Source organism: Pelodiscus sinensis, chromosome 3 (genome assembly GCF_049634645.1).
Source record: "Pelodiscus sinensis isolate JC-2024 chromosome 3, ASM4963464v1, whole genome shotgun sequence".
Lineage (NCBI taxonomy): Eukaryota > Metazoa > Chordata > Testudines > Trionychidae > Pelodiscus > Pelodiscus sinensis.
In genome coordinates this window covers 198045108-198170809 of record NC_134713.1, presented here as the reverse complement: position 1 = coordinate 198170809, position 125702 = coordinate 198045108, and the positions used below count along the sequence as shown (strand labels likewise).

Genomic DNA, 125702 nt, shown 5'->3' with positions numbered 1-125702 from the left:
CTTGCCCTGGTGGCCACTCTGGCCAACACCAGGGAAACGCGCTAGTTCGAATTAGCAAAACGCTAATTCAAATTAGTTTTTAACTCTAGATGCGCTAATTCGAATTAGCTTAGTTCGAATTAACTAATTCAAACTAAGTTAGTTCGAATTAGCGCTGTAGCGTAGACATACCCTCATTCTGGGCAAGTTATTTCAACCAGATTTTTCACTGATGATCATTCATTGTGATTCTGCAGACTGATGTGCAGAAGTGCTGAGCACCCACAGCTGCAACTGAAGTCATTCTAGCTGTGCTTTAAATTCTGTGTAATGGTGAATTAGTACTCTGAGATATTGGGCCCAATGGGTCTGAAACTGGACATCCAGTATGCGTGCACACTTTAATCTCTGTGCTTCTGATCCCCATTTGTGAAATGGAGATAATCATGGTGAAGGTAGGGCTGGGGGAGGCAAGTGTCAATCCCATCCTCATCCCCACCCCTTCTGCCCAGGTCCCGCCCCCATCATGGACAGGTAGAGCGATGAGCAGCCTGAACGTCTCCGGCCCTGGAGGATGGGGAAGGTGGGCAGTGCACGGCCCCAGCCTCCCTGGCCCCAGAGCATGGGGAGGGAGGGCTGCGTGCGGCTCCAGCCCCCTTCCCAGCCCTGGAGCATGGGGAGGGAGGAGGGTATGTGGCCCAGCTTCCCTGGCCCTGGAGCACAAGGAGAGCATGTAGTGAGGGGCAGCAACTCTCTGCCCCCAGTGCACCTATGGGAGGTGTTCTGGGGATGGAGTATGGGTGGGGCCAGGCTGGCAGTTTGGGAAGGCAATGCCTTCCTCTGTCTAGCATACCCACTGACTGTGGAGATAATCCCAACTCCTTTCCTCGCAGAAATACTGTGAAGATAAGTTTGTGAAGAGCTCAGATACTATAGTGGAGAGCAATTTAGAAAATCCTTAAGGAAGTTAATAATTCTGTCTTCAGAGTTTGAATATTGTGTAGTAGAGCCCCATGACATTCCTTTTTTTAAACAATTTTTGGGGAAATTTCATGTTAGTTCATTTTATCCATTTGGTGGGAGGCCATGGGAGGCCAGACAGCTTCTGGGGAAGGAGGGTGAAGGCTCCAGGAGGACTGAAGAGCAAGCCTACACACATGAATCCACAGTGGTGGCTCCTGTCCCACAGGGCTGGATCTGGCTCACCACTCTGGGGCATTGCAACCTGATGCATAGATGCACAGCACTGCTCAGGTTTAGCCCAGCCACCATGACAGTGAGTTGGCCAGGCCAAACCTGAGTGGTACAGAGACCCTATGGGCTGGGGGCTTTGTTTAATATGTTATTTTTCAGTTGACTGGGTATTATTAGGTATTTTTGAAAAACACGGGGATCTAGTGAACAGTAAACCAAGTCCAGGGCTATACCTTGACTACTGAGGAGAAAACAAAATATTGAATAGCAGCTCATTAATTGAACCACCATTCATCTTGTCCACTGAATGAGGCAAATTAAGGTTGCAAGAGCAGCATTAATTTTAGCATTTCATAACTTTTAAGTACTTGGACTTTTACATTTTAATAATGTTCTTTTAATGTAGCTTTTTGTGTATAGTTTCCTAGGTTGTTTAAAAAGCAGACATGCAGAAATTCTATCTTGGGTCATTGTATTAACATTCATGTGGTTCAGCACCAAAGACGGAATCTTAAGGGTGCATTTACACTGCACCGTTATTTCGAGATAAAACCAGTGTTATTTCGAAATAACAATGCAAGCATCTACATATCCATTCCATTATTCTGAAATAATTTCGAAATAACAGTTGGCTTAGTCCGAAATCTGTAAACCTCATTCTATGAGGAATAGCAGATCTTTCAAAATAAGGCGTGTGTAGACATTCCACTGCTGCTATTTCAAAATAGTCTCTCACTAGGGCCATTCTAAGTTATTCGTCCCCAGCACCTCCATGGACTTTGAATCGAGATAGCATGTCTACATTAGGAAAGCACACTTTGGACTAATTTTGAGGCTACGCTGCAGTATAGACATGCTATTTAGAAATAAGCTATTCTGAAATAACTATTCCAGAATAACTTATTTAGAAATAAGCGTGCAGTGTAGACGTACCCTTAGTTCTTCTTTGAGGAGTGTCCCTGTCGGTGTTCCACCTTAGGTGTTTGGATGCTGCAGCACACCTGGCCGGAAGATTTCAGTAGCAGGGCTAGTGACAGGTAGTTCGCTCATGCACAGCACACTCCACGCGCCGGACAGCTAATGTGCATGTGCACCCTACGATCCCTTCAGTTCCTTCTCTGCCTCCGGCGGCATCGCTTAGAACCCGCAGTGCACTCTGCATTTAGCTTCCTCAGACAGATAATTAGCCTTTTTATCATAGATTTTAGTCAGCTTTAGCCTGAAACCGCTTCCCCTTTTACCTTACAAGGGAAACAAAATGAAGATTTTTTTTTTTTTGCGATCTGCCGCGGAGCTGCAGAGAAGCAGAGGCTCGCTGCCTCCTGCTTTCCCCTCATGGGGCTTGCCCCACAGGGGCTCTCTCTCGCTCCCTCCACATTTTATTTTGATTTCATTTTGTTTTGAGGAAAATTTTTCCTTGGAAACCTCCTCAGAACACCCCCCGCCTCCAGGCTCTTATACCAAATTATGCTGGGTTCAAGAGTTGTCTATTTTGCCGTCCAAGGCTGCATCCTAGGGATCCTGTTCACATAGGTCTTTTAAAAAAATCTCAGTAAATCTTCTCTTTCTGTCCAGCATAGGGTCATGTCACTGGACCATAGCGCCAAAGTTTTACTTTTATGTATTTCTGTGAAAATGTTGTTCACCCCGGACAATCACTAAGCATTTGCCACCAAGGTCTAAAAGGGATGTGAATTGCTGCGTCATCTAATAAACTGAAGGGGCCTCCTCCCTGGCTGGCCTGAGTGCTTAGACTGCGGCATGAACAGCTCAAATTTCAAAATACTGGTTCCGTTGCTTTGATTTCATAAGAGATTGTTTCCTTTCTTTAGTTTGCCTCCATCAACTGCCAAATTCACAAACCATGTGAATTAAACTGTGTTAATAACTGAAACAAACAAGTATTGAATTTGGGGTTATTTAAAGCATAGTGTTTCAAGAGAATTAATTTTAACTGGATGTACATGCAACCCTCCTCCCTCTTATTTGCATGAGTCATTGGAAGCTCATTAGAAACTCCAAAAATGTGACCAAAGTAAATCCAGGATAACAAAAATTAATACTTAGCTTTTACATAAACCTTTTTGTCCATAGAACTCAAAGCACTTTACAAAGGATGTCAGTTTCTTTATCCCCATTTACAGATAGGTAAATAGAGGCATGAAGAATGGAAATTACTTCCTCAGGAACAGGATCACTTGGCAGGACAGCGGCAGAGCTGGGAATAAACCCCAAGTTTCCCTAAAAGATCCAATACTCCAAATTAGAAAACAACCTCACTAGTGAGTGTTTGTTCTGCAGTACCTTAGGCTACATCTAGACTGCAAGCCTCTTTTGAAAGAGGCTTTTTCGAAAGATACTTTCGAAAAAGCCTCTTTGAAAAAGAGCGTCTAGACTGCAAGCAGTTCTTTCGAAAAAGCAAGCCGCTTTTTCGAAAGAGAGCACCCAGGCAGTCTGGACGCTCTCTTTCGAAAAAGCCCTGTTTGCATTCAAGAACACCTTTTTTCGATAGAGCACTTTCGAAAAAAGCGTTCTTCCTCGTGAAATTAGGTTTTCCGCCGTCGAAAGAAAAGCCGCGTTCTTTCGATTTAATTTGTAGTCTAGACGCAGGAGAAGTTTTTTTGAAAAGAGGCTACTTTTTTCGAAAAAACCCTCGAGTCTGGACACAGCCTTAGAGATGAACAGAAATGTAGATGGTATTGTGAGCTTTCAGAAGTGGGTTGTGCCCACAAAAGCTCATGATACCATCTACTTCTCGTTAGTCGTTAAGATGCTGCAGGACCACTAGTTGTTTTTTAAATTTTTTCAATTACAGACTAACACAGCTACCTCTTGGAGACTTTTTATCAATACTGTAATTGCTAGGCATTCAAAAATATGAATCAGATTCCCAAAGGTCCTGTGGGTTTTTTGAGGGGGTACAGGGAGTTTTATTATTTAGAGTGTTTTTTCCCTTCTGGTTTTTGAGTTACTAGAATCATGTTTGTAAGTTTTTCTTTGCTATCCTGAGAGCTAGAAGCTTACATTTTAAATTAAAGCTGAGATTTAGCTAATCAAATGACTCCAGGCTCTGGGGCTTCAAGAAATACACCAAGTACTGTAAGATTTGTGACAAAAAGGCTGAAGATAGAAAAACTGAATATGGACCTAGTCGTGTGTGACTGGGTGTCTGCCCCGCACTGGCCATACCAAGGGTTATCATAGAATCATAGAACACTAGGCCTGGAAGGGACCTCGAGAGGTCGAGTCCAGTCCCCTGCCCTCATGGCAGGACCAAATACTGGGAGAGGGCTGGGGCTGTAGAGCAAGCAGCTGTGGCATTAGCAGCCAACTAGGGCCCTGATAGAGCTGTATAAATAAACAGGGGCTTCTGGCAAGGCGGAGCACACTCTTGCTCCTGGCTGTCAGGGAAGCTACAGAGGCTTCCTGAGATAGAATAGGGTTTGGGAAGGGCAGGCAGAGCTGGGGAGCTCTAGCCAGGCAAACTCCCAGGCTGAGGCTTTGCTTTCAAGGCCTGTGAGTAGCAGGGCTGGAGGGAGGCAGCAGAAGGCAGCAGGTCCACCCCCTTGCCTTCGATGAGTGGCCATTTCAGACTGCAGTTTGCTCTTAGGGGAGGGGCTAGATGACGAGGTTGTGGGGCACTGAGGCAATGCGGGTATGGGAGGCTGGAGTTCCCTGGGAGGGGAGGACCCCTGAGTGCAGGGGGAATGCCACAGAGCAGAACTGTGAAGGAAATACACTGTGGGTCGGGAGGGACACAGAGCCTGCAGTAACTCAGAGGACAGGTAACTGAGGTCAAGACACTGGCCAGCAGAAGGTGCTCTGAGGTTGAAGAGCTAATTCCCAAGGAGACTAGCAAGAGGCGCCATGATGGTGAGTCATGCCTGTTACAATGTAATAAATTGCAAGGACTCAATTTGCAGAACCCTGAGAAACTGTATTTGTCACAAATCTTAGACCGCTTCACCCAAAATCTGCCCATTTCTTTATCTCCAGTTTAAGGTAGCTTGCCAGATAAGATTTTATTTCTTACATCAAATGTGGAATTTTCCACCCTGAAAATTACACTGGTTTGAGAGCCAGGAATGTAATACGGAGTTCTACACCAGTGACCTGTTTAAGGCCTGATGCATCTTTATCTTCCAAAGCAGGAAAACTTATCACCTAGATCAATCGGTTCTTCAGCCCTCGCATAGATTGTCCTGATCACAATGAGTTTTCCATTTTTCTCATATTCTGGCCCTCCTTCTCCATGTGTGGGCTGTGTTTTTTGTGACAAAGTCTTTCCATTTCTTTGGAGGTTAGCCAACTGGACATTTCAGTTCCCATAAGCACCACGTGGCCACAGCTGCAGTCAATGTTCCCACCAAGCTGCACAGCTCATTAATCAGCCCCATCCAATCAGAGGCTCTGTGCACGGAGCTGACTGGGCAGGGCTGATTAATCACCTGTGAGGCTGTGTTGCCATACAGTTCAGAGGGAACACTGGTTGCAGTCCATTGATTGTCAGCGAGCCTCACTGTGTGCCTGGCCCATCGCATCTTACTGTACCTGCTCTCAACAACAACATCCTGAACTCCACTCTGCTGCCTGATCACTCGCTGGGGACTTGATTTCAGGTTGAAGTTCCCAGAATTCTTTCTATTTTCCTTTCTGTGATAGAGAGTTGCTGCACTTCTCTCTTTATCAGCATCCATGTTTCACTACCAGACAGTATTGCTGGCAGTGCTTTTAAGTTGAAGAGGCTGGTGTGTGTTGCCTTGTTGATTTTTTTTTTGTCTTGGTGCACATACTTGATAGAATTGAATGCTCACCAACCTGCTTTTTTTCTCTTTGTGAGAGTTTAACTTCCTGATCATGGTGCATGTTAATTTCTTGGTCAAAATAGACACATTGCTCAACATTTGTTTCTTCATCCTTAAGTTGTCATTTGGGCTTTTGGCAAAATACCAGCCCCCATACATTTCATTTTGGAATGGTTAATTTTCAGTCCGATTTGGCTTTTTTTGGGGTGTTGATTTCTAATAGCATTTTCTATAGTTTGATGGTGTTTTCAGTGATCAGCATTATCACCCTTGAATCTGAGATGGTTTAACTGCTCTCCATTGATGTTGATTACACCCTTCCAATTCATCTGCCTCATTACTATTTTGAGGCAGGCTGTGAAGCGTGCCTGTGAAACTGGGTCTCCTTGTTTCACACCTTTCTTAACCTGGATGTGAGGAGAACATCAAATACAATTATCTGTAGTGCACTCAGAATTTGCTTCCTTTAATAGCTTGATATAGTTTGTGTCGATGCCCTGCTCTGCAAGAGCTTTCAACACTGCATTAATGTCTATGCTGTCAAATGCTTTTTCATAGTCAATGATGGCAATACCTACAGCAGGGGTACTCAATGATATTCACAGCACATGCTCAGGGGGCCACAATGATATTCACAGCACATGCCAAGGGTCGCAACTTAAATGTGGTTGCATATACATGCAAATATATATGCAAATAGCTTTTCACACTGATGGGCATGAATACAAAGATTAAGGCAAGGCTACACAACATGCAGGCCCCATTTAAGTCAGTTCTGCTGATACTAATAAAATGCAATATTTACCCGATTTCCACCTATATTGACAGCACTTTTAATGAGCAATGACAGTCCAGGAATCTAACAATTAAAACACTAATCAACAGAGGACAATTATATTGACTCCTTTTTGGTTTGGCTCCCACCCACCAGCCGCATGTTGAGTCCCGGTGACGGGGTTTACCTACTCCACACTGAAGAGCAGGGAGTTGCCTTGGCCCAGCTGGCTGAAAAGGCCCCACCCCCACAGCCCTGCTGGGCATACTCACAGGAGAGACTGGGTATAAAAGCCTTTGAAGCCACTCAGTTGGGGCTGTGACCACCAGAGGGGAATGAGCTCAGGCCCGAGCTCCAGAGCAGTCCCAGCAACCGCAGCAGCAGCCCCTGCCAGGAATGCCATCCGGGAGGGTCCGACCCACCGAGCAATGGCATGAGAGCTGAGCAGTACGCTGGGAATGGTAGGCAGTAGTCCAGGGCGGAGGATTGTCCTTTGGGAGCTCAGCGTGTTTCGGGTGGGATCACCACTGCCAAAAGGGCCCTGGTCTGGGAGCTGGTGGAGTGGGAGGGCCTGGGTCCCCTATCTCCCCACCCCACAACAGACCATCTCCCTAGTAATCTGAGAGGCTTCCCTGTGGACTAGGCCTTCAGGCTGTATATATGCTGATAGAGGGAACTGTGCTCTGGATTAGGCCTCCTGGACATATACACCCTGATAGAGGGAACTGTGCTTCAAACTAGACCTTCAGGCCGTATATAAGTTGATAGAAGGAAATTTGCTATGAACTGAGCCTACGGGCCGTGTTTGCCCTGTAAAAAGAGGGCAGTGACCCAAAGTTTGGGGACTTCGGGACCGTCAATGGGGCCTGCCCCTCAACAACTTGGTGGAGAATGTGGGTATAATGCCCGGATCCCATCCCTGAGATAAGGGACTTGAAATAGGACAGACAGCGGCCTGAAGAAAGGCACAAAGAAAGGTAGCCCCAGGACAGTCACCAATATGGATCCTGGGAAGCTCTTTGAGTGGCTGCTGGAGAATCAATGACAGCAGACGGCCCAAGTGCAGGAGCAACAGACTCAACTACTACATCAACTGGCCGCCCAACAACAGCTGCAAGCGAAACAACATCTGCTCAGGGAATTGGCTGCTGAGCAACAGGCTTAACAGGACCAGTGGCTTCAGCAACTGACAAGGTGGGGGCCAGCAGCTCCTTCCCCAGATACCAGCACATTTGGGGAGGGAACCCTAGGGACCCCGAGCAAGCACACTGGGACTGGGGAATGACCCAGAAGCCTTTTTAGTGACTTTCGAGCAGGTTGCAACAGCAGCTAGGTGGCCAGGAGAACACTGGACGACAATACTGGCCCCCTACTTAACTGGACCGGTGCAGCTGGCTTATAGGAACTTAGACCCCCCCCCCCCATGACGCTCTAGATTATCCCCAGGTAAAGGCAGCTATTCTAGACCAGGTGGCTGTCAGTCTGGAGAAGTACCACCAGCGGTTCCGCCAGGAGAGATACCCACCAGGGTCCAGGCCAAGGGCTATGTCTCAGAAGCTCTGAGACTTTTGTTGGCGGTGGGTTAAACCCGAAGGCAGACGGGCTACAGGTGGCCAAAATGATGGTGGTGGAACAACTTATACAAATCTTCCCCACTGGAGGCCAAAGGTCTCCCTGATGGAGGACTGCTTTGTGGCCAAGGACCCAGGGGAGAGAGGCAACAGTATCAGGGGCCTGCCAGCTCAGAAGGCTAAGGTGGGAGGGGATCTTCCCCATATCAGCAGGAACCATGAGTCCTCAAAGGTAATACCCAGCCACCACTACCTGGAGAGGGGCTGAGGAAGCCATCAACCACTGGCATCCAGCAAGAGAGGGATTGACCCTCCACCTGCAGAAGGAGGTGGGAGAACTATTGGGGGCGGCAGGGGAAGCCAGACCACTCGGATGCTACAAGTGTGAACGGGGGGACACTTCCATCGCGGGTGCCCCTGTATGGCCTGTAGCTATGGACAGGTGTTGACAGAGGGCCAGGGGGAGGGGCCCTACCAAGGTGCTAGCTGAACTGTGGGTGGAGGGGACCCCGGTCACTGCCTTAGTGGACTCTGGGTGTAGCCAGACATTGGTTTGGGCGGACCTGTTAGAAGCTGCTGAATAGCACTTTCTTCACCTTTTTGTGAAAGTTGAGCCATGCTCTGAGCTAGTACTGGTCACTCCTGGTGTTAAATGATGGTACTACTGAGATGTCTTGTACAATGTGCTGCTCAAAATATAGTCAATCTCATTCTTCTTGTATTGGGTAAAATCCATGTTCACCTTCTCTAGGCCTTCTTAAACCAGGGTGCAACATTTCTTTCATCTCTTCCTGAGTTGCCAGCCACGCTGTGTGGATTTCATTCACTAGTGCCATACCTTACAATGAAATTTTCACCTTCTTTTTCTCTTCCAGCTTTGGCTTTGAAATTAGTCATCACAAATGTATATGTGGATTTTTGAGCAAGGGTTTCCTTGAGCTTCTGATTGAATTCTTCTGCATCATCCTGTTCTCTTGCCCTTGTTGCAGCACATATTTGAATAATCTTGAATGCTGTTCTTGTTCAGTTGGAGGTGTAGTATTCCAATACGCAATGGCTTGAACTTGCAAGAGATGAATTTTGAAGATCATTCGTTGTTGATTCCCCCAATGGTTCTTGTGCCTTCTCATTTTCTCACCACGATAGTGTCTTCTTCTCCTTTCTTCTTCATGTTTTACAGAGACCAAGGATGTCACAGGCTGTTCTTGCCCTCTCCTCCTTTAGATGGCAGAGCTAGAAACAGGGAGCTAAATTTTCTGGTGATAAGATACCCCAGCAGAGAATATAGCCCAAGAGGTATATGCCAACGGCAAGGGGAGATTCATAGCCCTCAGCAGAGAGGTCAAGAGATCAGATTTTTAATTCATGACATGTTTAGATATACAAGAGGTTCTCATGGCTTCTGCTGAGCCAGGTATATTTGGACTGCAATCTGTTACACTTTGGTTCTGTGATGTGATGGGAGCCTCAAGGGTTAAAGCCGACTACCCAGTGAAAACTACTGGATGATGGTGAAACAAATTATTTTTATTAAGTGGAATGATTTTTTTTTAAATCAAAACTAACAATTAGCAAATGTTTTTTTTAAAACTAGCAATTGCCCAATGCTTTTACAGGGTAGAAAACCCTAAACGTAACTGTACTTAACTAATTACAAACTTCTTTGATTGCAATTCAACTATACCAAATCACTGTCTTTAATTTGCTTAACAAAAATACAAAAACAAAGACAATATAATGATAATAAAAACTCTATCTTGACATTCAGGCAAATTGGAGTTGAGAATAAATGGTCATACCAAAAATCAAACCACATTCAGTTGTTTCCAGTCCCAACAAACCAGTCAGTCACTAAGCCCAAATCAGTTGGTACTTTAGATCTTACTCCAAAGACATCTTCTTATACCCAATTCTGTAATAAAGCTAAAATGTATTGTCTAGGAAAAAGAAATAAACTTTTGACGGGTTAAATGAAGCAAACATATGCACAACTGAGCTACAAGCTAAATCCTAGGAGTGACTGAGTTGTGCTTTGGCAAGTCAAAGTGTCTTATGCAGCAGATGCAGGAGGCGATCTCATATTCACAGGATCTCTGTGTTCAAAGTGATGGCTCTTATCCTGGGTGAATTCAGACAGTGAAAAAATGGAATATTTTCCTATGAATTTGGTTTTTTTCTTCATTCAGCTTGCAAGTCACCAGGACAAGCTTCCTGGCAGGTAGCATTTCCAAGGTAGGATAGGCCAATTAATCAGTCCTTTGTATTGCAATGTTCCTTGATGGCCCAACTGATCCAAGGAGGGTTCCCATGCTTGAATTTATAAGTTCAGAGCAAATGTTTTCAAAGTTATAAAGCAAAAAACCATATTCTCTTATAGCATGGAATAGCAACACTGTAAGTGAGGTTAATGCATGCAGCAACATACAAGCATTTCCTGGAGCATCTAACACTCAAGACATTCTTAGAAGACACAAACCTATTTTGAGCAAAACGAACATAGATGAACGGGTCTGGTGTCTAGCTATGTGTTTCATTTCTTAGCTAATGACTGCTGCCTGAGCTAGAGCTAACATCTAGCCTGACGGTGTCACATGATGGACTTCCAAATAGACAGGCATGTACTGCTTGTGCATACTTCCCTGATCCACACAAGCGAGTACTTTGTTATCCTCTGTCCCGCGCATTTCTTCTCCATAAAGGGGAGTGACCTGATGATGTTCTCTTCTGAGAGGCCACTCACCCCTTTTCTACTGTTTGGTTCACATGAAGGTGTTGGAATTATTTATGCAGGATATTTCTATGATGGGTTGAGTGACAGTGATCCCCTTGAGACTGTTACTTGATGGGGTGATCAAACCAGTGTGCCTGCCTGCCCTTTCGGGTGCCCCACTACCCTGCCCTACTGAGCCAGAAGCTCTGATCTCCCCTAATAAGGCACAAAAGCACCCTGATGCTCCAATGGGATCAGAATCCCAGATGAATCTGTCTTACTCTGTATAAAAGGATTTCATAGAGAAAACTCCTACAGTTTACCCCCTTTATTAATGAGAGAGATGCGCCGCTGTTGTTCCCCTCCAGGTAACAAGTATTTACACTGGGTTTGATAATAAAACTAAAGTGATTTAAGTGGTTGCAAGTGATAAGACAGATCAAAATAAGTAAATGAGCTAAAATAAAACATGCCATCTAAGCTTAATATGCTACAAAACTTGTTACATGCAATTTCTTACCCTAATAGTAGTTTTAATTATCTTTTCTCACAAGCTAGGCAGCCTCTTAGCATGGGCTCAATCCTTTCCCCTGTTCAGTCTCAGATATTTCCAGTAGGCATCTTGGTGGTAAGCGGGGGCTGTTCTTCAACTGCCACTTCTCCCTTTGATTGGTTCCCTGCCTATTAATAGGTTTTGCCCAAGGCAGCAATCCTTTGTGTTTGGTTTCCACCTTTTCACACCGCCATGGAAAAGTATCAAATTCAAAATGGTTTCCAGCATCTGGTGACCTGGCATATGTCTTGACAGGACCAATCCTACAGGAAAAACAAGACTATTTAGAGATCATTGTCTTGAACACTGGGCCATTAAGTTCCTTAAGTACCACTAATGGCTTTCACTAGAACAGTGTTTCTCAACTGGTGGTACTGTTGGGGTACTCGAGAGAAGTCTGGGGGATACATCAACACAACTGAAATTTGGAGAGATGTGAATTTTTGTTTTAAGATTTTACAGCGCTTTATTATTTTTGTACTTTTTATGCCCCAAAATTGTATTGTCCACCTGGCTACAATTAAGTTGTTTAAACAAGTGTGTTGCGATGGTAGAAAAAAATTGTGTGTGTCTGAAAACTGTAGGCACTGGGGGTATTTATAATTTTTTTAAAGGGGGTATTTTATTAAAAAAAAAAGGTTGAGAAACACTGCACTAGAAGACCAAGATTAATAAACAGCTTTATACTTCATATATCTAACTATATACAAGAATAATACATACACACAAATAGAATGTACACATTCAGTGAATTGCAAGCTTTTCAATGAGAGGTTATATGCCATCTTTTGCATAAAGCAGATTTGAGTTAAGCATATTCATACTCAAAACCACATTTCCATAAAAATAGGGGGGTGCAGCAACACAATTATCAGAACAGTAACCATAAATTCCTTTATTACAGCTATTGGCTTTTGGATTTAAACATGTCTATAAAGCCTTAATGACAAGCTATTTACTACATCCAAATAGTAACAAGACATAAGCATTTGATCAAGATAGCTAGAAATGTGCTAGACCACTGGGGGTGTAAATCCATATTGGTCATCTCCCTTGTGGTAATTCAAGTATTAGCCATGATTTCTTTAACAAACAAGTGATATCCTTTCCAATTACTGACTTCAAACCAATATGAGACAGGTTACCCTTTTTTTTAGTTTTAATCCAGATAAGATTTACAACCTCCTTTCTCCCCAAAGCCTTCCCTCCCTTGTAGGGATATTAAAATTAGATTAATCAACTAATCTGATTAGTCATTAAGGGCACTTCCGCTTCGAAATGTAGCAAGAGCCCACCAGGGTGTTGCTACATTTCAAAGGCATAAGTGCTGCATGGCTGCTCGCCTTTGAAATATGCAAGAACACCAGCAGGGGCTCTTGCGCATTTCAAAGATCGAAATGCTGTGTGGAGTCCGGGACCAACACGGGATTCCCTGAGTCCCTGCTGGCTCCAGGCTCCTCGCAGTGCTTCCACCTTTGAAATGTACAAGAGTCCCTGCTGGGGCTCTTGTACATTTCAAAGCAGAATGCTGCTGCTGCGCCCCTCCCCCTCCCATGGAGCTGGAGCTAGAGAGAACCGGCTTTTAAGCCAGCTCCCCGCAGGTTCCCCTTCCTTCCTGCCTCCCCTTGCTGCTTCTTTCTGATAGAGGCAGCAAGAGGGGGAAAGGGAATAGTTGATTAGTCACTTACATCCCTGCTCTCTCTGTCTCTGTTTCCTTCCTCCTTGTTGACCAACAGTTATTCCTTTGCACCCGGGTTCATATAGGCCCTAATTTTTTAGATAACTCTGGTATGGGCATGGGGAAGAGAAGGGTCATGTTGGCTCCTTTTGAAGATGGATACTGCCTTATGCAGTCACTCATATTAGTTTCAAGTATCAGAGGGGTAGCAGTGTTAGTCTGAATCTGCAAAAGCGACGAGGAGTCCTGTGGCACCTTATAGACTAACTGAGGTGTAGGAGCATAAGCTTTCGTGGGCAAAGACCCACTTCGTCATATTAGTTTGATGCCTCCTTTTTAGAAGCTTCCCCTTAGTTTCTTAGGGTATGTCTACACTAGCCCCCTAGTTCGAACTACCTATTATTCCTCCTGGAATGAGGTTTAACAGGTAGTTGAACTAGGGCTTTAATTTGAACTACTGGGTCCCTGCCGCATGTAGACACGGGCAGTTAGTCCAGACTTGTGAATTTCAAAAAATGGCGACTGGCCGAGAAGATGCAAATCAAGCGTGGGATATTTAAATTCCAGGCTTGATTTGCAACTTTGAATGCCTACATTAGCCTCCCTAGTTTGAACTAGGGGGCTAGTGTAGACATACCCTTAGTTTATTTGAATCGGACAGTGTCCCCCCTTCATTCTTCTGTCCTTATAATTCACTTCTTGAAAGGCTTTCTTTTACTGTCTAGTTTGGGTCTTTATAGCATGTTTCTATAGCCACACTTAAGCTCATTTTAATTTTCTAATGTTAATTTTACAGCAGGTAATGCCAATTATAGGGGAGTGTCCCCGGTTTTAGACCATCCTCCTCTGCATCTCCCTCATATCAGAGAACATGGGCATTAAGGCATCTTCTACAGCAACATGAGCATTGATTGCTTCCAGACCAGAGGTGGGCAATAATTTTGGAAGGGGGACTACTTCACAAATTGTAGAAGTGGCCGTGGGCCAACCCGGAAAGGGCAGGATTGAGAACTGCCCTGCTGGGTATGGGTATGGGTATGACCTAATTTTCTGAACCAGCTGCAGCTAGTGAGAATGGTTTAGTTTAGATTATGAAACAGATTAAGTGTTTTAACTTTCTCATGTTAGTTTATCAAACTTCATTTTAAATCAAGTAAAACGTTATGTCCAACACAAAAGGTTTCAATGTTTTCTTTATTTATGGATGGGGTAGAGAACCCTTTTTGGGTTGAGGGTCACTGACCCACAAAAAAAAAAATCAATTGGGGACCACACAAGTGAGAAGCAAAAAAACTCCCAACCCCCTCAGTGCTCACTGATGTGGCCCCAACTGAGACATCTCACTCCTCTGATGCCCCAGCCCATGGGGAGAGGGGAAGGGAAGGATGGGGGGATGGAGGTTTAGGGCTTCCCATAGAACAGATTTACTTTTCTGGGGTTCTGGAGTTAGTGGAGTTTATGGCCCTCCTTAGGCTCTAGGGTAGGGACAAAAATGAAGGTTACAGTGTGTGAGAAGGCTGCCAGCAAGTAGGATAGGAATGGGGTGGAGGATCTGGGAGGGAGCTGGGATGAAGAAGCAGGCTGGGAGTAGGGTGTCTGGCCAGGTGGAGGGAGCAGGAACAAGGGAGGGTGCAGTGTGTGGCTAGAAGAGAGGGTGCAAGAACAAGGGAGGGTGTGGGAGCAAGCTAGGGGTGCTGGGTCTTAGAGGAGGGAAACGAGGGAATTGGAATGGGAGTGGGGGGTCTGAGCATGAGGGGGAACCTTACCTGGCTTCTTGCTCCCATACAGCAACGGCTGCAGTTACGCTGTCCCGGCTGCCCTGGAGGGAGGTCCTGCTGCCGTGGTGGCTACGCAGTCCAGGGCCAGCCCCAGAGGCCGGAGGTGCCACTGCCGCAGCCACGGCCACACAGCCCTGGGCCAGCCCTGGAGGCCAGAGGCACTGCTGCCGCAGCCACGCAGTGTGGAGCCGGCCCTGGAGGCTAGAGGGGCTGCTGCCGCCAACTCAACCCCGAGCCAGCCATGGGGGCTGGAGGTGCTGCTGCTGTGGCCATGCGACCTGGAGCCGGCCCCGGAGGTGCCGCTGCTGTGGCCACGCGGCCCAGGACCAGTCCCGGAGGCCAGGGTGCCTCGGCCACATGGCTTGGGGCCGGCCCTGGAGGCCAGAGGTACTGTGGCAGCAGCACCCCTAGGGACAATTGTCCACCTCTCTGGTTTCTCCACAGCAGCACCAGTTGCAAGAGCAGGGCGCACCACCCTGCCCCGGACATCCTCCTGCACCCGGGCCAGCAGGCACACCTGGAACCAGGAGGGATACCAGCAGCAGCACCTGGGGTTACTGCACAGGCAGGTCCACAGCCAGGAGCACTGGGTGCAGGAAGACCTCCAGCTGCAGCAGGAGAGCTTGCAGGAGCTGCGTGACCAGGGCCGTGCCATCCACGACCACCTGCAGACCATGGCGCAGAGATTGCTATCTGCTACTGCTCCAGCTATCGCTCCTCCTCCCACTCCTTCCTCCCACCTTCCCCCCCTTCCATACCCGCTCCCCACAGGGGATGCCGAGGCCTCGGCACCCGCAGTGTTGGGAGACAGGTGGGTTGGCAAGACCCCCAACCCTGAGCTTCTCCTCCCCCTTCCTCCCTTGCCTCCCCCTTCTAGCTCCCTACTCCCAGGTTTCCCCCTCCCCTCTCCCACCCTCATCTCCGCCTACCCCAGTTACGGTCAATAAATAGAGGGTTTTTTGGCAACATGTGTTTTTATTTGACATCAGGAAGGGGGATTAGGGAAGGGAAAGTGGAAGGATGTGAGGGTGGAATAAGATACAAGGAGGGGTTTTGCTCATGAGGCTTTCTGCTGGCCAGATTGGCAGCTGAAGCGCTCGGTGTGACTGGTTTGTGACTTTTTTGGGAAGGTCTCCAGTCAGGAGTTATAAGCAGCCCTGGCTCTGAGCAATTCGCCTTGAGCGGACGCCCTCAGCAGTGCCCAGACCCAGCCGGGTCCATCGCAGAGTACGTCTACACAGCAAGCAGTTATTTTGAAATAATGTTGAAATACTGTGAAGCTGGAGGACTTCTTACTCTTCTGTGCTGTAGACAAGGCTTCAGTGTTGACAGTAATGTCTTCCTCCTGCCCATGTAGGTGCCCTACTGTATTGACATAATTACTCCACCTCCATGAGGGGTAAGACTTACAGCAGTGTAGTCAGGTCTTTGTAGACACCTCCTCCCTAACATCAGCTGTTGGCTGCTGCAAAATTACAAGAAAGCTGGGCAGCTAGTGCCCAGGTGCCTCCTTGGACAGCTGGGCAGCTTCATCCCTGCTCCCACGTGGCTAATCAAAGTTCAGGATCCTGGGGATGGTCCAGCTGGAAATAGAAACAGGTGATAAAACTGCATCAGTGAAATACCGGCCTTACCTCCAGAGATCATACAAAGCCCCATTACTGCTGGATGCTCTCCCGCACGTGAAAGCCATGCGGAGTATCCCCAGGGCGGTCTCCAGCGCCTAGGCTTCCACGCACAGCCAATGGGCACACAACCTGAGAGTCCAGCCCGACGGGGACTCTGACACCCCAGCGCCCCAGGCAGAACCTCAGCGTCCTCTGAAAACAGCCGTAAGGCTCTAGGCGCCCTGGCTGCGGAGGAAACTTGGCCAGGCGATCCGAGCGCGCCCCGAACGCCTGAAGGCCGAAGGCCAGTGCGCTGAGCTCGGCCGCCTCTTCCTGGTGGGCCCGCTCCGCTCCCCGAACTACAGGTCCCAGCACGCAGGAGCGCAGCCTCCGCGTCCCAGCATGCTGTCCGCCAGCGCACGCCGGCCCGAGCGTCCTGCGGAGCGGGGAGCGGCTGCTAGTCGCGCTGCAGGTGAGGTGCCGCCCCACGGTGCGGCTGCCGAGGAGCGGGCCGGGGCGTCGGTCCCGTTCCCCGGCAGCCGCTCTGCCTGGGCAGGGCCCCGTGGTTTCCTGCTCCGAGCCCTGCCCTGCGTGCTCAGCTCGCTGCTGCGCCTTCCCTCTTGTTTTCCAGGGGCCATGACCGAGGTGGCGAGCGAGCCGTTCGGACGCTTGCCCCCGGAGGAAGGAGGCGGGGCCGTGGAAAAGTTTGTGCTGAAATCAGAGCGTGTGAAAGTGGAGGTTATCTCCTGGGGCTGTACGATCACTGCCCTGGAGACCCGAGGCAGGGATGGGAGCCCCTTGGACGTTGTTCTGGGCTTCGATCGTTTGGCAGGTGGGTTTCGATCCATTCTTCAAAGCCAGTATCAGTGACTCAGCGTCTCGGTTGTTTTCTCTCGGATCCTTTTCTGAGGCGCCTGTCCCTGAGCTGCCGTTTTTCCCAGCTTGCCCAGGGTAGGCCTCTGCTGCAGCGCACAGGAGTGCGAACCCTGCCCCGTCCCAGCCTGGCTGTCCCCCATCCACCGCACTCTGCAAGGCAAGGGAACGGCTTCTCTTCCAGAGGGCCGGGGCAGGAGGGCTGCAAGTTGCCGTTTGCTGCAGGAGCAGCACCATAAGTCACAGAATCCCCATCCCAAGAGCAGGAAACTTTCCTTCTAGCTTGTGGGGCAGCACAGGCAGGAAAGGGGGGCCTACAGTGGGTGTGGGACAGAGGTCTGTATCATGAAGTGTTGACGGATCGGGAGAACGGGATTGCCAATGAAATGACTAGACAGCTGGTTTAAAGCAAGTGTAAAGAAGTACAGTACATCAAACAACACACAGTCAATTCGTGGAGCTTGTTGCCAGGGGACGTTGTGAAGACCAGACGTATAACTGGGTTCACAAAAGAATTAGAAAGTTCCCAGAGGAAGGGTCCAGATGGTCAGGGTCCTGACTGCATGCACGGTGTGTGCCTAAATCTCCAGCTGTCAGAAGCTGGAGCTGGACAATAGAAGTGGAACATTCAAAACCACCCTGTTCTCTTTGCTGTCTCTGAAGCCGCTGGCACTGACCGCTGTCAGGGACAGAGTACTAGGCGAGGTGGGCCGTTGGCCTGACCCATATGGTCGTTGTTCTGACCATGAGATAAGTTAGTGGAGTTTTGTTTAACTGTAGCACCTAGGGGCCCTAGTCAGGAATGGAACCTCAAGAGGAAGGATGGGCTAATGCCCAGGGCACCACGCTGAGACTTCAGCAATTCTGAGTTCAGTCCCTGCTCTCTCTCAAACTCATTTTGTGACATTGGCGAAGTCGCTTAATTTCTCTGTGCTTCAGTTTCCTACCTGTAGAGCAGGATAGGTGCCCTGCCTTGCCTGATGACAGAGCTGTGAGGATCTGGTGACATATGGTGACAGGAGCTATAAGAGAAATGTAAACAAATTGTGCTAGGTGCTGTACAAGCTCAAACTGGGATAGTCCTTACCCAGTCTATGACCCTTACTTGGCTCAGGGGTGCTCAGTGCCACTGGATTTGCTCCTGGTTTACAGACCTGTGCACGCAAGATCAGTCAGGCTCGCAAAACTTGAAAATGGGGCAGGGACCATGGTTTTGTTCTGTTTGTACAGCACCTAGCACAGTGGGGTCAGGTCCGTGGCTAGGGCTCCTAGGCACTAGGGTCATCCGTATAATCATAGAATCATAGGACTGGAAGGGACCTCGAGAGGTCATCGAGTCCAGCCCCCTGCCCTCAAGGCAGGACCAAGCTCCGTCTACACCATCCCTGACAGATGTCTATCTAACCTGTTCTTAAATATCTCCAGAGAGGGAGATTCCATACATGTTAGGCACTTACGGATCAGTTGGCAGGATGGACGCTATGTGAGAACTGATACGGAGGTTGTGGAGACTGGCGGCATTGGTGCAGCAGAGCAGGCAGGGTTGGTGGACAAGAGGTGGGAGTGGGCATGCAGACCGGGCAGAGTCAGAGACTTGTGAAGTGAAGATGAGTAGCGTGACCACAATGTGGAGAGAGAGGAGCAGGTGGAGATGCTTAGAGGGAGCAGCCGGCAAGTGCTGCAAGCAGTTGTGCTTTGTATGAAGAGGAGGGACAGCACTGTGGAGGGCAGAGGCCTGAGAAGACCCCAGGCTCCATGTGGAGCTGCTGCTTTGAAGTACCCTGCTCCTTTCCCCCTCCCTCCCTGGTTGCTGCTTCTTTTGAGAGGCAGCAAGCGGGGGGAAGGGAGCGACTAGTCGACTGACTATCTGATAAGCATTTGCTTATTGGATAGTCCACTAGTCCTTAGCATCCCTAGGCCACACACTACTTTAAGGAGATCTGAGCTAGGCATGCAGTCCTGCAACAAGCAGCCGCTCAGTCACTGTCGGATGGCAAATGGGTGCTGTCTTCCTGTTTTTAAGGAAATTATATGAGCTACTTGGAGCATCATGAAGTGACAGCTGAGGGCAGAGTGCACCCGCTGTCACACGGGGACCATGAGCTCTCCTCAGAATGATGAAGCACTTTGAATGCTCGTTGAGCTCCAACAGGGAACCCACACTCTGTACTGCTGGCAGCTCCCTGGCAAACACACACCAGGCTGTTTTTATTGATGCATTTCCTCCTTGTTGTTTCTCAAATTTGCAGGAAAGCAGGAGGCCAAATTCTGCTCTGCATTCTCAGTGGAGAATCTGGGAGCAGAATGGAGACCACATATTAATCTGGTTTTGTTTTTTGTCTGAGGAATGGAGTAGATTTGGATGAGCTGGTTTGATTTCTCTGGCTGATAGGGTATATTTGTTACTATGCTGCTTTCTGTACAGGTTCTGATTTTCTAACCTCTCTGAAATCCACATGCATAGTTAGAGTGGCTTAAAAATTGGCCTGCCAGTTTAGAGTCTGGGTAAAGTCTGGGGGTGTATATTTGGTGACAGTGCATGTCCTGGTCTCTCGCACAGCTTGCCTGTGGGATGCTGAGCAAGCCACTCGCAGCAGAATTTTTTTTGGGGGTGAGAGGTGAGTAGAAAACACCTCACCTCCATGGTACTTAGCAGGAAGGGCTGCCTTGTGGCTAATGTCAGCCTAGCGCTTCAAATGGCTACACTGAATGGGAAGTGTCTCCTGAGCTCTCCATTTCCTGCGTTTTTAACACAAACATCCTGTTTTTTCTGTTAGGGCAAATGTTCTCGTAAAGGGATCTTCAGACCTCCACAGTTGCTTGTTCTAGGGCCATGAATTCTGAGGAATGAAGCACTCCCATAATTCTGGAAGGTGCAGGGGTGATGGAAATGGGTGTGCAGTTGGAGGTGCCGTCTAGAATTCAAATCTGTGAACAAATGGAGACCTGCAGATACATTCTAAGTTTTCTTTCTTACAATAGGACCCTTGTCTTATTGCCAGGACTGGTTTTCCCACCCCAGTCTCTGAGGGTATGTCTGCACTGCATTCTATTTCGAGAGAGGAATGCAAATGCAGCCAAGCGAAATTGCAAATGAAGCGCGGATTTGTATTTCCCGTGCTTCATTTGCATAATCACATCCAGCCGCTATTTTGAAATACCCTATTTAGAGATAAAAAAAACACTGTGTAGATGCAGTTATTTTGAAAGAAACCCCTTCTTTCGAAAGAACCGTTACTTAAAAAACGAGGCTTAACAATTATTTCAAAAGAAGGGTTTTTTTTTAAATAACCATGTCTACAATGCGTTTTTTATCTCGAAATAGGGTATTTCGAAATAGCGGGCAGACGCGATTATGCAAATGAAGCATGGGAAATTCAAATCCACGCTTCATTTGCAATTTCACTCAGCTGCATTTGCATTCCTCTCTCGAAAGAGGAATGCAGTGTAGACATACCCTCTGTTCCATCTGCCTGGCCTTAGAGATCAGGATCAAACTAGAACTATGTTTTCAATGCTGACTCATTTATTTTTGTTAGGTTACGTCAACAAACATCCCTATTTTGGAGCCGTGATTGGGCGAGTTGCTAACAGAATTGCTAATGGGAAATTCACTGTGGAAGGACAAGAGTATCAGTTGGCCCTCAATAACCCACCCAACAGCCTGCATGGAGGGAACAAAGGATTTGACAAGGTACCTCTGTTCATGGTCATTCTGATTCTGATCTTCTTGGTTTTCAATGAGCAGCAGCCTGTTAAGCAAGCAGTTGATTTTAGTGCACTTCAGCCCTGAGCCATTGATGTTTGAGGACAAGCTTTCTGTACATTGAAAGTTCATAGAACCATAGAACTGGAAGAGACCCCAGGAGGTCATCAATTCCAGCCCCCTGCTCTAGGCAGGACCAATTCCAACAAAATCAACCCAGCCAGGGTTTTGTCAAGCCGAGACTTAAACACCTCTAGGGATGGAGACTCCACTACTTCCCTAGGTAACCCAGCCCAGCGCTTCACCACCCTCCTAGTGAAATAGTTTTTCCTAATATCCAACCTGGTCCTCTCCCACCACAACTTGAGCCCATTGCTCCTTGTTGACACTTTCTCAGTGGCTTTCTGATCAGACTCATATTGCCTTGTTTTGCAATGAGCTTTCAGATCTGTGCAACTAAAAGACACAATCCCTGCAATGTATTCCAATCAGTTTTTACTATGGGTAAAATCTGCCCCTAATCTAGTATGTATTTCCGAGAGTCTGTCTGTCAGTCTGTGTTTGAGAACTCCTCCCAAACAGAAAGAGCTAGCACCACCAAATTCAGTATGCAGCTTCCTCTGATCCTAGTTTAAAGCGAGGTAAAGGTTTGGTTGTGCCAGGAAAATGGGATATGCCTGTGTCAAGTCACAGGGGCATTGTGCCTAACAGGGTTGTGGATAGATAGTTGCTTTTATTAATCTTACTACAAAGACAAATGCAATACTGCCAAATGATTACCCAGCTGCTACAAAATACAAATCTCACCACCGCACTACCGTTACAGGCTAATACTGGCAAGTGCACAACTACTGCAAGCTAATCCAAATAATTAGCATAGGCAAAGCAATCCATATTAATGAGCAACAGGCACTTGGAAATGCTTACGCCCCGCCAGGTCTGCAGGGAGTTCCGTTCCAGTCACCTCGCACCAGGCCGCAGTGGACGTGGCTCCAGCTGGGGGACCCAGGGCACCTTGCGAGGGAAAAGGTCCCTGGTGGAACCCCCCGAGGGGCGGGACCCCGGGCAGGTGTTGGACTCTGGCTGTTTACCAGATGTGCACGTCCCTGGCCCAGCGCCATTCTTATTACTATCATGGGCTGAGACCGAGGTCAGACCTGTTTGCTGCTCAAGGCCTGGGGAGAACTGATAACGCCCAGCTGCTGTTGCGCTTGCAGGGTCCCAGGCTCTGCTAAGCTGGGTACAGCAGGGATGGAAACTTCCATCCCAGGCCTGCTAAGCTGCAGGACCCACATAGGACTGTCATGTGACAGCCTGGAATGAGACTTCTGTATGGTTTACTGAGAAGCAGAGAGACAGAAGCACTAGGCCGGGCCGGGCTGGCTGGGAGCCCTTCCGCCCTCCTGGATCAGCCCCAGCTCTAGGCCTCCCACCTCACGAGTCCTTTACTGAGGGTGGAGAGCTGAGGCTTCCCCGATTTGCACAGGAGCACTGCTGGCTGTTCCCCTTCATCGGGGAGGAGGGGCAAGCGCCAGTTTGCTGCATCCCTCACTCTGGCTGGGGAGCACAGGGGCAAGCAAACCTGGACCTGCTCAGCTGGAGGACATGCTCCCCTCCCCTGCAGCGCCATAGCCTGGCGCTTCTCACCTGGCCCCAGGCTGCTGCGATGAGAGGGCTAGGACTGTCCTCTCTCCCGGGGGCGGCCTGCATCGTGAGCCCCTCACCCAGCCCACTACGTCAAATGCAGCATGGACATTTACGTTTTATTTTCCAAAAACCCAAAATTCATCACATTAAGGACCGGAGCAACACCAGGTAAATCTTGCTGTGAATTGGCCACCGCAGCTGGGCTAGGGCTGGACTCTATCCCCTGGGTGACTATGGGAAGCCATTTCTCCTCCCTTTTGTTCAGAGTGCTCCTCAAGGTTCAGAGGGAACAAGCTTTGGTGCTATTGAGAGCTCCAGCTTGGCGCTGCCAGCACTGGTACACATCTCTCCTGGGAATGTCCGTGGGAGCCCCAGTCACCTTACCCCTCTTCGTGGGCCTGATCACTCAGAATCACCCAGACATCGAGTCACTGCGCCTCACAGCTGGAAGCTCCAAGGCTGAACCTGATGGTCTCCTGCTTAGACCCAGTCAGACAAGTCCTTGTTGTCAGTAGGAAACCCTCGCCCAGGGCTACCTACCTGGCCAAGTGGAAGAGATTTTCAGTCTGGTGGGTGCAACAGTGTCCGTCTCTGATGCTTGTGTTTATTCCACTTCTACCAGACCATCTTCTCCATCTTAAGCAGCAGGTATTGTCCATTTCATCCGTAAAGGCCTACTTAGCCGCCATTTCTCCCTTCCACGTCGGCACAGCCAGCCCTATGGTCAGCCATTTCCTGAAAGGTCTTGGCAGGCTCTGCCCACGTATCCCACAGCTGATTTCGGCCTCGGACTTCAGTCTAGTCCTTTCTAGACTAGTGATGCCACCCTTTGAACCACTCTGACTTGTTCTGCTTTACCTCTTCCACAAGGTGGTGGTTTTGGTGGTGATAACCTCAGCCAGGACAGACGTACCCTGTGTTCTGTATAGACAAAAATCAGCTCAGGCCACTCCCAGCGTTTTTCCTGAAGTTCGTCTCTGTTTGACATCAACCAGGACGTCTTCCTCCCAATGTTCTGTCCTGAGCTGCACACAAGCGGCAGGGAGCACCAGCTCAATTGTTGGGTGTTCGCACAGTGCTGGCCTTTTACATTGAAAGAACAAAACTCTTGTGGAAATCCATTCAATTGTTTGTGGCTGTTGCAGCCAGAATGAAAGGTCCCTCAGTCTCCCTTCAGTGAATTTCATCCTAGATCGTGCCCTGCAGTGCTATAACCTAGCAGAGGTGCATGCCGCTTCCGCAGAGTTCTTGAGGCAGGGTCCCACCCAGGGTATGCAGAGTGGCGATGCGGGCCTCCAGACGTACTGTCGCTGTTCATTCTGCAATTATCCAGCAGGCCAGAGGGGACAGGACTTTGGTAAAGCAGTACTCCACTCAGTGGACCCTGAACTCTGCCCTGCCTCCAGGACTTAGGCTTGGGTGTGACCTGATTGGAATTGACACACACAAGCACTGGACGAAGAAAAAACGGTTGCTCACCTTCTCATAATTTGTTCTCCAAGATGTTCTTCATGGCCCTTCCGATACCCACCCTCCCTCCCCTCTGCTGGAGCTGAGTGGCTGGCAGGTCGGCAGGGCCCTCTATCGAACTACTCCAGGGGGTGCCCTGAATGACCCAACAGACACTGCCAGGGGACAAAGCTTCCGGCTGCTGTACGCATGCACACACATCTATCTGATTGCAATGGGCATGGAAAACACACCTCGAAGAACAACACTTAGGAGAAGGTGAGTAATCGTCTTTTCCCCTCTGGACTTCAGCCGGAGAAAATGCCATCCTGAATCCAAGGGATGCACACACTGCTGAACTGAGGAAGGGTGTGATCTTGTAGTCTGAGAACAAGGCTGGGAGATGTGAATTTCAGCCCCAGCTCTGACACCATGATCCTTGGGGGGGGGGGGGGAGCGCTGTGCCTCAGTTTCCCCCTATATACACCAGTTCCTGCAATCCTCAGGCAAAGCTGGAGACACTGGAGTAGACTGTAGGATTTGTGCTGGTGAGGGTGAAAAGCGATGTGTGTAAATGTTGCTCATGATCATGCAACATTCGCTGAATCAGCAGACACTGACTAGAGCTAGCAAATCATGTTTGGAAATGATCACCGTGGTTGCCTAGTCATGGCCAGTAAATGTCAACACGGACAAGGCAGCACAGATGCCACGCTCTCCTTATCTTTATCATATAGTCCCAGGTTCTCAAACATCATTGCACCGCCACTCCCTTCTGACAACCAGAATTACTACCTAACCCCAGCAGTGGGAACTGACGCCTCAGCCTTCCCAAACTGGCTGCCCCGTGTGGAAGGGCCAAAGCCCCACTGTCGTGGGTGGTGGTGGAAACGAGACAAAGCCAAAGCCTACGGGCTTCAGCCCCAGTCAGGAGGCCTGAAACCTGAGCCCCGCCCCCCAGGGCTGACGCGCTCAGATTTCAGTTTTGGCCCTGCATGATGGGGTGTGGCCTTTGGCCCTGAGCCTCAGCAAGCCTAACATCAGCCCTGGCGAACCCATTCGAAATGTCTCAAATACCCGCGAGTGCTGAGGACAATACCGAAGAGTTGCAGGTGCTGAAATTTTAGCAAAGACATCTTTTATCCCAAATACTACTTGTTCAGGAAAGTCAGATGGCGTCTACAAAAGCTAAAAAAGGAGTTTCAAATAGTGTAAGTCTTTCCCAGTACTTGTCTACATTTGAAAGCTGCCCAGTGTTTAAACTCGGTGGCGCTGAAGTCAGAATGCTGGCCAAAGGTCTGTGGCCAGAGTCGACAAGGACTGGATGAGTCGTCAGTGTAACACCTATACGCTACGACTAGCTGAGTGATGTTGAGCAGAGCCAATTGTCATCTAGCTGGTCTCAGTGCTGTGGTCAGCTTTTAGTCATCCAGTTCATGGTCCCCAGGCAGGATAATCTGTAGTTTTATTATCTTCTTTCTGGCTGGAGAGACAAGCAAACAAATCGGCTGTAGCAGTCCCATTTGCAGAAAGACACTTTACAGTTGATCTGATTATTTGATTTCTGTGCCTGGGTCAAGACCATGCACACCTGCAAAGAGAAGGGTGTGCGAAGGCCTCTTCAACCTTGGCCAGGTAGAGAGCATTCTGACTAGAAGGAAGCTGACTAGGGAACGTGGAGAATGAAACCAAGGGATATGAGAATACTGGGATTCAACTAGGCAGCAGACCTGGGCTCTTGAGACTTGTTGTGGTGTGGGTTTTGCAGTGTAGATGTACCCTCACAATCCTGTTACTTAACACCCCGCTGATCAGTATAACATTTAATTAGCTGATTGAGTAGTTGATGGGGGGGTGCTCACTACCCCCGCTCTGGCTCCACCTTATAAATGCAGTAAGAGCCAGGCGGCTCTTACTACAATTAAATAGCAGAGGTGCAGCATTCGGGGATCTTGCGTGAGCTGGGACTGCTTCAGTCCTAGCTTGTGCAGAGTCCCCCACTGTGCCTCTGCCTCCTCTGCCCTCCCCTCTGCCCAGAGATGGTGCTGGGGGAACTGGCTTCTAAGCTGACTACCCCCAGCACTGGCTCCTGCTTCCCCTATTGCTGCCTCTGATACAGAGGCAGCAAGGGGGAGGGGAAGTGAGTAGTTGAGAGAGTGACTCTACTCCCCTATCGTTTATATCCCTGGTCCGAGAGTTATCCCTAGTACTCCGATTGGACTTTCCAGCTTCAATTGCTCTGTTCCTTCAGCTGCTCCTAGTCTTTTCAGTTGTACTCAGTGTTTGTTTTCACTTCCGGACTTACACTGTGTGCCGCTGAAGAGTTCCTACCCTTGGAGTGAGCTAAGTGATTCCTGAATGTAAACTGTAGGATCTCTCTGAAATGCAGTATGTAAATCTGTTTTTAGTTTATGTATCTGAAGTATACAGGACCTTGAGCAAATGGGAACTAATACTGATTGGCAGCCTCCTCTTTCCATGTTCAAATCCATGAGGCAGCACAAGAGAGGGGTGCTGTTCAGTAAAGCATTATGATTCATATTATCCTGTCCCTTGCGACCTTCAGTCCTGGATCAGAACCCCAGCGTACCAGGCACTCTACAAGCACTGAACACAAAAGGCCCCTAGCCCAAGGAGTTTACTGTCTAACTATGGTTTCTGTGTCACTGCAGCTGTAAATAAGAATTCTGAGAGACCTGTTTGCTTCAGGAAATGGAGCTGTGTCATGTATCTTGCATGTGGGTTTCCAGGGGTAGAGAAATGAAGTGAATGTCAACTAACTTGATGTTGCAGGTTCTCTGGACCCCCGAGGTGCTGGTAAATGGCATACGCTTCTTCAGAAGGAGCCCAGAGGGTGAGGAAGGGTATCCTGGGGAGTTAAAAGTCTGGGTGACCTACACACTTGATGGCGGAGAACTAGCAATAAACTACCGGGCGCAAAGCAGCAACACTACTCCGGTTAGCCTTACAAACCATACCTACTTCAATCTAGCAGGCCAGGTAAGTTCATCATCCTTGGCCCTTGACACAGTTCATCTCAATGTCTCTTTCAGTCTAGCATGTAGACTCCTAACTCTCTCGTGAGCTGTGTTGTCCAGTGATCTTACTTAGCTTGCTGCAGGAGTAGAACTAATATGTTAGTACGGGGGCGGAGGGAGAGGGAGCGGAGGGAGAGGGAGCAAGAGGCATGTGCAGGTTGGTAAGGGAGGGAGAGGCTGGGGCTACTTGTGGTGTGGGTGTTCAGAAAAGCCCAGTCCAAAGGTTCAGGGCAGTCGGGGATGAGACATGCCCCGGGAAGCTAATTTGGCTTCAGGAGAAACTACTGTGACTCTGAGTCTATTTGTATTCCCAAGCCGGAGAGATACAGGACAGACTGGATGATCACCTGGGCCTTTCTGGCCTTAAACTCCCTGACTGCAAAAAATGAAGCTTGGTGCGGTCACCACAAGGCATGGCAGAACGGCTCTTTTGGACTTCCCATTGTTTTGGGCCAGGAGACCAGTCAGCTAACAAAGGGTTAAATAACTTCTGCTTCAGTAACGCAGGTGTCCTAGGTACTTCACTTGGCACCGCTGTCGCCTTAGTGTTGACCTCATTCTACTAGTGCCTAGCACCCTGGCTGAGATCAGGGCACTCTTATGGGTAGGTGGAGACAAAGACCAGGTGTGAGCCCTGGCTCACAATCTAACCAGATACCACAGAGAACAGCTGCAAGGAGGGAAAAACAAAGGCACAGAGAGGGAAAGTGAATTGCCTGAGGTCACCCAACAAGTTGCTAGCAGAGCCAATGTCACTCTTCCCTGCCAGGTGGGCCACACTGCCTCTCAATGGCACTTTGTTTTCATTTATAACCCGGCATGAAGGCAAAGGTAGAGAAAATGATTCTTCCGAGTACCGCTGTGCAGTGAGGGTAGCATCTGATAACCTTGTTTCAGTCTTACAGTTAGATAACAAAGCTCTTTGAAAGACGCTAGCTAGAAAGAGACCTTTTTAGAATATCATTTTAACTGTATCAATGTCGTAACAACTGCAGTGTAATCTTCAGTGTGTACTTAATTGGTTAATGATAAGGTCAAGGAAACAAATGTAATTTTTAGCTTACTCACATTTTGTGGAGCAGACAAAACACCTCAATGTGTGTGTCCCTCTGTGTGGGTAGTTGTTAATCTATTTAGAAACTGAGACATATTTTAGGGCTTGATCTTGCTCCTATTTTAGCAAGGGATGGAGGTGGTGTAGGTTGTCATTCACTTCAGTGGAAGCAAGATCAGACCTATATTGTACTTAGAAAGAATCCCAACCATGAGAGAAGAAAACTTTCCTTCCCCAGTTCAGAAGGACTTCTGCCCTCTACAACAAGGACTTGCAAGCACAGCACACATCATCTGCCATCCTGAGACCTTCTGATCTCCTTTAGTAACAAAATGTACTTTGTTGGGCTACCCTTTAGGTTTGGTTGGGTTTTTGGGTGATATGTAAAAGTTTATTTTGGCATTTTAGATTATTTTGCTAAGTTTTTGTTGCTAAACTGATGTTACTCACATATTGAAATAGAACACATGGTTTGTAAGACTGGGCAGAATGTGCTTTCGTTGTTCTAAAATGTGAGGGCAAGAGATAGGAAGTACACTCACCCCCTTCCCTGTGTAATGTGGATGTTGTTGACTTTTCTTAAAAATGGGCCCTGACTGGTGGTCATTGGCCGTGTCCGTGCCAGAAAACCATTTTGCGTTGGGATTTACAGGGGTTCGGCGTTTTGGCTACAACAGCTGCACAATAGTTAGTTGCTTGTCGGCCTGCTGGTGGAGGGCAGGGAAAGGAGACGGTTGCCTCAGGGCCCAGCAATTCAAAGGGGCTGCAGCCCCCGGCTGCCGCTACCACCACTACTTCAGCAACGGTGGCAGCCAGAGCCCTCGTCCCTGTGCATCGCAGCTGGAGCACTGTGCTGCATGCTCCAGGCGTTGCTGAGAGCAGGGGGATGGCACAGCACAGCACACTCTGGGAGGCATGGAGGGCTGGCTGCCCTGCCCAGCCCCGCCCTCTTTTTCCTGAGGCCCCACCCCTTACAGAACCACAAAGCTGGCCCGCCCCACTTTGCCCAGGCGCCGGCAATTCTGTTGGGCCCCCTGGTTACTTGATTTAAGTTTGGTAATTAATAGTAAGCCATCACTTGGCTTTGTAGTGGCCAAATTAGAAAACTGCATAATTGAAGTAACTTATGGATAATTTTTTTGTTGCGGTAAAGATTTGATTGTTTTAGCCATATGAGAATTTGCCTGATTTGGAAAAGGCTATTGCTTTTATGAGGGATTTTAGTGAAATCATTAACATGTGTAGTCATTAATGCCTGCATATTAGCTTTTTAAATTTTGCAACTTTTTTAGAATACAAACACAGAACAAAAAAGGGTCCTACAAGCCTTTAAGTCAAAGAGCCAGATCCACAAAAAACCCACAGCGGGGCCTACATGTCTAAATACTTCTGGGGATCTGGGCCCAAGAAAATGTCCAGCATAAGTTTTATATGGCACCTTCTGCCTCGTAACTTCCTTCTGCGTGCTGGGCAGGGTGACACACAAGAAGGAAGCGCAGGTCAGGCAGACACAGAGGGACGCTGCAGGCGTAGAAGTTCCTGTTGGCAAGTTTTTTTTGGTATATCTGCTGCACGCTGCATGCAAGCTGTCAGTCATCCTGACAGGACTTCTGTTCTTGGCTGTGTATAGAGCATTGATTAGGCTGCGACTGTATTAAGTAGTGGAGTATGATTAAGCCTGGGGATCATGATAGTTGCTTTTGCCTCTCTCTGCCTGTTGAGTGATGTGGAGACTGCCTGTGCCATAGTTATAGGGAAATTCAGAGTCCCTCCCATTTGAATGTGTAATCCAGTGACATGGGCTCGCTCTGCAGGCGTTCGCAGTCAGTGAACATGTGGTTTGATAAAACCCTGCACAGGCATCTGGACTCAGCTACGGAGTGAAGTGTAGCCTAAGCATTTCTTTCATTGTCTCCTAGGGCTCACGCGATATCTACGACCACGAGTTCTCCATAGAAGCAGACTCTTACTTGCCTGTGGATGACACCTTGATCCCTACTGGTTGGTGACTTTGAGAATTGCGTCTGTTTGAGGGTGGGCAGAGTGGGGATTTCATTGGGAGCAGGACGGGCTTTAAGGCAAGGAAAGTCGTTCTGAAACATAAGTGGAGTCTCTTATTCCATTAGAGCCATGGTTTGACCCTTCTGTTCGCAAACAGCCTAATGTGGCATGTGCAGGGGTCCAGAGCAACATGCCAGTGGCTCACCCGATGAGAGTCCGCTCTGCAGTTGACACTGAACTGACTCCTGCTCCATCCAAACACAGCTGGAGCATGATTCCCAGTGTTTTGCAAAGTGGCCTGTGAAACCACTTGGAGAAAGTTGAGAACTGACCCCAGCGGTGGGTTTACGTCCCGGTGCCCAGCGCCTCGCAGCTCCCATGGCTCTGTTTGCAGCCAAGGGGAGCCGCGAGGCTCCATGGCTGTGGTGCCGATGAGTAAATACACCAGCGGGGCCGGTTAGCAGCTTTCTCACGGTGCCCTGAGCCCTCGTGTGATTGGCTTTTTGGCCTTGTAGCCCTCGCTCTCCACTGTGGTGCAGGTATCTGCTTCGTGCTTAACTGAGGTTGTAGTGGATGAGCCTGATGCATACATGGCCTTCATTTCAAATCCCCCCAAAGCTGCATGTGTCTCCAAACTGAAATGTTACACGAGGGCCTCATCTGAGCTCCTGCCATCAAGTTAAAAAGATCAGACAAAGGGTTGATGAATTGTGAAGGGCTCAGTGGCGTTCTAAAAGTCTTAACGCTTTTTGCCTTGTACCACACGAGAGGCTCTGTGGTCTCGTGTGTATCAGTTAGTCTTGTGTCATCCGTGCAGAGACACAGCAGTAGATAAAGAGTTCACACACCTAGACCATGCAAAGTGCACCTGGTGAGATAACACGTCATTCTGGTCTGTCCCAGAGATGTGGGTGTGAAATAGATTACAGTAATTCCTCAGTTAACACTATAGATATGTTTCAGAAAATGATCGTGTTAAGTGAAAACGTGTTATGCGGGGTCAATTTTCCCATTGAAAATAATGGAAAAGGGGGGGGTTGCGTTTCAAGCGGTGGTGTCTGTTGGGACCCGGACATAAGGTTGGGGGAGGAAGGGGACTGGGTTGCAGCAGGGAGGGGAGGTGTTTGGCTCTGGGGAAGGAGAAGGGAGGGGGATCGGGTTGGGAGCATGCCCCTGTGACGGGTCTGCCAGGACCCACACTGCGTCCGGCGAAGGGGCGGGGAGGTTGCTGGAGAACGGCGTGGCGAACCCTCCGCCGCTTCGCAGGAAGGCGGGGGAAGCCCCGTGCAGCCACCGGTGTTGGGCCGGCTGGGGAAATTGTGTTATTCTGGGAACGGTCGTGTAATTCAGAAAACGTTCCCTTAAAAAAAAATTGTGCTATCACGAAAACATGTCAAGCGGGCACATGTTAAATGCGGAATTACTGTACACAGCTATGTGTTCTGAGATGGACATTTTCCATATACCACATGCAAGAAAGAAACCTGAGAAGTTGCCTTCACTAGAGGGGATTTGGCCTCCTTAACTGATTTTTTTATTTATTTATTTTTTTTTAAATTTAGCATTCTTGAAAGGTGATGTACATTAACTAATGGATAGGTGCCTGCAACGTTCCTCTGTGAATAAAGCACAATGTGAGTAGCCACAGGCTAACTCACCACTCTGGGCATGAGGTAATTAACCGATTACCAAGGAGGGGGGTTCAGTTTGTTATCAGAGATACAGGAAGAGGGATCAGGCAGGCAGGCGAGGCTCTCCTGGAGGTGAGAGCTCTCTGCCCCATCATGTCTCGGGAGAAGGGAAGATGCTAATGCTCTCGGGAACAAGCCCTGTCCTCATCTAGTACCGTGTAAATGAGGCAGGCAGGTTGAGCTTGCCACGGGGTATGCGAGGAGTCCGGGGGAAGGACCGCAGCCTGCTGGACACAAGTACGAGTTACTCCATCATACCATCACGGGACTCCATGCTTCCATGGTGTAACGAATGGGGAGGGAAGCCAGTGCTGCTTTTGGTAGGTCTGTGCTGCAGCTGGGAGTGAGCGTCCAGTCTGCACTGGCAAGGTGAAAATGGCTGTGACCACGCTGCAGCTCTGGAGAGGCTCAGGCTAGCCATAGGCCCCCTAGGCTTGAGCTGGGGTGGCCAGTCCAAGTCTCCAGCTGAGTCACCACGTCCCACAGCTGTTTTGAGAGCACTAGCCCAAGCCTTGCCAGCACTACTAGGTCTGGCCAGCCTGGGAGGCCTGCTCCACGTTATCTCCACCTCCTGCCCCTAGCCCTGTTGCTTGTGCTGTTGTGAGTAGCTGCGAGTGCTCGGATCTGGTTCCTTTGCCCCTTTCCTTCCTCCTGCAGTGCCTGGCTTACTCCTGCTTTTGTAGCACCGTTTCAGAGGGGAGCCGGGTTAGTCTGTAATCGAAAAAACGGAAATCCAGCGAATGGTCCTGCAGCACCTGAGAGATCCACAAACTAACCATCTGCATTGCGCTCGGCTCTCGGGCTGCAGGGCTAGTCACTGGGTTTTAGGCTTTTTGTAGCCGAGCTCTCCAAATGAGCTGGAGGTCCTGTTCAAGCTGTACCTAGATAACCTGTGGCTCCAAGCCTGGTCATTGCATGATGGGAATCCCAGCCAGCTTGCTTTGTTTTACGTGGGATGGGTCAGATCCTCAACTGGCATCAGTCAGCGTGACTCCACTGCGGTCTCACTCAAGCTGCACTGACTGACACCAGCTGAGGAGTAGGCCCAGGAGCCTCTGTTATGAACTGCCTTCATGCTGAGCAAGTGCATGTTTAAAACATGGATCAGATGCTGAAAGGTTTGACTCGGCTCCAGATCAGTTTTGAAACTAAAAGTCAAATGTCAGAGCAGCCCAGGCATCTGTGAAGTGTCAGACGCTGCGGCAGAGAGAGGAGGATGGAGGGCGGGGTTTTCCTCAAATTGTTGTTGCCAACAAAGCACTGGCAGCTAAACCTTCATGGAAATCACCAGGGCCCTCCCCATCTAACCTCCGAGATGCTCAGATACCAGGAGCACTGATGGGTGATGTTCCCACGCTCTATGGATGACTGTGGATGCTCAGATGGAAATAGGAGATAGACTTGCTGAGAGTTTCTGGGTAAGAATAAAAGGGAGAAAACAAGGGTGATGCCATGGTAGGGGTCTACTACAGACCTCCTACCCAGGAAGAAGAGGTGGATGAGGCTTTTTTTAAACAGCTAATAATATCATCCAAAACACAAGACTTGGTTGGTGATGATGGGGGTCTTCAACTACCCAGATATCTGTAGGGAAAATAAGAGAGCAAGGCACAGACTATCCAACAAGTTGTTGGACTGCATTGGAGACAATGTTTTATTTCAGAAGGTGGAGAAAGCTACGGGGGGGGGGCTGTTCTAGACTTGATATTGTCGGATAGGGAGGAGCTGGTTGAGAATGGACAAGTGGAAGGCAGTGTGGGTGACAGTCATCATGCAATGATAGAGTTCACGATTCTAAGGAATGGCAAAAGGGAAAACAAAGATAATGGATTTCAAGAAGATGGACTTTAGCAGACTCGGGGAGTTGGTACATAAGATCCCGTAGGAGGCAAGTCTAAGGAGGAAAAAAACAATTGAAGACAGTTGGCAGTTTTTAAGAGACACATTATTAAGGGCACAACAAACTATTCACCTGCATAAGAAAGATAGGCAGTATGACAAGAGACAGCCTGACCTTAACCAGGAGATTTTCAATGACATAAAAATAAAAAAGAAACCTGCAAAAAGTGGTAACAAAGTTATAAACAAATAACACAAGTATGTAGGGGCAAAATTAGAAAGGCCAGCCCACAAAATGAGCTCAAACTAGCTAGAGCCAGAAATGAAAACAAGAAAACATTTCTATGAATATATTATAAGCACGTGGAAGATCCAGGACAAGATAGGCCCGTTACTCAATGGAGAGAGAAAAACACTAAGGCTGTGTCCAGACTGGCAAGTTTTTCCGCAAAAGCAGGTGCTTTTTGCCTGCTGTCTACACTGGCCACTTGAATTTCCGCAAGAACACTGACTTCCTACTGTCTGAAATCAGTGCTTCTTGCGGAAATACTATGCTGCTCCCGTTCAGGCAAAAGTCCCTTTTGCGCAAAAGGGCCAGTGTAGACAGCCCAGATTTGTTTTGAGCAAAAAAGCCCCGATGGCGAAAATGGCGATCGGGGCTTTTTTTCAGAAAAGCGCGTCTAGATTGGCACGGACGCTTTTCCGCAAAAAGTGCTTTTGTGGAAAAGCTTCCATGCCAATCTAGACGCTCTGTTCCGCAAATGCTTTTAACGGAAAAGTTTTCCATTAAAAGCATTTGCGGAAAATCATGCCAGTCTAGACGTAGCCTAACAGAAAATGTGCAACTGGCAGAGGTGCTTAATGACTTCTGTTTTGGGTTACCTAACACAGTGAATGCCAGTGAAAATGAGGTTGCTTCAGAAGCTAAAATGGGGAAAGAGTAAGTTGAAGATATAACTTGTCCAAGTAATGTGTAAGTCACCAGGGCCTGATGAAATCGGCCTAGAACAGTGGTTCCCCGCCTTTTTTATACCACAGACCAGCAAACTCATTAAACAACTGTTGGTGGATCATTTGCATATTCTCATTTGCATATTCATTATGGGGATTAATTTTACTCTGTCATGTGTTATTTTGCTGACTGCCCACTAGCCATGTGGTTCCTCCAGCTCCGGACAGCTGGAGCAGCTGTCAGCCGTCCCGCCTGACAGCCAGGCGGTTCCTCCGGCCCCAAGCAGCCACCTGCTCACGAGCCATCTGGTTCCTCCAGTCTCGGCCAACTGGAGTAGTTGCCCCCCATCCTGCCCACCAGCCACGTGGTTCCTCCAGCTCCAGGCAGCTGGAGCAGCCCCCCACCTGCCTGCCAGCCAGCCATGTGGTTCTTTTGGCCCCGGCTAGTCGGAGCAGCCGCCCATTGGGCTGCCATGTGGTTCCTTCAGCCCGGAGCAGCCACCTGCCCGTCAACCATGTGGTTCCTCCAGTTCAAGCCAGCTGGAGCAGCCATCCTCCCTCCTGCCCACCAGCTGCGTGATTCCTCTAGCCTTGGCCAGCTGGAGCAGCAGCCTACTCGCCTGCCAGCCAGGCGGTTCCTCCAGCCCCACCAGCCCAAGCGTCCTTCCCACCACGCTGCTGCGTGGCTCTGCTGAGGAGGTGGGCAGGTAGAAATTTCCTTTGTGCACACAAGTGCGCAGCGTAGAGGGAACTCTGGCGCCTGGCACGTGGCCCCGCGCTGTCCCTTGCTGGCCTGGATGGCTGGGGGCTCCGAGCCCCACTGGAAGGGGAAGCAGAAGAGCAGCTTGTTGCTGTGGCTGCCTGAGCTCACCAGGTTTGCTGATGGGGCTGGTGCTCTCGCCCATCCCCCCCTCCCCGGCAGGCAGAGGTGCTGCTGTCACCACAGCTCCCCACGCAAGCTGCAGCCACAGGCCATAGAGAAAAGGATAAATATAGTGCCCGTCTATGAAAAAGGGATGTGGGGGCAGGAGGAAGGGTGAGAGAGGATGCGGGGGCAGGATGGGAGGGGCAGGGGTTGCACTGAGGGTATGGGACGATGCAGGGGATCAGGCTGCGGGGGCAGGATGGGAGGGGGCAGTGCCTCACAGCTGATCCCGGGCTCTATGCTGCGCTGCCCCTTTGAAATGCCGTGGTGGCGTTTCAAAGGGGCAGCGCTGCACAGGCTCTGTGCGGGGCTGCCACTTTGAAGTACCCCTCTCTTCCCCCACTTGCTGCCTCTGTCTGATAGGCAGCAAGGGGGGGGGAGCGACTAGTTGACTATCCGGTAAGTATTTGCTTATCAGATAGTTGACTAGTGCTTAACATCCCTACCCCCGCCTCAGTGCAAACCTTTCCGCAGACTACCAGTTGCTATTGGAAATTCCCTGTTCATTACACGATTACGCCCCAGCCATTCTGCTGGTGCTGCAGCTGGGGAGAACGGTTTAATTTAAACTATTAAACTTTCTCATGTTAGTTTATCAAACTTCATTTCAAATAAAGTAAAATATTATGTCCAGCACAAGAGGTTTCAATGTATGCTTTATTTAAGGCAGGAGTGAGGAGCCTTTTTTGGGTCAGGGGTCACTGACCCCCAGAGAAATCAGTTGGGGACTACGCAAGTGAGAAGCAAAAAATCTCCTCTCCAAACCCCCAACCCTCACTGATGTGGCCCCCAACTGAGACCCCTCACTCTTCTGCATCCAGCCCCCATGGATCTGACCTGGGGGGGGGGGGGGGTGAGCAGTGATAGAGTGGCACGGTTGTCATGTGTGGGAGGGAGGGAGTGTCTGGTGTGAACTGCATGTGAGAGAATGAGAGAGACCCTTCATGCCAAGCTGTGTTCCCCTCTGTCCACCCAGGTTGTGACAGGTGTGTGCATGTACGCATGTGCCCTGTTCACGCAGGGGTCTGATACGTGTGTGTGTGTGTGCGGTGGGAGTGCCGGGTATGCTGGTGTTTCTTGTAAGCCTCGGCTAACAGAACGTAGCTGGAACTGGTAGGTTTTATTTCTTTGACGTTTTTGCAAGTCTGCACGATATGCCTTCCGGCTCTGCTCTGGGCAAGTCCCATTGATTTGCATCTGGGGCAGGGGTGTGAGTAGAGCTAGTGAGTCTACTTACTTTTCCTGCATCTCCTCTGGATCCAGGACCCAGTGCAGTAAGGGGCTGAATGTAGGCACCTCAGATTTCCCTGGGCTTCACACACCAAAGGACGTTGACTTCAGTGGGACTGCTGATGTGTAGATTTCAGCCCATGCTGTGTGCAAGGGACTTACCTTGCTGAATTGGGACCTTAGTGTAATGTTTAATGGGTGTTCATGTTTTTCAAGCAATGTCAAAGTTAGCAATTACCTGCTGGTTAGAACGTTTTTATTTGCACCTTGGCTTGATATTCCTGTTTTCTATATTTATTTGATTTTAACCTTTTGAATAATGAATCCCTTAAGGCAAAGCCCTTGATGGTTATACTGTGCTTGGTGGAGGTTATGTATATTTTACAAACCATTTTGTGTGGATCTCTTTTTTAGCATAAATAGACACCTGAATAAAACAGTTTCTCTTTTTAAAACGACTCTTCCTCCCCTCTGCTGTATTCAGTAGAGTTCTCTATTTAGATCGGATCAAAAGCCACAAAAACACACAACTTGTAAGATAAAGAGTGATTCTGAGCATTTGCAAAGAACTGGTGCAAAGCAACTGCTGAGCTCCAAGTGAGCAGATGGGAAATGTCAGGGCAGTCAGCAGTGAGGTGAGGAGAGAAATGTCCCTGAACAGGGACTTCTGAGCACCAAAGCGACGGGAACTTGCCATTCCATTCACAGGTACCCGTGACAGCAGTAAACCCCAGCAAATAAAAACCTGGCAGTCGACAGGAAAGAGCTGAAACAAAACTTGATCACAGACGGTCGCGCTGGGCCAGACAAGCAAGGGCTGTGATCTCAGGCCCTGATCCTACATTGCTCTCACTGGTACACCTGTGCTTCGAAATCTGCTTGGCAGCATGTGGCACTGGCTCTGTGGCACCATTTCCTATTGTCAAGGCCTGTGCTGAGTGGAGGGAGGGTCTCTTTAAAGGGAGAAACTGTTGTATTCAGGCCTCTGCTTGTGGTAAAAAACCCATAGCCCCTTACAAAATGGTCCTAGAAGTCTGCACAAAGCTCCACTGTGGCCCCCACGCACAGACTGTGCCTCTAGTGTTTGTGGCAGCGTCTGACACCTGCTCTGCGGTATAGTGTCCTGCTGGAAAGGGCTGCAGGGCGTGGGGAGTGGGTGCCTGGGAAGAAAGGGCAGCTGGGCACTAAACTTCCATCTGGGCCTCTGAAAATCTCCCCTCCAGTTCTCACTGGCTTGTAATGGGCAAGGAGGCTTGGGCTCAAAGGGCTCTGGAAGAGGAGAGATTGCTCAGTCGCCTCCGCCCCTCTGCCCGCTGGCTTTCTCGCTAGCGTGCCAGGCCATGGCTGCATTCTTCTCCCGTGGCGCTCTACTTCTTCCATTGCTACTGTGGCTAGAAGACGTCGGGTGGGGGGTGCGGGACTCAGGACAGGGCCTTGGGGATGCGTGGGGGCAGGGCAGGAGGCTGGGAGTGTGGGGGATGTGAGAGTGAGGAGTGGGGGTGAGGAGCTTAGGTTGGAGGGAGATCCCAGCTGCCAGGGGCCTTCCCCCCACAGCTGCCAGGGGCCTTTTCTCCCCCCCCCCCCCCCCCCCCCCCCCCGGAACCTCTTGGTTACCAGGGGCCTTCTGTCTTCCCCAGTATTGTGCCCAAGGGCCAGGGGAGGGGGTTTGGAGCGGGAGGCTACTTATCTGGGCTAGTGACAGACAAGATGGTGGAGCCCCGTCTCCAGCTGGCCACTTTCTGGGTGGTGTGGTTGTCCCCAGTGGTCACTCTGCAGGATAGCTCTCCCCTGCGGGCTCGCTGCCTCCAGTGGCCACTTCCCTATTGCATCTCTCCGAACAGCAGCCCCTTCCCCCTCCCCCCAGCTGCCAGGGGTCTTTTCTTCCCCCCTACCCCACCAGTTGTGGAAAACTCGTTTTCCCAGCACTTCCCATTTTCTTGGCACAGCCAAACCCTGATCTAGCTGTAAGTTAGAAGAGGTTTGGTGGCCCTAGCTCTTACTGTTTAGGAGGAGTTCTTGAACAAACAGGCTCACAGACAGACAGATGCACAGTTCTTAAGTCTATAGATAGATGTTTCCCGTGATCACCTGTTCATGTGCTGAAGTGTGCATGTTAGGGCTTCACCTCAAAAGTGCTCCTGAGGGTATGTTCTCCTACACTGTGTGGATTGTCACCTGTCATGGCACTTACTCCTACATTATTAGTGTTCATCTGCCCGGGTAGCTTGCTCTGTGCTCTGAGTGCAGCATGTGAGACATGGTGAATTCCATCCGCGGTACTGGCGGAGTTTGGGCCATTGTTTTCCTTGCACTTTTCCTTGATCACATAGCCCTTGGCACTATATGTGGGTGTAACTCTTGATGTGCAGAACAAATCATTCAGAAGTTTCTTGTTAGTTTCAAAGGGTGTGATGATGCCTGTAAGATCCAGTTTTCTGTCCCAGAGATCCCTGGCAAGACCGTACTGTGCCTCTTTACGGAGTGTATATACAGCCCTCACATAGCTAGCTATCTTTGCTGATTGGTAGTTAGGGACGGAGTCATGGCTCTGCATAACCCTTGCTCCTCTGGTGGGGCCTCTTCTCAGCAGTCCCTGTGCTCCAACACGCTCCCCTGTGATTGGACAAGGCCACAGTCTAGCAGCAATGGTGATTTATAGCAGAGCCGAGTGATCTGAAATAGACGTTGCCTCATTGCAGCCGTGTGTACAGATCCGGCTCTATTCATAGCCGACTTGTGACCCGTACGCTGAAGGTGCTTGACGGTAAACCATGAGCAGTCGTCAGGAGACGGGAAATGCTGAGCTTGATGCAACTGAAAGTGTTGCACAGAATGCTGGGTGCTGGAAACTCAACCACAGAGAGAGCATGAATTTAGATCCTGAGTGAGCGCAGATAATGGTGTGTTTCTAGAATCAAAGGCTACAGTTGGAGGTAGCTCTACCTGGCCTTGGCCCTCGGCCATTTCCCCAATCAGCAAATCACTGTCTTTGTTCTGCGCAGCAATAAGAAGATGGCGGCTTGTGCTTGTCAGTGGAGTGATGAGTATCTAGCAGCTTTTTGGGCTACATCCTGAGGGCCAGCCAAGCTGTGCAGGATGCAAAGGGAATGGGGAAAAGTGGCACTAGGTAATGTCTCGTCCCTGCAGAACCTCACAGCCTCGGGATTAGGCAAACAGAGACAGGAACGTTGGTTTACAAGAGGGCAGACACATACCCAGCAGACATGGTAGGCCTGCGTGCATTACCACAGTCCTTCTGGAAGTACTGCCTCAGGAGGAGAAGCTAGGAAGTGTCTGTGCAACAAGATGGACTCCCCTGCTGCCTGCAGTGGTGGACATGCCTCTTGGCTTGCTCTGGAACACCTCCTATCATCTGACTGCCATTGCTCTGACCACTAGGTAAGACTGCCCATGTCCCAGTCATGGCTGGCTGGCTGACTCGTGGGTAGTTTATCTCTGGAATTCTCAGGGCTGCTCTAAATTATGCCAGCCACAGTGTTCTTGTAGGGACTGTTTTACCAGAGATCACCAGAGTCCAAGATGCTTCTGTCTCAGCTGGAACAGGTGATGCAGAGCTGGTTGCACCTACTGTATACGGCACACAGGGATTACAGAAGGTACGCTGCCCCCAAGGAGAGCTTTCTAAGTGTCCTGTCCGAGACATGCCACACAGTTGCACGGGGACCTGAAGATCTGCTGCATCTAAGCTAAACCGCTGAGGCCTTCACCTGCTCTTTAATTCCGGTATACATTTAAATCCTGGGTTGCGCTCAGTTGTCTTTCCAGCCAACTGTAGGAGATTGCTGTGTCTTGTTCCCGATGGTTGGCCCACTGGCTTGTTGCATGGTTGAGGCGTGTTTTGCTGCCAGGACACAGGACAGCAGCTACAGGAGTGCTCCGAAGCAGTGGAGAGAAGGGATGTGGAGGAAGTGGTTGTGTGGGTATGACTAAGAAAACATGCAGTGAGTGGGCTTGATCAGCCTCGTCGCACAAGAGTGGAGCTGGTTCACACAGGCCAGGAGGTGCAGGTCTCGGCAGCCTGCAGCAGCAGCTTACAGTGATGGAGTTGAACAAGGTGGTTGGAGGCTGTGGTACTTGAGGTTTATGAGGCCTGGCTTGGTGCTTGTTACTACAGTGTACAGATGGGGAGATATACAGAGGGGAAGTGGTTGCTCCAGGTCACCCTGCTTCTTGTGACTGTGGAAAGGGGAACAAGACCCCACAAATAGCACCAGTAGCCCTTGTGTTGGGAACTGGCACTCACGTAGGCCTAGCAAGCTGTTACGGCTGCGCACCTCGCACCTCTCCCTGTTTGGCTCCCTTCAGCCTAGTGGAATGGAGAGTTGCCCTTTTTCTGAGGGACAACATGCAGACTCACACTGGAGAGCCCGGCCCCATCGCATGGCATGTAGCCTTCAGAGGCATGGAAGGCATCTCTCTTCTGACTGAGGGTCTGATCTAGAATCCACTGAAGTGTCTAGAAACCCTCTCACTGAATTCAAAGGCTTTGAAGGAGGCCCTGACACAGAGCAGCATTATGTGCAATGTAAAAAGGCCCAGAGGAAGGGGCAGTTTGACACCTGCTAGCACTGCGTGGCTCCCAGTGTACAGTAACACCACTGAGACCAGTGGCATTACACCTGTGGGAGTGGCTGGAGAATTAGGCCCGTGGTTCAGAAGTTTAATTCCCTACGATTTAGAGCTTTTCGAAAGTGGCTACTAATTTTGGCTGTGTCTGTTTTTGGGTCTCCAGTCTGAGATCCTCAGGGCTGAACTAATGATGCCTGCACCATGTAACACCAATACGAGAGGGCCATGAGAACAGCTTTACTACTGAGACTGAACGGGCTTGCTCTGAACTGGCATGACTCTGAGTCAGCCCTGGAAGTTCTGATCCCAAATTCCCCCTACTTTGAAGACAGATGATTTGATGGAGTGTCATTGTGTGCTTGCGATACTGGGCGGGGAGAAGATGTTCTATCTGCTTAATTATTTTACTGTTGACTGAGTTTAGAAAAATCCTGCCTGCTCTTCCTTAGCACGAGTGGCACTTTGCTTGTTGAGAGACCTGACTGCTCCTCAGTCCCCAGTTCTGAGACAGCTGTGTCTGAGAGCCTCTACCTAGAGAAACCACCTACAGCAGTGCTCTTGTTGAAGCAGGTGTGCTTGCATGTTAGCATCTCTCTGCCTTTTTCAGGGGGGTTGCTCTAGGGGCCTTCTGGAGAACAGAAAAGCATGGCAGAACATCAGAGCATGCCCTGAGGAAGAATGGGGAGCTGGAGAATGGTGCGTGCACTTTATGCTGATTTGCTGCCTCACCCACACACAGCTAGGAGAAAACAATAGACACTGTGTGAAAGGCTGCACCGTAACACGGCATTATTTCTCAGAATCCAGAAATCTAAACTGCCAGCCCAGTACAGCAAGAGACAAAGCAGGCTTCTCGGTAAGGTGGAGAAGCCAGCTCCCCTGTTCTAGGCTGGGTCTGTGTACACTGTCCAGATGGTGCACTGCCCTCAGTGTCTTGGAACCTAAAGTAATCTCTTGTCATTTCCATAGCATTGGCAGTACCCTAGCCCTCAGGGAGAAGGGAGTTGTCTGGGTTTTTCTGAGCGTCTGCAGAATCTCAGCTTTCCTGTGACAGGAAGAGAATGTTTTGGCCTTTATAGTTGTGAAAGAAACTTGACACCCAGAGGGGCATTCACTTATCTCTGCTGCCTGAGGAGCACGTGGAGTATTTCAGGGCGTTCTTCACAGAGCCCTGATTGCCGCAGCAAATCCAGCGAGACAGCTGTTTCGCTTGGACAGTGATCTGACCAGACTTAATCTCTGGGGTTTTCCTGCATCCCGCTTACAGTCTCTCAGCGGCAATGTCAGACAATCTAAGAAGATAAATGCAGCTACTAGCAGGGACTCCCCTTCACCCAAGGAAGGGTGATCCCACAATTCCAAGCCAGTTCCATGCCCTGTGGGGGCTCTGGGCAAGAGCTTGCCAGGGCTGCAATCACCCACTGAGCCCCCAGGGGCCCAGGACCTGGCTTCAATATTGAAACAGGCTAACAAGCCTAAGACCCTCGTGGCCCAAAAACTCAAGACAGCCATGGGGCTGCCTGCGCAGACCTCACGCTCTGCCACGTTTAAATAGCAGGTTTTCCAAAGCCCCACGCTCGACTCTTACCAGGGTGCGTGTCCACCCCACTGCCACCTATGCCTCAAACCTATTCTTTTACATCTATGGACCAGCTAAAGGTGACCCCAGGACCCACTACTCTGCTGTCAGTACTGACCCCTCGCCGACACTGGCCAGGTTCTCTCCAGCGCATGGAACAGCTTCTGCACCTCCTTCATATAGCGAGGAGGAAGCTGTGTCTCTCAAATGCTCTCACCCAGGCACTCCTCCCCTAGGAGGAGGACTCCTCTGCCACAACCAATGATGCCTCGGTGGCACCCCGGCCAGTGGCTACTGCCTCCCGCTCGGCCCTACTGGAACCCCTGCGCACCTCTTAGAATGCACCAGCAGCAGCAACAGGCCTACCATGCTGGCTACTGCAGAGGTTGAGTAACCCTCTCACCTAGTGAGGGAAATAGAAAGGGACATACACTCTGCCAAATGAAGTATAAAAATATAATTAGGGAGGCCAAAAAATAATTTGAAAAACAGCTAGCCAAAATCTCAAAACCAATAGCAAGCTTGTAAGCCCATCAGAAGCAGGAAGCCTGTTAAGGAACCGGTGGGGCTCTGGATGATTGAGATGCTAAAGGAGCCCTCCAGGACGATAAACTCGGTGAATTCTTTGCATTGGTCTTTGCAGCTGGGGCTGTGAGGGAGATTCCCAAATCTGAGCTTTTCTTTTCAGGTGACAGATCTGAGGAACTGTCCCTTGTGAGGCCTCATCTGAAGAGGTTTTGGAACAAACTGATAAATTAAATAGTAACAAGTCACCAGGACCAGAGGGCATTCACCCAGGAGTTCTGAAAGAGCTCAGATTGCAGAACTATTAACTGTGGTTTGTAACCTACCCTTTAAATCCGCTTCTGTACCCAATGACTGGAGGATCGCTAATGTGACACCAATATTTAAAAAGGATCCGGAGGTGATCCTAGTAATTACAGGCCAGTAAGTCTAACTTCAGTTGAAACTAGAGTAAAGAGCAGAATTGTCAGATACGTATATAAACATAATTTGTTTGGGAAGAGTCATCATGGCTTTTGTAAAGGAAAATCCTGCCTTACCAGTCCTCTAGAGTTCTTTGAGGGGGTCAGCAAGCACGTGGACAAGGGGGATCCAGTGGATCTAGTGTACTTAGATTTCCAGAAAGCCTTTGACAAGGTCCCTCACCAAAGGCTCTTAAGCAAAGTAGAGAATAAGACAGAGAGTATCTTATTGCCTCTATATAAATCCATGGGTTGCCCACATCTTGAATACTGTGTGACAGTATTTCCTGTAAGCTGAGCACTTGGATGCCCACCCAGGAGAGATTCAGGTGCCACACATGTAATTGGCAGAATGCACACAGCTGGCAGCATGTGTTTTTATTGGTGGTGCTCATCTGCACTTGCGTACTGCCCATAACAAAATTTATTCTGCACATATATGGAAAAATTAGAGGGAACATTGGTGCAGTTGTGGTTGCCTCATCTCAAAGATATCTTGGCACTGGAAATAGTTCAGAAAAGGGGTCTGAAAATTACTGCCAGACAAAAATTACTAGGGGTCTGAAAAGGCTGCCAGATAAAGAGAGATTAAATAATATAATACTGGGACTTTTGAGGTTAGAAAAGAGATGACTAAGGGGAGATAGGATAGAGGTCTGTACAGTCATGATTGGTGTGAAGAAAGCAAATGAAGAAGTTATTTACGTGTTCTTATAACACAAAAACTAGGGCCATCAAATGAAATTAATAGATTTTAAACAAAGGGAAATATTTCTTCACACAGTGCACAGTGAACCTGAGGAACTCCCTTCCAGAGGATATTGTGAAGGCCAGGACATTAAGGGTACTCGAATATCCTGAAATAGCTATTCTGTGCCTTCACAGTAAGCCCGTTATTTCGGGTCCTCTATTCTGATGTCCCTGTAAGCCTCGTTCTACAAGGAGTAAGGGATGTTTTGAAATAGCTTATTTTGTCATCTGGTGCTGTCTACACCGCGCCAAATTTTGAAATAAAGAGCTATTTCAAAATAGCATTGAACTAAGATATGCAATTTACGTAGCTCAGATGGCATATTTTATTTTGTGTTACGGTGCTCTGTAGACGCACCCTAACAGAGTTAAAAAAGAACTAGCTAAATTCATGGAGGACAGGTCCCCAGTGGCTATTAGCCAGGAGGGGTAGTTCCTGGCCTCTGTTTGTCAGACACTGGGAATGGTTGACGGGAGGGATCACTTGATTCCCTGTTCTGTTCCCTCCCTCTGGGCCATCTGGCATTGGCCACTGTGGGCAGACAGGACACTGGGCTGGCTGGGTCTTTGGTCTGACCCAGCCTGGCCATTCTCTCTGTGAACTGCTAACACTGGCTGTTTGCTCACAGACAGGCCCTGTGCTTTCTCCTCCCCAGGCACGATGGCTGCAGTGCAGGACACCGCTTTTGATTTGAGGAAGCCGGTGGAACTTGGAAGACACTTGCAGAAGTTTCAGCTCCCTGGCTTTGACCATAACTTCTGCCTGGAGCAATCAGAGGCTCGACGCTACTGTGCAAGGTGGGGACTTGATCACATCAGCAGCGTAAAGCAGCAGTACTTCCCCGGCTTCAGGGCCTTCTGGTTTGCACCATTGGTGTTTGCAGCACAGGGGTCATGGTTATGCTTATAGCAAGCACATGGGAAAAGGCAACATGCCACATTTATTGAGAATACACTTAGCATCTGCTTCATAAAAACATTCCCGCGCGTCTTGTCATTGCCATATCCCCCCTCTCTCTCTCTCTCACTGGCCAGGCGCGTGAATGGCGAGGGGGAGGAGCGGAGGCTTCTCTCGGTCTGGGCCGACGCTCCGATGTTGACAAGACCAGACCCGAAGGTTCATGCAAGATGCCCCATCTTTGATAGGGCTTTTCTCCCCCTTAGGTCTATGCGTTTTGCTTTGTCAGCTCTTAATCACCATCCGTTCTGCTTAATATTTGTTTATCTGGGAGTTATTCTTTACTCTGACATCAGTATGTTGGTGTCTCCTTCCCAGTGTTATTTCAAGATTGTCTTGTTTGTAACGGAGCGCTTGCTCCTAACACTCCAAGGCCGTCCCTATGGCTTCCCAACTTATGGTACCCTGATGCCTCTGAGTCTTCCAGCCTTCTCCCCTTTTTCAGTGTCTGGACTCTGACACTATTGGGCCTTCAAGTTGTTCTCTCTCCAAACCCTCACATTCCATTCACTCCCTCTCCCCAGGAACCACACCATCATTTCACACAGGGGAAAAGGGGTACAGTTGTCCATACAAAAGGTATCAATCCAACTCCTAATACAAAGCTTCTATTAGTACAAACTTTTAATTCATTTATTATATTTTCTTGATAACACAATCTATATACTAATTACTCCTAAGAGCAACAGCGTGATCATGCTGAATCACAAGGATCCTGCTGATCTTTCTCTCTTGACATCAGATACAGACACAAGCAGTTTGCCTGATGTGTCTTTATGAAGGGCTTAGAAGACTGCTGTCTGCTTAGCAGGGAAGAACAGAGTTACGGTTGTTTAACATTCATTCTCACACTACACGTTAAGCACATCACATAAAACATTATAAAACCCTGTGGTCTACATCATCGACTGCAGTCTCTGAAGGAAGGTCCCGATCTTTTGTCCCTTCCATCTACAGTAATCCTCAGTATATCCCCTCACACGTGAAGACACGCGATGCAGGGCTGTGCTGCTGTCCCCATCCTGCAGATGGGGAACTGAGGCACAGACAGACTGAGATGTTAAGGTCACAGTAGAAGTCTTTGAGCAGGGCAGGGAATTGAACCCCCCTATTCAGGGGGCTATCCTCTCTCCTTGCCCTGCTGGCTTCTGTTTTCCCTGGCTCCCTGCCATTGACTGATGCCTCCCTGGCTCTAACCCTCTCCCATGCCTGGTCTTGTGGCTCCCCTCCACTCCCACAGGCCATCCACTGATGTCAGCCTCCTGTCAGCCATGCCCTGGCCACTGCTTGTCCTCCCGCTTATCTCACTGCCTGGGCTGGGCAGTGCTAACTGCCAGGGAAGTCAAGTGCCCTACAAAACTGCATGAGCTGCAGGCTAATTTTTGGTTCCAGTCTAGCAGGATTCTTATGTCACCATTCCTGGGGCAAAGAGTCTTGCATTGCGGCCTGCAAGGCTGAAGAGACGGAATCAGCACCATCTTCTTTCCCTGTTCCCCAGTTTCCTTTCTTCCCCCTCTTGCTTTCTGTGCCTGCTCCCTGAGTACCAAATTGCTTCTCATTCTACAGGGCACATCATCCCCCTAGTGGCAGGACAGTGGAAGTTTACACCACACAGCCTGGGATCCAGTTCTACACTGGGAATTTCCTGGACGGCTCCCTGAAGGGCAAAGGGGGCTCTGTGTATCCTAAGCATTCAGCCTTCTGCCTTGAAACACAGAACTGGCCAGATGCTGTCAATAAGGTAACTGTTGGTGTGCTGGCAGTATGCACCAGCATGGGGGGAAGGGCTCCCTCGGCTAGTTACATGCATGCTCGTGAAAACGCACCAGCTCCTGACACCTGGTCTACTGTAGATCTGAATGAGTTCAGGTGTGCAGCCCCTTGTCGAGATGCAGTTACTCCAGTGTAAAGGGGCCTTCTACCAGCATGGCCTGGTTCCCTTCTTACACAGGACTGGCTAAACCCGCATAAAGCTCCATTGTTCCTCGTGACTGTCCATACCTGGGGGAAGGTGCATCCCTTTGACTTTGAGGGGAGCTAGTGGTGCAACTCGTGTGTGTAGACAAGCCTTTGAGAAACTGCACCTCTCAGGCCTTAATTCTGTAGGCTGTGGCTAAGTAAATGCCCAAGAAAGGCAACCCCCAGCTCTTCGGAAGAGTGCCCTGGGATCTTTCACAGCTGCTTTCCCAGTCATGTCCCATGCCTGAGCACAAAGCTCAAACTGGGCATTGATTGCAGAGTGAGGACAGAACTCCACTAGGAGTGCCACAAACAACACCCCTTCTGGGATCTGTTTGGACTTGGGTTTCCAGGAACAAATTAACCAAATGCACCACCAGTCCCTCCCCCCAAGGTGTCACAGGCCAGACGCTGGGTCTGGAAGGAGATAGCTGTATGCCTTGCTTGGAGGAGGAGGAGATATTGTCAATGATTGTCTTAGGGGTGTGAACAGTTAAGTAGGTAACTGTGTAACCACTGAAAATCTCACTGGTTACACATGCTGAGGGCTCTGCAGTATAAAGCGTCAATAAGCTCAGCACAGTCTTCACGGGAGCAGGGCAACCTGCCCTGCCAGCTCTGCTGCTGGGGAAGGACCTTCCCTGCTGTAAGTTACATGCTGGCAGCTTGGCGGCCCCTGCTGGCCCCGCTCCCAGGGACCCAGCATGTAACCTGTAGCCGGGGGGGGGCGGGTTAGGGCAGGCCCACCGTGGATCAGAGGAGCCCCTGCCTGTGGTGGGCCCGGTGGGGCTGGTGCAGCCCCCTGCTGGGGTGGGCGGGGAGCTGCTTCAGCCCCTGTGGTTAACTGGAACTGGTCAGCACCCCGTTTGGGGTGATGCCTTCATGGCCCTAGATTGTATCTTATCAACTAGAGGGCTGCTCACTTTGTTCCCTTTGTCAGGCAAGTTCATTGTACCCACCAGGGGCTCCCTGCAGCCCTCCATTCCACCTCCCCCACGGGTGCTCTGTGGGCCACTGTCAGGGACACCCTGCAATCCTTCCCAGGGGCTCTGAACTGTGTCTAAATGAACCTCGGTACAGTAATCAGCCCTGCCCTCCCTTCACCCATACCCTCTCCCTGACTGTCTTCCCAAGAAAACACAGCTGGCCTCAGGCAGCCAAACTCTGAAGAACAATGTGCTGCTCCTTTCAAAATGCTCCCCCCTCAGAAGAGCTGGGCCTGGAGCAGCTGGGATAAATGCACAACCCCCCCCCTCCCCCCCAAGCCAGGAGACTGCAACAGATGTTAAATGGAGCCCGTTGGGTCCCAGCGTTACGTGTCCTTTGTTAGGGAACTGGAAGCTGTCGGGTTCACCCAGCTCGCCTTAGCAGGCTGTTCTGCCATGAAAAGGAGAACAAGGATTTTCGATCTTTTTACCAATGGTGAAAATGACTCTTGCCGTGCAGTGGCAGCACTCACCCCCAGGCTGTGACACTGTCAGAATGAAGCTGTTGGTTTTCTTTCCACAGCCCCGTTTCCCCAGTGTGCTGCTGCGGCCAGGCGAGGAGTACAACCACACAACTTGGCTGAAGTTTACTGCAGCGTGAGGAGAGTCACATCTGTAGCCACAAGCGGAAAGTCCAGTGGTGGGGTGGGAGCAGGGGCAGTCACTAAAAATAGCTGCAGGAGCATGGAGAGGCCTCCAGCACAACAGAGGTGGCATGTGCTGGGACCTCTCCTAAGGATGCCATCTGGACACGGGCTTGACAGCTATCACTGGTAAAACTCCCCTTCATGTGGGACTAGCACTGAGGCCTGCCCCCGCCCCAGGGACCTGGCTGCCACTGGTGTCAGTAGGAGTTAGGCTCCTCAATACCTTTAAAAATCTGACCCTTGATGGCTGCTGAATTAGGGGTGTGATGTTTTACCAATACAATTATAGTAGGACGGGTGCACAACACACGTACTTATTTCCCTTTCTCTAGGTATAAAACAGCCCAGAGAAAGAAATGCCTGTGTAATGGTAGCTCATCTTCAGACAAACGGGAACTGAAGCCCGAGGGGCTACGGGCTGCATCCTCAAAGGCGCTCAGTTACCTAATGCCCATGGCGTTATCGTTGAGGCACTGGCCCTACGTGCAGGACTAAGCCCACTCCATAGCTAGGTTAGGCAGAGTGATTTGTGACTGACTTAGCTCTGTTGTTTTGCTTGAGGGGAAGGGTGTAAGTTATACCAGCACCCGGGCAGTTTTGCTAGCCAAAGCTGCACCCCCACTAGGCGTGGTTTGCCAGTATAGTGGACTGGCAAAGTGCAGCTTGTGCAGATACAGTAGGGATTTGCAGGAGCCGCTTTACCTTGTGGTGCCTAACTAATCAAAATGGCTGTCATCCGTACCCATGTCCAGCCGCCCCCCTCCCCCCCACCAGAAAATGTCTCTGTGAAGATTAAAATCTGCTCAACTTCATCTGGTGCTAGTAGCTGATGCAGGACTTATGCCTGCTACGTACGCTACAAAGATCTTGCTTATTGCTTTCACTGTATTGCTTTTACTTCTGCAATAAAAATGAATTTTCAAGATGAAGTGCAGACACACAAAACCCAGTTCTCAAGCTGAAGCCACAGAGTGGCGCACGGGGGGGGGAGAGGGGGCGAGGTAGGACTGCACATGACCTTTCCAGAGCTGATCTGTGCTGGCCAATCGCCTAGCTTGAGTGCCTCTGGCTACCAATGGCCATCAAGGCATTGGTAGTGCAGCTGGTTCTCACTGAGGGGCAGAGATGCCCCAGCTATGCCTCCAGCACCAACCCTGGACTGCAGAAGGGGCCATGCAAGGATCTGATGATATTGTGGAGAGGGAGAGCCTCTCTGACCCAGATCTAAGCTTTGTGCTAGAGGAAACAGAGCAAAACCATCAAATGCAGCCCAGTATGGGACCCAGAGACTACCCCATTGACGTAATCTGATCACAGAGCATTTTACTGATACTGTGTGCAATTTCTTTTTAGATTAACACGTTAAGTCCAGAAGGGTCCATTGTCGTCATATACTCTGACCTCCTGCATAACAGAAAACTTTCCTGAATTAATTCCTGCTTCAAATCCATTAGCTATGGTTGAACTAGAAAACGATCTTGTTTTAAAAAATCCCACTGACAGAGAATTCACCACATAGCTGCGTAGGCTGGTCCTTTAATTACCTTCATTGTTAAAAATGTGGGCCTATTTCTAGTCTGAATTTGTACAGTGTCACCTTCCAGCCATGGGCTCTCATTAAACCTTCCTCAGCTAAACTCGAGAGTTTTATCCAGTTTCTGGTTCCCACATAGGTACATGCAGACTGTGATCAAACTGCCCAGTACTGTTCTCTTCAGTAAGAGCATCAGGGTGGCCATGCTGGTCAGACCAATGGTGCATCTCGCCCAGTGTCCTGTCTGCCCACAGTGGCCACGGCCCAGTGCCCCAGAGGGAGTGAGCAGAATAATCAAGTGAGCCACCTCCTGTCATTCACTCCCTGGCAAACAGAGGCCAGGGACCCCATCCCTGCCCAATAGCCACTGATGAACCCATCCTCCATGAACTTATCTCACTCTTTTTTGGAACCCTGTTACAGTCCTGGCTAATAAGCTACATAGATTGGCATCATGAGACTCACCTAAGGCATGTTTTCAGGTTTTGTAATCATTCTCACGGCTTTTCTCTGAGTCCCCTCCAATTTTTTGAATATTCTTCTTGAATTATGGGCATTAGACCTGGACACAGGCTTCCTGTAGTAGTTACCTCAGTGAAACCACAGTGTTAATGTAACATCCGTAAGTCCATATTCCCTTGATACACCCAAGGGTCACATTAACCTTTTTGGCAACAGCATCTGCTTATCCACTGTGACCCCAGATCTTTGCTTCCGAGGAGAGTCTGCACTGCCCATGGCTGTCCCCTTCTCTGCCTTACCACAGCAGGGGACCGCCAGCCTACATATAAGCTAGTCCCTCATGTAGTCCCAGGACCGTTTAGTGTGCACCACACTGTTCCAGCCGAAGGAAGTGCAACACTACTAGCTGACTATGTCTAGACTGGCATGATTTTCCGCAAATGCTTTTAACTGAAAAGTTTTCCGTTAAAAGCATTTGCAGAAAAGAGCGTCTAGATTGGCACGGATGCTTTTCCGCAAAAGCACTTTTTGTGGAAAAGCGTCCGTGCCAATCTAGACGCACTTTTCCGCAAAAAAGCCCTGATCGCCATTTTCGCAATCGGGGCTTTTTTGCTCAAAACAAATCTGAGCTGTCTACACTGGCCCTTTTGTGCAAAAGCTCTGCGCAAAAGGACTTTTGCCCGAACGGGAGCAGCATAGTATTTCCACAAGAAGCACTGATTTCTTACATGAGATCGTCAGTGTTCTTGCAGAAATTCAAGCGGCCAGTGTAGACAGCTGGCAAGTTTTTCCGTAAAAGCAGCTGCTTTTGCGGAAAAAACTGGCCAGTCTAGACACAGCCTCTCTGTTTTCTAGGTTGTTCTGGAGGTGTAGAGAGACAGACGAGATGAGATGTACCAGGACAGTGATTTTAGACTGCAGGTTTATTGTGGAGTAGGTTGTCTTAGCAGTACAGAAGAAGAAAGTGCTTGTTAAATACAGTAGCATCATTTCATGTGGCACTTTTACTAGATTTACTGTAAAACTGCTAGACAATGGACTGTGTATATTGATGAGTGTCATCCTAAGCAATGATTTCTGGGTATATTTGCTGAATTATTCCAGGAGAATCATACAATGTTGTTATTTCTTGTTCCCCATTTTGCAGTCTTGTTTTATGGACATTAGCAGAATATCAATCACAGCATAATTAGAAATGGGAGCCGATGCTTCTGTTGCTAAGCAACAATGCACTGAATGTAAAACCAGACCCCAGAAAAATCAAGAATAGGCATCAAAGCTGGTAGGAAAGTGGCCAGTCCACTCAAGAAATAAAGCTGCCAAGTGAAATATCTTCAGAACGTGGGAGACTACTTAGAAGCTCTAACATCTCTCTGACAGAAGAGGCTCCTAACATTAAATGAAAAATCCGTTATCTGAAAATTGTGGGTTACCCAAAATTTGCCTTTTGGTCCAAAAGATTGTTTTGCTATTTAAGGTACCACATTAATAACTTTTTGTTTTTAAAAGCTTGTAAACTTATAATCTGTCATTAGCCAGTTCATTAGAGCCCAAACAAGTCTGCTCTTTCAAATTTAGTGGCTGTTAAAAAAAAACCAAACAGTTCTCCGTAAATGCTGAAACTGACACCTAGCAACATGATATAAAATAGTCCAGATTAAAAAAATAGCACTTTTTAATATCTATTAAAAAGGGTGCTGGCATCTAACACTATTTTTGCCAACCAGGTAAGACCTATGGATAGCCAGTCTCTGTTTCAATATGAAATGCCACATTTTCATGCAGCTCCTAGCTACAGACCAACGGGCTTCAGGGAGTTTCACAAAAGATTCATTTTAAGCTCTTCAATCACATATTGCTGTGTGCACTACAGAATTTATCTTACTAATATCTAAACAGGTTTTCTCTACCAGCATACAGGCTGCTCTATGATAGCAATGTGTTGCAAAACAGTTTGCAACTGCACAAGTTCAGTCAGTTTTTCCTCAGATTAAACTAAGTGACCCTAAATGGGTTGTGGAGGGGGAAAAAAAGCATTATAGCTACCTTCTCTCTCAGAACACAAACTGTTATTGAAAGACAACCTGCAATGCAAATACTATGCTTGTGCCCTACCAAAACATTTACTTTTGGTAAACAAGTTTTATGCATTAGAAATTTGTACTTTCTCTACACTGGAAGTTTACAATGAACAGAGATCTCATGCAAATGCTGTCACAGGAAGTTATGGCAACTGAGCTATCAAGGATTTTAGCCAGTGTTTAAAATTTTGTTAGATAAGTTCACATTACTAGAGACTATTTCAAATCAACTGGGAAGAAGAATATGATTGATTTAGGATAGACTAGTTTTTTTTAAGCAGAGCACCACAAGGAGTTTTATAGTTAGAATCACACATTTTATTTGAATGTGTGAATAAAAAAGTGTCAGTAAGAGAGGCCCACATTTTCAGATCACAGGGTGTTAAATATGTACAACAAAGCAAGTTGTGCACTAGTCTACTGATATAACTTAGATTTAAAAAGATCCAGATCCATACCAACTGCTATCTGATTGAAATACCTTTCTAGAACTAAGCCCTTACCATTTACAAAGACACCACAAAATCCCTTATAATAATGTAAACAAAATAACATTCTTCCTGGAAGGTTAACTTTGAAATTTCAGCCCATTCTTTCAGGACTTGCACTCCTCCTTCGCGGGCTTCCTGATGGTGAACGACTGGAAGTGGAAAGAAAACAGCTGTCAGTTGGAGTAACTTTAGTATTGATCGGGAACCACAGGTTCACCACCACCCTGGATATTTAACATCCTTAAGTCTGGCACCCTTGGGACCTGAGTGGTGCCAAACCAGAGAATTTGCTGAACCCTGAAAGGACAATATTGTCCAGCAACATCACCAACACTCCCACTGCTCACTGGGCTCTTACAAGACACTTGGGGTAAGTTAGAGCTAAGTATCAGCACAGAGCACTGAGAGCCAGGACTGGTGGCTGTAAACATTATGGGACCGTGAGACATTTGGCCACCCCCATTGTAAGTAGCCACCCACTAAAATCATGCCAGACCATGGATGTTGCTAGACCAAAGAGTGCCAGATGCTCAACCTGTAGTGGCATTTTAAAGTTTTATTAATACATCATTTAAGATTTGAAAGCCTTTTCTAAAGTCCAAAAATAGGAAAAAAAGAATGCTACACGCAGGGCCTCAGTGTGGCAGGTCACAAGCCACTCGAGCTCCTGTGCACTCCTCAGGAGATTTTTGCCAAGCTTGGAAGAATTGTCTCCCAGTGTTCAGAAAAGATACTTAGGCAAATTAATGGAGAATGGTTCTAAATGGCTCAGACTAAAACTGAAAAAACAAAGCAAGTGATTAATCACATAAAATACAGAGGAGTTCTAGTAAGAACTGATCTGGACTACAAAAGGGAAATGTAGAGAATTTTACCTTGCTATTACCATGAAGGAACAGCAGACTGTATAGCTGTTTTTTAAGAGAGAGCCATCAGCAAGGATGAGAGCGGTTTGAGTCCATTCAACCGGATGGGTGTTTGTTAAGAAGTCTTTAGTTTGTGTTTTGCTTCACACATTTCATCGGCAACCAGCTTTACTCTGGGCCATTTTCATTTTCCTCTATGCTTAGAATTATTCAGATCTTTCCTCTGGCTACAAACATCCCTTGAGAAACTAGGTTCAGTACTTCTGAAAAAGGTTTAGCTGTAAGCCCACTGCACCTTCTACAAAGTCAGTCAGTCTCTGTGTCACTGGAGTTTTTAAAAGAGGCTGTTTAAAATGGATTCTCCCTGTGTCTTTCTGACCATAAGTTTAATGTGATTTTGCTTATCCTCTTGCATAGAACTCAGTTCAATGAAGCCTTTGCAGAGGAGGGAAATCCTACAGCAACAGCACAAGAAAAGCTTTTCATAGTACACCATGTTCCCGCTTTCTTGGGAGCAGTTTACCTCTAGGCGCCTCACTTTAATAATCAGTGTCACATGCATTGAGGAAGCCCACTCCACCCAAAATATTCCTTTTAGTGCTTTCAGTGAGCTACAGGGAAAAGCTCTGGTAATCTCAGTACTGGCAAATGCTGACTTTTCAGTAGTGATGACCATAGAGGCTAATGCTGTAACACCAGCGGTCTTTAGTAGCGAGATTCTACTTACCTTCTTTTTGGAGAGGGGGATCTGGACTTTGATCGGCTATAAAACAGAAAGAAATAATAAGTGACAAAACTTCATACAGTTGCATTACAACAAAACAATTTTGCCCATAACCTTAAAACAGAATCTCTGAGGCAGCACTTCACATAGGTGTTACTGACGTGCAAAATCTTTTAAAGGGTCTTGCAGGGCCATCACAGTAGTCCCCCCATCTTTACCACATCTGCAGCAAATCCTTTTATGTGTGTTAAGAACAATATTAAATGTTGTGGTAATATTAAATGTTAATGTTGTGTTTATGTATCACAACAATTCTATGATAAGAGGTGGAGGAGGAGAACAAGTTGATTCAGTACTGTGGTGAAAACTAAATAGGTAGAACAAAAAATGGGGTAGGGAAATACCCCTCCCCCTCGCCCGCTTCCCTCCCCCCTACATACTCATTCACCTGCAAAGAAATTATTTTCTAGATAGAATTATGTTTCAAGTAAAAAATTCACTAAATATTCATGACCTTTGAAGTAAAAATCCCAAGTAATAACCCTTAGCAATAACACCCTTCAAACAGAAGTGAAATAATGGTCCAAGCAAAGGGCTTTTTGAGTCACAACAAAACAGCTCTGACATCTAAAAGATCTAGTGCAGGATTCAGCATTACGAGCTCACCTTTTAGCAGGCGAGCCAGATTTAGATCTACCATGGGACCCAGACCTACAATGGAAGAGAAATATCGCTCAGCAAGGCACCAGTGGGATGCATGTACAGTGAGGTTACCTAAATCAGGGATAATGGAGGGCTAGTGACTCACAGGTAGAAATCCACCTGTGAGAGGGGCTTTGGCAGTTACACTTCAGAAGACAGCTTTTTAATTCAATGCCACACATGCTAAATATTACTTGAGACAGTTCACATGCATATATTCTCCAATCAAAGAAAGCTATGACTAGTATTTTCATAAACACAATTGCATACTGTATTCAAGACTCCACTGGGATGGATGACTTCCACCCGAAAACCAAGCTGTTTTCCAGTCAGTGCTCTCTTGCAACTGAACAATCATCATTTCAATGTTAACTCTTTAGCCATTTTAAATCTTCAACCTTGGTTAAAAGTGTCTGCTGAAAGTGGGACAAATTTTTTAGGTACAGAAAGTTAACTGTTCTGAAAAGTCTTCCGAAGATTTCAGTATTACTGATGTTACTCATGAAAGTAGATGAATTTTCTAGATTGTTTCATCAACAGGGAGTATTTTAATTTTCTAGTATTCAGACCTTTCCTCAACTATTTCAGAATCTCATAAGCTTCAAATATGGTCAGGATTGTGATTGCTATGTTTAGATAAACCTTGAACTAGTATATTGAACTCAGCAGAACTCATTGATTCCGTGTCTTCATCCTTTAATGTCCATTCTAAACCAAGAACATAGTTACTTTGAAACAGATACAGCCTTAGCCAAGTGACACTGCTGTACCTCAGTTCTAATGTTAATTCTTGTAAAACAACCTTGAGTTCTTGATCAAGTCACTGTGATCAAGAAATTCACAGTCTTCTTTCCTTACCAGCTTATCACCCAAATGTTGCTCCGTTGCTTTTGCACAGAGCTTCTTGAAACACAAGACAATGTGTCCAATTAGTTTAGCAAGATAATTCATGAATACAGTAAGCCACACTCTGAGCTTCACTGGAGTAGAAGTTGTCACTGTCAGGTATTTTCAAAAGCAGAATCCTTGTAACAAGACACTGATAATTCCTTACTTGTAAAAATCTCCAGTAGTGTCAGCAGTTCGTTTTGCATTCCATCTCCTCTGATGCTCATCTTGTAGTGACTGCTGACCATTCCCAGGAGCATGCAGCAATACTCATGTAATGAAATATGCCAGCATGTTTTCAAGTCAGATACAATTAGCTCACTCATATTCATTTGAGTTTCATTTCTCCTATTTCTGCAGAATGGCACACTGGTGCCATTTTCTTGGCTCAGAAAATATTTCAACAAAAAGAATTAGTATGAGACCAGTGCTTCCTTAATATAACCACAACAGCAAAAAAGTTCTCCTGCTGCGTGATGTTGTGGTCTTTTAAAACTAGCAGCAGGGTGGGAAAGTTTAACTGGCTGTAAATAAGGATGTTAAGTAGTGGGTAAATGACTAATCGTGTACTCAATACAATTCGTCGTTAAGGTCCCGCTGCAACTCTGCAGTTTAAACGTAATAGGAGCTGGGAATGCAGGCAACCTGGTTCCTGCTATATTTAAACTGCAGAGCCATAGTGGGGATAGGCCTGGGACCCAACGTGAGCTGGGATGGCTTCAGTTCCAGCTCACGCTGGGTCCCCAATGACTGTGGCTCTGCCTTTTAAATGTAATAAAAGCCACCTGGCTCTTACTACATTTAAATGGCAGCGCCACTGTGCCTCTGCCTCTCCTGCCGCCGCACTGTAACAGCTCTAATGCCAAGCCTTTCCTTTGTTCTTCTGTAAAGAAGCAAGATGACTCATCTGCTTACTTGAAAGTCTAACAGTGGCTATTATCAACCCTGCACAGTGAACAATATCCATGTTTGGTTACTTTTCAGTAACTTGAGTCCTGAAATCTTTGTGACTATGGCCACATAACTGCATTCTTACAATGAAACAGATAGGCCATGAACTAGCTTTATGTTTAAATGGGAATTCTAGGTGTAAAATCTGACAAACTGCTGACTCAGTGAAAACAATCCCAGTGCCGAAATTCAATAGCCAATGGTATGCAGGGTTATTCAAAGATCTCCCTTGCTGACACAAGATGAGCCAGAATAGTTGTTCTCTGCACATCGCAGGCATGTGCCAATTAAAGTCTGGGCAGATGCAATGAAGATGAAAGAATGGCCAAGTGAAGAAGTGAACTTGGAGGAACAAGCGTTCAGGCTCACTGTGGCACTCAGGGGTAACAGAATGAGAGCCCACCTGAACAGTAAGAGAAAGCACACAAGGCAGGGCTTCTCACCGTACTTCCTCCCAAATCTTACTGCACTCAGCTCAGTATTTCTCCTCTCTTACCCACTGCCACCTCCTCTGCTTCTTCCACTTAGGGATTCATCGCACCTGCCCCACCACCAAGCAGGGCTTCCCCTGCTCTTCATCTTCCCCAAGGAAGTTCTTACTTTCCCTCATACTTATAACAGGGATCCCATCTCTTGCCATCACTAGTACCAGTCTTGTCCTCCCCTCCCGGTAGGGGGCTTTCCCTCTAGGCATGCCCCACCCCAAACAGCAGGAACTACTGCTGCTGCTAGAAGAAATGGAAGGGATGCAACTAGGAGAGAGCTCTTTCATTCTACAGCCCTTCAAGACAGGGAACAAATCTCACAGATGTGGACAAGAGCAGAGAATGGAACAGCACCATCCATAAGGTTCAGACACCCAAATTTTAATTCTGTCTTTGCATAACAGAGAGCAGATCACCTGGTCCACGACTGTCAGCTATGCTGCCCATCACACAGCTTAGACCTTCTTGTGACAGAAGTATTAATGAGAATTCAGGCATGCAACATTTTACACACAATTCTTTAAATCTGGTTTGAGACATTTAATTCCTGTAATACATTCTATACAAAGCAATCCTCCATACTATTGAGCTATCTTCCAGTCATTGGGTACAGAAGCTGATTTAAAGGATAGGTTACAAACCACAGCTAATAGTTCTGCAATTTCACTTTTGAGTTCTTCCAGAACTCTTCAGTGAATGCCATCTGGTCCCAGTGACTTGTTACTGTTAAGTTTATCAATTTGTTCCAAAACCTCATCTAATGGCATCTCAATCTGGGACAATTCCTCAGATATGTCACCTAAAAAGAATGGCTCAGTTTTGGGGATCTCCTTAACATCCTCAGCCGTGAAGACCGAAACAAAGAATTCATGTGGTTTCTCCGCAATGACACTTTATTGTCTTTGAGTGCTCCTTTAGCATCTCCATCATCCAGGGGCCCCACTGGTTGTTTAGCCAGCTTCCTGCTTCTGCTATTACTATTTAAGTTTTTAGCTAGCTGCTCTTCATACTACTTTTTGCTTTTCTCATTAAAATTTACACTTCATTTGACAGAGTTTATGCTCCTTTCTATTTTCCTCACTAGGATTTAACTTCCACTTCTTGAATGATGCCTTTTTATCTCTGGGTGTGTCTAGACTACATGGCTCCGTTGACGGAGCCATGTAAAGTAGTTTACTTGACAGTCAATGAAGCGGGGATTTAAATAATCCCTGCTTCATTAAAATAAAAATGGCCACTGCACTGTGCCGACAATCAGCTGATCCGGCACAGCGCGGCAGTCTAGACGCGGATCGGTTGACAAGGGAAGCCTTTGTTGACCGATCTGTGTGGATAAATCCCTGTGATATTATACTTTATATTAAGATCTTGTCCTTTTAGATCTATCTTTGTTAAGTTTTCTTATAGAATCTCTGGAACATTTCTCCTATAACTTTGTATTAAGACATGTAGATCTTGTAGGAGAGGAATGTCTTTTGAGCTCTCTCCTTTCCTTGATTGTCCTGTTGAAATGAATGAGGTGTGAATGGAGAATGAAAGGTGAGCACCTCCAGCAGCAGTTGCAAGGGTGGAGAAGGTCTGGGAGCCAGATCTAAGACAATACCTGTAAAGTGAGCTCATTGAGAAAATTGGACACACAGACGCCTTGGGAGTCAAACAGCAAGTGCCTGCCCTTGGAAGCTCTCTCTTTGAATCAGCATTAAGAAAGGTGAGGTGATGACTAATCGGCTGCATGAGAGGGATAAATAGGAGGCATCTTGCAGAGGGACCCCGGGTTTTCGTCTTGTCAACATGGGAACATCAATTCCGATCTGCAGAAGCCCAGCTCCACCCCTCCCCCATCTAACTCACCTGGCCAGTGCAGTTAGCGGGAGCAACTTTTGGTAACAACAAGATGGAGTGTGTGTGCGTGAGTGTGTGTGAGAGAGTGAATGAGTGTAATGTATCGTATGCATATGATAAATATTGATTGATCTATGTATGTTCAATAATGTGGAGTGTTGCTTTATCCCCCTGAAAAAGATCCCGGGTGCTTCTTTTAATCACAACATCCATGTCTAGACTGCCGCGCTGTGCCGGATCAGCTGATTGTCAGTACAGTGCGATGGCCATTTTTATTTTAATGAAGCAGGGATTATTTAAATCCCCGCTTCATTGACTATGTTGAGTAAACTACTTTACATGGCTCCGTTGACGGAGCCATGTAGTCTAGACACACCCTCTCACTGCTTCTTTTACTTGGTGGTTAAGCCACGGTGGCACTTTTTTGGCTCTCATACTGTGTTTTTTAATTTGGGGTATATATTTAAATTGGGCCTCTATTATGGTGTCTTTGAAAAGTTTCCATGCAGTTTACCGGGATTTTACTTTAGTTACTGTAGCTTTTAATTTCTGTTTAATTAATCTCCTCACTTTTGTGTAGTTTCCCTTTCTGAAATTAAATGCCACAGTGTTGGGGTACTGAAGTGTTTTCCCACCACAGGGATGTTAAATTTTATTACATTATGGTCACTATTTCCAAGCAGTCCACTTATATTTACTTCTTGAACCAGATCCTGCACTCCTCTTAAAACTAAATTAAGAACTGTCTCTCCCTTTGTGGGTTTCAGAACCAGCTGCTCCAAGAAGCAGTCATTTAAGGTATCAAGAAATTTTATTTCTGTATCCCGTCCTGAGGTGACGTGTACCCAGTCAACATGGGGATAGTTGAAATCCCCCACTATTATTGAGTTTTATATTTAGATAGCCTCTCTAAATCTCCCTTAGCATTTCAGTCACTTTCACTGTCCTGATCAGATGGTCGATAATATATCCCTACCGCTATATTATTATTATTAGCGCATGGAATTACTACCCTAAAGATTCTATGGAACATTTTGGTTCATGTAAGATTTTTACTTCATTTGATTCTACATTTTCTTTCACGTGTAGTGCCATTCCCTCACCAGTACGACCTGTTCTGTCCTTCCGATATATTTTGTACCCTGGACAGACTGTGTCCCATTGATTGTCCTCACTCCACCGAGTTTCTGTGATGCCTATTATATCAATATCCTTCTTTAATATGAGGCACTCTAGTTCACCCATCTTATTATTTAGACGTCTTGCATTTGTGTATAAACACTTTAAAAATGTGTTCCTATTTATCTGTCTGCTATTTTCTGATGTATTACTCTTTCTCATTTGATTGTTTCTCATCTGATCTTAACTATACTTTATCATCTTCCATCCTTTCCTCCTGACTAGAGCATAGGGCATCTCTATTTATTGACCCTCCCCAAAGAGATGTCTCTGTCCAACCCATGTGCTTCTCCGCACCCATGGGCTTTTCCCCAGCCCTTAGTTTAAAAACTGCTTTACAACATGTGGCCATCTGGCCAGTCTGAGTGTGGCTAGTTGGCTATAGTAGTAGCCACTTTAGTGGCTACTGCTTCAGAACTGGTTGGACACCACACAGTTAGTTGCTTTAATCAATCCTGTCAAAGATCTTACCTGCTTCTTGGCCACGTAACAGACCTTGATCTTGATCGTGATCTGGATCTAGATCTAGGTTTTAAAAGATACTAATAAAAATCAATCCAGTGCAAGCAGAAAGTATTAAGATGATTATAGCAGCTTATCAAAGTAGCCTTGTTGCTGACTGATACTAAGATATCTGTGAAGATCACAGAACCTACAGAGTGCATAGGACAATCCGAACAGACACCTATATTACACAGAATAAGGCTATAGCTTTCACTTTGTATCCCAAAAGCTCAGTGCTTGCCTACATGGTGGGGTAATGAACTGCATGTTATTGTGTCTGCATAGTCTGTTTTGGTTTAAAATGGCACCAGTCTACCCAGACCAATTAATGCTCCATAGAAGTCACACTGTGGTAGTGCACATTTCTGCTGTGTAAACAAGCCCTCAACCAATTCTTTTTACACTATCTAATTTAGCTCAAGAAGAAATCAAGTTAATGCCCATAGCCCGTTTGAGGAAATTAGAGTTTGGTTTGGAGGGTTGTCGGTGCCTTTCAGAATCTGCTCTGCAAGCGTGCAAAGGGTACACTTCCCACAAATAGGCTCTGAATCCACAACCTCCATAGAAACATTATCTAGTAGTCCTTGTGCATAACAATTACCTTGATCGTTTTAAAGAGCCTGATCGGGACCTGCGGGGAGAGGCAGATCTAGATCTACGAGGAGAGACAGATCTGGATCTGCGAAGGGAAGCTGACCTGGATCTGGGGAAATTTTAAAAATATAATGATGTGTAATGTTTGATTTATCTTAAAAAATGGAAGCACAAGGCAGTCTGAAACTCACCTCCTTCCACGGCTTCGGCTGCGTGACCGAGAATACCTTCTTCCTCTGGACCTTGAATGAGATCTAGACCGCGACCTAATGTTAGGTTGGAAAAAGTAAGTATTAGAAAAGAATCTTAAGCTATTACTGCACGTGAGCCTCTGCCGAAGTCAAAATTTCAGACAACTAATAGTTAGTGTCTGTCACTTGGAAAAACTCAGGGCCTATTTGCTTTGAGTATTTTTACTACCTAGGAAAGATGTTAAGCTGAATTACATTTTAGAATTACATTATAATATAAAACACTGTAATGCGTATTTAAAATAAACCTTGCAAGTTTGCAGGTCGACCCTCTTTGGCCCAAGGTCTAGCAGATCTAGACGATCTAGAAGTATCTATAGCCGATCGCTGCATCTAGGTGTTCTCTTCAATCTAACGACGATCAAACTGACAGCCAAATGAGCCAGGGTGAGGCTTGATTGACGCAAGAAGATTTTTCTAGGTGGGAATGTGGTCAATCTGGTGTTCCTCTTTCTAAACCGGAGGGGGGCCCCAATTGAAAGCCAAATTTACTGTTACGGCGATCACCGTCTCAAATTTTCTGCCCTTTAAGAATAAGGTGAAGCTAGGTGTAGATGGCTCGAGGGGATCTGGCCTCTTATGCTGATCACCTCAAGGTCTAGGAGAATCTTAATTGTCGGATTTTGCAAGGCGCCTCAGCATGATATCTTAAGGCTCGTGACATTCTGAATCAAGGCGACTGACTCAAACGAAGAAACCTGAAAGGTTTTGACCAGGTTGATTATTAATATATTAACATTGAATATGAAATAACAAATTGTAATAAATATCTGTATAATTACAGCATTAAAGTTAAATTAAATTGGTATAACATTTTATGGCTAATGGCTGCACCAGTAACTGGTGAAAAAAAGAACCAATCACTCCTTTCACACAATACCTGCTCCGCCTTCGTCGACTATAACGATGACAGTCATAAGCATAATGGCCTTTCTCGCCACACTCATAACACCGGTCATTAGGATCAAATGGTCGCCGTGCGGGAGGTCTGTCATAGCGGGAGCGACGGGGCATGCCAGTTGACAGCTCAACCCTCACTCGGGAGCCACAAATCACCCTGTAATTTGATATATTCAAAATAGTCATTATTAATCTGGTATTTTCCCTTATCTAATACCTATTAAATAAGAAAGCCAGTCTCTAAAGAACCACTAAAATGTGAAACCCCCGTTGTTGTTAAAGAGCTATAGCTTTTAAGACCTAACACTTAGGTCAACCTAGCTACATTGCTCTGTGGTGTGAAAAAAACCTGTACCAGTCCTTTTGTAGAAACAGGAGGTTGATGGAAGCCTGGTCACTTGAGGTTTGTACTGTATAGGAAATGGTGTCCCGACTCTCTGTTTCTCTGGAGGTGGATGACGGGAGGGATCACGTGAGGATTACCTGTTGTGATCCCTCCCTCTGGGGCATCTGGCATTGGCCACTGTCGGCAGACAGGACACTGGGCTGGATGGGCCATTGGTCTGACCCAGGATGACCGTTCTTATGTTCTACTACAGTGATGAAGATGCTTGCAGCGCAGTCACAACCTTAGTAAGAGTTAAGGGCTCCAGAAATGCAACACATTCGTACTTTCCATCCAAACCTCGAACTGCATCTTCAGCATCTCTTGGGTCTTCAAATTCTACAAAGGCAAATCCCGGAGGATTTCTTGCTATCCACACTGTGCGCAGGGGACCATAGTAGCTGAATGCTCGCTCCAGTTCGCCCTTTCCGGCCCCAGTGCCCAGGTTTCCCACATACACCTTGGTCTCTGCAAAAGCAAGCCACATTGTCACTGAATGACTGAGTAGCTCACAAATGTAATGTTATTGCTATTGGTACTATTTGCTACTGGGAGCAGTTACTAACTCCTCGGTGTTCTTTTTTTGCTTCGCTATCACACTTTGGTCTCTGCCTTTCCCATACTTCCTGCCCAGGTAGCAAACTGTGACAGGAGACAAACCTGTGACAGCTTACTACTTCTCACCTTCCTGAAATGTGGGGAGGACATATGGAGCGGATGCGGTGAGAGGCTCTGGGGGAAATGGCTGAACACATTTTGCGCACAAATGAACAATTAGCAGACTGACTGCTCCGGACAGATCAGGCCCCAGATGATGCTGTGCGTTTGACTCTAGACCAGTTCCCAGACTATGGGTGGGTGGTGACCTGAGCTTCCCAGGGCAATCATTAGACTTACTACTAGGTCTCAAGGCTGAAGCTCCACCTCCAGCCTCACCTGGGGCAGGCTCAGGCTGTGGGTCCTTCTGTACCCCACCCAGGATGGTGGGGCACAGGCTCCATCGCCTTCCTGGGGTCATGTAGTGACAGAAGGGGTTACAGTGCAGTGAAGTTTGAGAACCCTGCTCTAGACGGTGCTGTGCATTTGAAGGATTTCTTTTAAACTTGCATTGCATTACACAAAGTTGTTGCTATCTGTTCATGAATCCATTTGCTAGAGTGTGCAAAGGGACTCTCTGGATTAGCGATGTTGGATATCATGTAATTGATTAGTCATGCAACTGCATGAAATCTTAGCGGTTACACGACTATTCTCAGCCAATGTACTCCTGGCCCCACCGTAGGGGAGCCCCCTGCCACTCCACGTTGCTGCCTATCAGAGGCAGCAGCGTGGGGTGGCAGGCAGGAGCTGATGCACCAGGGAGCCAGTTTAAAAACCATCGCCCTGTGCAGATCAGCTACCTGCTGTCCCACTGCCTCTCACACAGAGGCAGCAGCGCAGGGTGGCAGCAGCCCCTCTCCATGGGGAGCTCAGAGCCCACAAGGACAGAGGCTGCTTAGTCGGGGGAAGAGGGAGGTGGCACTATGGAGCTGGTGCTGGGGGGAACCAGCTTTTAAGATGGCTCCCCCCAGCACTGGCTCCTGCCCGCCCCCCCTCACTGCCTCTGAAAGCTGACTCTCATGCATATCGGCTCCTGCCTGCCTAGGGTTGCCAGATGGTTTAACAAAAAATATCACACACACACACACCTCGGCAAAAAAAACCCCACTCCCCCCCCACACACACACTGGGAAAAAATTCTGTCAAGGAAAAAAAAAAGGGAGGAGACCAAAGTTGTTCACCAAAAGGTGCACCACTCCCTCCAGTTTGGGACCACACACTAAACCCCGATGCACCCACCCCTCCCCCTGAGCCAGGCCCCCCAGTCTCCCCATCCCAATGCACTCACCCCTACCTCAGATCCAGGCCCCGCTAGTGCCGCACTATCCCAATGCACTCACCCCTGCCTCAGAGCCAGCCCCCCCCCCAACATCCCCCCATCCCAGTGCACTCCCTCTTCCCTCTGAGGCAGGCATCCCCAGCATAGGGAGCCTCCGCACCAATCAAATCTCCCCCCTTCCCTCCTGCAGAGCCAGGCACGGCAAAACAATCTGACTTTTAAAGTGGGTGCTTCTGCTGCCTGGCCCTGCTTGCAGTGTGTAGAGGGAGGCATCACATGACCAGCTCCCAGTCTCTGCTGGTCATGTGGGCCAGAGAAGTGTGTGCTCTGTTCCCAGCCCAGCCTAGCGCCCTCCTGCCACCTGTTCACTAGACTCTGCCATTCTCCTCACTCCGCTGCCCCTGCCAGATGTGGCAGGGGAACATTGTCCCCACGGGGCTTCTGTCCCAGGGGAACGGGAAATACTGGACATTACACATATCCGGTATTTCCTGGTTTTTTTAAGCAATGGAGCCCGCCAATACAGGACCATCCGGGCGAAAACTGGACACCTGGCAACCCTAAGCCTTCCCCCCATACCCTACACACTGCTACCTCTCTAGCAGAGCCAGCATTGCAAGGTGGGGGGTGGGGCAGGCAATTCAGTGCTCTTGGGGAGCCTGCTTAAATCCAGCTCTTCACAGGCATCAGCTCCCACTCCCCCTCTCATCCTTTCTGCCTCTGATACAGAGGCATGGGGGAGGATACATGTAATCAATAAGATTAACCAATAATCCCAGGCTTATCGGTTAATCATGTAGTCAACTACATGTTGACATCCCTACACTGGATAGCGGTCATAAGCATCCAACCAGAGATGGAATTGCTCTGCTCCAAAAACCAGGAACACCTATCACTCTAATCATAGTGTGATGCAAGCAAGCAGTATCTCACTTAAAATGTGTATTACTATATACTTAAAGGGTTTTCTTTAAGTCAATGGGATATGGAGCACCTTTCATATGAGAAGAGGTTAATAAGACTGGAAAAGAGTCTAAGAGAGACTATGACAGAGGTCTATAAAATCATGAGTGATGTGGAGAAATAAAGTCTTATTTACTCCTCATAACACAAGAACTAGGGCTCATGACATGAAAGTAATAGGCAGCAGATTTAAAACAAAGGAGTGTCTTTCCACACTACAGGCAACTGTGGAACTCCTCGCCACAGGATGTGGTGAAGGTCAAGTCTGTACCAGGGTTCAAAGAGGAAGGTAGCCAGGATGTACAGAGAGGCTGTCACTGGGGGTGGGGGAGGCAGTTATTTTTGACCAGGCAGCACTGCACATATTTTTGAAGTGGCCCTGAGCTGGCCCGGAAGGGGCGGGGCTTCAGGCAGAAGGGGAGGGGCCCGGACACTTCCCTGCTTTCCCCTGATTGGCCCCGCCTTCACGCCCCACCTGGCGGTTCCCTCTAGACTCCCTCCAAGGAGAGGGGGCCGGAAGTCCCTCGCTCCCTGCCCCGCCCGGCCTGCGAGAGCAGCAAGGCCCCCGTGGGCGGACCCATCGCTGGGGGCCGGACGCGGCCGTGTGGCCACCCCTGCGCTAGGTGGCGCTCGGCGCTGCCGGCGGGGCGGGGCGGTCTAGCTGCCAGACGGGAGGCAGCGCATGCGCACAGCCGGCGCCCAATAGCCACACCCCCGAGGCGCCGCCATCTTTGTTGACAGCGCCTCCGTCCCAGGCATCGGCCCTTCCCTGCGGCCCCCCCCCCCGCGCTCCCGCCGCAGCCCCGCCCCGCTCGGGGAGCCGCGGCCCAGGCCCTGCGCGCGCCCGACCGGCCCAAAATGGCGCTGCCCCCCGCGAGCCCCGACAGGCCGCTCCCCTGCGCCCCGACGAGCGGCAAGCGGCGGCCCCTGCGCGCCCAGCCCGGCCCGCACCCACCGCCTCCATAGCGCCCGTAGCGAGACATCGCCTCGGCTCCGGCTGCAGCTCCGCGCCAGGCCCGTCGCGCGCATGCGCGCGGGACCCTTCCCCAGCTCTGCGCTTGGGCCGATGTAAAGCGGGAAGTGGAAGTGTGGTTTCTATAGCAACGCGGAGCGGCGCCTCAGGCCTACTTCCGCCGCGCACCCAGAACTTCCGGTGGGCGGGGCCGCAATGTGCGTGGCACCCCCCCGCTGGTCTCCTTTGCTCACCACATCTGCGGCGGGGCCCGCGTGAACCGTTACCCCCCCCCCCAACGGCTGCTCCCGCCCCTGCGGCTCGCGCGTGTCTCCGCGACGGGAACGGGGCCTTCCCCGGGCGCCCGAGCTCGGTCCCCGGCCCCGCGCTGTTCGGACGGGCGGCCCGTGAGCCCGGGGAGCAGGAGCCTCGCGTGCCCGCCGGGCCCTCGCCAGCGGCGGCGGAGTCGGTGAGTGGGAGCCGGGCCTGGCTCAGCGCCGCCGGGGGGGAGCGGGGTTCGCCAGTGGACACAGCTGAGCCGCATGCGCTGGGCTGGGGGGGGCCGCTGCTGGCCGGGGGGGGGGAGCGGGGTTCGCCAGTGGACACAGCTGAGCCGCATGCGCTGGGCTGGGGGGGCCCACTGCTGGCCGGGGGGGGGGAGCGGGGTTCGCCAGTGGACACAGCTGAGCCGCATGCGCTGGGCTGGGGGGGGCCGCTGCTGGCCGGGGGGGGGGAGCGGGGTTCGCCAGGGGACACAGCTGAGCCGCATGCGCTGGGCTGGGGGGGGCCGCTGCTGGCCGGGGGGGGGGAGCGGGGTTCGCCAGTGGACACAGCTGAGCCGCATGCGCTGGGCTGGGGGCCTGCTGCTGGCCGGGGGGGGGGGGGGAGCGGGGTTCGCCAGTGGACACAGCTGAGCCGCATGCGCTGGGCTGGGGGGGGCCGCTGCTGGCCGGGGGGGGGGGGGGAGCGGGGTTCGCCAGTGGACACAGCTGAGCCGCATGCGCTGGGCTGGGGGGGGCCGCTGCTGGCCGGGGGGGGGGGGGGAGCGGGGTTCGCCAGTGGACACAGCTGAGCCGCATGCGCTGGGCTGGGGGGGGCCGCTGCTGGCCGGGGGGGGGGGGGGAGCAGGGTTCGCCAGTGGACACAGCTGAGCCGCATGCGCTGGGCTGGGGGCCTGCTGCTGGCCGGGGGGGGGGGGGAGCGGGGTTCGCCAGTGGACACAGCTGAGCCGCATGCGCTGGGCTGGGGGGGGCCGCTGCTGGCCGGGGGGGGGGGGGAGCGGGGTTCGCCAGTGGACACAGCTGAGCCGCATGCGCTGGGCTGGGGGGGGCCGCTGCTGGCCGGGGGGGGGGGGGGAGCGGGGTTCGCCAGTGGACACAGCTGAGCCGCATGCGCTGGGCTGGGGGCCTGCTGCTGGCCGGGGGGGGGGGGAGCGGGGTTCGCCAGTGGACACAGCTGAGCCGCATGCGCTGGGCTGGGGGCCTGCTGCTGGCCGGGGGGGGGGGGGAGCAGGGTTCGCCAGTGGACACAGCTGAGCCGCATGCGCTGGGCTGGGGGCCCACTGCTGGCCGGGGGGGGGGGGGAGCAGGGTTCGCCAGTGGACACAGCTGAGCCGCATGCGCTGGGCTGGGGGCCTGCTGCTGGCCGGGGGGGGGGGGGGGGGAGCGGGGTTCGCCAGTGGACACAGCTGAGCCGCATGCGCTGGGCTGGGGGCCTGCTGCTGGCCGGGGGGGGGGGGGGGGAGCAGGGTTCGCCAGTGGACACAGCTGAGCCGCATGCGCTGGGCTGGGGGCCTGCTGCTGGCCGGGGGGGGGGGGGGAGCGGGGTTCGCCAGTGGACACAGCTGAGCCGCATGCGCTGGGCTGGGGGCCCACTGCTGGCCGGGGGGGGGGGGGGGAGCGGGGTTCGCCAGTGGACACAGCTGAGCCGCATGCGCTGGGCTGGGGGCCTGCTGCTGGCCGGGGGGGGGGGGGAGCGGGGTTCGCCAGTGGACACAGCTGAGCCGCATGCGCTGGGCTGGGGCCCTGCTGCTGGCCGGGGGGGAGCAGGGTTCGCCAGTGGACACAGCTGAGCCGCATGCGCTGGGCTGGGGGCCCGCTGCTGGTTGGGGGGGGAGGAGGGTTCCCCAGTGGACACAGCTGAGCCGCATGCGCTGGGGGGGGCCCGCTGCTGGCCGGGGGGGGGAGCAGGGTTCGCCAGTGGACACAGCTGAGCCGCATGCGCTGGGCTGGGGGCCCGCTGCTGGTTGGGGGGGGAGGAGGGTTCCCCAGTGGACACAGCTGAGCCGCATGCGCTGGGCTGGGGGCCCACTGCTGGCCGGGGGGGGGGGGGGGGGAGCAGGGTTCGCCAGTGGACACAGCTGAGCCGCATGCGCTGGGCTGGGGGCCCGCTGCTGGTTGGGGGGGGAGGAGGGTTCCCCAGTGGACACAGCTGAGCCGCATGCGCTGGGGGGGGCCCGCTGCTGGCCGGGGGGGGGAGCAGGGTTCGCCAGTGGACACAGCTGAGCCGCATGCGCTGGGCTGGGGGCCCGCTGCTGGTTGGGGGGGGAGGAGGGTTCCCCAGTGGACACAGCTGAGCCGCATGCGCTGGGCTGGGGGCCCACTGCTGGCCGGGGGGGGGGGGGGGGGAGCAGGGTTCGCCAGTGGACACAGCTGAGCCGCATGCGCTGGGCTGGGGGCCCGCTGCTGGTTGGGGGGGGAGGAGGGTTCCCCAGTGGACACAGCTGAGCCGCATGCGCTGGGGGGGGCCCGCTGCTGGCCGGGGGGGGGAGCAGGGTTCGCCAGTGGACACAGCTGAGCCGCATGCGCTGGGCTGGGAGGGGGAGCAGGGTTCCCCAGTGGACACTGCTGAGCCACATGCTCTGGGCTTGGACCCTGTGTACAGCTCCGAGCTGCCTTGTGTTTGCACCCTGAGTAACCCTCATCCGCGCATGACTGAGGGGCTTAGACTGCAGTGCACATTGCATGGCAGGGACACTCTTCTTCTGTACAGTATCGAGCGCACCCGGAGCAAGGCACTTTGCACGCTGGATACTAAAGCAGTGGTTCTGAAAACCGGAGAGGGAACTGCAGGCTTCCGGAGCCAGATACAGGGGTCTAGGAAGTGCAGGGCTGTTCCTGTCTGCTGGTGCTTTCCTCCCCCAATACAGTGGGCAGGACCTGGCATAGACATGGTAGACTCCCAGTTCTTCCTGTCTCTGCACAGTGAAGAAATTATGGATGTTAAATAGCAGTTAGTAAGTGAATCGTAAGCGATGAAATTTCCATTGACTACTGGATTCAATGATAATGGGGGCGCGCTGTGGCTCTGCATTTTTAAATGCTGTAAGAGGTGCCAGGCTGTTGTTACAATTAAAAAGCAGAGGACTGTGTCCCCCACTGCGCCTTTGCCTTCCCTATCCCCCTTCGGAGACGATGCTTGGGGGAGCCAGCTTTTAAGCCAGCTCCCCCCAGGACTGGCTTCTCCTCCCCCTCTTGCTGCCTCTGATACAGAGGCGAGGGTGTGTGTGTGTGTGTGGAGTGATTAGTTGAGTAATGACTCGAATACCCAATAAGAAAGAGTCTTTATTTCCCTCTTCCACTGCCAGTCAGTTTGCATGGAGGGGCCCTGGAGAAAGGAGATGTTCTCCTGCCCCAACCTAGAAACAGAAGCAGTTCTGCTGCTGCTGACCAATGTCCTTGGCGCGTCTTAAGGCAGATTGTGCATCTCAGCTCTGTACCACCCAGGGTAGGCACAAGAATGATGTCATAAGAACATCAGAGTGGCTAGACTGGGCCAGACCAAGGGTCCATCTAGCCCAGGATCCTGTTTGCTGACAGTGGTCAGTGCCAGGTCCTTCAAAGTGAGGGAGTGAACAGAGCAGGGAATCCTCAGGTGACCCATCCATGTCGTCACATCAGCTATCACAGGAGGCTGGAAGCAAGAGCACTGCCCGCAGCAGCCAGAGTGACCTGGCCCAAAGGGCAATCAAATGCCCACTGCAAACTGAAAATTCCCCCACTGTTGTTGAGTTTTTATTTTGATAGCCTCTCTAATCTCCCTTAGCATTTCATAGTCACTATCACTGTCCTGGGCAGGTGGTTGATAATATATTCCTACTGCTATAGTCTTGTTATTGGAGTGTGGAATTACTACCATAGAGATTCTATGGAACATTTTGGCTCATTTTAAGATTTTTACTTCATTTGATTCTACATTTTCTTTCACATATAGTGGCATTCCCCTACCAGCACAACCTGTTCCGTCCTTCCGATATGTTTTGTACCCTCGTATGACTGTGTCCCATTGATTGTCCTTATTCCACCAAGTTTCTGTGATGCCTATTATATCAATATCCTCCTTTGAAACTAGGCACTCTAGTTCACCCATTTTTTTTATTTAGACTTCTAGCATTCCTATATAAGCACTTCAAAAATTTGTCACTATTTATCTGTCTGCCAAATGAAGTGTAAAAATACAATAGGAAAAGCCAAAAAGGAGTTTGAAGAACAGCTAGCCAAAAACTCAAAGTAATAGCAAAATGTTTAAGTACATCAGAAGCAAGAAGCTAGCTGAACAACCATTGGGGCCCTTGGATAATCGAGATGCTAAAGGAGCACTAAAAGATGATAAAGTCACTGCAGAGAAGCTAAATGAATTCTGTGCTTCAGACTTCACGGCTGAGGATATTGAGGAGATTCCTAAACCTGAGCGATTCATTTTAGGTGAAAAATCTGAGGAATTGTCCCAGACTGAGGTGTCATTAGAGGAAGTTTTGGAACAAATTGATAAACTTAACAGTAACAAGTCACCGGGACCAGAGGGCATTCACCCAAGAGTTCTGAAAGAACTCAAATGTGAAATTGCAGAACTATTTACTGTGGTTTGTAACCTATCCTTTAAATCTGCTTCTGTACCTAATGGCTGCATCTAGACTGGCATGATTTTCTGCAAATGCTTTTAATGGAAAAGTTTTTCCGTTAAAAGCATTTGTGGAAAAGAGTGTCTAGATTGGCACGGACGCTTTTGCGCAAAATCACTTTCTGTGGAAAAGCGTCCGTGCCAATCTAGATGTGGTTTTGCGCAAGAAAGCCCCGATCGCCATTTTCACCATCGGGGCTTTTTTGCGCAAAATGGTTCTCAGTTGTCTATGCTGGCCCTCTTGCGCAAAAGCATTTGTGCAAGAGGGCTTTTTCCTGAACAGGAGAGTCGTATTTGCGGAAGAACACTGACAATCTTACATTAGATCGTCAGTGTTCTTGCGCAAATTCAAAGCGGACAGTGTAGACAGCGGGCAAGTTTTTCCGCAAAAGCACCTGCTTTTGCGGAAAAACTTGTCAATCTAGACTCAGCCCACGACTGGAAGATAGCTAACATGATGCCAATATTTAAAAAGAGCTCAAGAGGTGATCCTGGCAATTACAGACCAATAAGTCTAATGTCAGTAGTACCGGGCAAGTTAGTTGAGACTATAGTAAAGAATAACATTGTCAGACAAATAGATGAACATAATATGTTGGGGGGAAGTCAACATGGTTTCTGTAAAAGAAATCCTGCCTTACTAATCTGCTAGAGTTCTTTGAGGGGGTCAACAAACGTGGACAAGGAGGGTCTAGTGGATATAGTGTACTTAGATTTCCAGAAAGCCTTTGACAAGGTCCCTCACCAAAAGCTCTTATACAAAGTAAGTTGTCATGGGATATGAGGGAAGGTCCTTTCGTGGATTGATAACTGGTTAAAAGATAGGAAACAAAGGGTAGGAATAAACGGTAACTTTCCCTAATGGAGAGAGGTAACTAGTGGGATCCCCCCAGGGTCCGTATTAGGAAAAATCCTATTCAACTTATTTATAAATGACCTGGAGAAAGGGTTAAACAGGGAGGTGGCAGAATTTGTAGATAATATTAAAGTGCTCAAAATAGTTAAGACCAAAGCAGACTGTGAAGATCTTTAAAAAGATCTTACCAAACTAAGTGATTGGGGAACAAAATGGCAATCAAAATTTAATGATAAATGTAAAATAATGCACATTGGAAAAAATAATCTCAACTATACATACAAAATGATGGGGACTAATTTAGCTGCGACTACTCGAGAGATCTTGGAATCATTGTGGATAGTTCTCTGAAAACATCCATTCGGTGTGCAGTAGCTGTCAAAAAGGCAAACAGAATGTTTGGAATCATTAACAAAGAGATAGAGAACAAGATAATATCTTATTGCCTCTATAAAGCCATGGTATGCCCACATCTTGAATACTGTGTACAGATGTGGTTTCCTCATCTCAAAAAAGCTCCATTAGCATTGGAAAAGTTTCAGAAAGGGTCAACAAAAACTATTAGGGGTTTGGAATGGGTCCCATATGAAGAGAGATTAAAAAGACTTGGACTTTTCATCTTAGAAAAGAGGAGAATAAGGGGGGATATGATAGAAGTCTAGAAAATCGTGACTGGTATGGAAAAAGTGAATAAAGTAATCAGAAAAGTTATTTACTTATTCCCACAATATAAGAACTAAGGATCAGCAGGTTTAAAACAAACAAAAGGGAGTTTTTCTTTATGCAGTGCACAGTCAACCCTGTAGAGCTCCTTGCCAGAGGATCAGAGGGGTAGCCGTGATAGTCTGAATCTGCAAAAGCGACGAGGAGTCCTGTGGCACCTTATAGACTAACTGAAGTGTAGGAGCATAAACTTTTGTGGGCAAAGACCCACTTCGTCAGATGCATGCATCTGATGAAGTGGGTCTTTGCCCACGAAAGCTTATGCTCCTACACTTCAGTTAGTCTATAAGGTGCCACAGGACTCCTCGTCGCTTTTGCCAGAGGATGTTGTGAAGACTAGGACTGTAACAGGGTTCAAAAAAGAGCTAGATAGATTAATGGAGGTTAGGTCCATCAATGGCTATTAGCCAGGATAGGTAAAATGGTGCCCCTACCTTCTGTCTGGAAATGGATGACAGGAGAGGGATCGTGTGAGGTTTACCTGTTGTGAGCCTTCCTTCTAGGGCATCTGTATTGGCCATTGTCGGCAGACAGGATAGTGGGCTAGATAGACCTTTGGTCTGACCCACTGTGGCTGTTCTTATGTTCTCATGTACACTGTTTGCTTTTTAGGTTCAGTGAGTGGGCAGTATGAGTGACTGGCAGAGGAAAAACCCTTTGGACTGGCAGACGTACGTGAACAAAGAAGTAAAAGTCACAGCTGCTGAGAAACATGAATACAAAGGATGGGTCTTAACAATTGACCCAGTTTCTGCGAAGTAAGTACAAACTTGTGATTCACTCATAACGAAGAGAATGGTGATTTGACAGGGAAAGACTGAAGAAGCTCACCTGGAGCAAACATGTTTGGTGCAGAAATGGCGTATGGACGTGGATCCATAATTCTGTATCTGGGCTACCTGGTGAGGCAGGAGTGAGAGAGGGGAGGAGTCATGAGGATCATTCATATGATTTCTAATGGTCATTTTCCTTGCGAGACAGGGCTTGGGGGACAGATGGAACCCAGGAGCTAGGTTGATCTTGTTAACAGCGAGTCTTCCAGGGGAAATGAGACCTGATTTTTCCAGTGCAGAAACAACCGCCCCACAAAAAGCATTCTGGCACCTTTTATATCACGAACAGACAGAATCTCCCCTCTTTTGCAAACACCTTAACGGGATAAGTTGACTACATGTCACTGCATGGTAATTACAGTGGGGAATTCTAGCTTCTGGCTTTCAACATTCAAGTTGTTAAAAATGAGGGTATAATAATCCTGGGCACTCAGGAACCCTGTGTCAAGTTTGCACTTGCAGCCTGTCTCTAGAATATTTGATTTCCCAACCCTAGCTTTGTTGTATGAGTGTTCTTGTTTTGCATGGAATATTCTGCCATGCACTGCATAGCGTGTATATGCAAATAGACCATAGGGGAGGGCCAAGATTTTCAAAAACAGGTGTCTGAATTTTGCCTGATTGTGTCATGATTTTAAAGTGACTTCTAATGAGAACTCCAATTTCGGCAAACTGGTTATGTATTTATGAGCTACATTCTAAACACCCATTTTTGAACAACGTAACTTAGATTTCTCACTCTCTTTTCCTACTTAATGACTTTTATGGAATGGTCTGTGCTCTTTCTTGGCAGTATTGTTCTAGTGAAGCTCCTGGAGGATGGAAAAGTTTCTGTCTCCGCCATCTTGGGTCATGCTGTACAGACAGTTGAAATAGTGAATGAGGGGGATGATGAAGTGAAGGAGCGGCTTGCTCGCCTATTCATGCCGGAGGAGAGCAAAGCTTTTGGCCATGAAGAACTGGAGAAGAGGAAGAGCAGCCTGAAGACTTGGCTGGAGTCCAATCACATCCCTGTCACAGAACAAGGCGAGTCACAAAGAACACTGTGTGTGGCCGGTGTCTTAACTGTCGACCCGCCATACGGGCCAGAAGACTGCAGCAGCTCCAATGAAATTATTCTGTCCAGAGTCCAGAGCTTGATCCAAGGCCATCTTGCAGCACAGCAGTAATGGACAAGTGGGCAGACACTGCTTGTCTAAAACTCTTCTGTTTCACACGGGGAGATGCCTTTCCCCTTCAGTTAGGAGCTGTTCTCTGGTCCTGGTCGACCTGCTCTTCGGTGACAGGAGTGAGGGTGCTGTTGTGCGTTAGCTGCTCCGGCTCGTTCTGTTTGTGAGGGACTAGATGGTGGAACCACTGTAGAGCTGGAAGCAGGGAGGGTTTGTGCTACCTACTATAATGTTATCAAAATCGCTATTTGGTACAAATGACATGTTAGTCTGTGGAATCCTTCTTCTTTATCTAAAACCACTGTCTCATGGGACACTTGTCTGCCTGGCAGAGTCCCTCACTTCTGTGTCCACCTCTAATTGCTCTCTTCCTACCTGTGGATTCCTACACGTAGGTGGAGTACATTCTGAGGAGGAGAGGACAGTCATACGCACGACTTGGCTTGCTTGGAAAGCCGGTGCCAGTCAAACAAAAGGTGAATTAATACAGCCACATGCAGAATTATACCTCACTGGACATGGGATGCAGGCCATCCCTGCAGAAAGTTGTGCCTCTGAGAAGGATTTAGGGGTCATAGCGCACAAGCAACCCAACATCAGCTTCAAGGGCAATTCTGTGGCAAAGAGGGCTACTGTGACCCTTGGATGTGTAAATAGGGCAGTGAGTAGGAGGGGGGAGTTGATTGTACCTCTGCATGTGGCACGGAGGAGACCAATAGTGGAGAACTATGTCTAGTTGGGTTCAAGTTTTTAAAAAGTTAAAAAAATTGGAGAGGGTGCAGAAGGGCCCCAAAACAGAACTCAGGTTGGAGAAAATGCTGTCCAATAAGAGACTCCAAGAGGCCAATTTGTCTAGTTTATCTAAAAGAAGACTGAGGTTATGTCTTCTGTTCCTGGGGAAGTTCTGCACCACTCCTGCACAGAACTGATAACCTGTGCAGGTTTCTTTGCTTCCCTGCAGAAAAAAGCCTTCCTGGAAGTGAAGGGGAAGCTGCAGGAGCAGTCAGGCACCACTCCCTGGCAGTGCAGCTGCATCCTCTCAGGCACCTGTAGCATCCGGCAGAAGGATAAATCCCCTCTAGCAGGGATTCCCACCCTGAGCTAGAATCAGCTGTTAGGCCCAGCCGGGCTGGAGGCAGGAGGGGAGGGGACTTCCTCTTCCCTTGAAAGGAGTGACTGGGACTGTCAGCCCCAACCCAGAAACTTCCCCTGGAAGCAAGAAGCTCAGCAACTTCTCTTGCTTCCAACCCCCATCACACCTTATCTCTCCCCAGAGCTGCTCCCCTAACTCTCTTGCATCTGGACCTCCCATACCTCAACATCCCTGCCAAGTCGCCCCTGTCCTTCTAGATCCCTCATGACCCAAACCTGAGCCCCCACATCCAGACCCCTCCACTGACACCCACAAACCCAGACCCCTCTGCTGAGTCCCAACCAACTTCAGCCATCAGTCCCTGAAGAGTCCCACTGCCCCTGCACATGAAACCCTGCTGATAAGCCTCTGTGCATCCAGATCCCCCCCACACCGAGACTCCTCCCCTGTGCCACCTGCACCCAGATTGGCTAACAGAGAGCCCTTCACACTGGGATCTTGCCTGGTTGAGCCTGCCTACCCCATCCTGTGCATCTGCCAGAAGGACATGGCCCTATGCGAGGATGTTCCTGGGGCAGGCACAGGCCTCGTGTCAGGGATGGATGCAGGGTGTAGCCTCGCTGCTGAGTCCATGTCCTGGGGGTGGGGAGGCTGCACCGGGATCTTCCACCTTTGTGCAGCCAGGGACTGGTGCATTTATTTATCAACAAATAAAACTTGCACCCAGAGTGTCTGGGTTTATTCTGCAAGTAAAACTTGCAGGATTTTAAAATACCTTGTGCAGAACTTTCAAGTTTTTGGCACAGAATGCCCTCTGGAGTCGTCATGGCAATGTTAGCCCAGGCTCTCACCCAGATAATGCCCTGACCTGCCTCCCATTCTCTCTCTCTCACACACGCCCACCCACACACCCCTTTTACCTCAGCTGAGGCCAAGTCTATACTGGCAGAGAAAAATTGATGCAAGGTACACAACTCCGGCTACATGAATTGTGTAGCTTGCACTGACCCGCAGTGGGTGGCAAACAGGAGAAGTGTGCCCATCAACTTGCCTCATTCCGTGTGATAGCAAGGAGTACTGGTGCCAACGGGTGCCCTTGGTGTTGAGATTAGCGGTTCTACTGGATCTGTTAAATCAAACTTAGGAGGATTGATCACCAGAGCATGGACCCTCCAGCTCAGGAGATATGGCCTAAGCATTGCTTTGCACCTGTGCTGGCTGGGGCTACAGGCTGGAGCAGCTTTCATTTGGGCTGGAAATGGGCCCACTTTGCAGTGAGGAGATAGGCTAACTCATTTGAGCGCTGACCGTCCTCCAGTGCATTTCCACAGTCCATCTCTGTGCCTGGGACAGACCAGTTCTCCCCCTGCTCACCTGGAAAAAATCAGAGTGACCCAGCTTACTGCACAATAAAGAACCAAAAGATGTGCCCCAGATGTCCTGCTGACACATATATGAGTGCAACACCAATGAGGACATGGTCACTGGCTGAGCTGTGAGACTGTCCCCCTGTGGTAGGCTGACCCTCAGGGCTAATCTGAATGAACTGCATAGTGAGAGAGGTGACTTGATTACACTGGATACGTGTCTTCACAGGAGAAATATCAGACCTGAAAGGGCTTTAATTTATCAGAAAAAACATAAGAACAAATAGCTGAAAACTGAAGCTCCATACATTTCCTAACCTAATTTCCTACTTTGATAGTGTTGTTAGTGCCCCACCATCCCTGTCAAAAATTAGGTTGGTTTGGCATGATTTGTACTTGACAGAAGATCAAAAGTTTCATAGGGTTGGAAGAGATGTCAGGAGGTCATCAACTCCAGCCCCCTGCCAAGGCAGGACCAATCCCAACTAAATCAACCTGGCTGGGGCTTTGTAAAGCCGAGTCTTAAAAACTACTAGGGATGGAGATTCCACCACCTCCCCCGGGAGCCCATTCCAGTCCTTCCCCCACCCTCATAGGGAAATAGATTTTCCTAATATCCAACGTAGACCTCCCCCACTGTAACTTGATACCATTGCTCCTTGTTCTACCATCTGTCACTACTGTGAACAGCCTCTCTCCATCCCCTTTGGAATCTCCCTTCAGGAAGTTGCAGGCTGCTCTCAAATCCTCTATTCACTCTTCTCTCCTGCAGACTGAACAAACCCAAATCCGTCAGCCCTTCCTCATAGGTCATGTGCTCCAGCCCCCTCATCATTTTGGTTGCCCTCTGCTGGACCCTCTCCAATGCGTCCACATCCTTTCTATGGTGGGCGGCCCAGAACTGGACACTATACTCGAGATGTGGCCTCACCAGAGCCGAATAAAGGGGAATAATGACATCTCTGGATCTGCTGGCAATGCTCCTCTTAATGCAGGGGTGTCCAAACTTTTTTCAAAGAGGGCCAGATTTTATGAAGTGAACATGCGTGAGGGCCGACCATTTTGCCTGACATTCTTTGAACCATTAAAATTAAACACAAATTAACTATTTTATGCAAAGTTTATTGCAAACGGCATACTTTTCATTTCGTCACATGGATGACAAATCTAAACAGGTGTTAAATCACTCTGCCTTTCATATCTGAAGGCCAGATGAAAAAAAAATCCAGGAAGCTGAAATATACGTCAGGAACATTGTAAAGTACATTACATATTATTGGTAATAAAGGTTGTCTGTCAACTTTTAAGTTCAAAAAATATGAACAGGAACATAACACCAAGTATACATGTTGTGTCCAAATATATTTATAACTGATTTAGACCAACTGACATTGAGATTTTACAGTGTATTCATCTCAATACATATGGATTCGTTGGGGGCCATAAAAGATAGATATTGCCAAATTACCTGTGGGGCCGTATTAAACCGGAACACGGGCCGCAATTGGCCCGCAGGCCGGACTTTGGACATGCCTGTCTTAATGCAACCTAATATGCCATTAGCCTTCTTGGCTACAAGGGCGCCCTGTTGATTCATATCCAGCTTCTCATCCACTGTGATCCCCAGGGCCTTTTCTGCCAAACTGCAATTTAGCCAGTCGGTCCCCAGCCTGTACCAATGCTTGAGATTCTTCTGTCCCAAGGGCAGGACTCTGCACTTGTCTTTGTTGAACCTCATCAGATTTCTTTTGGCCCGATCCTCTAATCTGTCTAGGTCACTCTGGACCCTCTCCCTGCCCTTTTGCTCATTGTCAGTTCCAAAATGATTTTTTTAAGTTAAATAACGTTCTCTGGAACATGAAATAAGAGAGTGCTTTTCACTATGTAAGACACTGACCCAGTGAGGAGACATTTACATGTGTAATGCTCCATAACTGATCGCAGCACATTGTACAAGACTCTGAAGTGCCCCGTTTCAAGCCATGACACAGGATGCCCAGAATTTCTTCATATGTGTCAAAGACAGAAGTTCCCATTTAGGACTCAAGTCCATGTTCTGCTGTTGGATCTGTATGGCCTCAGGCCTCATCACCCCAACACAACTACATGAGCAGAGTCTCTGTCCAGACAAACCTGAACTAGCAGAAAGAAGCTGTTAAGAAAGTACAGAACATGGCTGAAAAAATGACTCGGTTCTCCCTCCTGGGAATATTTATTCAAGCACATGCATAACTTTACATGGGCCACTGAAGCCTCCCCCCACCTAGCTCTAGTCTAGTGGAATCCCTTGTTCCCCCCCATGCCTCTGTGAGTTGTACTGAGGCTAGCCACCTCCTCCCCCTGCCAGCTACTGCAGTCCAGCCCGTCCCCCTTCCCTCTATTGGGGCTCAGGACCCCCTGTACCCAAGAGTGGCTTTAATGAGTCCCAGCCCCACATAGCCCTACTGCCATTCAGCCCCCTCCATACCCCACAGGAGCTCTATAGGGGCCGGCCTCCTCCCCATGTCCCAGGGGGGCTCTATAGGGTCCATGCCCCAGGGAGGTGCTACAGGGCCCCTCATACCCCAGGGGGGCTCTATAGGGTCCATGCCCCAGGGAGGTGCTATAGGGCCCCTCATGTCCCAGGGGGGCTCTATAGGGTCCATGCCCCAGGGAGGTGCTATAGGGCCCCTCTTGCCCCAGGGGGGCTCTATAGGGTCCATGCCCCAGGGAGGTGCTATAGGGCCCCTCATGCCCCAGGGGGGCTCTATAGGGTCCATGCCCCAGGGAGGTGCTATAGGGCCCCTCATGTCCCAGGGGGGCTCTATAGGGTCCATGCCCCAGGGAGGTGCTATAGGGCCCCTCTTGCCCCAGGGGGGCTCTATAGGGTCCATGCCCCAGGGAGGTGCTATAGGGCCCCTCATGCCCCAGGGGGGCTCTATAGGGTCCATGCCCCAGGGAGGTGCTATAGGGCCCCTCATGTCCCAGGGGGGCTCTATAGGGTCCATGCCCCAGGGAGGTGCTATAGGGCCCCTCTTGCCCCAGGGGGGCTCTATAGGGTCCATGCCCCAGGGAGGTGCTATAGGGCCCCTCTTGCCCCAGGGGGGCTCTATAGGGTCCATGCCCCAGGGAGGTGCTATAGGGCCCCTCATGCCCCGGGGGGCTCTATAGGGTCCACGCCCCAGGGAGGTGCTATAGGGTCCATGCCCCAGGCGCGCTCTACAGGCTATAGCCAGGGGACTCCTGCTGCCCGCGTAGCTGCCCGGCGCCCCGCCCACACCGCACGCGGCCGGAAGTTCTCCCGTCCCCGCCCGCTGGGACAACTTCGCGACCTTGGCATGTTACTATGGAAACAGGGGGAAGGGGGCGAGTTCCCCTTCCCGCCTTCCCAGCGCGCGGCGGCGGCCGGGGTGCTGTGCGCACGCGCGAGGGCCGCCGACTCTATATAAGGGGCTGGCGGCGCCTGCGCGCGGGGAGGCAGGCTCGGGCTGACGGTTGGAGCGGGAACCATGTCGCGCTACGGCCGCTATGGAGGCGGTAGGGGCCGCGCGGGGCCGGTGGCGGGCGGGCCTGAGGGGCGGCAGCGTGGGGCGGGGGGCAGCGGGGTGTAGGCGGCCGACGCCATTTTGCGCACGTTGGGCGCCCGCCGCGCGGATGGGCCCGCGGCGGGGCGGCCAAGATGGCGGCGGGCGGGGGAGCGAGCGGCCGGGCTCTGAGGCGGGGGGGGGAGCGAGCGGCCGGGCTCTGAGGCGGGGAGCCCCGGGGGGGGGGGCGGCCGGGCTCTGAGGCGGGGAGCCCCGGGGGGGGGGCGCCCGGGCTCTGAGGCGGGGGGGGGGAGCGAGCGGCCGGGCTCTGAGGCGGGGGGAGCCCCGGGGGGGGAGCGAGCGGCCGGGCTCTGAGGCGGGGAGCCCCGGGGGGGGGGGCGGCCGGGCTCTGAGGCGGGGGGGGGAGCGAGCGGCCGGGCTCTGAGGCGGGGAGCCCCGGGGGGGGGGGGGCGGCCGGGCTCTGAGGCGGGGAGCCCCGGGGGGGGGGGGGGCGGCCGGGCTCTGAGGCGGGGAGCCCCGGGGGGTGGGGGGGCGGCCGGGCTCTGAGGCGGGGAGCCCCGGGGGGGGGGGGGGGCGGCCGGGCTCTGAGGCGGGGAGCCCCGGGGGGGGGGGGGGCGGCCGGGCTCTGAGGCGGGGAGCCCCGGGGGGGGGGGGGCGGCCGGGCTCTGAGGCGGGGAGCCCCGGGGGGGGGGGGGGCGGCCGGGCTCTGAGGCGGGGAGCCCCGGGGGGGGGGGGGCGGCCGGGCTCTGAGGCGGGGAGCCCCGGGGGGGGGGGGGGGCGGCCGGGCTCTGAGGCGGGGAGCCCCGGGGGGGGGGGGGGGCGGCCGGGCTCTGAGGCGGGGAGCCCCGGGGGGGGGGGGGCGGCCGGGCTCTGAGGCGGGGAGCCCCGGGGGGGGGGGGGCGGCCGGGCTCTGAGGCGGGGATCCCCGGGGGGGGGGGGGCGGCCGGGCTCTGAGGCGGGGAGCCCCGGGGGGGGGGGGGGGGCGGCCGGGCTCTGAGGCGGGGAGCCCCGGGGGGGGGGGGGGGGCGGCCGGGCTCTGAGGCGGGGAGCCCCGGGGGGGGGGGGGGGGCGGCCGGGCTCTGAGGCGGGGAGCCCCGGGGGGGGGGGGGGCGGCCGGGCTCTGAGGCGGGGAGCCCCGGGGGGGGGGGGGGGCGGCCGGGCTCTGAGGCGGGGAGCCCCGGGGGGGGGGGGGGCGGCCGGGCTCTGAGGCGGGGAGCCCCGGGGGGGGGGGGGCGGCCGGGCTCTGAGGCGGGGAGCCCCGGGGGGGGGGGGCGGCCGGGCTCTGAGGCGGGGGGGGGGGGGAGCGAGCGGCCGGGCTCTGAGGCGGGGGGGGGGAGCGAGCGGCCGGGCTCTGAGGCGGGGAGCCCCGGGGGGGGGGGGGGCGGCCGGGCTCTGAGGCGGGGAGCCCCGGGGGGGGGGGGCGGCCGGGCTCTGAGGCGGGGAGCCCCGGGGGGGGGCGGCCGGGCTCTGAGGCGGGGGGGGGGAGCGAGCGGCCGGGCTCTGAGGCGGGGGGAGCCCCGGGGGAGCGAGCGGCCCCAGCGACGCGTGCCGCTCTTGCAGAGACCAAGGTGTACGTGGGCAACCTGGGCACGGGCGCCGGCAAGGGCGAGCTGGAGCGCGCCTTCAGCTACTACGGGCCGCTGCGCACCGTGTGGATCGCCCGCAACCCGCCCGGCTTCGCCTTCGTGGAGTTCGAGGACCCGCGCGACGCGGAGGACGCGGTGTTGGGCCTGGACGGCAAGTAGGTGCCCCCCCCCGGCCCCCCCTCCCCCCCCGGTCCGGCCGCCCCCGCTGACGGCCTGTCGCATTGCAGGGTGCTGTGCGGCTCCCGTGTGCGGGTGGAGCTGTCCACGGGCATGCCCCGCCGCTCGCGCTACGACCGGCCGCCCGCGCGCCGCCCCTTCGACCCCAACGACCGCTGCTACGAGTGCGGCGACAAGGGCCACTACGCCTACGACTGCCACCGCTACAGCCGCCGCCGGCGGAGCAGGTACGGGTGGCGGGCGGGCGGGGCCGCGCTGCGGGGCACACGTGGCTTGTTGGACGGTTCTGCCGCGTGACGTAGCGTGAATGCCGTGGTCGTGCAGGCGGGTTTTACAATGTGTTGATATTTCGTATTCAATGTTAATATATTAACAATCAACCTGGTCAAAACCTTTCAGGTTTCTTCGTTTGAGTCAGTCGCCTTGATTCAGAATGTCACAAGCCTTAAGGTTTCATGCTGAGGCGCCTTGCAAAATCCGACAATTAAGATTCTCCTAGACCTTGAGGTGATCAGCATAAGAGGCCAGATCCCCTCGAGCCATCTACACCTAGCTTCACCTTATTCTTAAAGGGCAGAAAATTTGAGACGGTGATCGCCGTAACAGTAAATTTGGCTTTCAATTGGGGCCCCCCTCCGGTTTAGAAAGAGGAACACCAGATTGACCACATTCCCACCTAGAAAAATCTTCTTGCGTCAATCAAGCCTCACCCTGGCTCATTTGGCTGTCAGTTTGATCGTCGTTAGATTGAAGAGAACACCTAGATGCAGCGATCGGCTATAGATACTTCTAGATCGTCTAGATCTGCTAGACCTTGGGCCAAAGAGGGTCGACCTGCAAACTTGCAAGGTTTATTTTAAATACGCATTACAGTGTTTTATATTATAATGTAATTCTAAAATGTAATTCAGCTTAACATCTTTCCTAGGTAGTAAAAATACTCAAAGCAAATAGGCCCTGAGTTTTTCCAAGTGACAGACACTAATTATTAGTTGTCTGAAATTTTAACTTCGGCAGAGGCTCACGTGCAGTAATAGCGTAAGATTGTTTTCTAATACTTACTTTTTCCAACCTAACATTAGGTCGCGGTCTAGATCTCATTCAAGGTCCAGAGGAAGAAGGTATTCTCGGTCACGCAGCCGAAGCCGCGGAAGGAGGTGAGTTTCAGACAGCCTTGTGCTTGACTTAAGAAGTCAGATGACCAATTCACCTTTTTTAAAGACAAGTATAGTACTATATTCAGAAAATCCTGGCCCTTTGTGGTGGATATGTTCCTGATACCACTGCAGAGGGTGAAATCAGCAAATACTGAATGGAAGTAGAGTGAGTGCTCTGCTTCCTTCTGGCTTGGTGGCGGGGGGCAGGGCGGGGCGGCAGTGCAGGCTGATTGCTACTGCCAGGCAACAGGCCTTCCCCACTGTCGCATTGCAGGGTGCTGTGCGGCAGTGTTTCTGTCCCTCCAGCCTGGGGAATGGGGTGCAATGGGGGGGAGGGAAGGTTGGTGGCAGGAACAGGTAGGGCTTGGACTGGAGAGATGCATGGATTTGCAAATAACAATTCCATGAATTGTGAGGGTCTCCTGTGACTTCAATTTTTCCAGGTCTAGGTCTGCTTCCCTTCGAAGATCGAGGTCTGTCTCACCTCGTAGATCTAGATCGGCCTCACCCCGCAGGTCCCGATCACGTTCCTTAAAAAGATCAAGGTAATGGTTTTGTATTATGCTTCTCAGCCAGTATTTCTGTTATGGTAGTGATTGCATAATATTTTATGGTCATATGAAATTCATTCTTTGTTTGGGGAATATATTGTGACAGCTTTTAAGACCAGACATATCAACTTGGAATCTTCCCCTCAAACTGAAGTGAATATTATAGGAACAGTTCTCATTATTTTTTGTTACTGCATGTTTAGCTAGTCTTAGGTTCTGGCCTACCCTTAATACATTTTGCAATCTTAGTTATGTTCTTAAGGATTGTGAAGAAAATTGCACTCTAAACAGCATTAAGTACTGAGGTCAAAGCCCTAAACAGTTATGTAAATAAAAATTCTTTTACATAGTATAATGTAAGCTTATCAATGACCTCAACCTGCCAAGTTTGAGTGTTGGAATTCTGATTTTTTTGGAAAAACTGCCTCTGTCTAAAACTGGCAAACAGGATCCTACTCAGATAATAAAATTACTGCTGCAGTATTGATTGCTTGATGGAATTTTTTACCTATACCGCAAATGCTGTACCTTTCTAACTGTATTCCTGTATTAAAACAGGAATTCTTATTGTGGAGCTGAGTTGGTTTTCATTAATTTTCCTCAAACTTTAGGTCTAGGTCCAGGTCCAGATCCAGATCTGCTTTATGGCCACGAAGCAGGTAAGATGGTTGCCGTGATTAATTAAAGCCACTTAATAGTAACTTTGGGAGTAGTCAAGTGCATTAGTTCTTTTGGCTGTAGATGCATATAAGGGAAAATTTGTTCATGTATGAGAAGTAGTTCATTATCATGCACTAAGACATTAGTGTCCTGTAAAAATAAAGTTGATGCTAGGAAAGTATATTGCAAGGAAGATTTATGCTGTTTCAACCCCCAGACTTGTTGGAAAAAACTTACAACAGCATCAGGTGCAAATTCACAGTAATGGAAAACTTGAGACTCGTGGGTGTATGAGAAGGTATTTATAGGCAGGGAGCTATCTCTAGATGCTAAAATACTGTTTCTGTTGCCTCAATGTTATATTGAAACTTAACATTAGTTCACTCCCCCTTCAAATATCCATTTAGCCATTCTCCAGTATGCCATGATTCATTGATGTATGCTAGATATGTGCATGAACAACTTAGCCATACTCAGGGTACGCCTAGACTACATGCCTCTGTTGCCAGAGGCATGTAGATTAGGCTACCGGACATAGGAAAATGAAGCAACGATTTAAATAATCACCGCTTCATTTAAATTTACATGGTTGCTGCGCTGAGCCGACAAACAGCTGATCAGATACTCCATTGAACTTCACCTTCAATCAAGCAGAAGGTTCTAATTGTTTGTTTATTTATAGAAGACCAAATGGGAACTCTTGGCTGTAGAACTATCAGAGTTCTAGAATCTGTTGAATGTTCATATCTTCTTGTATCGGGAGCAGCTGTTAGTCTGAACCAGCAAGAACAACGAGTAGTCCTGTGGCACCTTATAGACTAACAGATTTATTGGAGCATAAGCTTTCGTGGGCAAAGACCCACTTCGTTAGATGCATGCACAGCTTAGTATGCATCTGATGAAGTGGGTCTTTGCCCATGAAAGCTTATGCTCCAATAAATCTTGTTAGTCTATAAGATGCCAGAGGACTTCTTGCATATCTTCTTGGAAGTTTTAAGTCTCAAGAGAAGAACTTAATTTCTGATAGTGGTTATATTAAGGAGGTGCTGCTCTCGTGCTAATGGATTTTGTTGAAGGATTTTCTAAGCAGTTGGCACAGAAGAGTTGCCAAGAGATAGAAAAAAGTGTAGTTAAACACAGATGCGAGCACATGTATCAACATGTTCTATTGCATAAGTAGTGATGGATTCTGAATTGATCTCAAAAGAACAGGAGAGAGAAATACTGCACTGAAGTCTTTTCAGAAAGAGATGAAGCTCAGCTATTGCAACTCTAGGTCACAACTTCAGCTGTTATCCATAACCAAGGCTGAAGACTTAAGAAGTTTTTAAAACATTGCGCTGAAGATGGTTCAGCTGCAGGACAGTATTGTCTGAAAAGCTAGAGGTTGGCGAGTTAGATTGTTTGGCTAATTTAAAATGGTTAGTTGTATATGTGTAATGTGTTCTGTTACTTGAAAATGTAACTGGCTATAAAATGTCATCTTAGGCATTTGGGAAACTTCCTAAGTGGTCTCCAACCTTTTTAACCATGAGATCACTTTTTGAATTTAAATGTAATCCAGGATCCACCTCAAACTCAAACATGCTTGCCCCACCTGCTTTCTGCTTCTTGTCCAAGGCCCCACCCTTGCTCACTCCATCCTCTTCCTCCTCCCTCCCCTCCCATCCTCACTTTTATCAGGCTGGGAGCAGAGGGCTGAGATGTAGGGGAGGTGGCTGCAGACTCTGATCTTGGGCTAAAGGATTTGGAGTGTGGGAGGGGTTCTGAGCTGAGCCTGGGGCAGGGAGTAGAGGTGCAGTAGGTGGTTCAAGATACAGACCCTGGGAGGGAGTTTGGGTGCAGGGGGACTCAGGGCTAGGGCAGTGGTTTGGGGTACAGGAAGGGTTCAGGACTTGGGCCGGGATTTGGAATGCAGGCTCCAGTTGGGCACTGCTTAGCACAGTGGCTTCTGGGTGGTGATGCAGGGGACTAAGCCAGGCTTACCCCATCTCTGGCCCTGCACAGCTATCAAAAGCAGCCAGCAGACTCTCTCTATCCCTGCCCTCTTCGCTCTCGGGAGATGGGGTGAAGGGAGAAGCACCCGGACATCAGCACCCCCTCCTCTTCTTCCTGTACCCTGCACAGCAAGCAAGAGGCTGCAGGGGCTAGAGGGCTAGCTCCAAGGCAGAGGGCAGGAGCAACACAGTAGTATTTAGAGGGACAAATGAAATGCCGTTACTTGACAGCCTCCTGGCCAAACCTGTCAGGATCACCTGTCAGAGGCTCCACGGTCTACCAATAGATCCCGGTCTACTGGTTGGTGACCACTGTTCTGACCACTGTTCTATCCCAACTTCATATTTTAACTCTTTTTAGCTTTCATCACTGTACTGATTTACTACCTCTGTCTTGTTCTGCTCTAGCATTCCTGCATTACAGGACTGACTTCAGCATTGCTGTTAAATCACTTGAAATTCATGAGTGGTGTAGATCATCCATGATGGCAAATCCTAACATGGCCTCTCTGCAAACCTAGTGCTACCCAAATCTGTCTGTGGCAAAGGGCTTAAGATCTGGTTAGATTGTTTGTCTGATCACCTTTTAGCGCCACCTAGGCCGGGGTGGCCAAGCCATTAAACGAAGAGAGCCGAAACAGTGGCGGAAAAAATTTGAAGAGCCGCACCAGAATTTTTTGAGCAATTTTTAAGAAGAAAAAAAGAGGAAGAGTTTGCCACCAGCCCCCCAGAGTTGTTGGGGGGTGGGGGAGAAAAGGATGCTGCCCCTTTGAAAGACAGGCTTTTTGGCCATATCAGTCTCCCATCTTGGCAATGCCATTTTGAATCACTGCGCTGGACAGCTCCCCTGCCCTTGTGAGCACCAGGGACTGTTTCTAGAGGTGCTGGGCTGGCTTCACGAGCTGCAGGGGAGGTTTCGTGAGCCTCACTTTTGGAGGGGGAGCCGTATGCGAGCTGCGGGTTGACCATCCCTCACCTAGGCTTTTGGTGTCCACGTGATTGTTGGTGGTGAATTGTTTAGTTTTCCAGTCTTGTATCAATACCACGAAATCCAGTGAAACAGGACCAGTACTGAAGGAGGCATTTGCTCCTGATTTCTGATCCTGTTATCTCTTGGTAATGGAGCAGCTGACACACAATGAGAATCATAAATGTCAATTTGGTCTTCAGCTTTCCTCAGTGCTCGTGTTTCACTTCCATTCAACACTGTAGTTGAGGCTTCTGGAAGTTAGCAGCAAGCTTGATATCAGTGTCCCCGCAGAAGCAGCTGAAGTACCTGAAACATGGCAACAGCCGCTGTTTATACAAGTGGCTACATGTTTTAAGCATCTTCCAGCACTGTTCATGATTAGGGATGTAACAGTATAACCGTTGAAATGGTTAACTCAGTGTATCCCAATTTTATTTGGCCACGGAACCTGTTTAAACTCAAGAATTTTGCTGATCCCCTAATAAGTCTAATATACGGACATCAGCGCTGAGTAGTGACATCATTGTCCCCACTCTGGCCAAGCTGGTATTACACAGGGACACTTATCGTGGCAACCACAAATGAAAATTTTCAATATAATTCATAAATGCTTAAATATTAATATTTTAAAAATCATAAAATGTTACTGTAATAGAAGTTTCTTGCAGAACACCATTTGGGAAACACTGGGTTAACTGATAAAACTTGGGCTCTGCATCAGAAGCAGCAGCACACTGTATCAGAAGCTGGGAGCAGGGCTGCAGGCAGGAGATGGTGTGCCAGGTGCCACCTTGCAATGCTGGCTCTGCAGTATATAATGCGTATTCTGGAGAGCCTGCAATGCAGCTGGCTCCCTGCGAGTGGAGCCCAGCCGGCTCTGATCCTGGCAAGCCAGCTGTGCTGCGAGCTCTGCAGTATAAGCTCTATACTGTAGAGCCTGTAGCATGTAACTGTAATTGCTGAGATCTTCAGAGGTTACATGGTTACCTAATTATCCACTTTTTAACATACCGATTCAGGATGTTGCCCAAATACTTGATAGCTGCCATTTGCTTGATGTCCTGTCGGGACAGGTGAGCCTTGAGCTAGTTGTGACTTGGAGATGATTTGATGGTACTAGGCACTTTTATCCTAAGTGCATGATATTTCTTGCCCACACAGGCCATAAGTGTAGTGATTCACCAACTGAGTCAATGACCGTTATCAGCATATTCAAAATCTTGAAGTAGAAAGGTTTTTTGAGCTCAGCAGGACTGACAGCTGCGTCCTCATGTTTATCCATCAGCCATTCAGTGCTGATATTGAACAATGATGATGAAAGAACTCTCGCCAAATGCCTCTGGAGATAAGAAACCATGCAGGTATCTGCTTCAGTAGTAGCGATGGTGAGGATTAGCTTGATACCCATACAAATCTTTTAAAAGGATTTTTGCAAACAGTGATGCATATTTAAAATGACTAGGGCTTTTGGGGGGAATTTTTCACTATTGTTTTCACACAACTTGTATTTTTTTTCTCACTTGTATTCCTATTTTGTAGCCGATCAAAGTCCAGATCACCATCTCCAAAGAGAAGGTAAGTTGAATATTGTGATTAAAGGTTGCTGAGTGTAGAACTAATGTAGTTTCTTCAGAGGTCTCTCCTGAAAACTTGTTTGTCAACACTGAGATTAAATATACAGGAAAGCTCTGGTAAAGCTGTTCCCCTGCAAGTGAGTGTATTGTGAGGATCTTGCATTTGGCTATGGTTATAATGAGGGCTTGACAAACCGTGGCGAAATCTACTCGCCAGACCCGCATTGCGCATGCATGTGCCGCCAGTGAATGGGGCGACCGGCTGAAATCTTGCCACAGGCAAGTAGATACACTGATTTGTCGAGCTCGGGTTATAATACTTCCATCCTCTCTAAAGGTTTCATTAAATTGAGCTTATCAAGTGAATGAGTTAAAGCATGAAAAATCTTAAGCGCAGGGCATAAATTTTAAGCTATTTAAGAACCCCAGTGACCATCATAAGATGAACTAGTATTTTAGAAGGTGCAATGAGCTGCTTGTGGCTTGCAATTAAATCTTTTTCAGGTGAACTGAACCTACTTTCTTAAGGGATGGGGGGGGGAGAGATAACCAGAGTAAAAACTCTGAATTAGAATAGTAAAGAAATGGCTGTCCGTACACCTGGAAATGAATTAAATGTGTGAAGCAAAACAATCTGAAGACTACTTGTAACAAACACCTATCTGGTTGAATGAAGTCAAACTGTGCAGGCCTTCTTGCTGCTGGCTCATCTTGACTAATGGCTATACAGTCTGTTGCAACATGGTATTAGCAAGATAAAATTCTTGACTTTTCCCCTTTGTAATACACGAGTACTTGTTAGAACATTGCCTATTTTATATAATTTATTATTAGCCTTAGTTTTTTAATTTTAGTTTGAGCCATTTATAAACATTGCTCGTTAGCTCAGGATTCGTATGGTCTTCACTCTTGGAGGCAGCTGTTACAAACTTGACTAAAGAGACTTGAAGGAAGGAATGCATAGAAATAGGAGTAATTTGTGCTTTGCTATGCTGTGTGGCTCACCTCTTGAGGTCCTTGTTTGTAGCCTCCTTTTTATCCCATTCCTGTTATGCTGTCATGGACTTCAGGAACAGCCTTCTGTATTTTCAAGATGTTACTGTTAAAGTGCTACATATTCCTGTTTTTTGTTTCATTTAAAAAAAAAGTTACTATTGATTGTATAGTAAAGTAAGATTTCACTCAATTTGAGGGTATGTCTACAAGATCTGTTATAAAAGGAAAACTAATTCTCTACCTTCATCAGTTCTGATTATTGGGTTATTATAGAAAACTAGGGAGCGCAGCCCCCTGCTTGCTATGCTTGCCATCCCCCTGTTTCTGGGGGTAGATATCTGGCTGTGGGGAGGGAGCAGGAGCAGGCTGGGGGGCAGAGGTCTCTGTGGAAGGAGTGAGGGGGCTGAGGGTGTGTGGGGGGAGGCCATGCAGCTTCCGACCTGAGGGAGGGGAGGAGGCAGGATAGCTGAGGGCAGAGGCAGCTGCAGATAGTGATGTGATGACATCACTCTGTTTCCTTCAGGGGGAAAAAACATACAGTAATACCCCCAAGTGTGTATATCTATCAGCAGTTCCAAATCAAAACTTGATATACTCTAACTTCCGTTTTCCTTTTACTTTCAGTCGTTCACCATCAGGAAGCCCTCGAAGGAGGAGTGCGAGTCCTGTAAGAATGGACTGAAATTTCAAAGTTAACCTTTTAGGAAGAAAGTTATTTTGTTTGTTACAAGGTATTTTGTGTCTGATGTAAATGGTAAGGACTTAGTCCTAGAAGGGTATGTCAATCAAATAAAAATTGGCCTGGGTCAGGGATCTTCTAAATTGTGACATCGTAAGAGTAGATTAGCGCGCAACTTTTTTTGTTGTATGCATTCATATCCTGTGATCTGAAAAGTGGGACTTTTTTATTGACACACAGAAATAAAATGTGTATTTCTAACGAAAACTTGGTGGTAGCTCTACTGCTTCTGTTAATGCTTCAGTAACTTTAAAGCAAGTCATATATGCCATATGTAGGTTATCAAACCAGTTATACTCTTCTCAGCTTATTTTGAATTTTAGATGAGTTTTTTAATTTCTGCTTTTGTTCTGAGATATGGATGAGACGATTCAAGTTAAAGGTGATCTGCAAAGTAGTAGTACTAAATTTGCTTTTTCTTTTTTTGATAAGTTGATTAGGAAAGCGACTTAAAAGGAAGTGTAACTTTTTGTTCTCTGGTTTAATTCAAAATGATCAGGAATGTGAAGTCTATTCCTCCCCAGGCTGTACTAGAGATCCAGTGAGGTATCAAATGTGTTGGATTTTTAACAGCTCAATTGCTATTAATTTTTACATATAAAGAAGCAGAAAAGGCACAAGCACAAGTGCCTTTTAGGTTATCTTTAAATAGTGTGTGCTGAGGGAGGGGAAAAATACAGCTCTGTCATGACTTTCTCTTCAACCAACTTTGTCTGATTAGACGGGGGGGGGGGGGGGGGGAATGAATGAAACTGATTTTTTTTTAGTCAAATCTTTCTGCAACATATGTTGCAATCATAAAGCAGCTTGTATGCTATTTAGCAAAATATTTTATGGTACTGGTAAACTAATTCCTGTAGTACACAGCAAATACATGATCAAAGTATATAAAATAAATTGTATATGAGGAAGTATTTCAAACTCTGAAGCCTATTTTGTGATCTCTAATGAGTTGCAAGGGGCTTTACTTCCTATTGAAACAGAGCAAGACTATCCTTTGGTAAAGATGTTGTTAGACTGCCAGGAACTTTTTGATAAACAAAAACCCTGCATCTCTAACATACTGGCTTATTTAAAAAAAAAAAAAAACTAGGTAAATTCATCAAAGGTGTCTATTAGCTGTGAGCTGGGATGGATCCATAGCCTAGGATTGGGTGACGGGATGACTCATTTGATGATTCCTTGTTTTATTTCCTCTGAAGCACCTGGCATTGGTCACTATCAGAAAGCAGGATATTGGCTTACATGGACCTTTGTTCTGACCCAATACGGCCATTCTCATGCTGTAGTTGATTACCAGTTTTAATGTTCAAGCAGAATGCTTTAGAGCACCTTCAGAGTCAGTGACTTTGAATGAACAGACTTGTTTTTTGGTTCTAATGAAATATCTAGCGGTAGATTGCTTTTAAAATAAAGTCTTAGTACAGAAAATTACTTGGACCAAAAGACAAATTTTGGGTAATCCACAAATTTCAGATAATAGGTTTCTCGCCTTATGTAAGGATGTGCTAGGTTAACCGCCCCGTCTGCAGTGAGTCTGGGCATGTCTCGGGCCCTTGTGACTGGGCCTCTGCCTACAATGGGGTAGGGGAAGGTGGCTCCAGCTCCACCAGCAGCCTTCCTTTGATCCGTCAAACATGTTTACCTGGTTAACCAATGAAATGGAATTTTACATCCCTAGTCTGTTCGGCTTCATTTATTCCCTGTAAGACTTCTAGTACTAAGTAGTCCCCACTTTCTGAACAGGTCTAGAATTGCTCCCTCGTTCTCAGCCTCATTGGTTTAGTCCTTGGCCTCAGGTTGCACCAGTGGGCCCGAGCCATAAGCAGTCATGAGCTCTGGGGCCGTCAGAGGCAAGTACATAACTGCGTGGGGCCATTGCTCCTGCCCCTGGGTGGGGCAGTGCATTGTGGAGTCTAGCTTGCACCCCTGCAATAGACCTAACAGCAAATAAGTCTAGGGCCCTAGCCCTTGGTCAGAGCTCAGGTGCTAGCAGATTGTAGCCTATGCCTCCCAGCTCAGGCAGCCCAAAACACTGGGTTAAAGCAGGGAATAGGCTTTAGCCTGAGCTCGGAGCAGCAAGCAATTCAAGTAGCCCAAACGATCTTGGGCCGTAGTCACCAACCGGTTGATCGCGATTGACTGATTAATCATGAGGCCTCGACCAGTCGATCACGAGGCGTTGGGGGGAGACACCCGTTTTCCCCCACCCCAGAGAAGCCCCACTACCTACCTCCAGCATAGTGCTGGCTTCCTGCGGAGTGGTCGGCAGTCATGCCTGCAGCTTCATGCCACTTCTGGGGGTTCCAGAAGTGCACTGGGTGCTCTGCGGGAGGGGGTGTCAGCCCTGGAGGAGGGAGTGCAGCAGCTTCTCTGCGCTGCAGGAGGAGTGAGTTGAGCGCAGGAGTTTTCCCTGTGCTGTGGGAGCGGGAGTTGGCCCCGGGGCAGGCGTGTGTGGGGGTTCGGCTGCGCTGCAGGCGGGGGGTTTGGCCCCGAGGGTCAGGCTGTGCCGTGGGAGGCGGGTTTGGCTCCAGGGCAGGCACGCAACCCCCTGCAAGCTAGTCTACATAGGAGGGAGTGTTCACACAATTTATATCCTCAAAGTGCTTAAATATTGCAAAGGTATCTGTTTAAAAAGTACTGAGTAAGAATTCCCTGCTTGTTTGACTCGTTCCCTACTGCAGGGTGTACTCGGGAGAATTCATGTCTCTCATTTCTTTGCTTCCCTGCAGAAAAATGACTGACAGGAAAGCAAGAGGAAGCTGCAAGAGAAGTCAGACCACTCCCTAGCAGTGTAGGTACATTTTAGGCACCTGGAGCAGCTAGTAGAGAGGTTAAATCACCATGGAGCTAGTGCCTCCTACCCTGAACCATGATGAGCTGCTGAGTTGGAGGCAGAGGAATAGAATCATAGAATACTAGGACTGCAAGGGACCTCGAGAGTCATCGAGTCCAGTCTCCTGCCCCCATGGCAGGACCAAATACTGTCTAGACTATCCCTGATAGACATTTATCCAACCTACTCTTAAATATCCCCAGAGATGGGGATTCCACAACCGCCCTGGGCAATTTATTCCAGTGTTTGACTACCCTGACAGTTAGGAATTTTTTCCTAATGTCCAACCTAAGCCTCCCTTGCTGCAGTTTAAGCCCATTGCTGCTGCTTCTATCCTCAGAGGCCAAGATGAACAAGTTTTCTCCCTCCTCCTTATGACACCCTTTTAGATACCTGAAAACTGCTATCATGTCCCCCCTCAGTCGTCTCTCTTCTAAACTAAACAAACCCAATTCTTTCAGTCTTCCTTCATAGGTCATGTTCTCTAGACTTTTCATCATTCTTGTTGCTCTTGTCTGGACCCTCTCCAATTTCTCCACAGCTTTCTTGAAATGCGGAGCCCAGAACTGGACACAATACTCCAACTGAGGCCTAACCAGGGCAGAGTAGAACGAAAGAATGACTTCTCGTGTCTTGCTCACAACACACCTGTTAATGCATCCTAGAATCATGTTTGCTTTTTTTTTTGCAACAGCATCACACTGCTGACTCATATTCAGCTTGTGGTCCATTATAACCCCTAGATCCCTTCTCTGCCGTGCTCCTTCCTAGACAGTCGCTTCCCATTCTGTGTGTGTGAAACTGATTGTTCCTTCCTAAGTGGAGCACTTTGCATTTGTCTTTATTAAACTTCATCCTGTTTACCTCAGACCATTTCTCCAATTTGTCCAGATCGTTTATATTATGACCCTATCCTCCAGAGCAGTCGCAAGCCCTCCCAGCTTGGTATCATCTGCAAACTTAATAAGCGTACTTTCTATGCCAATATCTAAATCGTTGATGAAGTTATTGAACAGATCCAGTCCCAAAACAGACCCCTGCGGAACCCCACTTGTTATACCTTTCCAGCTGGATTGAGAACCATTAATAACTACTCTCTGAGTACGGTTATCCAGCCAGTTATGCACCCACCTTATAGTAGCCCCATCTAAGTTGTATTTACCTAGTTTATTGATAAGAATATCGTGCGAGACCGTATCAAACGCCTTACTAAAGTCTAGGTATACCACATCCACCGCTTCTCCCTTATCTACAAGACTCGTTATCCTATTAAAGAAAGCTATCGGATTGGTTTGACATGATTTATTATTTACAAATCCATGCTGGCTGTTCCCTGTCACCTTGCCACCTTCCAAGTGTTTACAGATGATTTCCTTAATTACTTGCTCCATTATCTTCCCTGGCACAGAAGTTAAGCTAACTGGTCTGTAGCTTCCTGGGTTGTTCTTATTTCCCTTTTTATAAATGGGCACTAGATTTGCCCTTTTCCAGTCCTCTGGAATCTCTCCTGTCTCCCATGATTTTCCAAAGATGATAGCTAAAGGCTCAGATACCTCCTCTGTCAGCTCCTTGAGTATTCTAGGATGCATTTCATCAGGCCCTGGTGACTTGCAGTCATCTAACTTTTATAGGTGATTTTTAACTTGTTCTTTTTTTATTTTATCTTCTAAACCTCCCCCCTTCCCACTAGAATTCACTTTTAGGCATTCCTTCAGACTTCTCAGTGAAGACCGAAACAAAAGTTATTAAGCATCTCTGCCATTTCCAAGTTTCTTGTTACTGTTTCTCCCTCCTCACTGACCAGTGGGCCTACCCTGTCCTTGGTCTTCCTCTTGCTTCTAACGTATTTATAAAAAATCTTCTTGTTTCCCTTTATTCCCGTAGCTCGTTTGAGCTCATTTTGTGCCTTTGCCTTTCTAATCTTGCCCCTGCATTCCTGTGGTGTTTGCCTATATTCATTCTTTGTAATTTGTCCTACTTTCCATTTTTTGACTCCTTTTTTATTTTTAGATCATGCAAGATCTTTTGGTTAAGCCAAGGCAGTCTTTTGCCATATTTTCTATCTTTCCGATGCAGCGGAATAGCTTGCTTTTGGGCCCTTAACAATGTCCCTTTGAAAAACTGCTAACTCTCCTCAGTTTTTCCCCTCAGTCTTGATTTCCATGGGACCTTACATATCAGCTCTCTGAGCTTACCAAAATCCGCCTTCCCAAAATCCATGGTTTCTATTTTGCTGTTCTTCCTTCTACCTGTCATTAGAATTGTGAACTCCATGATTTCATGATCACTTTCATCCAAGCTGCCTTCCACTTTCAAATTCTCAACCAGTTCCTCCCTATTTGTTAGGATCAAATCTAGAACAGGTTCCCCCTTAGTAGCTTTTTCAACCTTCTGGTACATCCAGATCTCTCTATACCTGAGCCACAACCCCTGCACCTCGACTCCCTGCTTTGAACACCCTACTGAGTTCCCTGAACTCAAACCTGAGCCCCCACATCACTCAGTCATACCACTAACCAGTTGGCTGCCGTCAGACCCCAGCACTCAGGCCCCCCACTGAGTCCATGTCCTGGGAGCGAGGGGACTGCAAGCTGATCTCCCACCTTCACGTAGCCAGTGGCCTGTGCTCCCCGAGGCTATGCACTTTTAGTTCAAATCTTGTAGAATTTTAGAATACTGTGTGCAGAATTTAACATTTGACACTGAATGACTGCGGGTGTGATAGTGTAACCCTGATGTAGACAGTTACTGTCACTTACGCAATTTAGTGATGCTTTGGCACAGTTGCTCTTTGGCGATTGCTCCATTATAAGATGGAAATGTCGGTACGGAGTGGGCTGCAGAGGGAAATGAGGCAGCTGTCAGCAGGACCCCTGGAACAGGTTCCTTATGCCTGGCTTCAGAAGCAGACTCGTCACCCTCCGCACTCTAGAGCTGCGTGGCTCCCTTTAGAGGCTGTTTGCACAGTTCTCAAGCCCTCTGTGCAAGCATCCTTAGCTAACTTGGCCAGCACTACAGCTATGCTGCGCATCTCTCCTGGGAAGCAGCTGTCTGCCAAATTGTCATGCCTGCATGCAAAATGCTGGTTAAGGCTGCTACACTTTGTTGTGTAGTAGTCACACGTGGGACCCTTCCATCATAGAAATGTTTTAACACATGCATTGTCACTGGAGCTTCTGTTCCACACTTGTCATCGACATCGCAGGAACACTGCGTCCTTGGTGCCAGTCCAGTCCATGGCAAGAGTAAAATCTGCTTAAATCCACACTTAGCATTAATTTTAGTTTATGGCAATGAAAATCTCTAGCAGCATTTACATCATCCTGGCAATAACTGTCTAGGTACTTCTCCTTTGTTCTGTTTTCTCCCCTTCCTCCGTAGGTGTTCTGTGAACACCTTTAAAACGCAATTCCAGAGTGTGCAAAGAATAGTTTGACAACTGTAATCTTGCTTGATTGTGGAATATGTAAAATACTAGCTCCCCATCTGCTGGGTATTTTGTTATGCTGAAAACCAGCCGGCTCCGTCTGCACTGAAGGCTTCTTGCGCAAGAACAGTTGTTCTTGTGCAAGAACTTGCGGAGTGTCTACACTGCATGCATGTTCTTGTGCAAGTAAATTTACACTAAAGCGTCGGAACAGAGGGCTTCTTGCGCAAGAGTTACTCCTCTCCCCACAAGGAATAAGCCCTCTTTTGCAAGAGCAAGAAGGCAGTGGGGATGGGCAGTGGGGAGTTCTTGTACAAGACATTCCTATGGCTAAAATGGCTATCTGAGCTTGCGCAAGAGCGTGTCCACGCTGCCACGGACACTCACTGCTGTTCCCAGAGCAGGCCAGGGAGCCGCCTCCAATCCAGTCATTCCATGCATCCGAACTGCCAGCGCACTGAGCAGTGACCCCATGCTTGGGGCTGCTGGGTCATCGCTGGGCATTTGCTCCAGCCAGCCCTGCACACCCTCGCCATCAGCCAGTGCAGAGGCACCTCTGTGCCGAGGGGCTGGGTGACTCCCAGCTGGGATGTGCAGGGCCCTGGCGAAGGCCATGAAACCTGTGGGCTCCTCATCCCCCTAACTCTCCTTCCCAGCACCCTGTCCCCAGAGAAGAGGGGGCCTCATGTGAGGACTCCTCCTCCAGGCTAAGCAGCAAGGCACAGGGCCACTGGGAGCTGTTGATGACGACTTTGTTGTGTGACCAGCAAACCTAGCAGTGGATGTGGAGCCCTATGGGGAGCAGTAACTAGTCCATGCTGATTGCTTTACCCCTGCTCCTGCAGAGTATTCAGTCCCTCTGCTGACGGGGGTGCTCCTCCAGGTTCCCAGGCCGGGCACAGGGGGCTTCCAGCACCATCTCCTACCCCCACCAGACCTGTCCCAGCCCCTCCCCTGCCCTCCCTGTGGCTTTAGAGGCTGGAACGTTGGCCTAAGGTGTCAGGACGGGGAGGATCCAGTCACTCCATGCACCCAAGTCTCTCCCCCAGTAACAGCCCCCTTTGCTTTAGTTTGAGTTGGCTTTTTAATGCAGGGCCTTTCCCTTTATTCTTTGCATACTTGAGCACTACTTCAATCCAGCATAGCCCGTCTATCTGCCCTGTGCTTGCCGCCCAGAGAACACCAGCCCCCTGCTAGGCACAGAATTCTGCCCAATGGAGAAGAAAGGAGCAATGACCTGTTTGCATTGGCTTTTGAGGGCTCCCTTTCCCACTGCTGCAGGGTCCCTCACAGCATCTGGCTCTCGCAGTGGTCTCTGTTGCAAGGAGCAGCTGTGGTGGCTGGGCAGTGTGAGAGACAGCAGGAGCTTTCGTGAGGCATTTCGTTCTGGGGATCTCGCTTCTCTCTTCCCACAGAATCGCCGCTTTGAGAGTCCGGTGGCAGGAATGGGACTGTTCCCATTTGGGGGGGAGGGGTGCCCCTGTGTGCTGCACTGCAGCTGCTGGCCTAGTGTGCCTGCTGGGGGAGAAGAGTCAAAGAGGAATTTGCCGGGGTGACAATAACAAGGAATAGGGGATGTGCTGAGGAAGTACCTTGCTGGGTCTAGGACCAGAGAGTCAAACGAAGGCCTGATGCAGAGGACCAAGAAGAACACCGGGGGAAGGTTCCTCTTTATTTCTGAATTCTAACCTGCAGGAAAAGTCTCTAGGGAGCTCCGCTAAGAACCTGTTCTGGGAGCCAGCGGCTTAATTTGTCGTCCACTCCCCACGTGCTGTCCAGCTGTGGTTGGCGAGTCCAGAGATGCAAGAGGTGGAAACACCATGGAGAGTGTCTGGTCTGCTTCTGGTGAGGTCTCTTGCACGATGTACTGGGGTGCCATCTCCACACAGTGAAGGAGTGACTTTATGGGTACCCTGTGCAGTCCTCACCAGCTCCTAGGTGGGGATTAGGCGTTGCCCGGCCTTGTGCTAGTGGCTGCGTCTCAGTGCAATGCGTGAAGGAGAAGTCCTCAGAATAGCTGTGGAAGCACATGTAGTGCTATCCACATGAGAGAACTGGGCCATTCGTCCCTGAGCAAGTAACCAAACTCACTTGATGCCACGGCCTGGGCCCCCCTGCCTGGATCCAGTCACTGAGCTGCAACAGCAAGTGTCCCTCCAGCTTGACTTCCCCTCCTCCAGATCTGCTGGGCGGTCCGTCTGTGCACACACGGTCAGATGCCAGCACAAGTGCCAGACCCCACCTCTCCAGCTGCTTCTGCACACCGCATTGCTCGGCCTTCCATGCTGTTTGTGGCATTGGTTCTGCCCCCATACGTGTCCTACGAATCGCTTGCCCTTGTCCCGGAGGAAGAGGGACGTGAGTGTTAGACTCCCTCTCAGCTTGGCAAAGCTCTGCACACGGGGTCCTGATCTCTGAACTCTTGCTGTGAGCTGGTAATGTGCCAGCTGTGTTCGCTGCGTGGTGCCTGCCTTCCCATCCCTCCTGTAACTCACCCATGGCGCTGCGGGGAAAGTTTGGGAAATTCATGCTCGGCTGGGACAGCTGCTGCCCAGCGAAGGACAGAACCCGGCACTTGGCTAGAAAAACATGCCAGACTCCCCCTTGGCCCATGTGTGTTGGGTTGCAGGAGTTTAGCTCAGTCAGGTGTGTGGGCGTGTCGGGCACCCCCCCCCCCCCCCCCGATCCTGCACCCGCCAGCCAGTAGAGCAGAGAAGGGTTATTGCCTCTCCAGGATGCAGCCCAGCACAGATGTGATGTGGACAGAAGGAGGCCGGGCGGGCAGCCCTAGACCCCGTGGGGCAGCGTGCCCAGGCCCCTCAGCTCCCAGTACTCTGCTTAGTCTGGTCTCTTCATGGTTTTCCAGCCAAAAACTGCCTCTTCCCATAGCCACCCCCTCCCTTTGTTCAGCCCCTTCCCTCGTCAGGTAAGGACCAGTTGGGTCATTGTCTACAACCATGGTCCCCAACACGGTACCCGTGGGCGCCATGGCGCCCGCGGGGGCATTTCCATGTGCCCGCCAGGTGCTCGGGGCTGGCCTGGCACCGGGCGCATGGCGGGGGGGAGCGCCGGGCGCGCGGCGCATGGCGGGGGGAGCGCCGGCCCCGGGCATGCAGCTATGGGGGGGGCCGCCCCCGGAGCGCAAGTGTCCCCGCCCCCTGGCGCCCGGCGGGCGAACGGCCACGCCCCCTGGCGCCCGACAACCTTGAAAGGTTGGGGACCACTGGTCTACAACGTGCTCTGAGGTTCCTCAGGGCCCCCTGCTGGGCAGTGCTCACAGACGCAGGCCAGTAGGGTCCTCCCCAGCACCCAGTGAATGCCCAACCGGAGTGAGCCTAGGGCCACAAGTACACAGCCCCCCAGCTACGTCACAGGGTGAAACCCCCGTGTCCAGGAGACTCCATTGGCCTGTGCAAGTGAAATCTGCAAACTAATGCCACCCTCCCGTTCTCTGGCACAGACCCACCAGCGCTCCGTTAGCCGGTCCCAGGGGAGAGAGCCCCACAGCAGCGGGCCCCGGCCGTAACCGCCTGGGCATTGCCTCTCGAGGCTCTGCGGAGAGCTCAAGACACTCGTTAGCCCCATTGTAACCATGAGTCAGGCTCTCTGCCAGGCACGTCTGTCACGGCTGCGCCATTGGCACTCGCTGTCTGACCTGGAGCCATCGGGCGAGCAGGTGGCGCTCTGGGAGACAGGCAGACGGGACAGAGAACTTGTCTCCAAGGTTGAATTGCTGGTGCCATGTGGGTCTTGGACCCAGGTGTGCACCCAGTGGCAGCTTGCTATGGGCTTGCTGGGACGCACAGGCATGTTGGGACAGAACACCCAGCCTTCGTCTACTCAGCAGTGTTGCCTGTAAGCTGAGCGCTTGGGCAGCCCAGGAGAGAAAGTGCCCGCAGCCAGCAGCATGTGTTCCTATGGTGGTGCACAGTGCACATGCGTTGGTGCACAGAACAAAATGCATTCCACGCATGAATGGAAAAAGTTAGAGTGCTGCTCAGAGCTGGACTCCTGTTTCTCTTTCCCCCTCCGGGTGGGGAGATGTGCAGAGATCCTCAGTGCTCCAAGGGAGCATAGCAGGAAAGTCCCTCTACTGCTGCCAGCCCTGTGTGGCCTGGTGCCTGGAACCCGTCAGCCAGCTGAGGTGAGCTCTTTCTCCTCCTCCTTAAGGCTCCACCGGCTATTTAAATCCTGGAAGGGGGCCGGCAAAGGGCCCAGTCTGTGGTGGAAGAGGCTGAGGGGGGCAGGGCTACCTTGACAGGCTCGCTGCTGTCATGGAAGGGCTGCCGTCATGGAGGGACAAGTGGCGGGTGCTTTGGGACTCTTGGTGTGGAGGCTTTCCAGCGGGGGCGAGTAATAAATAGGCCCCAAGCAGAGCCAGGGTTAGCCCCCAAATCTGGGGCCCACCAGGTCTAGAATCCAGGCCTGCAGGGTTGGTTAGCGGCTAGCAGTGCCCACAGCAGCTGTAGCGAGCTTGCTGCACTCGCCATGGGGAATCTCAGCTCAAGGGGCTGACGGGCAGCGGCACCTGGCTCTGGATGGCTCGCTGCCCTGCGTAACCCAAAGGCTGATCTGGGAAGGGTGCTGTAGCTGCCATGACCAGTCCCGCTGCTGGCTTTGACCTTGGCTTGATTTGGACTTTGCTTCCTGACCCAGAGCCTGGGTATCGACTCTGCCCTGGACCCTGACTGCAAACTCCATGGTTGCTCCCACTTCAGGTTTGCCCCTGCTGTGACTCTTAGCCCTGACTGCCCTTTTCAGAATCTTGGCGTGAGGGGTGTCCTGGGATTCCTGGCGTCTCTGAAGGAGGGAAACTGAGGCAGCTGCACCTGTTTTGCGGGTAGAGATGGGGCGCTTTGGTTTGGTCTCCAAGGACAAGACAGCGTGAGTGGAACTGATGCTTTTCCTCCTTGCAGGGGTCTTGTCTTTGTTCTGCAGAGTTCCCAGGCTGCTTGAAGTGCTGGGAGAGATCCCTCGGGCCGCCTTGTTTGGGCCGGCTCCGTCTGTCCCTGCCTGGATGCATGAAGGGAAAAGGCTGCAGCGGGCAGATGGGGCCCACAGACAGAAGTTGGGGACCCCGGCCCGGCCCGTGCTGAAACTTCCAATCAGCTGAATCCCTTTCCTGGCTGGGTCGCCCTGCAGGGTGTCTGGGATGCCAGGCTCTGCAGCTGGCTACGCTCCTTTGGCAGGCCGAGAGCGTGGGGCTGACAGCAGTGTTGTTGCATTCACTGGCTGTGCCAGAGGCCAGCCTGGGAAGCGGGTGGGCTGTAGAACTGTTCTCCCGGACATGCCTGCGAGTTACCGAACTGGCCAGCAGGGGGCGGGGTTGCTCCACTGGAAGGCAGCAGAAAATCAGCGTCCTGGCTTCTCCTTCTCCCGCCCCCTCCCCCCCCCCCCCCCCCGCCTTTTCCCACTTTCCTAGAGTCACTTCCACAATTGGGCCCATTCCCCCACCACGCTGCAGGGCTTTCTCTCCCCCGGCCGCCAGGGGACGCGGGGCAGCGTCAGGGCTCCAGACAATGGCCATAGGTCTGGTTGCTTTCTTGGGAGTGGGCGGTGGTTTGGCAATTTCAAGGGGACGTAATTAAAGCCCATTCTGTAGGTCAGTGAAATCACTGCTCAGAGCAGGGTCGGCTTTGTGCATGGAAACCCCGCGAGTGCGACTGCGACTGCGATTGCTCATCTCATCGGCACCCACCTGGGCCCCAGGGCTGGGACCTCTGCTCCCTGCTGAGACTCCTGCTGCAGCACACACCTGGTGGCACTGAACTAGGGATGTGAAGGGGTAACCGGTTAACCAGCGCCCGGCCGAAGCAACCCCTTGCCTGCATTGCACTGGGGAGGGCTGATTTTAACAGGATTTTAAATCCCTATACTAAGCCTGTGCAGCCAGGCCGGGGTCCTGGCAAATCCATAACATCTGCATCATGGCAGGTTTCATTACGCAATGTTAAATACACATTCGGAACTAATGCTCAGGGTTGGGGTTTGACAGCTCTAAACAAAAGCTTTTCATCACCTAGTGGCTACAGATTCATACCGATCCTTTCTTAAGCAGTTGCTGGGTTTCCCGAGAGGCAGCTAATACACAGCGAGTGCCAGCCACTCATTGCAGTATCTCAGCGTTACCTTCCACACTAACCGGCTCTTAAACAGACAAGTTCTCACCGTCAGGCTGTGGCATGTGAACCCTCCCATCCTGCGGTATTGTCAGGCCTCTGCTTTGTTCTCAGCAGCTCAGGAATGGAATGAGAACCCGAAAATCGAGATTAACCCCAGATCCACGCCCTCTGCATTTCCCTAGCACCCTCTCCCCCGCCCGGCCTGGCTTCCTCCCGCGGTGCCGAAGAGCCAGCGCTCCCCGCTCCCCCAGCCAGGCTTGGCCAGGAACGTGCTGTCGACAGGCAGGTGTTGCCGGAACTGGAAACCCCTCAAACCGCCTGTTCTGATATCTGCTGTGGGCAGCTCGTGGCCACATCTGCAGCTCCCTTGTCAACAAAGAGCAAAGCTTGTGGGCATGCATCCCGCAGGGCCGTGCACCACCCTCACGCTGAGCACTATGGGAATGTGCAACGTCACGCCAGGCCTGGTGCTGGCAACGGGAACGTCCCCCCAGCCACCTGCTTTGCTCCAGGCGTTGCCGAGTGACCCAGGCCTTGCAATAGGGGTGGTGCTGGGAGAGCAGCGGGGCTTTGCTACCAGCCTGAGATGCCGCGGCCGAGCTCGTGCTGCAGCGTCCAAGGGCTGGTGGGTGGGATTCCCAGCACCCCCCTCGGGCAGCCCTGTGACCGCGGGAGAGGCCTGCTGCTGTCGGAGTGTGGGGCTGGGGAATGTGGGGAGTGTCCTGGCCCCCCCCCGTCAGGCTCTGGTGTGTGGGGAGTGTCCTGGCCCCCCCCGCCAGGCTCTGGTGTGTGGGGAGTGTCCTGGCCCCCCCCGCCAGGCTCTGGTGTGTGGGGAGTGTCCTGCCCCCCCCCCGCCAGGCTCTGGTGTGTGGGGAGTGTCCTGGGCCCCCCCCCGTCAGGCTCTGGTGTGTGGGGAGTGTCCTGGGCCCCCCCCCCGCCAGGCTCTGGTGTGTGGGGAGTGTCCTGAGCCCCCCCCCGCCAGGCTCTGGTGTGTGGGGAGTGTCCTGGGCCCCCCCCCGTCAGGCTCTGGTGTGTGGGGAGTGTCCTGGGCCCCCCCCGCCAGGCTCTGGTGTGTGGGGAGTGTCCTGGGCCCCCCCCGCCAGGCTCTGGTGTGTGGGGAGTGTCCTGGGCCCCCCCCGCCAGGCTCTGGTGTGTGGGGAGTGTCCTGGGCCCCCCCCGCCAGGCTCTGGTGTGTGGGGAGTGTCCTGCCCCCCCCCCGCCAGGCTCTGGTGTGTGGGGAGTGTCCTGGGCCCCCCCCGCCAGGCTCTGGTGTGTGGGGAGTGTCCTGGGCCCCCCCCGCCAGGCTCTGGTGTGTGGGGAGTGTCCTGGGCCCCCCCCGCCAGGCTCTGGTGTGTGGGGAGTGTCCTGGGCCCCCCCCGCCAGGCTCTGGTGTGTGGGGAGTGTCCTGGGCCCCCCCCGCCAGGCTCTGGTGTGTGGGGAGTGTCCTGCCCCCCCCCCCCGCCAGGCTCTGGTGTGTGGGGAGTGTCCTGGGCCCCCCCCGCCAGGCTCTGGTGTGTGGGGAGTGTCCTGCCCCCCCCCCGCCAGGCTCTGGTGTGTGGGGAGTGTCCTGGGCCCCCCCCGCCAGGCTCTGGTGTGTGGGGAGTGTCCTGGGCCCCCCCCGCCAGGCTCTGGTGTGTGGGGAGTGTCCTGGGCCCCCCCCCGCCAGGCTCTGGTGTGTGGGGAGTGTCCTGCCCCCCCCCCCGCCAGGCTCTGGTGTGTGGGGAGTGTCCTGCCCCCCCCCCCCCCGTCAGGCTCTGGTGTGTGGGGAGTGTCCTGGGCCCCCCCCGCCAGGCTCTGGTGTGTGGGGAGTGTCCTGGGCCCCCCCCGCCAGGCTCTGGTGTGTGGGGAGTGTCCTGCCCCCCCCCCCCGCCAGGCTCTGGTGTGTGGGGAGTGTCCTGGGCCCCCCCCCGCCAGGCTCTGGTGTGTGGGGAGTGTCCTGGCCCCCCCCCGCCAGGCTCTGGTGTGTGGGGAGTGTCCTGGGCCCCCCCCCGCCAGGCTCTGGTGTGTGGGGAGTGTCCTGGGCCTCCCCCCCCCGCCAGGCTCTGGTGTGTGGGGAGTGTCCTGGGCCCCCCCCCGCCAGGCTCTGGTGTGTGGGGAGTGTCCTGGCCCCCCCCCCCCCGCCAGGCTCTGGTGTGTGGGGAGTATCCTGGCCCCCCCCCCCCCGCCAGGCTCTGGTGTGTGGGGAGTGTCCTGGGCCCCCCCCGCCAGGCTCTGGTGTGTGGGGAGTGTCCTGGCCCCCCCCCCCCGCCAGGCTCTGGTGTGTGGGGAGTGTCCTGGGCCCCCCCCCGCCAGGCTCTGGTGTGTGGGGAGTGTCCTGGGCCCCCCCCGCCAGGCTCTGGTGTGTGGGGAGTGTCCTGGCCCCCCCCCCCGCCAGGCTCTGGTGTGTGGGGAGTGTCCTGCCCCCCCCCCCGCCAGGCTCTGGTGTGTGGGGAGTGTCCTGGGCCCCCCCCCATCAGGCTCTGGTGTGTGGGGAGTGTCCTGGGCCCCCCCCGCCAGGCTCTGGTGTGTGGGGAGTGTCCTGCCCCCCCCCCGTCAGGCTCTGGTGTGTGGGGAGTGTCCTGGCCCCCCCCCCGCCAGGCTCTGGTGTGTGGGGAGTGTCCTGGCCCCCCCCCCCGCCAGGCTCTGGTGTGTGGGGAGTGTCCTGGGCCCCCCCCCATCAGGCTCTGGTGTGTGGGGAGTGTCCTGGGCCCCCCCCGCCAGGCTCTGGTGTGTAGGGAGTGTCCTGCCCCCCCCCCCCCCCGTCAGGCTCTGGTGTGTGGGGAGTGTCCTGCCCCCCCCCCCCGCCAGGCTCTGGCCCAGTAAAGGTTCCCCACCCCCGTGGTAAGGGCTCCATTCAGTGGCCCCTGCCCGCTCCTGCTTCAAGGTGCCCATTCAAAGGGCCTGCAGGGACCCTGCCTCACAGAGGCATGTGGGCTGCATTCCCGGGGGGGGGGGGGGGGGGGGAGGAGTCCTGCCCCACCCACCCTTCAGAGCTTGGCTGAGTCACTGTCCTGAGGCAGCTCCGGGGCCCATGACCCTTCCTGGCCGCTCACGTCAGGCACCTGAGCGCCCTGCCCCCTGCGCCTCTGCCCCCGGCAGCCCCCGGCACCCCCGGCAGCCCCTCGCGCTGGAGAACGGGGTCGAGGGTGCCCGGGTCGCTGGAACGGAGAGTCCCAGCGCGTAAGGGCAGCAGGCGTCAGCAGATCACGGGGCTGACCTACAGCCCCCCCCCCCGGGAGTCCCTGCCCTGCCCCAGGGGAGCTGGGAGGCTGCTCTTACCTGCCAGCTCTTGATTTAAATGCGCCCGGGCCACCGCTGCCCGTGGCGACCTGTCGCGTTGGCGGGTCGCGCTCAGCGCTCTGGCCACGGGCCCCCTCGCTCAGGGGACGCGGGTTCCTCCTTTCCAGGGCAGGCTTGTCCCCGCCGTGTTCCCAGTGCTACCAAGCCACGGCGGCTGGCTGGGGGAGCGCCCGAGGCTTTGGCAGCTGCAGGAGGTGCTGGGTGCTAAGGGGGCCCCTGGAAATCTCCCAATTCTCACGGAGCAGCTGTGGATGCAGTTGTGGAGCAGCGGCAGGGCTCAGGTCACAAGCCAGGGCCAGGCCCGCGGGGGGTGTAAATCAGCTCAGTTCCACTGATGTCAATAGGGTGGGTGACACTGCTCTCCCCCAGCAGAGTACCTGGGCCCCGTCCCTTGAGTTATCCCTGGAACATTTCATTCCAGCCCCCTCTGGGCCAGCAGGTCTCCACCACTAACCCTGCCTGGCCCAGGAGATCTAAGGCTAGATCCAAAGCTACAGGAAAGTTAAAATCTAACATTCCTCTCCCGCCCCCTCCCCAGGCTTGCAAACACAACGGGCAAGTCTGTCAAATGAGCTGGCCACACCTATGTTAGCTCCTTCCCTCTAGGCAGGTCGATCAGTTACGAATTCACCTGTCTCAGAGGTGGAGGCTGCATCTGAAAGCCACGTCTGCTCCCAGCTGCGGTGGGTCAGCTGAAAGACCAAGATGTCATCCGCAGCCGCTTCAGTGTCCTTGCCTAGTGGCTTCTCTGTCCTGGCCACGTTTCCTGATTTCCTCTTTATCCCAGAATTCGTAAGTTTGGGCTTTTTTATTTCCTTGAATTGTAGAAGCAGCATGACCGTTAGGGTGGTGCCCAGAGACCTGGGTTTGTGGATCTCGGAGTAGTCTCAGGGGGAAGCCAAGTGCTGGGGTGGCAGAGAGAAGTTGGTAAAACAGGTAAACTGAGCCTGTTGGCTGTGAGGGCGATTTCCTGCTGAGACGTCTCTCCCTAGGACAAGTTTTCCTAGGGGGCCAGGCAGAGGCTGAGCTGCTGGCCACAAATCTAACTCGGCTGCAAACGGCAGGGGCCTGTTTCAATGAGTGGAGCTTGGCTGTACAGAACGTGGACGGCTGTAAAAGCTTAGCCTGTCCAATAAAGGGCTGGTATGACTCCAGCTCACACAGCGTACCCCAGGTCCATCGACGGACATGCTCTTCAATGGAAGAGTCATCTTCAATGTGTGAGAGTGGGCTGGCGACCCTGCTCCTCTTGGACGGTGGCAGCTGTCCAGCAGTCTCTGATGTCTGAAGAGTCATTTGAGACCGTGGGGTTACAGATGGTACCGAATGAACAGGCACAAGGAGAAAGAATTAGGCTGATTATATAACCGGAATATTACAGTGGGAGAAAACGGTAAGAAGTCTCCAGGCATTTAACAACAATTAATTAAAGATGTAAGTGAGGCTGCCTGAAAATTTTCCATCTAACCTGTTTTTTAACAGGAAAGTGGAACTTGGACTAAATGAAAACTTGTGAGGAGTATTTGTTTTCCTTTAAACATTTAGGGTTTTGTATTAAAACACAGACAACCCCCCAAATCAATAATTCAGATAAAAATTGTAAAATGACTTGTTTTGGGACCAAAACTTTTCAGTTTTACAGAGAAACGCTAACACTTTCCACAAGGGAGAAAAAGAAAATTCTGACCCCCCTCTTGGTGTGACAGGCAAACCAGAGTTCACAGGGTGAAAGGCTGCTGGCCCAGGGCCAGCGTTTCACCTGAACAGCTTAGGGATTTATTCACGGTCTCCCAGGGCAGAGTAGTGATATAAATGCAGCCGTGTTAGTCTGGTCCAGCTGAAACAAAAGACAATTCTCTTCCACATATTGATCTGAGGAAGTGGGTCTGGCCCACGAAAGCTCATCACCTAATAGTAATCTTGTTAGTCTTCAAAGTGCTGCGTAGTCCTGTCTTTTGTTCACAGGGCAGAGGCTCCTTTGTCTCCCGACTCGCCGCTGCCCCCTGCTCTGTGCAGTTTGCAAACAGCAGGAAGCCGGGGCTGATAAAGCCCTTGTCTGAGAAATGTCACTGGACAAGTACAACTGGCTGTGCACCACTGGTCAGCCTGTAAATGGTGCTTTCTGACCAACGACAGCTCAGCATCAGTAGGTCATGCAGGGCTGATCCTGCCCAGGAGTTAGGCTTGGTCTGCACTTTGGGCATGGCTAGACTGGGGGTCCCAACAAAACTCCGCCACGTCCAGGGGCGCGTTTGCTCTTCCGCTGTTTTTTAGCCGTAGAGCAGACTGGCTCTTTCGGAAGCCCCTGTACGCCCCGTTCCACGAGGAAGAAGGGGGCTTTCGAAAGGGGGGGGGGGGTCCTGAAATATTGCCCTGTCTAGACGGGCCAAATTTCAGAAAAGCCTCTTCCGACAAAAGTATCGGAAAAAGGCACGAAAATGCAGAGGGCAACGTGCGCATCTTTTCCCGCTAGACCCTCGCAGTCCAGCCGCACCCTGGCAGCTTGACGCGCAGCTGCAGCAATGCTGCCGGGGCGGCGCTGTCAAGTGAGAGGCATGGCAGGGACGGCGGGAGAGAGAGCTCCCAGCGCTCCGTGGAGACCACCCCGATGAGAGCGGCTCCCAGTGCTGGAGCCTGGTTCCCACAGCGCCATGAACTGCAGGGCCGGGGAGGTGTTTTTTCACACCCCTGGCTCCATGGGCGGCGGGAGAACGCTCAGCTGGGGAAGGCAAGCGCCAGCCCCACCCCCACCCTCTCTGCCCAAGGCCCCACCCGGAGCCAAACCCTGCCCACCCCCCAGCCCGATCCTTCCTGGCCGTGGGGCGAGCTGGGGCGCTGAGCCGGGCAGCCACCACGGCCCCCGACCCCGCTGGCAGCAGCCCCTGCCTGGGCGGTCGGGCGGGCTGGGGAGGCCGCGGCGCCCTGGCCCACGTTGCCGACTGCCCGTCCCTGGCCCAGACGGTCACAAGGCTCCAGTATGTCTGGTTCCAGGGTCTCAGGGCCTGGGAAAGGCTGGGGCCTCCGGCGAGTCCTTCCAGCTCCTTCACCCCTCAGGAGTGGGAGGGCTCAGCACCTCGCAGGCCTGGGTCCAATAGCACAAGAGCAAGCAGCCCTCGTGTTGCTCAGACCTGTGGCAGGGTTGGGGGGCCCTTTCTACAGCCCCCCCATCCAGCAGCTTCTGCAAGGCCCAAATAGACCCCTTTGCGTCCCCAGTGGCTTAGCACAACCTCCCACCCCTCAGCAGCCGCCCCGGGAACCGCGTCCCCGCCCCTCGGCAGCCGCCCCGAGAACCGCGTCCCCGCCCCTCGGCAGCCGCCCCAGGAACCGGGTCCCCACTCCTCGGCATCCGACCCCCGGGAACCGCGTCCCTGCCCCTCAGCATCCGACCCCTGGGAACCGGGTCCCCACTCCTCGGCATCCGACCCCCGGGAACCAGGTCCCCGCCCCTCGGCAGCCGCCCCAGGAACCGGGTCCCCGCCCCTCGGCATCCGACCCCCGGGAACCGGGTCCCCGCCCCTCGGCATCCGACCCCCGGGGAACCGCGTCCCCGCCCCTCGGCATCCGACCCCCGGGAACCGGGTCCCCGCCCCTCGGCATCTGACCCCCGGGAACCGGGTCCCCGCTCCTCGGCAGCCGCCCCAGGAACCGGGTCCCCGCCCCTCGGCATCTGACCCCCGGGAACCGCGTCCCCGCCCCTCGGCAGCCGACCCCCGGGAACCGGGTCCCCGCCCCTCGGCATCCACCCCCCGGGAACCGGGTCCCCGCCCCTCGGCATCTGACCCCCGGGAACCGGGTCCCCGCTCCTCGGCATCCAACCCCCGGGAACCGCGTCCCCGCCCCTCGGCAGCTGCCCCACAGGCAGAGGCAAGTCCCGCCCAGCGCCCCGGGGGAGCCGCGAGACAGCGAATGGGTTGGGGGGGGGCAGGCGGCTGCAGAGGACGCACAGGGGCTGGGTTCTCCCTCTGCCGTGACAGGAACCCGCCAAAAATCTCTGAGGGGGGTGGACAGTCCAGGTGTCCTTCGCTGCAGCGTGCAGGCCCCTTTCAGGCCGTGCAGCCTTCCCTCGGGCAGCCGCCATGGGGGAGACCAGGCAGCCCGTGGCCTCGCAGACTGGGACTCCATTTGGTACCCGGCCAGCTGCCACGTGGCTCCGTGCAAACAGCTCTGACCGGCTCCAGTCCTCGCTCCAGCACGTGTGAGAACGGGGGGGGGGGGCCCGAGGGCAAGAGGGGCCCGCCCCGAGCCAGGGCGTGGCCAGGCAGCCGGTGTCTGGGGGGTGCTGCTCAGCAGGACACGGGGCCCGAGCCGTAGCTGCTGTAGGTCAGGGTCACTCAGGTTTGCTTCCCCACCCTGGGGCCTGGGCCTGGGGAGAGGAAGAGGAAAATGGCGGGGAAGGGCCGTGTGTGCAGCGTCTGACGGGCTGATCCCCAAACCATCGCAAGGCGAGAACAGGGGTCACGTCTGTGCTGAAAGGCTCTGGCCAGAGGGACCTGGACAGTTTAGAGGATTGGGCAAAAGGAATCTGATGAGGTTCAATAAGGACAAGTGCAGAGTCCTGCCCTTGGGACAGAAGAATCCCAAGCATTGGTACAGGCTGGGGACCGACTGGCTAAGCAGCAGTTCTGCAGAAAAGGCCCTGGGGGTTACAGTGGATGAGAAGCTGGAGATGAGTCAACAGGGGGCCCTTGTAGCCAAGAAGGCTAATGGCATATTAGGGGGCATTAGGAGGGGCATTGCCAGCAGATCCAGAGATGTCATTATTCCCCTTTATTCGGCTCTGGTGAGGCCGCATCTGGAGTATTGTGTCCAGTTCTGGGCCCCCCACCATAGAAAGGATGTGGACGCATTGGAGAGGGTCCAGCAGAGGCGACCACAATGATTCGGGGCTGGAGCACATGACCTATGAGGAGGGACTGAGGGATTTGGGTCTGTTTAGTCTGCAGACGAGAAGAGTGAGGGGGGATTTGAGAGCAGCCTGCAACTCCCTGAAGGGAAGTTCCAAAGAGGCTGGCGAGAGGCTGTTCTCAGTGGTGGCAGAACAAGGAGCAATGGGCTCAAGTTGCAGTGGGGGAGGTCTAGGTTGGCTATTAGGAAAAGTTATTTCCCTAGGAGGGTGGGGAAGCGCTGGGCTGGGTTCCTGGGGAGGGGGTGGAATCTCTGTCCCTAGAGGTGTTTGATTTGGCTTGACAGGTCCCTGGCTGGGCTGACTGAGTCGGGTTGGTCCTGCTTTGGGCGGGGGCTGGACTGGCTGACTCCTAAGGGCTCTGCCCGCCCTGGGCTCTAGGATTCTGTGTGCCGTGTGGTGAAAGCTTCGGCTGGAAAGGGATCCGCTCGGTGAGCGTGAGCAAGTGTTCGAGCTGGACCCGGTCGGGTGTGTCACGTTCGGAAACGCTACCGCGAAGGGGAATGTTCCAGGGAGCGTTTGCAGGGCGCCTCTTGGCTCTCGCGCCCCCCAGCGCTAGTGGAGCCTGTTCACGGCCGGCCGTGCGGTGAGGAGCGCGCAGCTGGGGCGCTTGGGATGAGGGTGGAGAATGAACCAGCCTGTAACAAATCCTCAGCAGGAACTGGAGCAGAGGGGGGTAAACACTGTCGGGCCCGGGCTGGGGGGAACATGGGCTCCCGGTGGGATCTCTGAGATTACACTGAGCAGGAGCAGAAGCAGGCAGGAGCGCACTGGCAATCAAAACAGGCCCGGGAAATGGCTGAGAACGGCCCTCCCCATGACGTCACCCCTGCGCGCCCCTCAAGCCCCACCCCTGTGTCAGGTCCGGCACGCGGCGCAGGCGGCGGGTTGGGCACCGGCGGGTGGACACGACGGCCCAGCAGGAAATTGCCGGTATCCCGCCAGGCCAGCCCACCCCTGGAAGAGGGCAGGCAGGGATCCAAGAGGCGGGCCAAGCGCCGAGCCCCCCGTATGCCTGGGCCCCAGCTCGGCCGTCTGGCCCACGCTCCCTTCACCCCGGCGCCTGCGCCTGCCCACAAGCCCCAGGTTTCTCTGGCGTCTTTTCCCAGCTGTGCTGGTCTCCCAGCTCCTCGCCTCACGCCCCCTCCTGGCGCCAGCAGAAATGCCCCAGAGCATCCGCCCCGAGGCCAGGGCCCTGCTGGGAGCCGGCTGCTCTAGTCTGGGAGCGGGGGCTCCTGCCCCATGCTGTCCCCATAGCCCCCCAGCGCTCTGGGAGGGTGGGTCAGAGCCCTCCCCCTCGTGTCCGCTCTGCACGGGCCCTTGTCCCCACGGGCGCCCGACCGAGTCTCCCGGGCGTCCGCGAAGCCAGGGTGTGGCTCATTGCCCCGCCCGCTGAGGGGGCTCTAGGGAGGGTGGAACCCCCCGGCCCCGGTGCCCCTCGCTGGTCAGGCCCTGCCCTGGGCCGGAATCCAGGCCCCATAATAGTGCCAGGCCCCGGGCCTCCCTTCCCCCAGCCATTCCCCGAGCCAGAGGGAAAGGCGGCTCCTCCCAGGCAGGGTGGGGAAGGCCGCTGCTTGCCCAGGGCTGTCCCTGCCCCAGGGGCATCGCTACTGAACGGAGCTTGGAAGAGTCGCTGGGCAGCTCCAGCCCTGCGCTCCTGAGCCGGGGAGTTAACGCCCGGCTGCGGCGGGTCCCTGCCTGGGGAACGGATTCCCTCGCAGCTGGGACCCAAGCCCTCCCCTGCCTTCCGCCTCCACGAGCCGCCCCTGCTGGGAGGCCGACCCGGGCGCGGCTCCTTTTGACGCACCCCGGCCTCCGCCCTGCTCAAGGGCAGCACTCGGGGCGGGCGGCCTCGCAGGTTCCCCCGGGGCGGCCGGTCTCCTGTGATCACCGCTCGCGATTGCCCCGCTGTGCACTGAGCAGCCTAATCCTGTCCTGGAACCAGCCCGAACTCGCTCCCGGCGGTTCCGCCTCGGCCCTGCCCCGCGCTCGCTTCCCTGTCGCTGGGACTCAGCAGCACACGGGCGGCCCCGGCGCACAAACATGCAGCACGCGGGGAGCAGCAGGAAGGGGAGGGTTAGCCACACTCCCGGTTTGCAGGGCCCCCAGAGCTTCGTTGTGCTCGACGAGGCAGGGCAGGCTTGTGGGTGGCCAGCGCGTCCTGCTCCTAGGCCTGCTTGGCTGCAAGGCATTCTCAGGCCAACGGCCCGATAATTGTAGATACCAATTGTCTGGAAAACGCCTGTGGCCGTTTTATCGCTCCCCGCTGTGTGCTTAGGGGGAGTCACATACCGGCAACAACAGCTGATTAACCGATAAAGCGTTACCCAGCCCAGTGTGAAGCTGAAACTGCCTCCCCGGGCTGATAAAGCAGCCACATTTATCAGGGAAAACATTGACATTCGGTGCATTTATGCAACTCTTATTGTGGCAAAAGGGCCCGAGGCCTGATAACATGCTCATGCCATCGGGTCTTGCAGGGGGAACGCGCATGGATCGTGGTGACCGGGGATTTAATGACGGTTTGAGGCTTTGGATTTTGTATCATTCCCACAGCTATTTACTGCTGAGGCATTTGTTCCCTCTTTTAATAATTTAAATCTTCACGATTGTAGGAAGCGGTGGGGGCCAGACAATGGGAATGGGCGCCAGGTAATTATTTAACGCCGGGAGATGTCGACATAATAACCGTTAAAGCTTTATAACCATTGACCACGATTCGGCAGGCTCCCATGTCTACGGTAAATCTCCCAAAGGACTTTACTCGAAATAAGCAACGAGCCACGTCAATTGCGGAGCTTATTTCAAAATTGGGAGCGTCCACTCAGCCCTTCTTGCGACACAGAGCACGCTTCCTCCCACTTCCCCTCCTCCTCCAACAGTGAGGATACGTCTACACTGCGCATTGTTGGGCAATAACATATGCAAATGAGGTGCGGGGATGAATATCGCTGTGCCTCATTTGCATACCTAATGAGCTGCCATTTTTGCGGCACAGACGTTGGCCCAAGAAGGAGCTGCCTACACTGCTCCTTGCGCAAGAAACCCCCTTGAGCAGCCCCACAAGAGGGTCCGTCCTGGCAGCCTCAGTGCCCTGCCAAGCGGAGCTTCCTGGCGCTTTCTGGAGCTAGCTGAGCAGTTTTATTTCACCTTGGTGCTGGCTGCCCTGAGCGGCCGCTTCCTGCGTGACCCCGGAGTCGCTGGCGTTGTTCTTTTGCTGGGGCCCTAAAGAAACAGGTTTCCTGTGGTGCAGCTACAGAAACGCCCCCAGGCTGCCAGGGAACCACCCGAGCGCGCCGAGAGGGAGCCCGAGTTACATGCCTGCCTGGTTTGAAAGCGTCTTCATCAGCCCGTGCAAACTCAAGGGCCAGATTCCTCAGGGTTTGCTGAGTCCCGACTGTCAATTTCATCTCCCGGCCCCGAGCCTGGCGCTGGCCGTTCTGTTTAACTAGCCACAGCCTGGGCTCCTGTGCGGCCCCAAGGGGAGCCCTGCTGGGACGCTCGGCTGCTTCCCCTCCTAGGTGCCTGGCTCAGTTCTGATGCGTGTGCCCGATGGGCGGTGTGGCCAGCGTGGTGAAGCTGCATGCAGCAGCAGGCTGCCCTGTGTGGGCAGAAAACATCAGCAACGCCCTCCCGGCTGCAGGGCATCACGCTGGGCTCGGGCTCAGTCTCTGCCAGCGTCGACCCCGGCCCGCCCCAGCACCGCCCTCTGCCGCACCGGCCAGACCCCGCGGCCACCGCCCTTCCCGCAGCCGGCTCTCCCGGCACCGCCCTCTGCCGCACCGGCCAGACCCCGCGGCCACCGCCCTTCCCGCAGCCGGCTCTCCCGGCACCGCCCGCTGCCACACCGGCCAGACCCCGCGGCCACCGCCCTTCCCGCAGCCGGCTCTCCCGGCACCGCCCTCTGCAGCACCGGCCAGACCCCGCGGCCACCGCCCTTCCCGCAGCCGGCTCTCCCGGCGCCGCCCTCTGCCGCACCGGCCAGACCCCGCGGCCACCGCCCTTCCCGCAGCCGGCTCTCCCGGCACCGCCCGCTGCCGCACCGCCCAGACCCCGCGGCCACCGCCCTTCCCGCAGCCGGCTCTCCCGGCACCGCCCTCTGCCGCACCGGCCAGACCCCGCGGCCACCGCCCTTCCCGCAGCCGGCTCTCCCGGCACCGCCCTCTGCCGCACCGGCCAGACCCCGCGTTGGCCTAGTTCAGTCAGGCTCAGAGCGGGTGTGGGGGGGGGAGGCGAGCCAGGCGCTTAGCAGCAGGCGGGAGGTGAGTGCGGCTTGATTTGTGGCCCAGAATTGTGCCTGCCTGGGAGGAGCCGAATTACCCGGCGAGCCCCGGGCCCATGGCCAGCGGCTGCGAATGGGCTGGGCGCTGCCAGAACAGCTGCCGGGAGGGTTGACAATCGTCCCAGCGGCTTTGGGGGAAGAGCAGGGCCCCGGGCCCGTTCTGCCCCAGACTTGACAGACAGTTGGAGGGGCGCCCGCCAGGCTGCGCCGCCCTTTGCTCCAGGCCCAGAGCATGGCCTCGCCCGGGGGCTCGTGGGATTCAGCGCAGCCAGCTGCGAATGGCGGCGATGGGGAGGCAACGTGTGTGGCAGGCGCTCCAGAGCTGTGCGTGGGCCATGCTGGATGCGTGTGCACTGCAGTTAGACACCCGCGGCTGGCACATGCCCATGCCCATGACTTGGGCTCAGGCTACGGGCAGTTGGGTTGCAGTGACGTGCCGCTGTAGCCCTGCTGGTCCGGACGAGCGCTCACCCCACCGGACACTGGCCCAATGAGGGGAGCGCTCCCCCACCGGCAGTCTGACCAACAGGCTCAGGCAGGAGCCAGGGATTTGCCTGCACCCTGGGGTCACAGAACTCAGGATTCAGACAGCTCCATTGCAATTACAGAGTCCCTGGGCTCAAGCCCAAGGCAGCGGGTACGGGCCGGCTCCGGGTGTCCAAGTGCAGTGTAGACAGCCTGTAGGCACACGGGTACGGGCTGGCTCCGGGTGTCCAAGTGCAGTGTAGACAGCCTGTAGGCACACGGGTACGGGCCGGCTCCGGGTGTCCAAGTGCAGTGTAGACAGCCTGTAGGCACACGGATACGGGCCGGCTCCGGGTGTCCAGGTGCAGTGTAGACAGCCTGTAGGCACACGGATACGGGCCGGCTCCGGGTGTCCAAGTGCAGTGTAGACAGCCTGTAGGCACACGGATACGGGCCGGCTCCGGGTGTCCAGGTGCAGTGTAGACAGCCTGTAGGCACACGGGTACGGGCCGGCTCCGGGTGTCCAGGTGCAGTGTAGACAGCCTGTAGGCACACGGATACGGGCCGGCTCCGGGTGTCCAGGTGCAGTGTAGACAGCCTGTAGGCACACGGATACGGGCCGGCTCCGGGTGTCCAAGTGCAGTGTAGACAGCCTGTAGGCACACGGATACGGGCCGGCTCCGGGTGTCCAGGTGCAGTGTAGACAGCCTGTAGGCACACTGGTACGGGCCAGCTCTGGGTGTTCAAGTGCAGTGTAGACAGCCTGTAGGCACATGGATACGGGCAGGCTCCGGGTGTCCAGGTGCAGTGTAGACAGCCTGTAGGCACACGGGTACGGGCCAGCTCTGGGTGTTCAAGTGCAGTGTAGACAGCCTGTAGGCACACGGATACGGGCCGGCTCCGGGTGTCCAGGTGCAGTGCAGACAGCCTGTAGGCACACGGATACGGGCCGGCTCCGGGTGTCCAGGTGCAGTGCAGACAGCCTGTAGGCACACGGGTACGGGCCGGCTCTGGGTGTCCAGGTGCAGTGTAGACAGCCTGTAGGCACACGGATACGGGCCGGCTCCGGGTGTCCAGGTGCAGTGTAGACAGCCTGTAGGCACACGGGTACGGGCCGGCTCCGGGTGTCCAGGTGCAGAGTAGACAGCCTGTAGGCACACGGATACGGGCCGGCTCCGGGTGTCCAGGTGCAGTGCAGACAGCCTGTAGGCACACGGGTACGGGCCGGCTCCGGGTGTCCAGGTGCAGAGTAGACAGCCTGTAGGCACACGGATACGGGCCGGCTCCGGGTGTCCAGGTGCAGTGCAGACAGCCTGTAGGCACACGGGTACGGGCCGGCTCCGGGTGTCCAGGTGCAGTGTAGACAGCCTGTAGGCACACGGATACGGGCCGGCTCCGGGTGTCCAGGTGCAGTGTAGACAGCCTGTAGGCACATGGATACGGGCAGGCTCCGGGTGTCCAGGTGCAGTGTAGACAGCCTGTAGGCACACGGGTACGGGCCAGCTCTGGGTGTTCAAGTGCAGTGTAGACAGCCTGTAGGCACACGGATACGGGCCGGCTCTGGGTGTCCAGGTGCAGTGTAGACAGCCTGTAGGCACACGGATACGGGCCGGCTCCGGGTGTCCAGGTGCAGTGCAGACAGCCTGTAGGCACACGGATACGGGCCGGCTCCGGGTGTCCAGGTGCAGTGCAGACAGCCTGTAGGCACACGGATACGGGCCGGCTCCGGGTGTCCAGGTGCAGTGCAGACAGCCTGTAGGCACACGGGTACGGGCCGGCTCTGGGTGTCCAGGTGCAGTGTAGACAGCCTGTAGGCACACGGATACGGGCCGGCTCCGGGTGTCCAGGTGCAGTGCAGACAGCCTGTAGGCACACGGGTACGGGCCGGCTCTGGGTGTCCAGGTGCAGTGTAGACAGCCTGTAGGCACACGGATACGGGCCGGCTCCGGGTGTCCAGGTGCAGTGTAGACAGCCTGTAGGCACACGGGTACGGGCCGGCTCCGGGTGTCCAGGTGCAGAGTAGACAGCCTGTAGGCACACGGATACGGGCCGGCTCCGGGTGTCCAGGTGCAGTGCAGACAGCCTGTAGGCACACCGACTGAAGGGTTTCTTATTCACTAACTTGTGTAGAGAAGCCCTAACTGCCACACTCATTCAGCAGAGAGCCAGACGCCAGTGGAAAGCTGTGGCTGCTGTTGCAAGTGCACCATGTGCACCCCAATGGCAGCTGCACCGACAGCCAGAAACCCAGCGCCAAGCTCACAGGCAGGGTTAAAAGCCGCTTCGTTTTGAAAGGCAGCAAATGCAAAGTTGAGCTCAGTTGCTGGCCAGCACCCAAGATGCAGACTCGATTTTGTATTGGAATTTGTGTTGCTAACGGCAAATCTAATTTTCAACAACAAATGTCATTAAAAAACCCAGAAAAGTAAGAAACCGTCGACCGACTGGAGGAGCAGGATGTGACCATTTCGCTAATGTTAGATTGGCATGTGGGCTGGACCCCCGGGGAAACACTTTGGCTCTTCATGATCAAGTGCTTTGTTTTGGTACTATTTAGTATTTACACACGCGATGGGGCCCCCCTTCCTCTCTCCATGAAAGTAAATTGTGGAGTTTGGTGATTTCTTGTCACCTCGGTTTCTTTGAACTGATGCCTTGTGAATGGCCGGAGAAGAAGGGAAATCGAGGTGTGGAAAGTGCTAACAGCTCCCTGAGTGGTATCCTTCCTGTCTTAGGAATCTAGCTATTGATTTTGATGTTTATCTGCTTAGGTTTAAGTGCCCATTCTCCAGATAAAACAAAATGTAGGACAATGTAGCACTTTACAGACTAACAAGATGGTTTATTAGGTGATGAGCTTTCGTGGGCCAGACCCACTTCCTCAGATCAAATAGTGGAAGAAAATAGTCACAACCATATATATCAAAGGATACAATTAAAAAAATGAACACACATGAAAAGGACAAATCACATTTCAGAACAGAAGGGGGATGGAAGGGGGGGGGGGAGGTAAATGTCTGTGAGCTAATGGTATTAGAGGTGATAATTGGGGAAGCTATCTTTGTAATGGGAAAGATAGCTAGAGTCTTTGTTCAGCCCCCCGCGCAGAGTGTCGAATTTTAGCATGAATGACAGTTCAGAGGATTCCCTTTCAAGTGCAGATTTAAAAGGCTTCTGAAGCAGGATGCAGGTAATGAAGTCGTTGAGACAGTGTCCTTTCTGGTTGAAATGGCAAGAAACTGATACTTCCTGATGCTCTGTCTCCCACCCCCTCCCTTTTTCTTTCTCTCCCCTCTCCTCTTCCCCTCTCGAGTGTTCATATCCCCAGCTCATAACTCTGGTTATCTGTGCCCATGAAAGCTCATGATCCCATCTCCATGTTCTGTTAGTCTAGAAAATGCTCCCAGACCATTGGTTGGTTTTTTCTGTAACAGACGAACTCAGCTACCTCCTGAAGCTCTTGGGTTTATTAAGACAGGGTGTGGTAAATCCAAATCCCTAGTTTCCTTCTTGCCTCAAGAAACAATCTTTCTGTACAGCTTTCGGGGTGAGGCGGCAGACGCCTCGAGTCCTCTGAGACCAGAACGTGACCCAGGAATTGATCTGTTCTCTCTCCCTGTTCCTTGTTCCTTGTAGGTCTTTGGCGGCCTTGTCTGGATTCTGGTGGCCTCGACCCGTGTAGCTTCTGCAATGATCCAAGGCTGGGTGATGTTTGTCTCCGTGTTCTGCTTCACTCTGTCAACGCTCCTCATGTGCCTCTATTTCTGCGGTGCGCACGGTGGGAAATCGTCTTGGCTCGCAGTGGTAAGCTGGCCTGTGTCTGTGGGGCTCGCGGAGCATGGGCCGAGCCCGGGGCCCTGAGCCACACAACACTTTGGCATGTGCTTGAATCAGTGGGGTGTTCACCGGTGCCAGGTGACGTTAGGCGCGTGTGCTAGGGGGATGGGCCTCTCGCTGTGCCCCGGCAGGACTATCGGACGCTGCTCTCTGGCCTCGGAACCCAGAATAAGCTGCCTCCATTGCCGCTGGCTCAGGCAGCCCAGCTGCTGTGCACGTTGCGCCCGTTCAGACAAGCAATTGTTCCCCCTTGCTGCTGAGCGATGCTGAGTCACCACAGCCCCTCCTGGGCAGCCCTCCCTCCCCCCTGCCTCCCCAAAGCCCTGCATCTCCGGCAGCCAGCGATGGGCTGGGGCTCCGCATGCAGGCACAGGCTGGTCTGAGGGGCCAGCTGTTGGCAGGGGACTTGGAAGATCAGAGCTGCAGCTGGTTGGGAATTTTCTGTCAAAATAACATTGACAGAACACACAGTTGCTGAAAACACACTTTTCTACAGGGTGATGTTACATTTGTAGAAGTTTTCCAATTTTCTGTCAGGAAAATAGAAACAAAATATTTTGTTTGGGGTCAATTCACCACGAATCGGTGTTTCCCAATGGGCTGGCATTGCCCCGCCTGTTGCAGCACCGTCTGGCTTCTGACTGACCCACACGGTTGATCTGCTCTTTCCAGAGTTCCTTCTGTTCTCGCCGGCTTGAGCGGCGTTCCTGGAAGCAATTGCTAACTGGTCTTGCTATTATTCCTAGGATGCCTTCTACCATTCAATGGCTGCTCTGTTTTACCTGAGTGCTGCGGTTTTACAAGCCTTTGCCACCATCCAGGCCAAAGACACGTTCTCATTTAAAATTTACCAGGAAGATATCTCAGCAGTGGTGAGTATCCAGTAGCTTTCACCCCATCAGACGTGCCAGGGCGGGAGGGGACAAAACGTGCCAGGGGTGAAAGCTGCAGGGCCTGGGGGCAGCCTCAGACCCAGCACCTCCACGAGGCGGGAGGGGACTAGCCCTTCTCTGCCGCGCTGTGATAATGGGCCGTGTTAGCTGCTTAATCCATCCCCATCTCTGGCGGGGGTTGGGGCCACTCAGGAGCCCTTCCTTGCCTCACACGCCCACTGGTTTCAACAGCTTTCGAATACAGCGCTGCTGAGGGCTACGCTCTAGTGACCCTCTTCCCGTAGCCCAGCCGGGGCTTCGGCCCGGACCCCGCTGAGCACAGGAGAAGCCAGTGAAGATCTGTACTTGAGGCAACTTGTCCTTTAACCACAGAATGGAGGGAAAGTGGCAGCCATCTTAACTGAGGGCCAACGGGGGCTTCAGTCCCATTGAAAGAAATGGCAGATGGCAGCCATTTTGGGAAAGGGTAAAAGTTGGAGAGACTCCACCAGAGCCTGAGCTACCACCTACTGTGAGACACTCACAAACAATATCGTGAGGCTCTGGGTAACATTTGCAAAAGCACCTAAGTGACGCAAGAACTTGACCCATTTTCAAAAGTGACTTTTGCGCTTCAGAGCCCAAGTGACTTTTAGTGGCTCTTAGGCGTCTAAATCACTTAAGTGACTTTAGCAACCCTGGCACGGAGCCCTGGCGTTTGGGCTCCAAGCCCTGTGCCGGTTAGTATGAATCCTGCTGGCCGGGCAAACACAAACCACAACATGCACGTCCCGTCTACGCACACAGCCCCTTAGCGGCTAACTCCAGCCGTGTGTCCATTGTAGGTATTCGCGTTTGCAGCCACCTTGACGTACGTGATCCACAAAGCGTTCTCTCTGCTGCGATGGAAATCGTCATAAAACCTCCAGCGCGGCCCCGAAGGAATCCAGTTCGAGCATCCTCCCCCGTTACTAGCTCAGCAGCATGCGCCGTTGCCCAATGACTCGTTGTACACTGGTATGCACTGGTGTGCAGACTCCCCTACACTGCTTGGTACGTGGTGCCATGACGAAGATGACAAAATCAGCCTGGAGACGCCTATTTTTCAGCAAACCGGTTTCTTTTCGGTGTCTTGAAAGTCAGACTCAGGTCTGTGGTGGGGATCCGCTTTGCTGATCGGCTTTGTCCCCGCTCCCCGGGCCTGGGCCAGCTGCTGGCATGAACCAAGGGCCTTTCTCAGCCCCTGCCAGGGAAGGAGGCCTCGAGCTTGGGTGGAACTTTGGTTTCCCAACAGTTCAGCCTCCGGAGGCCTGAGCACTGTGGGGTGCGTCTACATGGCGCCATTCCTTCGAAATAACAGTGCGAGCGTCTCCACGGCCATTTCGAAATAACCGACGGCTTAGTCCGAAATCTGTAAACCTCATTCTACGAGGAATAGCCCCTATTCCGAACTAGGTATTTCGAAATAAGGCGTGTGGAGACGCTCCACTGCTGCTATTTCGAAATAGCCCCCACCAGGGCCTTTCTAAGTTAGCCTTCCCCAGTGCCTCCTGGGGCTCTAACTCGAGATAGCACGTCCACATCAGGAAAACCTGCCTCGGACTCATTTTGAGGCTTCCCTGCAGTGTAGATGTGCTATTTCGACATAAGCTATTGCAGACTAAATGTTCTGGAACAACTTAGTTCGAAATAAGCGTGCAGTGTAGACGTACCCTGAGTCTAACTAAAGTCTTTGGGCTTAATGTCAGGGCATCGGGTGCAAGTTAATTGGCCTGTGAAATTCAGGGGGCTCAGAGCAGGTGATTTTGGTCTATTCTGGCCTCAAACGCTCTGAAACGCTCAAAGCAAAGCCTCCCGGCTGAGTGACTTGAGGCATTCCTGAGGCGTCTGTCTCCTCTCCACGGGCCCATCCATCTCTTTGCCTCCTTCCTGGGGCGTAGTTAGTTTCACACAAGCCACGTGCAGAGGCGCTGCAATGGCCGGGCTCCTGCATTCAGCTCCATGCAGACCGCGCTGGCTCAGCCCCGCTGCGGGGATCTGCCTGCCGGATGGGGCCACATTCTGCCGCAGGCGTCAGGCAAGGGGGGCGTCAGGCGGCTCTTGTTTGCCTCATGTTTGTGGCGCTGGGCGCGAGAGAGAAGCAGCAGCTGACGGGCGCTGGGCACCGCGCTGAGCAGAATTCTTTAGCCTGCATCAGCCGCGACAGGGTCCCTCTGCTGCTGTCTGGCCGGGTGCACGGACGTGTGTTCTGTGCCCCGCTCTGGCAGCGGCGTAGCACGTAACACAAGTCATTCCACACTCGGGCAGTGTGTGACGGGGGGGCAAGGGGTGAGGATGAGGGCTCTAAATGGGGGTGTCTGGGTATGGGAGGGGCTGAGGGCTCCAGCGGGGGGTGGGGGCTCTGGAGTGGGCTGGGGATGTGGGGTGTGGGGTACAGCAGGGGTGCAAGGCTGGGCATGGAGCCAAGGGATTTGGATACAGGAGAGGGCTGTGGGGTGAGGCAGGGGTTGGCGTGTAGGAGGGGATGTGGGCCTGGAAGAGGGGGCTTGGTTTGGGGAGGGGCTGGGGTGCAGGCGGGGTACAGTCTTTGGCTGGAGGGGCACCATTCTGGTCTAGGACCAGGGGTGCAGGGTTTGGGGTGCAGGAGGTGGCTGTGGACTGGGGGG

General features: G+C 51.7%; 5 protein-coding genes across 8 annotated transcripts; 4 read left to right on the top strand and 1 right to left on the bottom strand.

The window, feature by feature from the left end:
* Positions 1-16820: 16820 nt before the first annotated feature.
* Positions 16821-50438, top strand: GALM (galactose mutarotase). Of its 2 annotated transcripts, XM_075925833.1 has the most exons (8): positions 16821-17122; positions 17282-17482; positions 21063-21217; positions 27119-27325; positions 30337-30418; positions 45616-45757; positions 47484-47658; positions 49386-50438. In XM_075925833.1, exons 1-8 carry the CDS (start codon positions 17053-17055, stop codon positions 49461-49463), a joined length of 1110 nt encoding a protein of 369 aa, XP_075781948.1. In that variant the 5' UTR covers positions 16821-17052; the 3' UTR covers positions 49464-50438. The 2 variants fall into 2 exon arrangements, with proteins under 2 accessions (XP_075781948.1, XP_006112682.2); XM_006112620.4 differs by having other exon boundaries at positions 16829-17482.
* A 1972-nt stretch (positions 50439-52410) lies between these two features.
* On the bottom strand, positions 52411-68279 carry LOC102463199 (serine/arginine-rich splicing factor 7). Of its 2 annotated transcripts, none has more exons than XM_075925835.1 (9): positions 68146-68279; positions 64636-64816; positions 63944-64120; positions 63004-63078; positions 62820-62921; positions 62186-62239; positions 56334-56378; positions 55671-55706; positions 52411-54226 (listed from the first exon to the last, which is right to left on the bottom strand). In XM_075925835.1, exons 1-9 carry the CDS (start codon positions 68171-68173, stop codon positions 54169-54171), a joined length of 756 nt encoding a protein of 251 aa, XP_075781950.1. In that variant the 5' UTR covers positions 68174-68279; the 3' UTR covers positions 52411-54168. The 2 variants fall into 2 exon arrangements, 1 of the variants encoding a protein (XP_075781950.1); XR_012903072.1 differs by lacking the exon at positions 52411-54226 and adding an exon at positions 57424-57526.
* Positions 68261-76883, top strand: GEMIN6 (gem nuclear organelle associated protein 6). The gene is made up of 3 exons (XM_075925837.1): positions 68261-68611; positions 75233-75378; positions 76247-76883. Exons 2-3 carry the CDS (start codon positions 75251-75253, stop codon positions 76620-76622), a joined length of 504 nt encoding a protein of 167 aa, XP_075781952.1. The 5' UTR covers positions 68261-68611; positions 75233-75250; the 3' UTR covers positions 76623-76883.
* Positions 76884-82440: 5557 nt separating this feature from the next.
* LOC102462714 (serine/arginine-rich splicing factor 7) lies at positions 82441-93220 on the top strand. Its single transcript, XM_075925836.1, has 8 exons — positions 82441-82598; positions 84167-84347; positions 84420-84596; positions 85452-85526; positions 85970-86071; positions 86689-86736; positions 91244-91279; positions 92899-93220. Exons 1-8 carry the CDS (start codon positions 82571-82573, stop codon positions 92954-92956), a joined length of 705 nt encoding a protein of 234 aa, XP_075781951.1. The 5' UTR covers positions 82441-82570; the 3' UTR covers positions 92957-93220.
* A 16043-nt stretch (positions 93221-109263) lies between these two features.
* On the top strand, positions 109264-124123 carry MAL (mal, T cell differentiation protein (MAL blood group)). Of its 2 annotated transcripts, XM_075925832.1 has the most exons (5): positions 113898-114166; positions 116196-116232; positions 121964-122131; positions 122911-123036; positions 123882-124123. In XM_075925832.1, the coding sequence occupies exons 1-5, from the start codon at positions 114084-114086 to the stop codon at positions 123954-123956; spliced, it is 489 nt and encodes a 162-aa protein (XP_075781947.1). In that variant the 5' UTR covers positions 113898-114083; the 3' UTR covers positions 123957-124123. The 2 variants fall into 2 exon arrangements, with proteins under 2 accessions (XP_006112685.2, XP_075781947.1); XM_006112623.4 differs by lacking the exons at positions 113898-114166; positions 116196-116232 and adding an exon at positions 109264-109469.
* The last annotated feature ends 1579 nt before the right edge of the window (positions 124124-125702 follow it).

Bases quoted from the DNA above. Each gene is read 5' to 3' on its own strand.
- GALM (XM_006112620.4), top strand. From the start codon at position 17,053: ATGCTGTCCGCCAGCGCACGCCGGCCCGAGCGTCCTGCGGAGCGGGGA. The intron at 45,758-47,483 runs GTGGGGACTTGA...CTCATTCTACAG, and splicing joins GCTCGACGCTACTGTGCAAG to GGCACATCATCCCCCTAGTG. The intron at 47,659-49,385 runs GTAACTGTTGGT...TTCTTTCCACAG, and splicing joins GGCCAGATGCTGTCAATAAG to CCCCGTTTCCCCAGTGTGCT.
- LOC102463199 (XM_075925835.1), bottom strand. From the start codon at position 68,173: ATGTCTCGCTACGGGCGCTATGGAGGCG. The intron at 62,240-62,819 runs GTAATTGTTATG...TTTAAAACCTAG, and splicing joins GGCTCTTTAAAACGATCAAG to ATCTAGATCCAGATCACGAT. The intron at 55,707-56,333 runs GTGAGCTCGTAA...TCTGTTTTATAG, and splicing joins TCTGGCTCGCCTGCTAAAAG to CCGATCAAAGTCCAGATCCC.
- GEMIN6 (XM_075925837.1), top strand. From the start codon at position 75,251: ATGAGTGACTGGCAGAGGAAAAACCCTTTGGACTGGCAGACGTACGTG. The intron at 75,379-76,246 runs GTAAGTACAAAC...CTTTCTTGGCAG, and splicing joins ATTGACCCAGTTTCTGCGAA to TATTGTTCTAGTGAAGCTCC.
- LOC102462714 (XM_075925836.1), top strand. From the start codon at position 82,571: ATGTCGCGCTACGGCCGCTATGGAGGCG. The intron at 84,348-84,419 runs GTAGGTGCCCCC...GTCGCATTGCAG, and splicing joins GTGTTGGGCCTGGACGGCAA to GGTGCTGTGCGGCTCCCGTG. The intron at 85,527-85,969 runs GTGAGTTTCAGA...CAATTTTTCCAG, and splicing joins AGCCGAAGCCGCGGAAGGAG to GTCTAGGTCTGCTTCCCTTC.
- MAL (XM_075925832.1), top strand. From the start codon at position 114,084: ATGTTCCAGGGAGCGTTTGCAGGGCGCCTCTTGGCTCTCGCGCCCCCC. The intron at 116,233-121,963 runs GTAATTATTTAA...TGTTCCTTGTAG, and splicing joins ACAATGGGAATGGGCGCCAG to GTCTTTGGCGGCCTTGTCTG. The intron at 123,037-123,881 runs GTGAGTATCCAG...TGTCCATTGTAG, and splicing joins AGGAAGATATCTCAGCAGTG to GTATTCGCGTTTGCAGCCAC.